The sequence below is a fragment of the Lagenorhynchus albirostris genome, chromosome 11 (assembly GCF_949774975.1).
Source record: "Lagenorhynchus albirostris chromosome 11, mLagAlb1.1, whole genome shotgun sequence".
NCBI lineage: Eukaryota > Metazoa > Chordata > Mammalia > Artiodactyla > Delphinidae > Lagenorhynchus > Lagenorhynchus albirostris.
The window spans coordinates 86,340,390-86,443,225 of record NC_083105.1 but is presented as its reverse complement, the minus strand read 5'-3'; the positions used below and the strand labels follow the sequence as shown (position 1 = coordinate 86,443,225).

At 35.9% G+C, this 102,836-nt stretch overlaps 1 protein-coding gene and 1 pseudogene across 3 annotated transcripts; one reads left to right on the top strand and one right to left on the bottom strand.

Moving 5' to 3' along the window:
• Positions 1-28,740: 28,740 nt before the first annotated feature.
• Positions 28,741-29,511, bottom strand: LOC132529075 (S-phase kinase-associated protein 1-like; annotated as a pseudogene).
• A 3,740-nt stretch (positions 29,512-33,251) lies between these two features.
• On the top strand, positions 33,252-102,198 carry ETNK1 (ethanolamine kinase 1). Of its 3 annotated transcripts, none has more exons than XR_009543569.1 (9): positions 33,252-33,647; positions 57,396-57,442; positions 66,724-66,864; positions 71,266-71,408; positions 80,392-80,475; positions 82,256-82,416; positions 89,831-90,086; positions 96,109-96,182; positions 96,512-102,198. XR_009543569.1 is itself a non-coding variant. In XM_060166723.1 (8 exons), the coding sequence occupies exons 1-8, from the start codon at positions 33,492-33,494 to the stop codon at positions 96,582-96,584; spliced, it is 1,092 nt and encodes a 363-aa protein (XP_060022706.1). In that variant the 5' UTR covers positions 33,364-33,491; the 3' UTR covers positions 96,585-102,198. The 3 variants fall into 3 exon arrangements, 1 of the variants encoding a protein (XP_060022706.1); XR_009543568.1 differs by having other exon boundaries at positions 57,183-57,442; XM_060166723.1 differs by lacking the exon at positions 89,831-90,086 and having other exon boundaries at positions 33,364-33,647; positions 57,183-57,442.
• Positions 102,199-102,836: the final 638 nt, after the last annotated feature.

The window sequence follows — 102,836 nt, the reverse complement described above, 5'->3', positions numbered from 1 at the left end:
TTTGCTTGGTGGAAAGACCGTCCTGGGCCCTTTATATGTCCTCTAAATTCTGCTTGAAAACGGAACAATCCCCTTTTTTAACTCTCACTTTTCTCTTGTAATACCTCATCATATGTTGTTGTCAGTAGAAACCAATTGGCACTTTCAATGTTCTGCCTGGAAAACGCCATAAAGAAATTTATAGGTTCACCGAGTACTTCTTCTCTTCCAAGTTACTACAGCTATCAGGTTTGCTAATTGTTCTGCCACCACGTACTTCGACTTCCTCTTTCCTAGTCCCCAGTAGTAATTTCCTCATTGCCTTTCCAGTCTCCACGAAGTGTTATTCTTGCAATTTCTCCAGCCTTTATTGACAGCTTCTTCCCTGATTCTCCAGCCTCCCCCAACAGTCTCCTTGCATCGTTCCCTCCTCTGTCCACCACCTAATCCCAAAGCCAATGCTGTGTATCTTAAGGTATTTGTTGTGACTGGACTCCACGCCCAGTACCAATTTCTCTTTGAGTTATCTATTACTGAGTACCAAACTATCCCAAAACTTAATGGCTTAAAACAGTAACTATAATTTCTCATGATTCTGTGACTCCACTAGGTTCAGCTGAATGGTAACTCCGCAAACCTGGTGTTGACTAGGGTTTCCCTTATAGCTACAGCCAGCTGGGAGCTCAGCTAGGGCTGAAAAGTTCAAGATCACTCCTTGAAGAAAAGGCCCATAACTGCCCGGTAAAACTGCACAATATACCTTTTGCCATATTTCATTGGTCAAAACAAGCCATAAGGCAGTTTGAATGAGAGGAGCAGCATGTGTTGTACAGGATGGACAGGAATTGCTGGCAGTCATTTTTGGAGATTATCTCTCAAACCCCTCACAACTTATTTGCTTTTGTTGACTGTACTATTCAAGAAGTCACAAAGGCTTGTGTACATAAGTATCTTACATTCTTCCATCTCCTTTAAACCTAATCCAATTATTGACTATCCTAATTTATGTAAAATAGTTTAAAATATATTTTACAATTTCTATTCTCTTAGTTTCTATCCTAGTTTAGATCATGCATACCTCTAATTATGAGCAAAAAATCAGATTGCATGCCAAAAATATATAAATACTCATTCTATAAATTTTCTACTATAACTAAAATAACACAATTTGACGTATTCAATGTTTGTGATCGTTACTGTACATAAGGATTGTGAATCATAAAGGCTAAGCAGCTCACACAAATAGCTGTAATTCATCATACACAATCAAAAATAAATTTTTTTCCCTCTTATTTCTGGCTTCTTCCTCTTTCTCCCCAGCATCAGTGTCTATGACTTTTTGTGATACCTATAGCATCATCATCATTTCATCACTATTATCATCATACGCCACATCATAGGTCCTCCACATTAATTCTTGATACTTGATGTCTGGGGAGCTGTTTCTCCTTTTCCATCTCTAATGTTGGGACCCAGGGTAGGCTGTCCCCAAATATGTCTCAATGGCATATTGATTATTTTAAATTAAAGTTTCTTAAGAAACTGTCAATGAAAGAGGGAAACCCTGACCCTCCTTTCTGTCAAGCAAAAAATAAATGTCTCATGTGCAAGGTGCATTCCCAGCCTCTGGAGGAGGACACCCTTATTGACAGAGGTAGGAAATTTAGGCTGAAAAGCCTCTATATACCAACCTTGTTACTACTTTTTTTCCTTTTTTATTTTTATTTTTTATTTTTATTTATTTATTTTTTTTGCGGTAAGCGGGCCTCTCACTGTTGTGGCCTCTCCCGTCGCGGAGCACAGGCTCCGGACGCGCAGGCTCAGCGGCCGTGGCTCACGGGCCCAGCCGCTCCGCGGCATGTGGGATCTTCCCGGACCGGGGCACGAACCCGTGTCCCCTGCATCGGCAGGCAGACTCTCAACCACTGCGCCACCAGGGAAGCCCGTCCTTTTTTAAATTATTCCAGTTCTATTGAGATATAATTGAAAACCTAGTTACTTATTTAATTAATTACCCCAAGACTAAACTCTATTTAGATTCTTTACCAATTAAGCACCCCAAACATAATTTTCTTTGTCTTGTCAATTCCTCACAGTTTTACTGTTTCTTTGTCTAAAAAGTATAAAAGCCGCCTCCTCTGTCCACTTCTTAGGTCACACTTCTATGAGACCTCTGTGAATCAACATTTGTTCCTTTTACTCCTGTTAATCTGACTTTTGTCAGTTTTACTCTTAGTCCAGCCACGAGAACCCAAGAAAGGTAGAGGGGTAAATCTCCCCCTTCCCGACACCAATCATGGCCAGAGCTAAGCTTCTCTGTGTCCTGCCCTTTGAAGCCTATCCTTTCTATCCTCTTCTGTGTCCATATTCCTGGAAATCTTAGTGTAATAGATAAAATAAATGTTTCACAAATATTCACTCTACCCCTCTTCCAACTTGGAGTGGACTCTATTTTCCTGCTCCACTGATTTGGGGCTTGGCCATGTGATTTGCTTTGGCCAACAGAATATAATATGATAGGAAATTGTGTGAGCACATGCTTTATGTGTGCTCACAGTTTGTCTTGTCTTCTTGTGCTTTGGTGATTTGACCTGGGTAGCTGCTGTAGAAACACATAGAGTACATCTGCACCCAACCTGCAACCTGGAGCATTTGCCTTTCCATCTCCATGTCAGTTGCCTTCCTCCTCTTTGAAGTCCCAAACCACTACCCCCAACATCCTCTTTCGTCTTTAGCTGAAAATGGTATCTCTGGTGAGGATGTCAGCCATTTTTGTGAGTTACTCAGTTTTCATGGGGCTCTCCCATTTATGCATGCTATTAAATTTTTGTTTGATTTTCTCCTGTTAATCCATCCCATGCCAATTTAATTCTTGGAGCAGGCAGAACTTAGAAGGACAGAGGAAAATTTCTTCCTCCCAGACATCTGTGACTAACATTCAATTTGTTTAGAAAATATATATATATATATATATAATATAATATATACATATAATATTAAATAAAGAAAGAAGGATAAGGCAAATATTAACAATTAACAATTATTGAATCTAGATGGAGGGTATACAGGTATTCATTTGCACTATTTTTTCAACTTTTCTGTACATTTGAAAATTTTCAAAATAAAATATTGGAAATTAAGATTGAAAGATGAGATTCATAAAACGGGAGAGAAGTAGAGAGGGTATTTGAAAAAAATGGATAAGAATGAGAATGTTATCATGACTGAAATAAATCTTACCTAATTCACCACTTTGTGGTGAGCTAATCCCCTGGTTCTACCCTAACTTAGGTTATTTGCTATAGGTTTGCCATGTGAAACTATATTTCATCTAACTAAACTATACAAAAGTACTTATGAAGTTTATGCATCAAAGAAATGATCAGCTAAACCCACTTTCTCATTTATCTGTTCTATAAGTCAAAATTTGTAAAAACTCTTTTTCTTACAAGAGCGTGGAGGAGATTGCTAGCTGCTTACTAAAATTCATGTAACATAGTTATATTTGGACATGCAGCTACCCAGCTGAAGACTACATTTCCTACCTTCTGTTGTAGCTAAATGTGGCCACTGACTAAGTCCTTTTGAGCAGAAGTAATATATGCCACATCCAGAGTAGAACTTTAAAACACTGAGTGTGAACTTACTTATTTGTACTCTTCCCCTTTCTGTAAGTGACAACACTGAGCTGCCTAGGACTCAGCTTCAAGCCAAAGAGATACCCTAGAGCAGGGGTTCTTAATCTTAGGTTCATGAACATGAATGGGAAAATATTACATCCTTGTCTTAACTAGCCATTAGCAAAATTAATATTTTCAGTTATGAGTATAGACCACAAACCACAGTGTGATATTGATTCCTATGAACTGGCCACCCAAAAGAATATTTTCATATCACATTATCATTTTTTCAGATTTTCCTAAATAGTATTTAAATATCATAACTCAGTCCTACTTCATAGTTATGGTTGTGATTAGACCCATTGATCACGTTGGGTTAATGAATTAACAAGTATATGTTTTTGGAAATTCCCTGGTGGTCGGGGGATTAGGGCTCTGCGCTTTCACTGCTGAGGACCTGTGTTCAATCCCTGGTTGGGAAACTAAGAACCTGCAAGCCGCATAGCCAAAAAAAAAAAAAAAAAAAAGAAGAAGAAGAAGAAAAGTATGTTTTATTGTATCACAATTTAGGATGCTATTTTGTTAACCATAATCCAGTATAATAGGTTTCCTTTGAATCCAAGTGCATTTCATTTTACACACTAATAAACATTATTCTGGGACTTCCCTGGAGGTCCAGTGGTTAAGACTCCACACCTCCACTGCAGGGGGTGCAGATTCGATCCCTGGTTGAGGAACTAAGATCCTGCGTGCCTTGTGCCTGGCCAAGAAATAAAAAACAAAAGAAGGGCTTCCCTGGTGGCGCAGTGGTTGAGAGTCCGCTTGCCGATGCAGGGGACACGGGTTCGTGCCCCGGTCCGGGAAGATCCCACATGCCGCGGAGCGGCTGGGCCCGTGAGCCACGGCCGCTGAGCCTGCGCGTCCGGAGCCTATGCCCCGCAACGAGAGAGGCCACAACAGTGAGAGGCCCGTGTACTGCAAAAAAAACAAAAACAAAAACAGAAAACATTATTCTGAGAGAAAGTCCATACGCTTGAGTAGAGTGCCAAAGGAGTTCACGGCACAAAAATGATTAAGAACTCTCACCCTAGGCAATGGTGGAGATGCAGGCTGAGGGAAACAGGTTCATTTAATGACTTGTTGTGGAGCAGAACCGTCCAGAAAACATGGCCCAATCACCCCAGGGTTTTTACATATGAAAGCACTAAATAATGACATTTTAAAGCCACTGTATATTGGGGTGTCTTTTTTTTTTTTAAACAAAAGCTTACCTTAAGAAAAACACAGGGCATAGGTTTTGCTACTAACTGAAATGATACTTTTGCAATTTTGATATCTATGTAATTAAGTGGCACAATCAGTAAGCAATAAGAGGAGTTTCAAAAAAAGAGATGGCATGGTGGGAACTAGTATTTGAAGAGATAATAAATAAGATACTCCAGACTTAAAGAAAGCCATAAATCTTGAAAATCAGGGAGTATACCAAAGTCCAAAATAAAATATTATAAAATAAAATAATCTACACATAGACCAATCATAATGAAAGCAAACTTAGATCATCTTAAAAGTAAAAAAGGAATTCAATGTATCTGTTAAAAAAAAAAGTTCTGTTAACATAGAACAATCTCCAAGATATATCATTAATGAAAAGTCAAGGTCAAAATAGTACATAAAAATGCTACCATTTGTGTAGTATGTGTGTGTATAATTGTATTTAACAACCAGCCGACAGATTTCATAGAAGTTAACAAATGGCTCTTCTGGGCCAGTATAAATTGGCTCCAGCATACCATTAATTATAACCTTTAAAATAAAATACAAATCCACAATGATGGCAAATACATGGTGTCTTTCCCATCATCACTTGTCCAACTCTACAACATCAACCAGGTGGCTACAATTCAACAATTCAGTTTGGACAGTAACTACCTAGTACGAATATTAGACTCCTCAGATTTAAGGGCTCAGTCCCACAAGACTGCCCTCACTGCAGATGTCAGTCACAAGTTACACACAGGTTATCCACAGTTCTGTCCAATTTGGCCACAAAGTCACTTTCTTTAAACCTTTCCTCAGTTTCAATAATTTGCTAGAACAACTTGCAGAACTCAAGAAATTGCTATACTTACTATTACAGTTTATTATAAAGGATACAAATAAGTAGCTAGATGAGGAAGTACATAAGACAAGGTCCAGAAGGGTCCTGAACCCAGGAGATTGTGGAGCTGGGGTGCGCCACCCTCCTGGCACGTGGATATATTCACCAACTTGGGAGCTCCCTGGGCTCTGTCATTTGGGAGACTTACTGGAAGTTTCACTGTGTAGGCATGATTTTGGCCACTGGTGACTAGCTCAGTCTTTAGCCCCTCTTCTCTCACCTGAGGTTAGTGATGGGTGGGGCTGAACATTCCAAGCTTCTAATCAATGTTTGGTCTTTCTGAGGACCAGCTGTCATCCTGAAACTATCTATGGGCCTGCCGAAACTCAGTGTATTAGAACAAAAGATGCTCACAACACCCTTATCACTCAGGAAATTCCAGGGGTTTTAGGTGTGCTGTGCCAGGAACTGGGGACAAAGAACAAATACCTTCCTTCTTATTCCACAAGTGGAGAGGGAAAGCTCTTCTTTACCGGAGAACTTTAATTAACAAATGTAGAAAGCATAGTGCAAATAGAAAATAACAACGTGGTAAACACCATGGTAATAATTGTTTCAGACAAGTGTCATCGATGGATGTAGGCAAATGTATATTGAGAAACAGGATATGTACAGTCTTAGAGTACCTTTCCATAAGATACATATTAATTACAAAAGGAAAAATAGAAATTTTACAGTGGAGAAAGCTAGCAGACATTATCTTAACCTAGTGATTACAATCAACATCACTAGTGAGATATCAATATTATGCACTTCCTGATAGGATGCACTGAGATGGACAAAACATCACTTATGTTGTATTCTTGTCAAAAATACATAACCTGAATGTCATCATGAGGAAAAATGAGATCCAAGTTGAGGACATTCTATGAAACAACTGTACAGTACTCCTCAAAATTGTCAAGGTGACGAAATACCAGAAAACTGAAAAATTTTCAGAATTGAAGAAAGTTAATGTTCTAGATTGAATCCTGGGCTTAAAAATGACAGTGGGTAATTGGCAAAATTTAAATAAACTCTACTGCTTAGTTAGTAGTATTGTGTCAGGGTTAATTCTCTGATTTTGATAATTGTATTGTGATTTTTCAAAATGTAAACAGTTGAGGGTTTTGTGAAGGGTATATAAAAATTCTTTGTACTAGATTTTCAACTTTTTGCAAGTCCAAAATAATTTCAAAATAAAAATTCATAGAAATACAGTTATATGCTACTTATAAAAGATATACTGATAACAAAACAACATGAAAAGGCTGAAAGTAGAATGATGGAAAAAGTTAAACAAGGAAAAATTAAGCAAGGAAAATACTATGCAAAAGACAATTGATATAGAAATATTAACAGCAGACAAAAACTTAAGGCAAAAAATTTAATACTGTTACAAATGAATGCTGCATCATGAGAAAGAATTGACACATGAAAAGTTATAATAATGAAGATATTGGTATATGTATTTCTAGCAATACATTTCAAGAAAAAACTGTCAGTGCTATTGGAAACTGAAGAATCAAACAAATGTAATTCTAAAGGATATAGAACATTTGAATAATACAAGTGAAAGAGTTTGATTCATTTTTTAATAGACCTACTACACACAATAATCAGAAAAATGTGTATTTTTAAGCACACATGGAATACTTACAAAAAGAATAATAAAGCAATGACAAAGAAAATAGAAATAATAATGAGTAGAAAATAATGAGAAAAAAGAGACAATAGGTAAATGGAGAAGCTTATTCTTTGAAGAAATTAATAAAATAGTATATCTCTAGCAAAAATAAAGAGAATGGGCTTCCCTGGTGGCGCAGTGGTTGAGAGTCCACCTGCCGATGCAAGGGACACGGGTTCCTGCCCTGGTCCGGGAAGATCCCACATGCTGCGGAGCGGCTGGGCCCGTGAGGCATGGCCGCTGAGCCTGCGCGTCTGGAGCCTGTGCTCCGCAACGGGAGAGGCCACAACAGTGAGAGGCCCGCGTACCGCAAAAAAAAAAAATAAATAAAATAAAAAAATAAAGAGAAGCCATAAATAAATAATATTTGGATGAAAAGAGAATATAACTATAGATACAGTTTAGACTGTTAAAACTATAAGAAAAATATTGTGAATCACCTCATCAATAAATATAAAAATATTGTTAAATGGGTAATGTTCTGGAAAAGCTAACTTTCCAATATTTATTGAAAAAGTATTCAAAACATATCAACAAAACAAAGGTACTCCAGTGATTTTAAAATGTGAAATGAGTTCTGTTGTAATCAAACTTTTAGAAATAGTAATAGAAGGGAAGTTGCCCAAATCATTTTTTAAAATTTATTTATTTATTTTTGGCTGTGTTGCATCCTCGTAGCCGCGAGAGGGCTTTCTCTAGTTGCGGCGAGCGGGGGCTACTCTTTGCTGTGGTGCGCGGGCTTCTCATTGCGGTGGCTTCTCTTGTTGCGGAGCATGGGCTCTAGGTACACGGGCTTCAGTAGTTGTGGCTCACAGGGTCTAGAGCACAGGCTCAGTAGCTGTGGCGCGTGAGCTTAGTTGCTGCGCAGCATGTGGGATCTTCCCAGATCAGGGCTTGAACCCATGTCCCCTGCATTGGCAGGCGGATTCTTAACCACTGTGCCACCACGAAGGTCCCCAAATCATTTTATGAAGCTGTGTAACCTTGGTACCAAAATTAAATGTTCTACAAGAAAATAACATCATAGACAAACCTCACATATGAACTAGAGCCAAAGATCATAAACAAAATGTGTTTCTAATCTAGTAATTGAAAAAAAGTTATGCCCAAATAAGATTTATTTCAGGAATATAAGCATGGTCCAACCCCAGAAAATCTGTAACAATTTATCATATTAACGTCTTTTTCATGTTCAAATATATACGCTAAAGGGATTCTCACACATGTCCTCATGTAAAAGTTATTCACTGTGGCTTTTTCTGGTATAATTTCCAAAAAATTGGAAATAATCTAAATGCTTTTCGATAAGTAAGCAAATTGTATGTTATTCACTCTATGGAATCCTATGCAGCAATTAAAACGAATCTATTAAATAGATCTGCAGGCATCTATCTCAAATACAGGTATGCCCCGCTTTCCAAACGTTTGCTTTATGCCACTTCCCTTTCACCAAAGACCTACATTAGTATGTGTTTACACTCATCTAATGAAATCCAAAGAGGACTTTTACCTTTAGGAAAATGACAAAAAGTGAAAATCGCCTTCAGCATTTGTTTTGCAGCCAACGATTATAGAAGCAGTGTGTGCCTGAGCAGTGAGAATGGCGCGCCAAGCTGCTTCCCTGGGAATTACACTCAGCATCAAGCCACCATAGCTTTGATCTGTGTGAGTATCGTGCTTTATCTCGACTTAATTTGTGCACCCCGTTAGCAGGATGTGTCCTGAGGAAATTGTTTCTTCGCTTTACAGAATTTTGACTTAGGAAAGTTTTCACAGGAACGGTCTATGAACTTTCAGACAGCGGGGGAAACCTGTGCATAATTTTTAATGAAAAAGCAGTTTGCAGGATACAGTGCATTATATAATATTTGTGTAACATTTGTGCATTTGTAAACATGCAGAATAATACTACATAGCATATAATGGATATATACATACTCTAAAAAGTATAAAAACATGTATAAGAAGAATATACATTTCAACTTCAGGATAGCTGTTCTTCTGGGGAAAGAGGAAAGAAAACCAGGTAAGAGCGCTTCAACTCAATAATTTTTATTTCTTAGGAAAAATGGCTAATGTTTGCTAAATCTGGCTTATGTGAACATGGTTGGTTGTAATATCGTTCTTGGTACTCCTCTATATGTCCTCATTATTTCATTTTTAAAATGTTAGAGATGTTTGTTTGATGTGACTGAAGTAGAACGTTTGACTATAGAGAGGGCAATAATGGCTCCTCCTGTGACCAGAAAGCCACGGTTCATTATACAGTAGTTCTAATATTGACATATGATTCCAATTTGTTGGAACTGTACTCTGTTTTAGGACTACCTCCTTTGTTTCATTCATTACCATATCAAAAGGGTATGTCTTCAGAGTTTGTATCCTTGGGAACCCTCCTGGTTGCTAGGTAAGCCAATAAAAGCCCTAAGATTCACATTCGATTGTCCGTGCTGGTTACTAAGCTAAAAGGAACCAAAGAGGGGTAGGGGAAGAACGCATGTGTTCTGACCAAAGCAGAGTTTTAGTCTAATGTTCAGCCTATGTACAAAACATCACATTCAACCCCTTGAGAGCTCAGAGAGATCTAGAAAGCAGTCACTGCTCTCAGAAAAGTTCCATTTCAGTTCAGATACTTAAATGTAACAATAGAGAAGAGTATGAACGTAAGTGGTAAATGTGATAGGAATTTGGAGGCAGAAACACAGCTCTGTGAAAGGAGATGCTTGGTGAGATTTCAAGGCAAAAATGGGACTTGTGGGGGGAAATCAAGAGTGAGATCTATTCAGAACTATTCAGATAAGGAAACAAGGTTGGAATTAAGTCAGGTTTTAGGATGAGGAAATCTGTGGCTGTGGACAGGCGGTATGGATTTAAATACCTCTTGCTTTGTCCACTGTAACTGCTCTAAGTTAATTTCCTTTAATTTTAAAATACAAGCAACACTATTTTATACACAGGTGATTTTCCTAAGAAAGTAGAGTTATGGTGTAAAACAATAATTGAGAGCTAAATTTCCAGAGGTACAAGAGCAAGAAGACGGGTGATGTGGGAAGTGGGAGAGAGCTAGTGAAGAATCTTGGAATCAAGGAGCAGTTTGATTTTTCACTTGTAATAAAAAATGCATTGGTGTTACTGTTAATGTCAAAATATCTTAAATCTGATATTTATGGTATACATGTTTTTTTTCCATCCTTCGATGGTTACAACATTTTCAGATATATGAAATTTTCAATGCTATTCTGCATAAATCAAAAAAATCTTCATCAATAGAATGTGAAATCTTATTCTTTAAAGCTAAGAGCTTGAAATTGCCTTCAATGTAACTACTGATTTTAATCTTATTATGAAAAATTACAAACACTCACAAAGGTGGAGCGGCTAGTATAATGAACCCTAAGACATGCAACACAGAGATTTTAAAACTTATCAGTATTAGCCATCCTGGCTTTATCTACCCTCCTTTTCTTTCTTTTTATTGCTGAAGTATTTTAAAGTAAATCCAAGACCTCATGAGACTTCATCCCACCTACTTACAATTTTACTGAGTTTTAATTGAATTATTGATTAAGTAGTTAACAGAAAACAGGATATTACAGGAAGTATCTAGTGTGGTGCAAAGTGCAGCAATTAATCTTTTCTCATTTAATCAAAGAGAGCAGCAGGGCTCTAGTGATATCAATTATGTTTAGAAATGGAAATTTTTTAAAAAATCAAAAACAAGGAAGCAATTTAAAGTATTTTTAAGTCCATACTTCTGTTTTACTTCCTCTTGACATATTCCCTATTAACAACTGGCTACTTCTCAGCACTCTGACCTCTCAGTGTACCTAGGATATATGTAAATCATACTTATGTGACAAAGCAAGGGAATGGCATGATCCTAGGACATAGTTCCAATAAAAGTTTTCATTTGTACCACAAAATCCTTGCCCTTTCGGCGGGGAGAACTTTCTAGTGCTTTATATTTTAGTTCTTCCATTTATGTTACTATTCTTGTAACTGTGTATTTATCAGTATTTGAAAATAATTTTTCCTAGTTTCACATGAAAAAAGAGACAAAGAAGTAAAATACCCAATGTTGATAAAGGCTTATACAATGGATTTCTGGTGCAAGTATTTATAAGTTGATACATTTAAACAAACAAAAAAAACAGTTTGATAATCATACTTGAATACCAAGTTTCAATATTTGGAACTTGATAACAAGTTTCAATATTTGATATCTTAAATTCTGTTAGCATGTTCATAATTGAACAGGATAAAAAAAATCCTTAGTGTGGAAATGACACTCCTTCTGCTAAAAAAGAAAATGCTGACTTTGTTTTTGTTTTGCTTTGTTTTGTTTTGTCCTAGCCCCCTGTCTTTTCCTCCAGAGAAAAGGTCACTCTGCTAGGCTGTATTGATGGACTTTTGAGATGCACAGTTCAAGATTAGTAAGGGGTGGGAAGAAGAGAAAAGCTAATTGATGTAGGGTAATTTAAAAATAAGTGACAGGGACTTCCCTGGTGGTGCAGTGGTTGGAAATATGCCTGCCAATGCAGGGGACACGGATTCGATCCCTGGACTGGGAAGATCCCACATGCTGCAGAGCAAGTAAGGCCATGCACCACAACTGCTGAGCCTGTGCTCTAGAGCCCGCGAGCCACAACTACTGAGTCCTCATGCCACAACTACTGAAGCCCACTCACCTAGAGCCTGTGCTCCGCAACAAGAGAAGCCATGGCAATGAGAAGGCTGCACACCGCAGCTAAGCGTAGACCCCGCTCGCCGCAACTAGAGAAAGCCCGCAAGCAGCAACAAGACCCAATGCAGCCAAAAACAAAAAACAACAAACAAAAAAAGTGACAAAGAGGCATGAACAGAAACGCAAAACAGTTGAGAAAAGGGGAAGTGTGTTGCAGTGTGGCTTTTAAATAAGAGGATCCAGAGTAATATGGGTTCACAGAAAATTGAAAAGGAGAGAAAAAGAGATATAGGAAGTGTCACTGGGGTGTATCAAAGGGTAGTTATTAACAGTTTTAGAGGAGAGCCAAGGAAATTATTAGAATTCCTTAAAAAATATTTGGCTGGGCTTCCCTGGTGGCGCAGTGGTTGAGAGTCCGCCTGTAGATGCAGGGGACGCGTGTTCGTGCCCCGGTCCGGGAAGATCCCACATGCCGCGGAGCGGCTGGGCCCGTGAGCCATGGCCGCTGAGCCTGCGCGTCCGGAGCCTGTGCTCCACAACGGGGGAGGCCACAACAGTGAGAGGCCCGCGTACCGCAAAAAAAAAAAAAAAAAAAAAAAAAAAAAAAAATTTGGCTGCTTGAACTGTATTTCTTTGAGAGTGTTTCCCTTTATCAACAAACGTTTTTCTATACTGGTACACATTATTTGAAACATCTTTTCAATGAGAGCATAAGGTTCTATCCAATGAATATACTGTGGTTAATGCATCATTATTCTACAATTGGATTGATATTATTTCTATTTTTCTACTATTTAAAAACCACTATGATGAATATATTGGTACTCACTGCTTCTTTCTTATTGAACATTTCCCCAGGACAGATGCACAGAAACAGAACTGAAACCTAGTCCACCTAAAACCGAGCTCTCCTGCTAAGTTTATGACTAACCCCTCTGTCCAAAACTTTATTCCCTTTCTTGTCCTACACCTTTTCCCCTCAGAACCCATGTCTCATCATGGTTCTCTTTCATAGCATTTGTGAAGGTTAATGATATTCACAAAGTGTGCAGACCACTGGCTGGCATGGAGTAATGGTCAATAAATGTTAGTTCTATATTAGTAACTACCGTTATTACTTTAGCTCCCAGGGAGCACAGATATAATTAGCCTAGATTTTCTGGTTATGTTTATCCACATACTCATTAAAAGAGTATTATTCTTTTGTCTTTATATTAATGGCATTATAAATTAATAACAATCCTATAAAAGTCTGATTTGCACTCAGTTCAGTGGAACTATTACTTTCCTTGTTCAAGTTACCCATCTATGTGCGGAAAACATAGTTATGTACCAAAAAGAAAGAAAATCCTTTAATTGCAGCTCAGTTTAAGTACTCTTAAATTGTAAAATAATTAATTCAGAGTTTGGTTTTTTTTTGACAGAAAAACAAGAGATGAACAAGACAGGAATAAATGTCTAGACTGTTGCTAAACTTGGTTTTCACTTAGTACTACTTTGAAAATATTTCTCCTTTATTTGAGAAAGTTTTATATTTACATTAGACACATTACCCAAGTCAACAGAGATGAAGATACCTGTAGCCAGACTTGTAAAACTAAGAAAATAGCCATATTAATACCAATGTCACATTTAGTTAGAATCTAAAAGATATACAACCATATATAAGAATCTGCACAAAACAATATTAAATTAGCTTTTTTAATAGAATGTTTTTTAAATTCATCACTGTGTCACCATGTTTATTTCTTTGAAGAATTATTTCCGTGCACATATTTGAGTATGTGCCAAGTTGAAAGTTCCCTGTTATGAGAAATGAGTCACAAAACAAAGTTCAGATGAAGCCTTTACAACCCTAACTGCACCACATTTGAAGTTTGGATAGTTACACACACAGTGAAAAATGTGAGGGAATATCTCAGTGAATGAAAGTCAACTCAAGCTGTGTAGCACTATAACAGTGTAAAATTGTGAAGGATTTCCCATTTCCAGAAACGTTTATTAGTCTGCTTAGTTCTTTCAGAATCATCATGCCCTTTCTATTTGCAAGGCAAATAGTTAATGAGTTACTTGAAGAAGTTAAACACTCGTGTAGAATTGCAAGCCTTAGGTCATATTCCACCATTGAGCTCACTCTCACGTTACTGGGAAATTAAGATCTCTTAGAACTGTTCGTTGACTTAGTAATAAGTTCGCCACAGCCCGAAGTAAACAGAGCAACCTTTAAAAAGCCAACACAATTTAGATGCTTTTTATAATTTTAGCAGCTGTGTTAGTGTCAGCAATTTGGTGGGCGATAAAGTCAATTATCAGCTCTGTTAGGTAAATCTCCTGTAATCTTATGAAAAAAGGTCTTAATAACCTAGCACATTCAGCACTTCATGATCACAAACATCGATGACTTTCCCAAAATGTGCTAGTTACCCAAAACTTAACTTCAACTTTTCAATGATGAGAAATACATGTGACTTAATTCAGTAATTACCTCAGTCATTTCTTAAATGCCTACTATTTGAGGCAGTGGGCTAGGTAAGGAATACAAAACAAATAAAATGCAGTTCCTGGGCTTCCCTGGTGGCGCAGTGGTTGGGAGTCCGCCTGCCGATGCGGGGGCCTCGGGTTCGTGCCCCGGTCCGAGAGAATCCCACGTGCCGCGGAGCGGCTGGGCCCGTGAGCCATGGCTGCTGAGCCTGTGCGTCCGGAGCCTGTGCTCCGCAACGGGAGAGGCCACAGCGGTGAGAGGCCCGCGTACAACAAAAAAAAAAAAAAAAAAAAAAAGCAGTTCCTCTCCTTAAGAACATAATCCAGTTAGGGAAGTAGAAGCATAAACAGATAATTGTAATACAATATGATATGAAGGCCTATTAGTTATAACTTTACCAAAGGTGACATTTTTACTGGTGTTTTTCTTTCTTTTTTTTATTGACATGAAATTGACATAAAATTAACCATTTAAAACTGAACAGTTCAGTGGCATTCAGTACATTCACAATGTAATGTAATGTGTAAATGCACAACTCCCATCTCTATCTAGTTCCAAAACAATCGTTTCTTTTTTGTTTTTAGCTTTATTGAGATATAATTGACATATGATACTATGTAAGTTTAAGATGTACAATATGATGATTTGACGTAAGTATATATTGTGAAATGAAGTTAATTAACCCAATCATCACCTCACACAGTTAACATTTTTGTGTGTGTGATATGAATTTTTAGGTTTCACTTTCAGCAACTTTCAAGTATACAGTACAGTACCATTCACTATACGCCCATGCTGTACACTAGATCCCCAGAACTTATAACTGAAAGCTTGTACTCTTTGACTATCTTCACTCATTCCTTTCTCTCACCAAACCCCACAACCAATCTGCTCTGTTTCTATGAGTTTGGGTTTTTTTAGATTCCACATTTAAGTGAGGTCATACAATATTTGTCTTTGACTTATTTCACTTAGCATAATGCCCTCCGGCCTCATTCATGTTGCAGCAAATGACATGATTTGTTTCTTTTTTTATGATATATGATATATAAATGTCTGTGTATATATATATATATATATATATATATATATACACACACACACACACACACACACACACACACACCCCCAAATTTTCTTTAGCCATGCATCCATCAATGGACACTTAGGTTACTTCCATATCTTGGCTACTGTAAGTAATGCTGCAGTAAACATGGGGATTCATATCTCTTTTTGAGTTAGTGTTTTCATTTTGTTCAGATAAATACCCAGAAGTGGCATTGCTGGATCATATGGTAGTCTATTTTTAATTTTTGAGACCGCTCCATACTGTTTTCCATGGTACCTGCACCAATTTACATTTCCACCACCAGTGCCCAAGTGTTCCCTTTTCTCCACACACTCATTAGCACTTATTTGTCACTTGTCTTTTTGATCATAGTGACTCTAACAGGTGTGAGGTGATAGCCCAGTGTGTGTGTATGTGTGTGTTTTTAATAAAATTTATTTATTTATTTATTTGCTGCATTGGTTCTTCATTGCTGTGCAGGGGCTACTCTTCGTTGCGGTGCGCGGGCTTCTCACTGTGGTGGTTTCTATTGTTGTGGAGCACGGGCTCTAGGCATGCGGGCTTCAGTAGTTGTGGTGCATGGGCTCAGTAGTTGTAGTGCACGGGCTTACTTGCTCTGCGGCACGTGGGATCTTCCTGGACTAGGTCTCGAACCCGTGTCCCCTGCATTGGCAGGCAGATTCTTAACCTCTGCGCCACCAGGGAAGCCCCTCATTGTGGTTTTGATTTGCATTTTCCTGGTGATTCATGATGCTGAGTACCATTTCTTGTACTGTTGACCATGTGTATGCCTTCTTTGGAAAAATGTCTATTCAGGTCCTTTGCCCACTTTAAAACCAGATTATTTCTTGTTTTGCTATTAAGCTGTATGAGTTCCTTACATTTTTTTTTTTTTTTTTTTTTTTTTTGGCGGTACGCGGGCCTCTCGCTGTTGTGGCCTTTCCTGTTTCGGAGCACAGGCTCCGGACGTGCAGGCTCAGCGGCCGTGGCTCACGGGCCCAGCCGCTCCGCGGCATGTGGGATCTTCCCAGACCGGGGCACGAACCCGTGTCCCCTGCATCGGCAGGCAGACTCTCAACCACTGCGCCACCAGGGAAGCCCCCTTACATATTTTGAATAGTAATCACTTGTCAGATATTTGGTTTGCAAATATTTTCTCCCATTCCGTAAGTTGCCTTTTCATTTTGTTTATCTGTACTGGTATTGAAATATAAGTAGAAGCTTTTTTCAGGCACAAACTGAAGGGACATAACTTCGGGTGTTCTACTGTTTTTGGCTTTCTTTTTCCAAAACAGGCTATTTATTTGCTCCCAATAAATTGACCGGCAGTGATTAAGTGATCAATGTGGCCTGGGTAGGTGAGTTGCTCTCGGGGAAAGAAAGCTCTACTGCTTTTATTATAAATCGTTAATCACAATTCACAAGTGGTATTTCTAGCATGATAAAATTAAGTGAAACAAACAAACAAAAAAATTAAGTGAAACAAATAATGTAACAGTTCTGGTACACAATGTATTTGTTACTAATGTTACTACCAGGTGATTCATATATATTATAAATTATTTTCTTCTGAAGTATCTTATGGGTTCTTAAACTCTCTACAGGCTCAAAGTTTTTCAAAGCCCTTTTGTCAGAAAAATACACATAGCTAGTTTTAGATAGTGTCCCCTCAATATAGTATAAACATAAAGCTTATATTTTTCTAAATGACTTGAACTCATATCAAATCCCCCTGCCTAATCTCTTAAGGACATCCCAGGCAGAACCCAGAGCTTTCCAATCATATTTAAAATTCAGCCTCATTTGACCCACTTCTGCTCACCCAAGTGCCCCTCTTCCCCCGTCTTGGCCAGTTTGTAGCCTGAGGGACTGAAATGGAAAGCAAAGCTCTGTTCTTTTATTCTTTGTTAGATGTCTTGCCAGACAAGTATGGCAGGATCTTCAGCACAACTCTAATGAAATATAGACTGTGGACTCTACTCTTTATTTGTAGGAAGCCAATGAACCCATTAACATTTTTATTATCTACCATCATATATCATCATTTCACAATTTGAAGCATGTGGCTGCCTCTTTATAACTTTACAACCCTGTTCATTCAAGAAATATTTATTGATTACCCACTCTGTGTTAAATACTGTTCTACAGGTCAAACCATAGCACAAGCAAAACTTTTGGTTTCATTTGGATTTCATTTGATTTCATATTTCTTTAAGGTGTCTTCCTAGGTAGTCCAAACAGATATTTTACTTTTTTATTGATGCAAATTCTAAGTTGCTTTGAAGTATTTCAAGGTCCCCATTGAGACTGACAGTTCAGGTTGACTTAAAGTGACCAACATTTATAACAACAGCACAGGTATATTGAGTAGGTACTATGTGCCACTGTGTTAAGTCATTTACTTGTTTTATTTAATCTGGATAGTAATCAGGTAAGCTAGCTAATCATATTATTCTCATTTTACAATGAGAAAACTGAGTGTGAGTGGTAATTAAACTAGCCCGATTTTATTGCTAAGTTAGCCTTGCACTCTGATTCAAAAGCCAGCTGAGCTAGTCCAGCTGTCTAATTGGAGCCATGATATGAATTTCGGCTCCACCCCTTGTAAATTACTTCACCTTTGTGTGTGTCAGTTTTCTCATCTGTAAAATGGAAATAACCCCTATATCTTTCTCATAAGTATTTTTAAGATAAATTAAGGTAAAATAAATACAGCCCTTAGAATAATCTGGCACACAGTACACATTATTTAAAAATCTTAACAATTACAAGTATGTAATCCCTTACCAGAAAACCATGAGGTTTGATATGTTTCGGAATTCAGAATTCTTCAGATTTTACAAAAGTAAAGGAGAGCATTTACCAAAATTTATATAACATTTTCAGCAGAGTCTGGGAACCTCCCCATAAGCAAAGAAATGAATATATCTGACTTAAACTTGTTAATTCACATGGAGTGGAACAAATGAGGACTCTATGTAGTTTGATTTCACTTCAGGTCTGAATTTGGTACCCAACTAGTTTGGGCCAAATGTAAAAAAAATATATATATATATATATATATATATATATATATATATTTATTTGGTTTTTAGAGACTTTGGGTTTTGAGAATTTTAGTAAAGGACCTATTATTAACAACTAAGTTATATTACCTATACCAAAATAGTCAGAATCATCTTTACTTCAGGCTCTAGAATTTCAAATGGGATTCAAAGGAACATTTATCATGTAAATTCTCCCTACTTGGCAGAATTTAACGCTCAGTGATATTATTTGACATAACCAATTTCATTTCATCTGCTTCACAAAATGTCTCTTGACTTTCCATTTCAGAGTTCCCAATAGACATTTGAAATCGTTATAAAATTTCTGCTAGTTCCCCAATACAAAGCTTTTGATTCAATTTAGATTTTATCTTATGCTGTGAAGTTTCAAAAAACATAAAAAGTCTTCCCAAACCTTAATCATTTTGGTGCTGTAATCTAAACCTTTTCTAAAGTCATAAGTAACATTCAGGATACACTGGGTTTTACTGCAGCTAACATACAGTCCCCCAGATCTCCATGACTTAAACAATAAGGGCAGATGGGCATGCACTTGGCTTATAGAAAGTTAGTCTGAAAAAGACTTTTGGGAAAGCAATATGACATCATGAATCAAATCTTAAACATAGCTATAGCTTTTGGAACAGTCATCTTATTTTTTGAATCTATCATAAGGAAGTAATCAGAAATGAAAGTAAAGATACATGCACAAAGATGTTACTCAAAATGTTAATTATAATAGAGGACAATTGGGAAAAACAAAACATCTACTGAAATAGAATGATTCAATGAATTATGACACACTGCTAAAACAAATTAGACACAAATAAATCAAAAGACATCCTGCGTTCATGGATTGGAAGAATGAATACTGTTAAAATGTCCATACTACCCAAAGCAAGCTACAGATTCAGTGCAGTTCCTATCAAAATGTCAATGGCTGTATCTAATCATCATGTTGTACCCTTAAAATATTTTACAATTTTATTTGTCTATTATATTTCAATAGAAATTAATTTAAAAAATCTTTGCCAAGGTCTAGCGAGGTGAGAAAATTACACAAAATAGCATGTGCTGTAATTATATTTTGTTTCTGTCATTTAGGGAGACCTAAATAGTCCTTCCTTTTAGACTCAATAAATTCAATTTATTTAGTAAAATTGAAGAGAATCAAAATTCACATGGAACCATAAAGGACTCTATATTGCCAAAACAATCTTGATAAAGAAAAATAAAGCTGGAGACCCCACACTCCCTGATTTCAAAACATATTACAAAGGTACAGTAATCAAAACAGCATGGTACTGGTGTAAACACAGGCATATAGACCAATTGAATAGAATAGAGAACCCAGAAATAAACCCATACATATACATTGAAATGATCTTTGATGGGGTGCCAAGATGTATTGTATACAATGGGGAAAGGATAGTCTCTTCAAAAAATGATAATGGGAAAACTGAATATCCACATGAAAAAAATGCAACTGGTCGCTTACACCAACACACTTAAGCATAAGACCTGAAACTAAGTAAAATTCCTGGAAGAAAGCTTAGCGGAAAAACTTCATAACATTTGTCTTGGCAATGATTTCTTGCATATGGCACCAAAGCACAGACAATGAAAGGAAAAATAGACTAATGGGAGTATGTCAAACTAAAAAGCTTCTGTGCAGCAAACAATCAACAGAGTGAAACACAACCTATGGACTGAGAGAAAATATTTGCAAACCATATATCTGAAAAAGAAATAGTATCTAAAATATAGAAGAAACTCCTACAGCTCAATAGCAAAAATCCAAATAATCCAACTTAAAAATGGGTTAAGGACTTAATACATAGATATTTCTTTTTTTTTTTTTTTTTTTTTGTGGTACACGGGCCTCTCACTGCTGTGGCCTCTCCCGTTGCGGAGCACAGGCTCCGGACGCGCAGGCTCAGCAGCCATGGCTCACGGGCCCAGCCGCTCTGCGGCATGTGGGATCTTCCCGGACCGGGGCACGAACCCGTGTCCCCTGAACGGCAGGCAGACCCTCAACCACTGCGCCACAAGGGAAGCCCTATACATAGATATTTCTTTAAAGAGAACGTACAAATGGCCGATGGGTATATAAAAATATGTTCAGCATCACTAATCATCAAGGAAATGCCATCAAAATTACAATGAGATATCATCTTACACTTGCTAGTATGGCCATTATAAAAAGAAAAGTGTTGGTAAAGATGTGGGGAACTAAAAGATCCCGCATGCCACAACTACGACCCAGCACAGCCAAATAAATAAATAAATATTTTGAAAGAAGGGAAGAAAGAAAGAAAGAAAGAAAGGAAGAAAGAAAGAAAGACAGGGAAAGAAAGAAAAAGCAATCACGACCTCTGTTAAGGCAGTGGCATCTATCTTCCTAATTTCTTTTCTGCTCCCACAAAGACACACACACACAATGTTTTAAATTGAAAAGACATTATATACCTTTTATTTTGTTTTCATTTCAAAATGTACAATTTTGCAACCACATTTTAATTTATTGATTGCATAAATTTGTGCTACACAGGCATATCACAAATCATCTAGTTTTGAATATTTAGATTACTTTCAAACTTCACTATTTTAAATAGCTCAGAGCAGCTGTAAATACTTGGGAAGAAAAGCAAAAATAATCTGAAAAAATTCTGAAACAGACAAAAATTTTAAACGATGTATGAAGAAATTGCTAAATGGGGCATCACGTGTGTGAAATTTAAAATTACTGGAAATATGTTTTGATCACTTTGTCATTTTGCTCACTTGTGATTTTTTGGTTTTTTTTTTCTGGTCGCTTGGCTTGTGGGATCTTAGTTCCCAGACCAGGGATTGAAACCTGGTCCTCAGTTGTGAAAGCACCGAGTCCTAACTACTGGACCACCATGGAATTCCTCATTTGTTATAGTGATTAAATTACTTTAAACCAAATCATCTGGAGCTAATGTTATTGATAATTATTGCTGAGTTAAAAAAAAATACAGGATATTTCTTTATACATGTTAATATTTTACAGTTTAAAAAAATGAGTGTGTACTATAGGAGAAACATTCTTACACATCTCTATTCCTGGGTAATTTATTCTTTTGGATGCCATTGCCAATACGATTAAAACAATTTTTTTCTCCCAAACTAGTTATTAGCAGTACATAAGAATCCCATTTATGTTTGCATATTCTATAACAGCTAAGATAGCCTTGGCTAAGTTGAAAGAGAGATTAATTTTATGGGGCTTGTGCCCACCACCCCCTTTCCCCTCCTTGGGGTATTTTTTTCAATGAAAAATACAGTGCTTATTTTCTCTTTTTTAATTTTGATGATAAACACAAAATCATAAATTAACCTACAAGTGTGAGTTCTGGTTTAGCAGAGGCCTATCTTGTGATACTGTTTTCATATCAATTATTTACCAAATATTTTTACTGTATTTTTAATTTCCTTTTTGCCTCAGTTTTTATTTAGAAGGATATTCATTTGATCTTCCCTGGTGGCACAGTGGTTAGGAATTCTCCTGCCAATGCAGGGGACATGGGTTTGAGACCTGGTCTGGGAAGATTCCACATGCCATGGAGCAACTAGGTCCACAAGCCACAACTACTGAGCCCGTGTGCTACAACTACTGAAGCCCGTGCTCCGCAACCAAGAGAAGCCACCGCAATGAGAAGTCCGTGCACCACAACAAAGAGTAGCCCCCGCTCGCTGCAACTAGAGAAATCCCACACGCAGCAACGAAGACACAATGCAGCCAAAAATAAGTACATAAATAAATAAATTTATTTAAAAAACAGAGCATTTCTATCACCCCTGAAAGTTTCTAAAAGAAAAGGAATATTCATTTGCCTCTTAATGTTGTGCCCTTCAATTTAACATCAGATTAATAATTTTGCTTTCGTATGATTTGTCATGTGTCCTGTTGTTTTGTTTTGTTTTAATTTTTTTTCTATTTCTTTTTCTTTTCTTTTTTTTTTTTTTTTTTGTCTGTGCTGCCAGGGAATTCCGGTATGTGTCCTGTTTTAACATTTATTATTTTGTGAGATACAATTAATATGGGCTTCCCTGGTGGCGCAGTGGTTGAGAGTCCGCCTGCCGATGCAGGGGATGGGCGTTCGTGCCCCGGACTGGGAGGATCCCACATGCCGCGGAGCGGCTGGGCCCGTGAGCCATGGCCGCTGAGCCTGCACGTCTGGAGCCTGTGCTCCGCAACGGGAGAGGCCACAATAGTGAGAGGCCCGCGTACCACAAAAAAAAAAAAAAAAAAAAAAAAAAAAGATAAAATTAATATTAAAAGAATAATTTGTATCTATAGAAATACATGTTTTGTATTCTTTTTATGGCTAATTAGAACACTTTACATTATTTGAACTTTTTTTTTTTACCACTCTGCCTCTTCCTCTTTTCTCCTCAACCCAACTTTTTATTTTTTCCATATGTCTGTGTATTAGCCACCTCTTACATATTTGTTTCAGACATATGGTTTTGGGTTAAGAATGTGTACCTTGGTTGGGCTATTTTTATCGCTGAGCACTGACTCAGGGGTGCTGGAGTGGGTAGAAACTCCTGCTGGTTTTCTACAATGTCTCATACTTGTCACGTATAAGTATATTAAAAAACCCTAGAACTGATCCTTAAGTAACCCCATCTGGCACATTTCGGCATCCATGGTACTTTTAACCATTTGGATAAGATATTCAGTCAGTTTTCTTGCTAATTTATAATACTGGATCCTAGGCCATATGGTCCTAATGTGTTGACAAGAAGAAAGAATCACATCTCACCAAAGTCCAAACACATGAAATACGATGTTTTCTCATTATCGCTAATGGCCTGACACCATCATAAAAGTTAATTAATTAGTATAGTAGGCTTTGTTCTCTTTAAACCATCAGAATTTTGCCTTACTGTATTTAAATCTCTTCTGGGTGGTTACTGTTGGTTGGCTTAAATAATCTGTTACAGTATATAGTAGTTACCTAGGCAATCCTGGTTTATCTCACCAGTTTATGATTAATAGGGCGACATTCTGCCCATCTTCCTTGAAAAACTAGTATTTCTCTTAACTCTTTAGCAATCTTCAGAGTTTTCATTATCTATAATCCTCCAAAATAATGGCCTGTCTCCTCGCATCTGCTCTGGTTTTAGGTACCTGGCAGACATTATCACTGAGCTGCCAGTTACTGCCTCATTCCTCATTCCCTGCTATTGTGCTCTCTTTCCGGGTCGTGTTACTCAGAGCAGCTTTAAAATATACAAAGGGAAGAAAAGGAGAGTAACACGAGCTGACCTAGTGGATCACAAAGGGCCAGAGAAAGTAGGTCCTTGATATTTTCCTTACCCTTCCCCCAGAATATTCTCCTCTAGTCTCTGATACACCTCTCCCAAGGAAAGAAGAGAGAAGCTTCCTTCGTTACGCAGACCCCCAAACCATAACTTAGTTCTAGATTTTGAAATTCCTTTGCTGAACTAAGGTTTAAGCATTGGAACAATACCCCTGAACGAAGTTAAGGAAGACTTCTACCTTTTATTATCTAATAATAATACACCATCTCATTTAATAATAGCTAATTATTATGTACCATTTCATTTAATCCAGATGAAAACTTAATAATAATATTTGAGCCTTTACTAGGACCAGGCATTATCCTGACGATTTGATAATCATCTATTTAAATCTCCGCAGACCTGTTATTAGCACTATTTTGCAGATGGGGAAACTGAGGTTAAAGGAGATTAAATAAATTGCTCAAATTCTACAGCAGGATTGTCTACTTACAAAGCTCAAATTCTTTTCATCCCCTTCATTATCTCTCCAGTCTCTGTATAATATGCTTTAATGAGCTAGAAAGTAAAGTTTCATCCTTTGGAACAAGGTAGAGTCGAGTCTGAAGTTGGAGAAAGTGGCCCTTACTTGTGTATTTTTCATGCACTGTAGGCACACAAGTAGTAGGCATTAGCCCTTTGTAGTTTGTGTGCATACACAATTGCTCTGAAATCCTTACTTCCAACTATCAAAATACAGTTTCAAACACTTCTTATGGAGGACCGAATAGTAATGAGAATAGAGATATTAAATGTTTAACTTGGGAATTGGTGTCTAAGCTATTGGGTACATTTGGGAGAAAGTTGGAATGGTAGTAAAACAATATAGAGTGATTCAGTATACATTAGGAGTCTGAAAAAATTGCTTTAAAGTATAATGCAGAACATATTTAGTCTGTCACCCATTTTATTATTCAACAAATAATTATTAAGTGCCTATTAAATGACAATCATCAGCTAAGTCCTGGAAAAATGAATTTAAAAAACCACAGGATTTTTTTGTTGTTGTTGGCCATGCTACATGGCTTGTGAGATCTTAGTTCCCTGACCAGGGATTGAACCTGGACCCATAGCAGTGAAACACTGGACCAACAGGGAATTCCCTGTTTCTTCATTTTTAAAATGATGTTTTTTGCCACTGATTTATATAGAATTAAGATGAAATATTGATCAGCACTTGTGAACTTTTAATTAATACCACTTAAATAACAATAATAAGGAATTCCCTGGCTGTCCAGTGGTTAGGACTCCATGCTTTCACTGCTGAGGGCCCCGGTTAAATTCCTGGTCAGGGAACTAAAATCCTGCAAGCCGCTGCACTGCATGGCCAAAAAAAAAAAAAAAAAACACCAAAAAAGATAGGAAAAAAATAAATAACAATAATAAAAACTGCTAAATCAATTTTAACAAATACTGTGAAAATATGATTTCAACATTATTTTTTAATTAATCTGCTTTTCCTCACTGATTTAAACTATTAATCTTTATCACGTGTAGAATACCCATTTATACATGGATTTTTCTTTTTTGGGATCTGTTTATTTCTGTGCCAGCCTCTCAACTTATGCCTTTATAATATGACTCAATATTTGGTAAGGTGTATTCCCTCTCGTTACCCATGTATCTTTAAAAACATTTTTTCCCCTTACATATTTTAGATTCTTATAATTAGGAAACATTTGAAATATTTCTGTTCTACTAAATCCACAATTGTAATTTACGATATGCAAGATACTATCTTGAGACCATGGAGGTTATTAAGAGAAAAATGATAGAATCTTGCCACTAAGGAATTAGTCTATTATGTGAAATAGAGTTATAATCTGATTCTAGGAACATGAAAAAGAGGCAAGCTAGAACAAGCACTGGTAGACATGTTTTATAGAGTTAAATATTTATTAGCTCTTATTAATATAGCTGAGCATACATGTGTTTGTTATAGTAGCTTTATAGATGGCCAGCTCCCTTAGGCTCTCGTAAAGTTGTGAAGAGCAGAACACGTGTAGCTTCATTTTTATGTAACATCTGAAAATCCAAACACCTAGAGTCTCTTTCTTTTTCTTTTTTTTAGAGGGGAGCAGTGGAGCAGAGCATGCACATCCTTGAACACCAGGGATCACAGGGGTTCTGGATTTCTGAATCTTCAGTGCAGTCTACAATGACATTAACTAACCCTGATTCTCTGTTAGGTGTACAAGAGTGACTTCATTTTAAACTTGTGTTCTGTTTGGGGGATGATCTAGCTATTAGACACGTCCATATAATCTCGTTTCACATAATATTTTCTTCTGCAAATTCTTTATGCTATTACTCTGCTAACTAAAGTTAACTCCATTGTCATTAAAATATTTATGACTAGAGCCTTTGGATGTATATTCAGTGATCCTTTTATTCCCTCATACAAAATGCTTATTATGTAGCAAGTTATAAACATTTTACTAGTCTTTTATATGTGGCACAATCTTTATGATTTAAATCTACAGTGTGGGTGGCACAAGGCAGAATTTTTTAGGTGTCCTAACAGATGCATAAAAGAAGTAAATTTAGATTAGGAAAATCCACATAAGCTCCGTGACGATGATTGCTGGAGGTTAAGCTCTGAAGAGTGAGTGCGATTTCAAGAAGCAGAGAATGAGACAAAAACAGGTGGGGAGAGAAGAAACAGAGAAGTCAGCTATTTGCAAACTAACCAGAGGTATGGTTGCTGTTGGGTCCTCAAAGCTACTGTTTGATTTCTGACTTCTAGGGCCCCTGTTGTCTCCTGAATGTATGTATAAGTAGATAGATGTATTCCACCTACCATCATTAGTCTGTTGTAGGATATTTCTTATCTATTTATCCATCTATCTGTTATCTATCAATCATCTATCTAATTATTTGCTTACTGAGGGACAGCTGGGTTGTTGCCAGTTATAAGCCATTAGGACTAATACTGCAGTGTACATTCTTGTACACACTTCCTCACGTACATATGTGGGATTTTTGTATATACCCGGAATTGAAATTGGTGGATGGTAAAGAATGCTTATCTTCAACTTGATTAAATACTGCAAAATTTCTCTCCATAGTTTTATTTTTTTAAAATAAATGTATCTTCCCACCAGTAATGTACACTTGGCCCTGTCAGAATTCAAAAACTTTTCCAATCTAATGGATGGGTATAAAATGCTGTCTGTTGTTGTTTTAATTTGCATTGCCTTGATTATTAGTTATAGAAGTATTATTTTTGTCAGCTTATTTGCTGTTTGGATTTCTTCTGAAAATTAATATTCTTTTCCCATTTTTCTCTTGGGTGGTTTGGTTTCTTATTGATTAGTGGTATTCTGAATACTAATCCTTTTTTCATCATATATGTCACAATTATCTTTTATCTTTTTTATGACGTAATTTCATGAAGTTTTAAATTTTAATGTTTTCAAATTTGTCAGTCCTTTTCCTTCAGGGTGTTTGCTTTATGAGACTTCTTTATAAAATCTTTCCTTAACTTGCAGTCATGGAGACTTGATCCTATATTTCTATATTTTCTTTTTCTTTTTTTTTTATGTGACTTACTTTTTATTGAAAGTATCTTGCATTCATGACTGATGCTTTCTGGGTTATGCCATACATTTTAACATTAAAGGTTAAATTATTTTTTACATGCAAGTAGTGTTTATGGTTTTCCCCACATAGGATTATAAAAAGATGACACACCACATGGGTTAAGTGTCTTTTTTAATTGAAAAGCCAGCAAACTGTCTAATTCTGTTTCCTCCCAAAACACAAACTGAGTAGTAACTGAGCCTCTAGCCAACATATTCAAAGCTGAGAGGATTAAAAATGCAAAAACAAGTCCTCAGATCCAATTAACGGAGCCCTGCTACATACAGGCTAATCAATATCAGTGGTACTCTGACTCCAGGAAGCTGGAAGACATTCTGATAACCCCGCTCTGATAACATTTACCTCAAGTAGCCTTTTTCCAGTTTCCAACTCATGAATAAAGATAATACATTGTTAATTCTATTTCAGAAAATTTTTTGCAAGTTGTTTTACTTACAATGCCAACTTTTAAAGAATTTTTTTAAAAAATTTATTTATTTATTTTTGGCTGCATTGGGTCTTTGTTGCTGCACATGGGCTTTCTCTAGTTGAGGTGAGCAGGGGCTTCTCTTGTTGCAGAGCACAGGCTCTAGACCCTCGGCCTTCAGTAGTTGTGACTCGTGGGCTCTAGAGCGCAGGCTCAGTACTTGTGGCGCACGGGCTCAGCTGCTCTGTGGCATGTGGGATCCTCCCAGACTGGGGATCAAACCCATGTCCCCCGCATTGGCAGGCGGATTCTTAACCACTGCACCACCAGGGAAGTCCCTACAATGTCAACTTTTAAAAGTCACTAAACTAAAGTTAACCGGACAATAAACTAGGCAGAAATTGCTTTACAAAAAGAGAGAGAGCCCAAAATGCTACTTTCTATAGAGAACCCACAGTTCAATTTTATTCAGAGCAAAGAAAAAAGAACTTTTGATCATACTAGAAGAAACTGAGCCATAAGTTTGGAATCAGTACTGAAACTACACATGCAATGAGGACAACATTCTGCTAATACAACTGATTTGCTGCTGCATTTGTGGACTGTTTTTCTAATATTAACAACTATAAACAAAGCAGTGCAACTAGTATTTGGAACAATCCTTACAGTGTTACAGCATCAGACACAAAATGTCACTTCTCACACCACTGGTTCTCTTTGTGTACCTGGGCTTCCTCTTCTTCAGTAAAATCTTTTTTTTTTTTTTTTTTTTTTGTGGTACGTGGGCCTCTCACTGCTGTGGCCTCTCCTATTGCGGAGCACAGGCTCCGGACGCGCAGGCTCAGCGGCCATGGCTCACGGGCCCAGCCGCTCCGCGGCATGTGGGATCTTCCCGGACCGGGGCACGAACCCATGTCCCCTGCATTGGCAGGCGGACTCTCAACCACTGCGCCACCAGGGAAGCCCCAGTAAAATCATTTTTGATATTGAATGTCTTTCGAATCTCCTCAGGAATTTTCCCCTTGATCATATTGGCAACAGTCCTGCAGGTAACATCAAGCAAACCTTTGATGTCTAAGTAGTTTGCTGCCAATATAAGCTCAAAAAGTGTTCCTTGGTCAACTTTCAGGAATTCTTGATCCCAAACAGGGATATCATCTGTTCACTCTTCTTTGTCCTCACCATCCTCAGGAGGAGGCAGATCATCCTTGTGGTGGGTGCACCCCTGAATGACCTTTTTTAATATTGCTGCATTAACATTTGGCAAGGGGACTGGATCAACATCTCCTTCATCATCCATTCCCAAATCTTCCAACATGGTCTTAATAGTCACAGATTGTTTCGCAATTTCAACATCAACTTCAAATATCTCTCCACCGGAACTCTGCAACTTAATTGAAGGCATGGTGTTAGGGCTCAAGGAGATGGCGGGCCAACGGCTGATGAGAGCAGGGTGGCATCTGCAAAAAGAAAAACAGAAAAGTGGAGAACAAGGCCAACCGATCCTATATTTTCTTATACACTTTTTTCATTCATTCATTCACATTTTGAAAATAACTACTGCCTTGTCAAAGACATAAGTATGAACTAAAGCCTCTAGTTTACATGAGGGTTCACTCTTTGTGTTGTACAGTTCTATGGGTTTTGTAAAATTCATGTCATCTATCCGCCATTACAGTATCATACAGAGTAGTTTCACAGCTCTAAAATTCCCTGTGCCCCATCTATTCATCCTTCCTTCCCTCTGGCTAGACACTTGGCAACCACTGATGTTTTTATTGTATCTAATATTGTTTTGTTTTTTCCAGAATGTAATACAGTTGGAATCATTTTATAGCCTTTTCAGATTGGCTGCCTTGACTTAACAATATGCATTTAAGGTTCCTTTTCTTTTTTGGTGGATTGATCCCTCATTCCTTATTATTGCTGAATAATATTCCATTGAATAGATGTATCAGTAGTTTTTGTTGTTGTTGTTTTAGTTTTTTTTATTCTCACTCACCTATTCACAAATATCTTGGTTGTTTCCAAGTTTTGGCAATTATGAATGAAGATTCTATAAATATTCATGTGCAGGTTTTTTGTGTGGATGTACGTTTTCAACTCATTTGGGTAAATATCAAGGAGAATGATTATGGATCACATGGTAAGACTATGTTTAGCTTTGTAAGAATCTTCCAGACTCTTCCAAAGTGGCTGTACCATTTTGCATCCCACCAGTGATGAATGAGAGGTCCTGTTTCTGTACATCTTCACCAGCATGTGTTGTATTTTGGATTTCAGCCATTCTAATAGGTGTGTAGTGTTATCTCGTAGTTTTAAGTTGCAATTCCCTAATGACATGATGTTGAACATGTTTTCATATGCTTGTTTGCTGTCTGTATTTCATCTTGGGGTGAAGTGGCTGTTCTGATCCTTTGACCATTTTTAAACTGGGTTGTTTTCCAATTGTTACGTTTTCAGAGTTATTTGCATATTTCAGATACAAATCTTTCATCAGATATCTGTTGTTGCAAATATTTTCTCCCAGTCTGTGTCTTGGATTTGCATTCCCTTAACACAGAGAAGTTTTTCACAGAGCAGAAGTTTTAAATTTTAATTAAGTCTGTAAGCAGATAGGCTAGGGGGTCCCCAGAGAAAGAAAACCAGGCATGGCTTTCTTGACATAAGAGAAGCCATTTTTGGCTTAAGCCATTTTGTGATCTAAGCTTGGCTGCAATGCTTGCCCTTAAACAGGTCTCAGTAATTAATGATCTTAAGGGAACAAAGGAATGTAGCAACAGTGGAAAAGCAGTCAAGCAGCAGCAGTTCAGCTATAAAACAGTCCTAGTTCCTCCTCAGTGGATATACATAATCTGATACATATCTTTGAGTTGTTCTACAGGAACTAAGCACCCCCCCCCCCCCGCCCTTTAGTCCAAGACTAAAGCTTTGACTCTGTTGACCTTTGCCCCAATAATATGCTGAATTCTCCTTAACTCAAGCATATTCATGAATATGCATGTTTCCTTAGCTTAAAACTTCTCCAATTTTGCTGTTCGAGGAGACGTTGCTTTGGGAAAGATCCCTGGTGTTCTCACTTGCTGCAAGTAATAAATACTACCTTCTCCAGCTCTTTGCCTTGGTTGTGTCTTTTGGCTTGACACCCACGAAGAGGCAAACCCAGTTTTTGGGTAACAGTGGGATCAAAAAAATTTTCCCATACAAATAGCAGTTATTCCAGTACTGTTTCTCCATCCTTTCCTAATTTTCAATGCCACTTTTATCATATTCAAAGATCTCACACGTGTGTAGATCTTTTTCTGGAATCTTTATCATGCTCCACTTGTCTATTTGCCCATTCTTAAACCGTTATATCATAAATCCTGGTAGGATGTGTTCTCCCAACTTATTCTCTAACCCTCCCGCCCCCACAAAGAATTATAGCAGCTTCTCTTCGACCTTAAGTTTTGGTGTGAATTTTAATGCCACTTTAACAAGTTCTGTGAAATACGCAATTGAGATTTAATTGTAACTGCACTATACTTCTTGGTTTGTTCAGTGAAAACAGATCTTTTTAATAAGTATCTTTTCTTATTCATGGATATGGTTCATTTCTCCATTAATATAATTTCATCCATAAGGGTCTTACACATCTTTTGTTAGTTTTATACTTAGGTACCTAATAGGTTTTTTTTTTGTTTTTTTTTTTTAGGTCTTTCTAGTTATTAATGGATGCTTCATTAAAATTACAAACTTGTATAATCCCCCAAATAATTTTTGTAATTTGCTATTAAATCATTTCACAATTCAAACCATAGCTTCAAAATTCTTAAAATGCCAACTGTTTAATAATAAAAAATACAAATTATACAAAGATACAATAGAGGGAATTCCCTGGTGATCCAGTGGTTAGGACTTCACGATTTCACTGCCGAGGGCCTGGTTGGATGGGGAGCTAGGATCCAATGGTGCCGCCCAAAAAATTAAAAACCAAAAAAACCCAACAACAACAGATACTACCTGAAATGTGAAATTAGTATATTGATTATTTCTCCCCAAATTGAAAGGAATGCATAATTTAGAGTTTCTCCTAGTATACGATTTAAAAAAGAGACTAAGTCTGGAAAATGTTGAATCAACTGTCCTGCTGTCTATAAAACTCTCTGCTCCTTCTTTTTAATTTATGAAGTTTAACTTTATTGACAGTGAGCTATTTATTTTGTGATTTACAAAGGTAAGTAGGTTCTTTCTGAACAATCAGAATGTAAACTGATGCTAATGAGATAAACATTTTGACTGTTAATTAAGCTGAGTCCAGTTAGCGACTTAATTTACCACTAACAAACGTATTCACCATTTACCAAATGCTGCAGGCAAGACATTGAGAGGTCAAATCTCAACCCATTTTCCTGAAATCACTGGGAAAATTAGGAGGTCCCAATAAATTACTTGTGGATTACCCAGTTTCCAATATTCCCCTAGCAGGGGAATTAGGTGCTATAAGACAATGAGACTGAAAGTTTGAAGGTAGCCCTTTCAAGGCCCACTCAGGGATACCCTGAAACAGGCATCTAGCGGCTGAGCCCCAAAACTCCATTCCTTCCATCTTCATCCTACACTACAACCTGTTTTGGCTGACTCTGAATAACTCACGGTATGATCAAACATCTGACCTTAAAAACACATCTTGAAGTGCAGTCGCTTTCTTACCCAAATATCTTAACTGTCCCAAATACCATGATCTCCGTACACTGCTGATGGGAATTTAGTTGCCAACCCAACCATGTGGTTACTCCTCAGCACACAGCGGCTCCGAGATCAAGGAGACCCAGTTAACCCAGCTTGCCCAGACTCAGGCCAAATTCAGAAGCTGATCCTGGAGTTATTTCAGGGCACTTCCCTCGCTTCCCAGAAAAATTCAGCCCTACCTCAAACCCAGACCCCAAGACCCTCCCGATCAGGTGAGCTAAAGCTTCAGTGCCTTTCGTTCGGGGCTTGGCAGGGCTCAGGATCATTCCAAGCGGGAGCCCCACGTTTTAAAGACTAGCAGCACGCACCGCACTGTCCGATAACGGCCGAGGAACCTAACTCCAGGCACTAGGCCCATTGTGCCCGCGGCTAGAAACTCCGCCTTGATCCTAACGCAGCCGAGGCCCCGCCCCGCGCGTGACGCCAGCGTCAGGCCAGTCCCGGCATGCTCCGCGCCCGCCGGCGGCCGAGCGCAGACGAGACGGATATTCCCCGTGAGCAGTCGCTGGTCAGTTCAGCCGCTATCCAGACCTGGGTCGGCGAGAGTGCCGCCACCAGCTGTTCTCCTACCGCTCTGCCGTTATTCTGAACGCCCCCAGCCCTCCCGCGAGGGCGCCCCGGGACGGAAGGATCCAGCAGCCTGTCGGCGCCCGCCGTTCTCGTGGTCGCCGTCGCCGTCGTAGTTGTGGTAGTCTCTGCCGTAGCCTGGGCCATGGCCAATTACATCCACGTCCCGCCCGGCTCCCCGGAGGTCCCCAAGCTGGACGTCACGGTGCAGGATCAGGAGGAGCAGCGCTGCCGGGAGGGGGCCCTGAGCCTCCTGCGACACCTGCGGCCGCACTGGGACCCTCAGGAGGTGACCCTGCAGGTAACGCCCACACCTCAGCCCCGGGTCTCAGCCGACCTTGACGCGGCCCCGGGGGGCCGGGGGGCGGGGGCGGTCTCACCATCCCTTCTAGTCCCCGGTGAGCCGGCAGGACCTGGGAACGTCGTCTCCCCCCGTTCTTTGGGAAGTGATCCTGTATTTCCTCCGTCACACCTAGGAAGGTCACTCCCCCTTTTCCTTCACCATTGCTTATTGAGGTCGTCCCGAGGGCGGCTTTTCTCTTTCCAGAGGCGGCTACGTTCGTGACGCACCCCTTCCACCTCGGGAAGGTTCCTGTTGATCGTTGCCCCTCCTCCCACTCCCCTGTCCCTTCTAAGTGCGAAAAGAACGTTTTCCACTCCCTTGCGAGGGGTCCTCGCTTATCGGCCCAAGCCACCATCTCCTCGCCTTTCACAAATAATGTGGTAATTAATCTCTGATCTTTTCATTTCCCTTCCCTCCCCTCCCCCGTCGGTGTACTCCCATTGATGCTCACCCTAAGTCTTACCTTCTCAAGTCCTGGGATTGGCGATAGTACTCGATTCCAAAGTAATGACCGAGGTCCTCATGGGTTCTTCGGTAGCCCTGCACACGTTATTTTATTTGTATCGGTACTTCTGAAAATGTTTTACTTATCTTAGTAAAACTAACAATATCTGATGTTAGAAGGATCAGCGGCTTGTGAATATTTCTTTTTCCTGAGCCACAGTATTCATAGATAGACAAAAATTGGGAGAAAAAGTCCTTAAGAACCTATGCATTTTTTAATAGCTTATTTCTAATAAGTTATGATTAAGCATACATGAAATTTATTTTGAATACTAATTTGTATTTAACTTTTGGAGTTTCAGGTACTATATACGAAATTGAACCTCCTTTTCCCTTGCAAACACAGAGTAATTTTAAAGGCTGGCATATTTTAGGTTTGTTTCAAATCTGAGCAATAATGTAAGAGTATTCATTTGAAGTAGCCACATCATCTGCCTTATTTTGTTGACTGATTTGTTTCAGCAATGTTAATTGACTTAACAGTATCTCAGATTCTTTGGTAAAGTAGTCACCTATACAAAAATGAATAAAACATGAACAGTGCCCTAGGGCCCAGAACAGTTCTCGACACTTCAGCTTTCATGAATGTTGGCTTCAGTTCTTACTGCCTAGAAGAGTTAGGAGCAGATTAAAAGGACCCATATGTTTTGGAAAAAAGTTAAGACAAAAATTTTGAAAATTTAAGGGAATGTTTGTTAGCCAAGTATGTAGGACATAGTGAATCCAAAATGATTTTCATGTGTAATTAAAAAAAAATAGTATATTTTCTTTAGTTAAGGAAAATTAGTTTAATTGAAACTTACAATTTGAAACTCTAGACTTCTTTAGTTTATTATTCATTAACTTATTTGTAGTTTATTATAGAAGATCTTTATTAAAATGAGTTATATTCTGGCAGTCAATTATAAATTAAACAGATATTAATTAAAAACATTACTACTTCGTGGTAAACTCTGGTACTGGCAAACCATATTACTTTTTAAGCAGAGACTTAAGAGTTGGAAGCTTTGAAGACTGGAATTTCAGTTGATGTGTTTGTCTGTACAACAGCAGGAATAGCTACCCAGAGGTACATTAGGTGTGTTTTTAATCATTTAATCCCTCGAACAACCATTTTAGATAGGTACTATCTTTTTAGGTGAAACTCAGTGAAGTAAAGCCAGGATATCGGTTTAAAAAAAAAAAAAGATAAAATATGCTAACATCAAACTGTTTTTTGATTGTTGTACTTGGGATTGAATCTTAATCTGATACCCATGTAGCAGCTTTTGACTTTAAGACCTTTGGACTCATTGTCCAAACTTCTAATATACTTATTTGTAAGTGAAAGTAAATGCTACCATTTTTTTTTGCCCTTAGGGTGATTGTTATTTAGAAATATAATCCCTCCATTTGCAAGTAAAGCTATTGATCCAGAAGCTGGAACAACTGCTAAGCAGAGTAGATGGTTATTCATCTCTCAGTATGGTAGATCTGACTCCCACATTCTAGGTCATTATAAACTCTGCTTTTATGATGCTTCAGGATTTCTTTAGTAAATATCAATGGGAATATTTTCTTTTGAGATTTGCTTTTATATCCTTTGAGGTATAAAGATAAACATCATACCTAACATAATAGTCAACAGATTAAAACAGGTATCAGTAATGTAGCCCATATTTTAAAAAGATTTTTTCTAAAATTCTTATGTGAATAAAATGCTTTAAACATACCTTAGAAGCTTACTCTAGTAATACTTATTTTACCTGGCACTTACTCTTACAGCTGAACTATTGAGAGCATTTTGGAAAATCCAGAAGCAAACAGAAAAAGACTTCAATGCATTCAGAATAATAGACGGTCCAGTCTTTGCTCACAACTTATGGACACAGGGGATAATATATCTCATTTTAGATAGAGTCTTAAAAAGTTTAATTATTTTTTCCCTATCTGTGCAAAATTAAAAGAATACAATATAAAAGGAGTGGTGAGCTTTGTGGAGTGTAGTATCTTATAATAGACAGAGTGGTTCTAAAACAATACCAGTCACAATGTTTTTTATTTAATAATATTTTACTATTTATAAAGAAAGCACTTTCACATACATTTTTCCAATGACTCTGTGAGATAGATGTAGACTGTTAATATGTATTTTATAGTTAAATGAAAGTGAACTTGGGAGTTTGTAATGGTAGATCTGAGATGAGAACTCATCTTATGAATTATTGCTCTTTGAGAAAAGTTTATGTTTGTATATTATGATTAAGACAGGGAAGCCATTTCTGTGTGAAATCAGTAATTTTTTAAAAATTAAATCTTTGGCTCATAGAAAGATTTTGCTTTAAGTTCCTTAAACATAAATTTGCATTACTTTTCCACTTGTGACATTATTTTGGAAACGGGATTCACTTCAGCTTTCTTTTAAGATAGTTACTATCTAATAGTAAAGTATTTGAGTGGTGGTAGGACCTAAGACTATTCGACTATGGCTAAGAGAGATGTGTTGTTTGATAGGTTCCTATATATGTGGATAACATGTGGCCAAAAAGTCAGGAGCCTACTGTACTAGTTTATTTTCAGGTATTAATAGCTGTGTGACTTGGACTGAGCAAACCACTTCACCTCTCTGGGACCTCAGCGTAGTGTAGTGGAAAGAAGATGGGTTTTTTTTGTTTTGTTTTGTTTTTTGCGGTATGCGGGCCTCTTACTGTTGTGGCCTCTCCCATTGCGGAGCACAGGCTCCAGACGGCGCAGGCTCAGCGGCCATGGCTTACGGGCCCAGCCGCTCCGCAGCATGTGGGATCTTCCTGGACCGGGGCACGAACCCGTGGCCCCTGCATCGGCAGGCGGACTCTCAACCACTGCGCCACCAGGGAAACCCAAGAAGATGGTTTTTGAGTCCTGATTCCAGCCTTTTGTCACCTTTGGCAAATTTTAAAATCTCTATAAAAAGGACTTACTCTCTACCTTGGAAAATAGTAGCATAGTAGAAAATAGTAGAATTTAACAACTATAGTACTCATAGTCATTTTACTACTAGTACTAATTTTACTACTTTACTACTAAGAGTATCAGGAGAATTAAATGAAATACGTAAAATTATACATAGTATGTTTTAGTACTCCAACTTCCCCCAGGCTCTCCCCCCACCATTTGTAAGTGGAAAGTTGTTATGAAAGAATTGTAAGCTCCTAAAATTCAGTAATTTTAACATGTATTTTTTTGTACTGGCATAATGCTACTTCTCAGCAGCATTCCTTGTAGCAGAAGGTAGCCATGGGAGAATGGAGGAGGGAAGGCTTAATAGAAGATGGGGTACCTGAACTGAGCTTGGAAGGAAAGATAGGAGATGGAATGGGGAAGTATTTCTGGGCAAAGAAAAACTGCTTTCACAAAAGCTAGACTATGAGTATCTTGGACAGAATGGTGTATGAACAAGAATAGAAGTGGGAGTGATTTTCAAATAAGGGAGTGCTTAGATACGAAGGTTTTATGCCTCTTTAAGGAGATGGTATTTTATTATCTAGGACGTGATGGGAAGCTGGTGAATGTTTTTAAGCAGGTAAGTTATATCATATATATTTTAGAGAAGTGGCAGATTACAATTTAGGCAGCATTCATTGAAGGAAATGCTTTGAATTAGGGATTAAGTGATCACTTACAAAGGACATTGGTGGTTTTGAAACTGATGGTTATTGCACACTAAGGATGCTAAATCAGTATAGTGGGTTGAAACCAGTTTAAAAAGATGAGTTAAAATAAGATGTGATAGGATAGATCAGAGTGCATTGCAAGTAATAAGGTAAGTATTATCTTGTGAAGCTTTTAGTTTTATATAAAAATATATATGTACTGAATTAGAGGATAAATACATTTCTTTCTGTGTATTGCATTAAAAAATGTTTGTGAAAGACTACCTAGGAGAGACTTATTTTAGTACAGACAAGCGGTGCTGGGATCCAAATTAGGATAGTGGCCTTGAAGATGGAAATAAGGGACAGATTTGACATTTCAGAAAATAAATGTTCAGGACTTGTTAATTGCTTGCAGGTGAGGGAGGAAGTGGGAAGCTTAAGGTTTTTTTTTTTTGTGGGTGACAAAAATAAGGGAAGTAATGAAAAGTATATTTAAGGAATCAGGTTGTATTTTTCAGAATTTTATCTTTTTTTTTTTTTTTTTTTTTTAAAAATCTTTTGGCCACGCTGCGTGGCATGTGGGATCTTAGTTCCCTGACCAGGGGTTGAATTCACGCCCCCCTGCAGTGGAAACACAGAGTCTTAATCACTGGACTGCCAGGGAAAGTCCCCAGGATTTTGTCTTGTAAGGAGTTATTTTGCTCTGATATATCTGATGGACTATAAATAGGTAAATTTTTATCACCCTTTTAAAAACTGTGAGATACAACAAACAAACAGAAAAATGAATGAAACATAAATTGTTGTAGAATAAATACCTTCGTAACCCCAGCCCAGGGAAAGAGAAAATATTACCAGCAGCCCAGAATATCTCCCCTTTCTCTTCCTGCTCCTAACTTTTCCCTCCCTCTAGTGGTAATCACAATAGCAGTTAAAAAAAAAATTGTTAACAAACAGAATATTTTGAATTAGTCATTTTTTCCAGTACTCTGAGAAAATATACTGTGTATGAATTTTTTAAATAAGAGACTATATGATCATGAAGTAATTTAGTTTTACTGAAAAGATGTATCACAATATTAAAACTTTGAGTAGAAAACTACCCACTTCCTATTCATAGTTTATTAAATCAACTGTTTTGTTCATTACCTTCAATTTCTCCCTTAAATATTTTACATAGTTGTTATTGAACCTTATGTACAATTTTTAAAAATTAATTTTTATTGGAGTATCGTTGCTTTACAATGTTGTGTTAGCTTCTACTGCACAGCAAAGTGAATCAGCCATACATAAACATATATTCCCTCCCTTTTGGATTTCCTTCCCATTTAGGACACCACAGTGCATTAAGTAGAGTTACCTGTGCTATACAGTATGTTCCCATCAGTTGTCTGTTTTATACATAGTATCAATAGTGTATATGTGTCAATCCCAATCTCCCAATTCCTTCCACCCCACCCCTTTCCCGCTTGGAATCCGTACATTTGTTCTCTATGTCTGTGTTTCTATCTCTGCTTGGCATATAGGGTCATCTATACCATTTTTCTAGATTCCACATATATGCGTTAATATACGATATTTGTTTTTCTCTTTCTGGACTTACTTCACTGTATAACACTCTCTAGGTCCATCCACATCTCTACAAATGACCCAATTTCATTCCTTTTTATGGCTGAATAATATTCCATTGTATATATGTACCGCATTTTCATTATCCATTCCTCTGTTGATGGACATTTAGGTTGTTTTCATGCCCTGGCTATTGTAAATAGTGCTGCTATGAACATTGGAGTGCATGTCTTTTTTTATTTTTATTTTTTTTTGCGGTACGCGGGCCTCTCACTGTTGTGGCCTCTCCCGTTGCAGAGCATAGGCTCCGGACGTGCAGGCTCAGTGGCCATGGCTCATGGGCCCAGCCGCTCCGCGGCATGTGGGATCTTCCCGGACCGGGGCACGAACCCTTGTCCCCTGCATCGGCAGGCAGACTCTCAACCACTGCGCCACCAGGGAAGCCCTGCGTGTCTTTTTTAAAATAAATTTATTTATTTATTTTTGGCTGCATTGGGTCTTCGTTGCTGCGTGCGAGCTTTCTGTACTTGCTGTGAGCGGGGCTACTACTCTTCATAGCAGTGCACAGGCTTCTCATTGTGGTGGCTTCTCTTGTTGCGGAGCATGGGCTCTAGGCGCACAGGGCTTCAGTAGTGTGGCACACAGGCTCAGTAGTTGTGACTCACGGATTATAGAGTGCAGGCTCAGTAGTTGTGGTGCACAGGCTTAGTTGCTCTGCTGCTTGTGGGATCTTCCCAGACCAGGGATCAAACCCATGTCCCCTGCATCGGCAGGCGGATTCTTAACAGCTGCACCACCCGGGAAGCCTCATGTGTCTTTTTGAATTATGGATTTCTCTGGGTATATGCCCAGTATTCTGGCTCATATGGTAGTTTTATTTTTAGTTTTTTAAGAAACTTCCATATTGTTTTCCATAGTGGCTGTATCAATTTGCATTCCCACCAACAGTGCAAGATTGTTTCCTTTTCTCCAGACCTTCTCCAGCGTTTGTTTGTAGATTTTTTTGATGATGGCCATTCTGACGGGTGTGAGGTGATATCTCATTGTAGTTTTGATTTCCATTTCTCTAATAATTAGTGATGTTGAGCTTCTTTTCATGTGTTTGGCCATCTGTATGTACAATTTGTATTCCTTTTTTTCATGTAGCCTTTCATAAATATTTTCCCATGTTGGTATGGTATTGACCACAATTTTTGATAGCTACAGACATAATATTTGGTCATGTTAAACATCATGTGACTTAATTACTTTTAAAGTGAGGTTTTAAAAAAAATTGTAAAGAGTATAAAGAGGAAAATTAGAAAGGCTCATATTCTAACCCTGTTGATTTTGTTTAAAAAATACAAATGATACATGCCCTTAAAAAACAAGGCTATAAAATGAAAAGTAAAAAATCTAGCCCCCCCAACACTGAGTCATTCTCCCCAAAGATAATTTTGTGAACAATTTCTTTTGAACTTATAAAAAATTATCAAATTATAGATTTACCAGCGTACATTATCTACCTATGTTTATAAATATAGTAAATATAACTATATTCTTTTTTGTATACATAAGTAAGTTATTCTGTATCTTGATTTTAAAAATAATATATCTTAGACATCTCCATGTCAGTATATATAACCTGCCCCATGTGTTTAAAAAAAAATTGAGTTGTTTTTATTTTTTAGGTATTAAAAAAAGTATTGCAGTGATCTGCTTTTATACATATATTTTGGATAACTTATCTAAGTATATCCATAGAGTAAATTCTTATTAGTGGAATTAAAAGGTTAAAAGTAAAAGAAAAAAAATCATAATCTTCAAGGAATTGGCTCACACAAGTGTGGAGGCTGGTAAATCTGAAATTTGTAGGGCATTCTCTGGTAAGCTGGAAGCTCTCAGGCAGGAGTTGATGTTGTAGTCTTAAGGCAGCATATGTTCAGGAAAACTGAAGTTTTGCTTTTACAACTCTTCACCTGATTGAATGAGGCTCATTCATGGGGACTAATCTCTTTTACTTGAAGTTATCTGGTTAATACGTCTGCAAAATACCTTCAGAGCTGCATCTAAATTAGTGTTTGATTGAATAACTGGGTATTGTAGTTAATCCAAGTCGACACAAAACTGTTACGCTATTTCTCAGTTTCATATAATTTATACTCCTCAAAACAGTGTTGGAAAGTATCCTTTTCTCTATACCTTGTCCAACCTCTGATATTAAATTTAAAAAATTTTTGCCTGTTAGATACATGAAAATGGTATTTTGTTTTGTTTTTACATTACTTTTAATTTTGTTATTTTCGAAGATGGTGGAATCCAATAGTTACTTCCACAAAACAGTTAACTGACATGCATTAATTCCATCTTTCTAGGCTTATGGGCTGGTCCAGTAGCCATTGTCTTAAAGAATAATTGAAGCTTGTCTTTCCCATTGTATTAGCCTGTGCAAGCTCATTCATTTGAATTCAGTAGTTAATCGGTCATTTTAGACCATAAATAAATATCGAAACTCTGCTTGGTATCTTAATCATCTTTAAGGACTAAAGAAATTTCATAGTAGCTAAGGTAGAGTTTAATATTTTTATCATCTCAGGGTTTGTAGTTGCAGGGCAGTGTCACGTACTAAAAGAAGGTATTGGATTATGTTTTGGGGTTCTCAAGATGACCTTCAAGTTCACTGATAATCACTTTAACTTCTAAGGTGTCATTAAAACTGTAATTTCTTTTTGTCCACCGGGTATTCTGTATTGCTTCAAAGAGCAACCTGTGCAGGTTTGGGCAATTCTTTAAGTTCCTAATTGATATGGTCAATTAGTCCTGGCTGAAGGGTGAATTTATGTCTTCTGTTACAGTACTAAAATAGGGAAAGTGTTACTATAGAACATATTTATCTCAGTATTACATTCTGGCAAAGGGGACAGAACCACTCTCATAATACCTGTTCCAGCACTCCACTTTGCATACAAATATTCACCATCAACAGTGGCATCCTCATGTCCTCGCAGGGTAACTTGCTCCTTTAAGAGTCTCTCACATAGGTTTTGGATTCAGTGCTTTGGGCTTCCCTGTCAAAAGGTTTCTTCTCTACCTCTAGGCCATTTTACCCACTTATGTGAATTTGGCCTTGGGTTCCCAGCTGCTGAGGGTTGGGCCAAGATCTTGGCCTCACAGTCAGTTTGCTTATTTCCAAATTGGTGGCAGACTCTTAATATCATCTTTGTACCCTGGCTTTTTAAAATCTCCCAAGCTAGAGTAAATATGGTGGATTTGTTCGGGGCACTCAATGCTGGGAGACCACTAGCAGGTCCCATCAGTCCATCCAATCTGATAATGCTTCATTAAAAAGTTTTGCTTCAACCCCATCAATGTCTGCTTTATTCATCCAGTTTTTTGATAACCATGAAAAACTTTCACTCTATTGGGACAAGTCATTTGCCATCTCCCTTATCTTTTCTGCTTACTTGTAATTTAGTTTTCTTACTATCATCCCCAAGACCTGTAAAGGGAAGCTTGAGACAGCAAATCAGATCCAGCATCCTGAACAGTTTATGTTGGTAACAGGAGAGTTACATGGGGGACCCATGTAGAAGGAGAAACCTTTATCATGGTATTCACCATGACCTAGGGGTGGGGCATATTAAGTGGTTGAATATCCTGGTCGCTGTAGGGCCAGTCTTGTATGGCCTGCATATGCAGTATATCAGCCACTTCATCTGGAGTGATCGATCCACTTTGCATGCAGAGGAAGGACCGCACAAATCCCCTTCTCAGGAAACCGACTTAGTAGCCACTTCTATCCATTCTTCCAGTCTAGCAGTCTTGCTGGGATTAGGTTGCTGTATGTTTGGGTTAGTTGCAGCCATTCAGGACTGTTCAGTAGTAAGCTGTGGGTCCTGCATTAGCCTAAACATGCCATGGACTTCAAACCATAGATTGCTCCTAACTTGACCATTCTGATGATGAGACAACTTTACACTATATCCTCAGGTTTCAGTAGTTTCCTTATTTTGTGCCCTTCCCACCTGAATCATTTTGGTAAACAGAGGATGAGTTACAGAGGTCAAAGAAGAGTTATCTGCTGTGGAGCACGAACTCTTTTGTGACAGTTCTGTGCTTAGCAGCCTGATGTTGTATCGGACCATCTGGAACCCGGGTTGGTGCAACATCAAGATCTACCCTAAAACGGTCTTTATCTTTCTGTCGTAGGTAGTATGGCTAACAGCAGCCAAGGAATCACACATTTAGCCAATTTCTCATTATTTTGCACTTTATTGTGGATTCAGGGACAGCTGTTCTGGGGTTGGAGCTATCATTTTTAGGTTTCACTTACTTTTACCTCTTGTAATAGATGACAGCATGCCTGCTGTTTCATACTGTGGGGAATCTGGCAAACACCTAGGCATCAGGGATTGATCATCCACTGCCCCTTCCTTATTCGTTTTTCAGATAATACTTAACAATGTTACAGTGAGTCTAGGGTCATGCTAGCGAACCCATAAACTTGAGGGTGTATCCCTGAAACAGATTAAGAGTCATGACATCAGGTTTTTATCCTGTTTTGCCATTGTATGACTTTGGAAAAATATGAGAACTTACCTAGGTCATAGTTTTTTCATTCTACAAATCGATCATTCAGTCTATATATATAAAAGCAAACATTTATTGAATATCTCTGTGTTCTATGTTCCACTCTTTCTCAACGTTTTAGTAATTACTCTCTGAAGAGAAGGTTAAATTATGTTAATTTTTACCTAACAGGAGAAATTAAATACTAAAGAATAGGATTTTGCAGGTAGGGTCGAGCTTTAGAGAGCCACAAACCATTGTAACATCTCTAGATTTTTTTCTTCTCTCAGTAACCAACTTTTGCTCCTTTGGTGGTGATATCATCTCTGTTGAAAATGTAATACATGAAAGAAATTTTATTTTATTTTATATATATATGAGAGGATATGTATCTGTATGTATATCTGTATCTCCTCTTTAAGATAGTAAATTAAAATTAATTAAATTTAAACCAAAGTACTAAAGTACCTATGCATTTATTTTCAGTTTTAAAAACCTTATCGTTTTAGGAAATTTTCTCTAGGGTTACTGTGAGTTGAAGGTAATCAAAAGATTAACTGGCAGTACATTTTTTCTGATCTGAATATTACATTAACTCTTTTCTAGTTAAATTTGTTGTTGATGTGTGATATACATAATAAAAAGTGCACAAATCTTAAGTGTAGAACCTGATGAATTTTCCTACAAAGCAACCACACCCATGTAATAAGTATCCAAGTCAGGAAACAGATTTGGGAAATGGTACCCCAGAATCCTCTCTTACACTCTTTTGGAGTCACTATCCATCAACTCTCCCTAAGCAAGTGTTACTCCTATCCTGATTTTATATCGTAGCTTTCCCTCTCTATGAATTTTTTTTAATGGAATCGTATGGTATATACTTTTTTTTGGGGGGGTGGCATATGCTAAAGTTATGAGATTTATTTCTGTATATATAGTTAGTTCTTTCTTATTCTCATTGTAAGAATATACCTCAGTTTATTTATCTTCTGTTGGTGGACACTTGGGTTGTTTTCGGTTTTTGGCTATTACAAATTATGCTGCTGTGAACATAGCTGTATGTTTTTTGATGAGTGTGACTATCTGTTTCTGTTAGGCGGATACTTAGAAGTAGACTTGCTGGGTCATCTGGTATGTATTTTTAGCTTTAGTAGATACTTTAAGTTTTCCAAAGTGGTTGTGTCAATTTATACCCCTAATGGCAATACTGTATGAGTGTTTCAGGGGTGCTGCATATTTACCAACAATTGTTATTATCTGTCTTCATTGTTATCATTCGGGTAGGCATTAAGGGTATCTTATTATGGGTTTGATTTGCATTCTCTTAATAACTAGTGCATCTTTTTTCTGTGGGTCGGATATTTGAATGTCTTCTATTTTGAGATGCCTGTTCAAGTTTTTTTGGCTAATTTTTCTCCTGGATTATTTTTTTCCTAATGATTTGTAGATGTTCTTTACATATTCTATATTTGAGTTCTTTTTAATTTTTTTTTTGGCCACGCTGCACGGCTTTGCAGTATCTTAGTAAGGATTGAACCCAGGCTCCCCAGCCGTGGAAGCGCGGAGTCCTAACCACTGGGCCGCCAGGGAATTCCCGAGTCCCTTTTTTTTTTTTTTTTTTTTTTTTTTTCCCGGTACGCGTGCCTCTCACAGTTGTGGCCTCTCCCGCTGTGGAGCACAGGGTGCGGACGCGCAGGCTCAGCGGCCATGGCTCACGGACCCAGCTGCTCCGCGGCATGTTGGGATCTTCCCAGACTGGGGCACGAACCCGTGTCCCCTGCATTGGCAGGCGGACTCTCAACCACTGAGCCACCAGGTAAGCCCCCGAGTCCTTTTTTTAAAGAAATGTATTATAAATGTTTTCTGCCAGTTGGTGGCTTGTATTTTCACTCTTAATAGTGTCTTTTGATAGTCTTAACACCAGTTTTTCAATATTTTCTTTATGGGTAGCATGTTTTGTGTCTTGATCTCTTCCTATGCCAAAGTCCTGAAGATATTCCTCTATGTTTTATAGAAACTTTATTGTTTTGCTATTTTACATTTTGATCTGAAATTGTTTATGGTGAAGGTGGAGGAGGTCATGACTCATTTTTCTTCCGAATGGCTCTCAGTATCCAGTGATCCAGTATCACTTATTGAAAAGACCATTTTCTCCCCATTATAGTGTTTCCTGAAACCACCATTTTTCCACCATTATAGTGTTACCTTTGTCATAAACCAGGTGGCACTGTATGTGGGTCTCTTTATGAATTCTGTTCCTTTAGTCTGTTTTGTCTATTATTGTACCAGTATCACAGTGTCTTGACTACTCTCAGGTTTTGCTTCTAGGTCTTGGTATGGTATAGTTACTATAATCCTTGGTATGAGACACTAGCTTTTTTTTTTTTCTTCTTTAAAATTGCCTTGACTGTTCTTGGCTTTTTAAATTGCCATGTAAATTGTAGACTCAGCTTTTCAATTTCCTCAAAAGAAACTAGATGACATTTTGATTGATATTTTTGTGGAATCTATAGATATTTGAGGAGAAGTGAATTCATTAACAATATTGAGTCTTAGAATCTATAAATATGGTATATCCCATTTATTTATTTAGTTTCTCTCAAACTTTTGAAGTTTTCAATGTAGAGATCTTGCATTTTTCACGTCATTTTCCCCCCAGAAATTTGATGCTTTCTGATATTATTTAAAGAATATCATTTTAAAAAAAGGTTTGCTGTTGGTATAGAGAAATTCAATTGATATGTTAATACATTGAATTTTTCACACGTTCTAATTATTTCTTTTAATTTAGATACTTTGTGCATTTTCTCTGTTTCTGCAAATAATGACAGTTTTGTTTTTTGCTTTCCTATTCCTACTTCTGTTGTTGTCATGTCTTTTTTTCCCCCACATCTTTATTGGAGTATAAATGCTTTACAGTGTTGTGTTAGTTTCTGTACAACAAAGTGAATCAGCTATATGTATGCATATATCCCCATAGCCCCTTCCTCTTGAGCCTTCCTCCCACCCTCCCTATCCCATCCCTCTATCGTCACAAAGCACCAAGCTGATCTCTCTGTGCCATGCAGCAGCTTCCCACTAGCCTTACATTTGGTAGCGTATATGTCAGTGCTACTGTCTCACTTCATCCCAGCTTCCCCTTCCCCTACCCATGCCCTCAAGTCCGTTCTCTACGTCTGCCTCTTTATTCCTGCCCTGCCACTATGTTCATCAGTACTACTTTTTAAAATTCCATATATATGCGTTAGCATACGATAATTCGTTTTTCTCTTTCTGACTTACTTCACTCTGTATGACAGATTCTAGGTCCATCCACTCCACTACAAATAACTCAATTTTGTTCCTTTTTATGGTTGATATTCTATTGTATATATGTGCCACATCTTCTTTATCCATTCGTCTGCTGATGGACATCTAGGTTGTTTTCATGTCCTGGCTATTATAAATACTGCTGCAATGAATATTGTGGTACATGTCTATTTTTGAATTATGGTTTTCTCAGGGTGTATGCCCAGTAGTGGGATTGCTGGGTCATATGGTAGTTCTATTTTTAGTTTCTTAAGGAACCTCCATACTGTTCTCCATAGTGGCTGTATCAGTTTACATTCCCACCAACAGTGCAGGAGGGTTCCCTTTTCTCCACACCTTCTCCAGCATTTATTGTTTGTAGATTTTTTTTTTTTTTTTTGGCGGTTCGTGGGCCTCTCACTGCTGTGGTCTCTCCCACCGCGGAGCACAGGCTCCGGACGCGCAGGCTCAGTGGCCATGGCTTACGGGCCCAGCGGCTCTGCGGCACGCGGGATCATCCTGGACCAGGGCACGAACCCGCGTCCCCCGCATCGGCAAGCGGACTCTCAACCACTGCACCACCCGGGAAGCCCTGTTTGTAGATTTTTTGATGATGGCCATTCTAACCAGTGTGAGGTGATACCTCATTGTAGTTTTGATTTGCATTTCTCTAATGATTAGTGATGTTGAGCATCTTTTCATGTATTTGTTGGGCATCTGTGTCTTCTTTGGAGAAACGTCTATTTAGGTCTTCCACCCATTTTTGGGTTGGGTTTGTTTTTTGATATTGAGCTACATGAGCTTCTTGTATATTTTGGAGATTAATCCTTTGTCAGTTGCTTCATTTGCAAATATTTTCTCCCATTCTGAGGGTTGTCTTTTCACTTGTTTATGCTTTCCTTTGCTGTGCAAAAGCTTTTAAGTTTCATTAGGTCCCATTTGTTTATTTTTGTTTTTATTTCCCTTACTCTAGGAGGTGGATCAAAAGGATCTTGCTGTGATTTATGTCATAGATTGTTCTGCCTGTGTTTTCCTCTAAGAGTTTTATAGTGTCTGGCCTTATATTTAGGTCCTTAATCCACTTTGAGTTTATTGTTGTGTATGGTGTTAGGGGGTGTTTTAATTTCATTCTTTTATGTGTAGGTGTCCATTTTTTCCAGCACCACTTATTGAAGAGTCTGTCTTTTCTCCATTGTATATTCTTGCCTCCTTTGTCAAAGATGAGGTGACCATATGTGTGTGGGTTTATCTCTGGGCTTTCTGTCCTGTTCCATTGATCTATATTTCTGTGTTTGTGCGAATACCGTACTGTCTTGATTACTGTAGCTTTGTAGTATAGTCTGAAGTCAGGGAGCCTGATTCCTCCAGCTATGTTTTTCTTTCTTAAAGGTTGCTTTGGCTATTCGGGGTCTTTTGTGTTTCCATACAAATTGTAAAATTTCTTGTTCTAGTTCTGTGAAAACTGCCATTGGTAATTTGATAGGGATTGCATTGAATCTGCAGATTGCTTTGGGTAGTAGAGTCATTTTCACAATATTGATTCTTCCAATCCAGGAGCATGGTATATCTCTCCATCTGTTTATGTTATTTTTGATTTCTTTCATCAATGTTTTATAGTTTTCTGAGTACAGGTCTTTTGCTTCCTTAGGTAGATTTATTCTTAGGTATTTGATTCTTTTTTGTTGTGATGGTAAATGGGATTGTTTCCTTAATTTCTCTTTCTGATCTTTCATTGTTAGTGTATAGGAATACAAGAGATTTCTGTGCATTAATTTTGTATCCTGCAACCTTAAAATTCATTGATTAGTACTAGTAGTTTTCAGGTGGCATCTTTAGGATTTTCTATGTATAGTATCATGTCATCTGCAAACAGTGACAGTTTTAATTCTTCTTTTCCCATTTGTATTCCTTTTGTTTCTTTTTCTTCTCTGATTGCTGTGGCTACGACTTCCAATACTATGTTGAATAATAGTGGCAAGAGTGGGCATCCTTGTCTTGTTCCTAATCTTAGAGGAAATGCTTTCAGTGTTTCACCATTGAGAATGATGTTTGCTGTGGGTTTGTCATATATGACTTTTATTATTTTGAGGTAGCTTCCCTCTATACCCACTTTCTGGAGAGTTTTTATCATAACTGGGTGTTGAATTTTGTCAAAAGCTTTTTCTGCATCTATTGAGATGATCATATGGTTTTTATTCTTTAATTTGTTAATATGGTGTATCACATTGATTGTTTTGCATATATGGAGGAATCCTTACATCCCTGGGATAAATCCCACTTGATCATGGTGTATGATCCTTTAAATGTGTTGTTGGATTCTGTTTGCTAGTATTTTGTTGAGGATTTTTACGTCTATGTTCATCAGTGATTTTGGCCTGTAATCTTTTTTGTGTGTGTGATATCTTTGTCTGGTTTTGATATCAGGGTGATTATGGCCTCATAGAAGGAGTTTGGGAGTGTTCCTCCCTCCGCAATTTTTTTTTTTTTTGGCAAGAGTTTGAGAAGGATGGGGTTAACTCTTCTCTAAATGTTTGATAAAATTCTCCTGTGAAACCATCTGGTCCTGGACTTATGTTTGCTGGAAGATTTTAAATTACAGTTTAAATTTAATTAACTGTGATTGGTCTGTTTATATTTTCTAATTCCTCCTGGTTCAGTCTTGGAAGTTTGTACTTTTCCAAGAATTCGATCATTTCTTTTGGGTTGTCCATTTTATTGGCATATAGTTGCTTGTAGTAGTCTCTTATGATCCTTTGTATTTCTGTGGTGTCAGTTGTAATCTCTCCTTTTTCATTTCTAATTTTATTGATTTGAGTCCTCTCTCCTTTTTTCTTGATGAGTCTGGCCAAAGGTTTATCAATTTTGTTTATCTTCTCAGGGAACCAGCTTTTAGTTTTATTGATCTTTGCTATTGTTTCCATTTCATTTATTTCTGCTCTGATCTTTGTGGTTTCTTTCCTTCTACTAACTTTGGGTTTTGTTTGTTCTTCTTTTTCTACTTGCTTTAGGTGTAAGGTTAGATTGTTTATTTGAGATTTTTCTTGTTTTTTGTAGTGAGCTTGAATTGTTGTGAACTTCCCTCTTGGAACTGCTTTTGCTATGTCCCATAGGTATTAGATCGTTTTGTTTTCATTGTTATTTGTTTATAGGTATTTTTTGATTTCCTCTTTGATTTCTTCAGTGATCTTGGTTATTTAGCAGCACACTGTTTAGCCTCCGTGTGTTTGTGGCTTTTACTGTTTATTTCCTGTAATTGATTTCTAATCTCATAGCATTGTGTTCAGAAAAGATGCTTGATACGATTTCAGTTTTCTTACATTTTCCAAGGCTTGATTTGTGACCCAAGGTGTGATCTATTCTGGAGAATGTACTGTGTGCACTTGAGAAGAAAGTGTACTTCTGCCTTCGGGTGGAATGTCCTAAAAATATCAATTAAGAAAAAAAAAAAATATCAATTAAGTCTATCTAGTCTGTTGTGTCATTTAAAGCTTGTGTTTCCTTATTTATTTTCTGTCTGGATGATCTTTCTATTGGTGTGTAGTGAGGTATTAGAGTTCCCCACTATTATTGTGTTACTGTCGATTTTTCCTTTTATGACTGTTAGCATTTGCCTTATACATTGAGGTGCTTCTATGTTGGGTGCATAAATATTTATAATTGTTATGTTTTCTTCTTGGATTGATCCCTTGATCATTATGTAGTGTCCTTCTTTATCTCTTGTAACTGTCTTTATTTTAAGGTCTATTTTATCTGATATGAGTATTGCTACTCCACCTTTCTTGTGGTTTCTATTTGCATGGAATATCTTTTTCCATCCTCTCACTTTCAGTCTGTATGTGTCCCTAGGTCTGAAGGGGGTTTATTGTAGACGGCATATATACGAGTCTTGTTTTTGTATCCGTTCAGTCAGTCTGTGTCTTTTGGTTGGAGCATTTAATCCATTTACATTCAAGGTGATTATCAATATATATGTTCCTATTACCATTTTCTTAGTTGATTTGGGTTTGTTTTTGTGGGTCTTTTTCTTCTTTTGTGTTTCCCGCTTAGAGAAATTACGAGGATTCGCTTGTATGTTATTTGTTACTTTTCCCTTGCTGCTTTTAATATTTTTTCTTTGTATTTAATTTTTGATAGTTTGATTAATATGTGTCTCGGCATGTTTCTCTTTGGATTTATCCTATATGGGACTCTCTGTGCTTCCTGGACTTGATTGACTATTTCCTTTCCCATGTTAGGGATGTTTTTGACTATAATCTCTTCAAATATTTTCTCAGACCCTTTCTTTTTATCTTCTTCTTATGGGACCCCTATAATTTGAATGTTGGTCCGTTTAATATTGTCCCAGATGTCTCTGAGACTGTCCTCAATTCTTTCTGTTCTTTTTTCTTTATTCTGCTCCCTGGCAGTTATCTCCATCATTTTATCATCCAGCTCACTTATCTGTTCCTCTGCCTCAAGTAATTCTGCTATTGATTCCTTCTAGAGTATTTTTAATTTCAGTTATTATGTTGTTCATCACTGTTTCTTTGCTCTTCAGTTCTCCTAGATCCTTGTTAAATGTTTTATTTTCTCCATTTTATTTCCGAGATTTTGGATCATCTTTACTACCATTACTCTGAATTTTTTTCAGGTAGCTTGCTTATTTCATCTTCATTTATTTGGTGTCGTAGATTTTTGCTTTCCTCCTTCTTCTGTAACTTTTCTTTTTTTCTTGCGGTACGCGGGCCTCTCACTGCTGTGGCCTCTCCCCTTGTGGAGCAAAGGCTCCAGATGCGCAGGCTCAGCGGCCATGGCCCACGGGCCCAGCCGCTCTGCGGCATGTGGAATCTTCCCGGATCGGGGCAGGAACCCGTGTCCCCTGCATCGGCAGGTGGGCTCTCAACCACTGTGCCACCAGGGAAGCCCCATACTTAGTTTTTTAATTGGATTATTTAGTTCTTTTACATTTAATGTAACTACTTATATGGTTGAGTTTTTCACTGTACCATCATACTTTTTTTTCCTCTTTGACACATCTTTTATATTCCTGTTTTTCACCTTTATTTTTTCTTCTTTCTGTGTGTTCCAAATCTCAGAGGAACTCACAGTAAATATGGAGTGGCAAATATAATTAAGAAATTACAGTACATTGTTTTTGTTTTTGGCTGTGCTGTGCAACATGTGGGATCTTAGTTTCTCGACCAGGGATTGAACCTGTGCCCCCTGCATTAGGACTGTGGAGTCTTAACCACAGGACCGCCAGGGAAGTTCCTACAGTGCATTTTAGTAATGCTATATATAGGTCACTAGCAAGCACTGAGAAGTACTTATGTCTTATCTGAGTTTAGGAATTGTCTCCTGGAGGTTATAACTCCTGTGTTGGAATTTTGAAGGAAGTTAGAAGTTAGTGAGGCGAAGGAAAAGAAGGGTGAATTTGTCAGGTAGATCACTAGATAACTTGGGAGGTATTGTGGAACTTGTACACCCTAAGGAACTTAAACTTTATCCTCTAAACAGTGTGGAGTCAGTTGAAGATTGCCAGTCATCATCATGTTCATGTTTGTATTTTAGATGGATTATTTTGGTGGCAGTTAGTGAGTGAATTTTTTTGGAAGGTGGGAAGGTGGTTAAACTGGCGTAAGAGAGACCAGTGAGGTTATTAAAATACTGCAGATAGGAGATTGACAAGGGGATGGAGAAACAGGAGTGGATTTAAGAATTACCTAGGAAGAAAACATTTTATGTGGGGGATGGAGAGGGAGGGGTCAAGGTGACTGAAATGTGCCTGAGTGAATGGAAGATTAAAATGAATTGGTACCATTAAATGATTTATCTCTGGTTTTAAGCAGTTTTATTATGAGGTGCCTTGGTGTAGTTTTCTTCATGTTTCTTTGGCTTGGGCTTGTTGAGCTTCTTGGATCTTGAGTTTATAGGTTTTCATCAAATTTGGAAAACTTTTGACTGTCATTTCTTTAAAAATGTTTCTGTTCTCTTTTTCCCTTTCTTTGAGGACTCAAATTTTATATGTAGTCTCTCAGCTAATGGATGCTCTTCTCTCTCTCTCTTTGATAATTCATGTTTCCCTCTGTATTTTGTTTTGCATAGTTTCTATTCCTATGTCTTCAAATTTGCTAAATTGTTTTTTCTACTACCTAACCTAGTGTTAAATCCCATCTAAGTGTGTTTTCCCTTCAGACATCTTGAGAAGTTTAATTTGGGTCTTTTTTATGTCTTCAGTGACTCTGCTTAATTTTTTGTTGTAAGAATACAACACACTTTTTTCTTGGAATACAGTTTTAACACCTGCTAATTCTAACATCTGTGTCAGTTCTGGTTGGTTTCAATTAATTGACCCCCCTCTCACCCCCCATTGTGGGTTGTATTTTTCTGCCCTTTTTGCATGCCTGATAATCTTTTTCTTTTTGGCCGCCTCACCCAGCTTGTGAGATCTTAGTTCCCCGAGCAGGGACTGAAACTGCGCCCTTGGCAATGAGAGCGCAGAGTCCTAACTGCTGGACCGCCAGGGATTTCCCCATGCCGAATAATCTTTAATTGGATATTAGACACTGTGAATTTTACCTTGTTAGGCACTCGATAGTTTTTGTAGTTCTTTGGGAATAGTTTGCATCTTTGGGTCTTGCTTTCAAGGTTTGCTAGGTGGTACCAGTGCAGCAGCATACAGTCTAGGGTTAATCTATAACATAGATGTTGTCTTAATTATTAACTTTTATGATCTCATCATGAATTATTTTTCTGTCTTGTGTTCAAATTTAAATATGTAGTTATCTACATATTTGATAAGAGCTTAGTTTGTGTCAGGAACTGTTGTGCTTTTGTGTATATTAAGTCATTCTCATAAAAACCTATAAAGCAGATTCTAATGTGCTGATATTAAACATGAGATGAATGAAGCACATACAGGTAAGTGACTTGCCTAAAGTCACTCAGCTTACAGATGACACAGCTAGAATTTATAGTCAAGCAGTGTTGCTCTGTAGCTCATCCTCTGAACTGGTATTATCTTAAATACTTGACAAACAGTGCAGGATAAACCATGTGAAAAGGAGCTCCATGAGATTTGTAGTAGTTTTGTCCCCCCTCCATTGAGGTGGAATTTTATATTTCTAGTATATATCTAGTATAGTACACATACCTAGCATATGCCTAGTATGTTTTTAAATGTGTGTTTCAGAAGGCTGAAGCACCTTGAATTAATTGTTGGTTTATATATGAGGTGGGAACCATCCAAGAGCAAAAAGCACTGTCCATACATCTTTAAAGTCAGAAATCTCCATCAAGAGATCATTAGGATAAGCCGAACAAATTGGGTTTATTACTCCTTCCTTAAGGAAGACTTATTCCATGGGGAATGGTGGGGCTCTCAGTATGTGGGTGTTAGAAAGGACTTCGTATAAGATTTGAATTTGGTGATTTGGGAGAGGGTTCAAGGAAGCAAGGCTTTCCTCTGGATTTGGGTGTTGTCAGGAAGGAAGTGGGGCAAGTCTACGACTGTGTGGGTAATTTATCTTACCTAGAGGACTGGAGGAATGAAGCAGGACCAAAGCTGTTCCTGGAAAAGGAACGGCAGTCCCTCACATTAGCCAGAATAGGGGAGTGCTTGGTCATTTTTGTGGTTTGGAAAAAATGCATAATTTTGTCTTTGTTCAGACATGATTACAGAGTGACTTTGTTTTTGTCTTGATGCATTATGGTCACAGAGTGGCCTCATCTGATATTGATGTTCTATGAAATTGCTTATGTTCAGCAGAATCTCCAGGCCTTGCTGTACGTGCCATGTCAGTTCCTAGCCCCTTTCGTTTTTCTCACTATTTTAATTTTTTCACATGTAAACTAGATTGATTACGGGAAAAAAAAAAGAAGTGAGAAAACATATATAAGCCAAACGAGAAAAGTTTAAACTACTTAGAGAGAAATAAGAAAACAGGAGACAAGATTTAAACTACCTAATATTTTATTGGATATCTTTGCAGACTTTTTTTTTTTTTTTTTTTTTTTTTTTTGCGGTACACGGGCCTCTCCCTGCTGTGGCCTCTCCCGCTGCGGAGCACAGGCTCCAGACGTGCAGGCTCAGTGGCCATGGCTCACGGACCCAGCCGCTCCGCGGCATGTGGGATCTTCCCGGACGGGGGCACGAACCTGTGTCCCCTGCATCGGCAGGCAGACGCTCAACCACTGCGCCACCAGGGAAGCCCCTTTGCAGACATTTTTATCCTTATTTATACATAAACTACTTTTGTAAATGAAGTTATTCATATATTTATTTTTTTGCTCCAGGGGTTTATTGTGCCTATCATTTCATTGCAAATATGTGGCTGTTTTGTGCAACAGAGTATGTTAGGGTTAGTGTCATTGGAGTTGTGACTCTGTGTTATACTTATAAATGTCTATATAGTATTCAATAATCTTATCCCGTAATGTTATCCATTTCTAGCCTTTTTAAGTGCATATGTCTTTGTATGTATGTTTCTGCATGTACACATAAATGTACAATATAGCGTGCACAATTAAAGAAATTTATTATTATAGGCAAGAGTGAAAGAATGAATTTGTTATAAGCTAGATCAAGAAGACAAGCTAGTGTTTAAGTATTAAGTCCTTACTATTTGTTAGGAGGATGTAGAAAACATAGATTTCACTCCTGGCTTTTGAGGAGTGTAGAATGTCTTTCATTACAAGCATTTCAGAATGTTAGCTTCTCAAACTTCATTACAATAATTGAAATACTTCATCTCTACATGACATGTGGAGGAGTTACAGAATAATATGTGTGAGTTGTTATGGCATTTTAATAGGAAACAACATGCTTTCAACATAGATTTTAATAAAATGATGGAATTTAGTTTAAGGACATATGCTTCTTGTCAGTGTCTCCCTACATACCATCTTTTTGAAATCTACGTGGAAAGCAAAGTTTGTATGTCTCTGCATACCCAAAAAACATAGATATTCAAAGGTGAATAAGGATACATAAATATTTTCTTTCAAATTTCAGCTTAAGATCTAAAGCCTTTTCAGATGTCATTTATCATTACAACAATCTTATCAAAACAGAAACGTTTACCTTCTTTCTCAGGCATTAGTTTAATGTGTATACATTTAAAACTTATTCTTTGTCCATTATTCCTGTTCTTTCCCAGTTGTCTTTGGAAAAATGTCCTTAATGCTTACTTTCACTTTTACCTTTTATCCCTTTATTCCACTGAGAGCCTCCAAAAGCTCTGAGTTATAATTGGGTAAATAGAAAATTAGTTTTAGTGTCGAAGTAGTGTAGAGGAAAATGAAAGCTACAATTTTGAATAGACTTAGAGAACTAATATTGCTAATCATCTGTTTACTTTTTAATATACCATTGTACTCAAATCTAAAAAGGACTTTAAGTACTTAAGACTCTTGAAGAGTCCTCAAACTCCCTTTTAGAAAATACCTGAGAAATCTCTATCTTCCTCTAATTAAGGTTGTGCTTCTTTTTTTTTTTTTTTAGCTGTAGCATTCAAGTTTAAATTATTATAACCGGAATACTTAAAACAATTTTTTATACATATTATGTTAAGTAATCTTTGGAAATAACATTTAAAGTTGAGTTTTTTATAAATTGGAGATTTACCATAATATAAATTATGGTATATTATATTTGTATATTTAAACTTATGAACATTATTAAAGACTTTTTTATATCATATACTATGCTAGCAAGAGAGCCACTTTCCCTGTCTTCAGAGACTTTCCAATCTATTTAGATATAGGAGAGAGAACGTGTTTGTTGTACAACACAACATAGTAAACAGTGGTATTCTGTTTTGTTTAAATCTACAATTAAAATTATAGACATGTTAGGCAAAATTGTATTCAAAAGTTATATTAAGTAGATATTTTCTTTCAATTAGTATTTAATGATTTTCAAGTTATCTCCTATTCCTTCATTAAAAGTAAATAATTGTTTTTCCCCCATTTTTTCTTTTTTTTTGGGCAGCTTTTCACAGATGGAATCACAAACAAACTTATTGGCTGTTACGTGGGTAATACAATGGAGGATGTAGTCCTGGTGCGAATTTATGGCAATAAGACTGAGTTGTTAGTTGATCGAGATGAGGAAGTGAAGAGTTTCCGAGTGTTGCAGGCTCACGGCTGTGCACCACAACTCTACTGTACCTTCAATAATGGACTGTGCTATGAATTTATACAGGGAGAAGCATTGGATCCAAAGCATGTCTGCAACCCTGCCATTTTCAGGTACATTTCTTTTCCTAAATAATTTGTCCTTTTGAAAAATAAGAGGATTAAGTGCACTAAGGAAATGTTTTTTAAAACTGCCTTTTCTTTCTTTAGGCAACTATTTGGTTAATTTAGAAACTTTCTTTTGTTCGGGTTTTGTTTTATTTTTGCTAAAGAAAAAACATTCCTCAGTTAACTATGAGTTAATTCTCATAGTTAACTCTTTGCAAAAGAAAGGACTGCGAGAGGTTTTGGATTAGCCTTTCGCAGAAGGTCAAGGCTTCTCAATTTTTTAAAGTAGTGCTTGAATCAAAGCATTACACATTTCTTATTACTAAGTTTCATTACTCAGCTGCTCATAGCTTCAGAGTTCTTGCTTACTATGAGTCTTAATTCTGTTAACACGCCTTTGTTACTTTTTAAACTTAAAAATTATTTAATTCAAAGTATTATGTTTTCTATAAGAATAATGTCTTGCATATGCTTGATCATTTTTCTAAAATTGCTAAAATTTTCTTTTGGGCTTGATTGAAAACAGCAAGTTCATTGATAGTTTAAATCAAAAGTGCTCAAACATTTCGGTCTCAAGACCCTTTTACAACTCTTAAAAGGTTATTGAGGACCCAAAGAGCTTTTGTTTATGTGAATTATATTTATCAGCGTTTACTATGTTAGAAATTAGAACACAAAGTTTTTAGAATGAAAGATTATCAAGTGCATGTCCTTTTAGCTGTCGGTCAACATGATGATACCATCACACCACTTCACGTAGCTTCTCAAAACTGTACTGTACACTTGTTAGAAAATGAGAGTGAAAAAGGTAAATAATACTTTATGAAAATAGTTTTAACCTCACAAACTTCCTGAAAGGGTCTTGAGCCATAGATCAAAGTTCACAGTATTCTCTTGCTTTGGCTTCTTCAGACATAGCTACTTGCCTATATAATGATTATAATAAAGAGTATCTACTTTGAATATAAAAGGCATTGGAATGTATTTATGTTTAATGTAGTCTAGGGGAGGAAAAATGATTCAGTCAGCTGCTCTACTAGTAATTTACAGTCTGTGACAGACAATAACCTTGGGGAAAAAATAAGGTAAATAGTATACACAGAGGAACAGAAAAGGTTTTCAAAAAAAGTACAAATAATTTACTGTGGTATAGTTGGGAAATTAGGCAGTGTTTAACTGAGGTAACATTTGAATTGGATTTTAAAGGATGAGGCAGAGCATGGAGGAGTCTGAGGGAGATGATAGGTAAAGACGAATAGCATCAAGCTAATGCTTAACTAGTAATTCAACTTATGGAAGTTTATCATGATCTTTTTAATTTGAACTTTTGTGTAGCAATCAAGTATTGCAGAGACCTTCAAAATTTTTTTTAATTCAAATTAAGGTGTTTAGGAATTTTCTTATCAAGTATTTCTCTAAAACTTGCCTCTTGCTGGAAATACTGGCTGAAGTATAATTAAAGCCACTCAGCAACAGACATAATGGGAGAAATGCAATTTAAAATGAGTTATTGCTCACTTATCAAGAAGCATAACTAAAAAACACCAACTTCCAGTGCTGAGGGTATTGTAGTGGAACTGATACACTGTGAGTTGCAAGTAAAATTGGTTATGTTGTCTTTCGGAAATTAATAGGACATTATATAGTAAGTCATAAAAGAAAGTCATATGCTTGATTGTGTCATAACAACTCATATTGTCTGAAACATACAAGATGTCTGATGCAGGACTAAGAGGAAAAATATCAGCTTACTAGTTGAACTGTGGCTACAATAAGGAAATAATTTGCTTATGTGAAAACTCAAAGGGAGTTTGTAAAAAAGAAATAAATTCTGTTGGGATGGTAGGATTAGGGATTTTTTTTTTCCAGTTTCAAAAAAATGCCTGTTATTATAATTCTTAAAAAGCTTCCAAGAGAGGAGCAATTAGTGAGTATTAGTGGGTGTTTGAGGAGATTCTCTGCAGCCTTGAGATTTTCAAACATTTGGCTTTATTGAGTATAGAATTTAAAGTAGCATTTGCCTTGATGTTAGTGCAGTAAAACCTTATCTTACTGAGACTAGGTAGAAGGACCAATCTATGATAGTGAAAATCAGAAATCTTAGTTTTTTATTACCTAGTTTTTTCTCTGTTGTACATAAAATTTACTAATAGAAAACAATTGAATTGCTCTAATACAGTTCTTTTTAAGAACTGTATTCTTTCTTATGACCATTTAATTAATTTAGTTAACATTTTTTATTTTTAATTGTGATAAAATACACATAACAAAATTTCCCATCTTAATCATTTTTTAAGTATACAGTTCCATAGTGTTAAGTACATTCACATTGCTGTGCAGCCAGTCTCCACAGTTCTTTTCGTCTTGCAAAACTAAAATTTTATATCCATTGAACAACAACTTCCCATTCTCCCCTACCCCCAGCCTTGGCAACGATCTTACTTTCTGTCTGCATGAATTTGACTGCTCTAGGTACCTTATGTAAGTGGAATCATACCTTTTTGTCTTTTTGTGACTGGCTTATTTCACTTAGCATAATGTCTTCAGGGTTCATCCACGTTGTAGCGTGTCAGAATTTCCTTCCTTTTTAAGGCTGAGTAATATTCCATTTTATATGTAGGCCATGTTTTGTTTACTCATTAATCCATGGATGGACATTTGGGTCACTTCTGTTGATACTTTTTCACTGTTGTGAATAATACTGTTATGAACATGGGTGTGCAAATATCTTTTTGAGACCCTGTTTTCAATTCCTTTGGGTATATAATCAGAAGTGGAATTGCTGGATCATATGGTCATTCTATTTTTAATATTTTTAGGAACTGCCTTACTGTTTCCCATAGTGGCTGCACCAATTTACATTCCCACCAACAGTGCACAAGGGTTCCAGTTTCTCCAAGTCCTTGCCAACACTTATTATTTTGTTTTTTTGATAGTAGCCATCCTAATTGCAAGGAGGTGGTATCTCATTGTGGTTTTGATTTCTATTTCCCTAATGATTAGTCACGTTTAGCGTCTTTTCTTATGCTTCTCGGCCATTTGTGTATCTTCTTGGGGGAAATGTCATTTCAAGTCCTCTTCCAATTTTCTAATGGGACTTTTTTTTTGTTGTCTAGATGTAAGAGTACTTTATGTATTCTGGATATTAACTGCTTATCACATATATGACTTCAAATACTTAATTCCATGGGTTGCCTTTTCACTCTGTTGATTTTGTCCGTTGATGCACAGTTCTAAATTTTGATGTATGTAGTCCAGTTTATCTGTTTTTACTTTTATTGTCTGTGCTATTGGTGTCATATCCAAGAAATTGTTACCAAGTTCTGTGTCATGAAGCTTTTCTCCTATGTTTTCTTCTAAGGATTTTATAGTTTTTTTAGCTCTTACATTTAGATTTTTGATCCACTTTGAGTTAATTTTTATGTATGATTTAAGGAAAGGATTAAGGAACGTCTTTCTTTTACATGTGGATATCCTGTTTTTCCAGCACCAGCTGTGGAAAAGACTGTCCTTTGCCATTGAATGGTTTTGGCATCCTTATTGAAAATCATTTGATCATAAATTGGAGGGTTTATTTTGGAGCTGTCTATTCCATTTGTCTGTATGTCTGAGGCGATGCAAGTGCTGCTCTGTTTTGATAACTGTAGCTTTGTAATAAGTTTTGAAATCAGGAAGTGTGAGACTTCCAACTTTATTCTTCTTTCTCCAGCTTGTTTTAGCTATCTGGGGTTCCTTAAAATTACATTTGAATTTTAGGGTGGATCTTTTTCTGTTTATGCAAAAAATGCTGTTGGGATTTTGATAGGGATTGTATTGAATTTAAAGATCACTTTGGGTAGTATTGACATCTTAGCAATGTTAAGTCTTCCAGTCCACAAACATGGAATGTCTTTCCATTTATTTCTGTATTTAATTTTTTTCAGGAACATTTTGTAGTTTTAAATATAGAAATCTTTTACCTCATTGGTTAACTTTATTCCTAAGTATTTTATTCTTTTTGTTGCTATTGTAAATGGAATTGTTTTCTTAACTTCCTTTTTGGATTGTTCATCAATAATGTAGAACTGCAATGTATTTTATGTGTTGATTTTGTGTTCTGCAACTTTGGTGAATTCATTTACTAGTAAAAACCATAAATTTTCCTAACAAAGCCATCCTTCACAAATTGCGTGTTTTGTTCAACACCAATTTATCAAAAATTTTAGATGAGTATGGAACTTGTAAGTAGGACTTATTTAATTTTAAAAATCTCTTAGCAAAGCCTAGTTTTTAAGTATGTAGCTGCTATGCTTGCAGTTGAACTATACTTGTTATTTCCACGAGGATATTTGTATAATAGATTTTCTTCCTTTCCTTGTTAATTTTGCTACAGAAAAGATACACTGGTAGTTCTGAGACCTGTAGAAATTGACTTGAATCCTAGATTTTGCAAAAAAGGCTTATTATACAAGATGTCTTGTTAAAGGACAGGCAGTATTTCAAATGGATGGTCATTTTGTTTTTCTGTAGCTAGGCATTAATTTTGGCACAGTTCTTATTATATGAGATTTTTAAAAATCCAGGATAAATTTTAATCCACCAGAGAAAAACTCTAATAGTGGTAGAATCCTATGGTAAGTTTCTAAATGTATCCTGAGTCTGTTGCCAAGATGATGATTCTTATTCATCAGATATCTGTTAAGTACCTCCTTTTAGTGCTGAATGCTAGGATAGAAGAATAAGGCATGGTCTTTGCCCCTTGTATGATAACTTAGTGATAGTATTTATCAGTAGTATTGATAAAGCAATGTCAACTATACTATTATTATTTGCTGCTATTTTTTTTAATTACATAGGAAAATGTTACAAAACATTTTAAACACTTCTGAATATATTTTTACCTATTATGTAAGCATGATGTTATCATTTAACATTAACTTTGTCCCTTATATAATCGAATTCTATTTTAACAGTGCACCTGTAGATAAGGTAAATATCTATAGTTTACTTTAGAAGATATTAATCATTAGCTCTTAAGTTTTGGTATAGTTTTTTTGCAAATATTAATTTTGCTATTGTATGGTGGTTGTTAATAATTTAGTTTGTTTTCCATTTGAGTAGGTTTATATCACGTTATGCAGAAATGTTTTTAAAATTGCATATAAAATAATTTTTATAATTTCACTTGTAATTTCAGAAATTTGTTCAAAGGAGAATATATTTGATAATTTTTGATAAAAATCAAATTTGGAAAATTTGCCTTTCACTCCATAGTTTATATATATTTAACATTTCTATTAAACCTAGTAGGAAATTGGTATGAAATGGGAAGTTAGTCTACAGGATCTTTGTATATGAATATGAATGTGAAATTCCTGTTGTCATTATTGAACTTAAATCTCCAAATTGAGTAAATGTTTATGTAAATTTTTTTCTGGTATTCAGGGGCATATCACGTCAGATTTGAAGGAGAGCTTTAAGATTACGCCAGTAATTTGATTTTCCTTGTAAGAAATCTGAGACTCAGAGAAATGAAATGATTTGCTTAAGTTTAGACTTAAAATACAAGGGAAAAGTCAGAAGAAAACCCAACTAATTCTGTGCAGTGTTACTGCAGTATATTATAGTGGAAAGGCCTTGGCCTTTGCATCATATGATCAGTTCAAATCCTGGCTCAGCTCCACTTAGCCACCTTTCTGCCAAAAGAGTCAAGACAATCAAAATTAGTAGGTGCTTTTTCTTGTAGCAGCTATTCATGTTCAACAGATTCCATTAACGTGTAAGAACCCCTTGGAGTTGTGGCCATTTTGAAGCATTTACCTTAGAATTGTCATTCCAGTCACTCCTAGCTAAATAACTTATATTTGGACAACTTCTGAGACTACATTTTGTGTTTTGCAAATCAGGGTCTCATACAAACTCTGGGGTAAAACTATAAAAAATAGGCATTATTATTTATTTTTAAAACAGCAAATAAAATTTTCTGGTATTAAATACCTGTTCTAATATGTGACCCTTCTTCTGAATCACTGGTCTCATTTGTTGAGTAAACATTTCTAGGTCATAATGTTCTGTTGATATAGATTGCCCCTTGAGTTTTATGTAACATGGATTACCTTTCTTCAGGCCTTTTGTTCCAATTCCCCTCCTTAAAGTTTTAAAACCAGGTTTTAGTGGCTTCAAATAGATATGTGTCACACACACATACACATCTATGTATGTATATGTGTGTTTGCATGTATATATGTGTATATTTGTACTCTCCTTTGTTTTGATTTTATTATCACTTTTATTATCATGAAGGTTCCTGATGCTTAAAGTACTACATGTTCATTTGGGCCTAGCTTTTTATGCAAATACTGTATGAGAGGTTGATATGAAAATAGATTTTTTTTCCTATATTCTTGTAGAGTATATGGTCTTGGGGAAGATCATTTAAGCAATAATTATTTAATTTATATAAAAATGTTTATTTGGTAATTTCAGAGGTATGGACCAAAACACACATACCTAAAAAGATCACAGATTTTAATATTTTGGTAATGCATTAGGATTCTTTTTTTCCCCCAAAATAAGATTTATTCTTCACATGGTTGCATACTCAATTATATTTTATTCTCAAATCCGCCAAATTTTCCATTTTAGACAAGAATGCAGTGCCTTAAAGGTGAAAGATATTCTCAGATATATCTATGTCTCTCCTTTCACATAACTTCAGCATCCATAGAATCCTAACTTAATCATCAAAATAAAGGCCGAAAGCAAATTTTACTCAATTACAGTGAAACCTCATCATACTTATTTTCCATGGTAGAAAACAAGGAGAAAATATTGAATGCATCAGACACTACACTTGGCAGCAGTTTTAGGCTGAGGAGCTTGCTGAATGTGATCTACATGTAAACTTTAAGCTTCAGAATAACAATATAAGCAGGTTTCTCTTTAAAAATTTAGGTGGGTTAAAGAACAGCATTACAAATATTTTATTACTTATTTTAAATTCAGTAATAAAATCCAGTGGTACTCTGAAGACAAGAGAAACTCACCAATTTCTGTACCTGGGTACATGAGAGAATCAGTAGGGTAACAGCTAATTCAGTTACAGCTTTGGGTATCAAAGATTTGCAAGGGCTATGTCCTATAGACCTCTTTTCGTTGCATCAAGTACTGTCAGACCAATAGCAATTTTCTGCTCCTAATAGGCATTGAGCATTTTCCCCTACTGTGAAATATTTTTTAGATCATCAAACATCAAATGAGATGTGGTCAGCTGAATTACAGTCATCCAAACTGAAAGATGAAGAATATTAGTCAATCTATTGGTTCTTTAATGCTGTGTCCTTTCAAGCAAAACATCAAATATTTCTTGTAGTAGAACTGAAACTCACTTGCAGTAATGCCTAAACACTTCTGAGATGCATTAGGACTTATTGAGAATAATAATTTGAAAATTCAGACTGACTCAAAGAAGGAGGAATTTGTCGATTCATATATCTGAGAATACTAAGTTCAAGCATGGGTGGATCCAGGGGCTCTAATAGTGCCATTAGGAAAATCACTGTCTGTTTTGTTGTGTTACCTTTTTTATTCTGGCAGACTTTTCTAAGGAGTGACAATTATGATTCTTAGCAGTTACAGGTTTATCTAATCAATTTGCAGTGTGGGGAGTGTGTCACTCCTTTTCTGATCGCCTCAACCAAAGTCAGTAGCTTCAACCAAAGTCTTGGAATCAAACCTTTTTGGCCTAGCTTGGGTAATATGCCCTGAACCGATCACTCTGGCCTGAAGGATGGAATGCTCTGGGCAAGTCTGTGTCATCTCTTTGCTCCTAAAGTTAGTGGTGCCGGTGGGATAGGGAGTTAGGATTGAGATGAGCTCTGACTGAACCAAAAGTGAACTAAAAGTGAGGGGGATGGAAGTTTCTCCAAAGGAAAGTCAGGACTCTTATTAAATAATAAAACTAGATAGATGAGAATATTCACTGTAGTATAAAAATATAATAAAAGTGTGTTATTTAATCACAGATTGGTGAAGGATTACTACAATGCTAGATTCCCTGTGTACTTAGTTAAGTGGTTTTTGTGTATTAGTCATCTGGGAAGCTTTTAAAATATCTTGACGCCCTGGCTGCACCCCAAACCAATTAATTTCTCAGGGTAATACCCAGGCCTCTGTATTATTTTCTTTCTTTCTTTTTTTTTTAAGTTTCCAAAGATTGATTTTAGTACATAGCCAAGCTAATGTTTGTTCAGAGACCTTGTTAACACAGTTATAGGAATTAACTCACTGAACCTATTTATCTGCCCGCTTACCTTTTTACTTTAGTCCCTTTTGCCCTTTAACCTCAGTGACTTCAGAAGCAGAATTGGAGCATTATATTAGTGCCTCTCAAATTATACAGTGAATTAGGATCACCTGGAAATCTTGTTTAAAATGCAGTGCTGGGGCCTACCCATAGAGATTATCCGAGGTGGAACCTTAGAAATTCCTAAGTGGTGCTATGTTGTAGGTCCTAGGACTGTACTTTGAGGAACGTTACATTAGATTGTTAGCATCTTGAAAATTTGCCAGATTGAAGTTCTTTTATTTGTAGATTATTGTTAAGTCATGTTTCTACCTACTATTCTATGGACTATGTGGTAATTTAGTTCTTATTTCTATTTGGTATGCTTATTCCTCCATTAGCATTTGCTGTACTAGGTTCTGCAGATACAAAGACGGTGTGGACACAAATATACTACACAGCTTCAAACTATTTTGTTGTTATATCAGTATTGATTCTGACATCATAAAATCCTAACGTTTATTCAGAGTATTGTTAACAACACACAGAAATTAACTCATAAAACCTATTTATCTGCGCATTTACCTTTTTACTTTAGCCCCTTTTGCCCTTTAACTTCAGTGACTTCAAAAGCTCAAAATTAAAATGACTCAGTGTAATTTAAATGCATCAGTGATTAATATCTAATACGTGCCTTGAAATCATTTATAGTCGTGTATTGTTCTGCTGGTCACAAACATTGTATATTCAAAATAGGCTGCCTATATCCAGACACTCAGTCCCTTTTGGACACAATATTTAATTACTGTATTAATTTTAGGTGTTTTTCCTACTTATGCTTTAAACATTTGTTTGCCTCTCCTTGTGAGAGTTGACTTGCCATATTATTTTGAATCTTGTATATGGTAAAAATAAATCATGTTATAAGATAAAGGCACCCTAGTTATTTTAGTTTACCTATGAGTAGATATGAACTGTATGGTTCTTAACACTTTCTTTTTTATGCTGTTTTGTTTTTAAACAGGCTTATAGCACGTCAGCTTGCTAAAATCCATGCTATTCATGCACACAATGGCTGGATTCCCAAATCTAACCTATGGCTAAAGATGGGAAAATATTTCTCTCTCATTCCCACAGGATTTGCAGATGAAGATATTAATAAAAGGTAAAATTACTTTTACATTTTAAATTATGTTTTACATTGCTTTGCTCATATATTGGGTTTCAAAGATAACTGTAAGGTTTTTGTGTATAAAATCTGGTTTGGTTTATCTCTTTGCATTTAAGTAAAATAAGCATTAATTCATTTGACTCTCAAAAGGCACTACAGAAATTTCCTTCCCTTCCTACAGCTGACTCAAAAAAAAAAGAAGAAAAATAATCAACCCCTATAAAAGTGGGGAAGTGGTGAGCCAAGAAACAAATATGGAGTGTTTATTTGGCAGTAAACATAATATAAAGATTACTATGAATGGGTACATTTTTCGTAGTGTGAGTTGACAATAGAGACCTTTTAAAAAAAATTCCTTCTGTCCAAAGGAAGGCTGTTCTGAAGGGGCCTAGAGATCTATACTGGGACATACTTGGAGTATGAAAAAGTTTGGGTTTTAGTTTACTGTGACTATTTAAGTCTCATGATGTTGAAAATTAATTTACTGGAGTCTCAGCTTTTGTAGGACTTCAGGTTCAGAGTGACTAAGGTATTTCATTTCCTATATAGAAAAATGTGTAAATCAATATTTAGAATCCAAATAATATAAACATGTTTCTTTTCTTCCAGTTTTATTGAGATATAATTGACATACAGCACTGTGTAAGTTTGTGTACAGCATAATGATTTGACTTATATGCATTATGAAGTGCTTACTACAGTAAGTTTAGTGAACATCCATCATAAATAAACAATTAAAGACATAGAAAAAATTATTTTTCCTTGTGATGAGAACCCTTAGGATTTACTCTCTTAACAACTTTCATATACAACATGCAGCAGGGTTAAGGGGGCTAGTGCTGGCCTTCTGGTGGGCAGAACTGGGTCTGGGGGAGCAGGTTGTGGGACCAGAGGTCCCGGATGTAGTGTTGGCCTGCTGGTGGAAAGGGCCCAGATCCCAGAGGGTCCTGGGCCTAGTGCTGGTCTGCTGCTGGGTGGAGCCAGGTCCCAGCGTTTCTGGCTGCAGGGCCCTGGGGTTCCCCAGAGTTGGTATTAGACCCCCAGTGGGCAAAGTTGGTTCCTGGCACAGCTGGCTTTGGTGTCCAGCATGTCCTGGAAATTGGTGTCAGCTTGCTGGTGGGTGGGGCAAGATCCCTGGATGCTGCCTGAGGGACCCAAGGGGTCCTAAAACTTGGCCTGCTAGGGCGGGCCTGGGTCCTGGTGCCAGTAAGCTAGAGGGAGGGTTCCAGAATGGCACTTACCAGGGCGAGTGTCCTCCTGGTAGAGTGAGCTCCCCAAAATGGCTGCTGCCGGTGTCTCTTAGCCCAGGGTGGGCTCCATTTGCCTCCTGCCTCTCCAGGAGGCTCTTGAAGATCAACGGGTAGGTCTGACTCAGGCTCCTTTCAAATTACTGCTTCTGCCCTGGATGCCAGAGTGTGTGAGATTTTGTATATGCCCTTTAAGCGTGGAGTCTCTGTTTCCCACAGCCCTCTGGTTCTCCTGAAAGTGTGCCCTTAAAAAGCCAAATGTCTTGCCAGTGCAGGAGTCCCCAGGCTAGGGATCCTGCTGTGGGGCTTGTCCTCTCCTGTGGAGAACCTCTGCAGTTGTAATTATCCTCCCGTTTGTGGGTTGCCCACCCAGGGGTACGGGTCTTGACTGTGCTGCATCTCTGCCCCTTCTACTCGTCTTCTTGTGGCTTCTTCTTTATACCTTTAAAAAATCTTTTGTGCCAGTCTTCTGGTCTTTCTCGTCAAGAGTAAGCAGCTCTGTAAGTAGTTGTCGTTTTGATGGCGCCAGTGGGAGCCGGTGAGCTGAGTCCCCCTCCTCCTCCATCGCAGCCACTCTTGACAGACATGCAGAGCACAGTCCTGCTGGGACCTTCTGAAATATTCGGCGGCACATGCCTCAGAAACCACACCAGACGTGTTTTTCCATAGTGTGATTAATACTAGTGCAAAAATTGGAAATTTTATTTTGTCTTTATATCTAAAGTGTACATGAAGATTTCAGCTTTTGTATTCAGGAAGTCTTTGCTTTAAGAACAACGGAAGTAAGCAGGACCTGTGGATTTTTTTTTTCTCGTTTCTTTTAATTTTTTATAACTCATTAGCGAAAAATAGCTGTATTGTTTTGAGCTTGATTATTTCAAAGATTAGTTTGACTCACTCTGTGTGTGCTTTATTTACAAAGTTTGTCAAACTTTGAATGGATAGGGATATTATACCCCTTTAACTGGAATAGGCAGACACCTGGAAGTGTGTCAGGTGTATTGGATATTCAGAAAGTGATAACATAAAAACAAAAAAAATTCTCTTTTGAAATAGCTATTTTTGAAAGATTTTGGGGAAAATCACTTTAGAATAAGTAGATGGCAGTGGTGCAGAGTTGAGAGGCAGTATGGTACTGTATGGATTAAGAGTACAAGACTGGAGCCAGACTGCCTGGGATCAAATCTCAGTTCTGCTGTGTAACCTTGGACAAATTACCTATTTATTCTTCCGTAAAACATAAATAACAAAGGTAGTATATTTACCTTTTAGGGGTTCTGTGAGGATTAATTGAGTTGGTATATACAAATTTCTTAGAACCGTGCTTGGCCATATAAGTGCTAAATAAATGTTAGCTGCTATTTTTAAAATTATTATTAGTCAGAGAAGGTTACTTCAAATGCTTGAGGTTAGTGATACTTGGGTAAAGCTGGAGATGCAGTGTGGTAAATAATGAAAGAACCTCCCCCCAACAGAAAATATACAACTAAAACATTAAAAACAGTTAAAATATTAAAAATGTTTCATATTTTCTTCCATTCCTTTTTGTCTGTACATGATTGTAATTATGTTAATAATCCTTTGAATCCTATTATTTCCATTCAACTCAGTACTTCTAAAATAAATTCTTGAATAATTTCACCATTTTAAAAAGCGCATATAAGGATCTCTGTTGGAAGGTATGTGTAGAAGAGAATGCAGGAGTGGGGAGAACAATGAATAGGCAAATTCATTAAAGTAAACTCAGTGATACAGAATTTTTTTGTGTTATAAAATGGAAATGTAAGGGGTAATTTGAGAGACGATATAGAGAAAGAATGAAGAGAACTTATTTTGTAAGCCTGATGGTGCTATTGAAGAATTAGTAGTAGCACCTTATTTTTGTTCCGTTGTATTTTTATCAAATTATTACAAATACAGCACAATAAATAGTACAGAAAAGAGTGTAGGATAAAAAGCCATGATCACTAATCCTTCTTGCCATACCAACACTCACCCTTCCCAGTCTGACTACTGAGGCAGTTCTCTGTAAAGATGAGTATTCTGTGATGTGGTTACCATATGATAGTATCATAATTTTATATGATTAATGATTGTATGATTATCATATAATAATGAGTTGATTTATCAATAGTAGATAATATCTATTGACTATCAAATGTGACTTTAGCTGGTTTATTACTACATTCACCCTTCCAAGCTTGAAATAGATGTTTTAGTTCTTTAATGGACTATCTTTGTAACTTTACATAATATACTTAAACTTTTTATTTAACTCTTTGTGTCTTGGTTTCCCCCATCTATAAAATGGACATAAACATAAGACATTTAGAATAGTGGTAGTAATTGTTAGCTGTTAGATATATATATTATTCCCTCACCCCATTTTGTACTGATACATTTTTTACTTTTCTGCCCTGCATTTTAACTGTTGATCTGTTTCTTTTTATTCATGTTTAAGTTCTTTTTAATGGTTTTTCTGTATTCTAATCTTTAGAATAATTGGCTTGCTTTAATTCAGAAGTCTGTGCATTTAAATGGAAAGGACTTATTAAAAATAGATTTTCTTTGATATGTATAGAAATATCGAATTACTGTGTCATGCACCAGAAAGTAACATAGTGCTGCAGGTCATTTATATTTGAAAAACAAACAAACTCAGAGAAAAAGAGATCAGATCTGTGGTTACCAGAGGTGGGGTATGGGGAAGGGGGAATTGGATGAAAGTAGGCAAAAGGTTCAAACTTATAGTTACAAAATAAATAAGTGCTAGGGATGTAATATAAAACATGATAAATTAACACTGCTGTACGTTATATATGAAAGTTGTTAAGAGAGTAAATCATGAGTTCTCATTACAAGAAAACTATAATTTTTTTCTTTTTCTTTTATTTTGTATCTTTGTGAGATGATGGCTGCTCATTAACCTTATTATAGTAATCATTCCGTGATGTATGTAAGTCAAATTATGCTGTATTACACAGTGCTGTGTGTGTCAATTATATCTTAATAAAACTAGAAGGAAAAAAATCAGTTCTATATGACAAAAAGAAAAGAAAAGAAGATTTTATTCCTTAATGAAACTTTAAAAAATGTTGCCATTAATATACACAAGATATAACTCTTTTTTTTTTTTTTAAACTGAAAGGTTCCTAAGTGATATCCCAAGCTCTCAGATTCTTCAGGAAGAAATGACTTGGATGAAGAAGATTCTTTCTAACCTGGGCTCACCTGTTGTGCTCTGCCATAATGATCTGTTGTGTAAGAATATAATCTACAATGAGAAACAAGGTAGGTGTTTGACTTTAGCAGTGAGTAAGGTTTTTTTCTTCATGTTCTTAACAATCCTTTGATCTTTGTGTCAGTAAATTTAATTCAAACGCAAGGGTTAAAAATGTGTGCAGTCTTCAGCATTTTCTTTGGTTACAAAGTCATGGTAACTGTGCTAAATTAGGAATGTATATTCTCTTTATAGTTGTATAAAATATGTTTCTTAGAATTGGTTTATTAGAAACAGTTTTTGGTTTCTGTTAGAGTTTTAAATGAAAAATGATAAAATGACTTGGTTTATGAATTTAATTGTAAATATTTGGTAGTTCATGGTTTGAAAATGCACCTGCTTGTAATGGGAGTAATTGAAAAACCAGCTGACATTGTACTATTTTATAAATATAGAAATTTTTTGAGTGTCGGGGGGGACAGCAGTATTAGAAGCAAATATGTCTCTAGGTTTCCTATTACCTGTGTATTATACTGATTTGTTAGATATTTTGATGCTAAGGAGGGAGCCACAGATGGAGGAAATTTTATTTGTAGTTGCTGAAATTTTATCTACTAAAGTAATAATCAAGACAATTTAGTAAATTGTTTTAACATTTTTTGAGATGGTCAGTGAACTTTTTGGTGAAATGTTTTTTGGGATTGTTCCTATCTTGCTGTATTCAAATTCTCTGTGTTTTTATGGTTAAGAAACACTTGGTTGTATTATATTATTGGATAAAGTGGTTTGAGGTTTGGTTGCTAAAGCAGTAGGTGCCCTTCAATACTACATTGGCATTTTTAAAACATAATTTTGGTTGAAAGATTAGTATTAATTCAAAAAGTCTATTTGAAACTTTGAAGCTATTGCATTTTGTAGGAAACCAGTTTTGAACATAGGTATCATAGTTGGAAGATTATTTTGAATTAAAAGTGTGCTGTTGTGAAGATATTGAAGCCAAAGAATTCTGATTAAGTGGTCATATTATGTTAAATTACTATTTATGACCATTCTTATCAGATTGTAAGCTGAGACTGTGCTAATGCAAAAGCTTTTAATATTTGTAACTGACTTTAATTTGAAGAAAACGAACCAAAGAACACTGTCAAGGGTGGTAGACTGAAGCACATATTTTCAAAAACACACTTAAGTACCTTTTATATTTGATATTTTAATTTGGATTAGAGATTATATTTTTAAAAAATTTTCTGAGCTAACATCTTTATTTTGAATGTCTTGAAGTCTGTGTAGAATCGTTTTTTGAAAACTTCAGGTGTACCCCAAAACATTAAGTACTTGACAGTGTCCTTTAATTTATTATTATCCATTTATTATATATAATTGTCATAGTGTATATGTACTACATTGTATACTAGTAACCAAATCTCAATGCCATTTGTGAGACTAGAGTATTAGTTATGCATTAAAGCTATGTATATTAGCTTTTAAGTTCAGTGCAAGATCTAATAAACACATTATTTTATATAACGGAATTTCAAGTGAGGGTCTTCATCTTACATTTGAAGTGGACACTCAGCTTTATTTTTAACTGCAAGTTAATTAAGAGAATCTGTTATTTCCTTTGGAATATCATTTTAACTTTTCATATTTTAATTTTATACGTTTCTTTTGAATATTCATTTCACTGAACAAACTTGTTTATAATCTAAAACATAAGGGACCAAAAAAATCAGATTACTATGTCTTAGGTAAAAAAATTAATTTTTACTTTTTTATTTAACCAGTTGCCTATCTAAACTACTGATTAGTGATATGAAAAGTTCTCATATTTTCAAATAAAATATTTATGCTTCAGTCTGGCTTTAAGAGTTCAAGGTTGTCATTGTTTACTTTACCACGAGTTACCTAAATCATACTTTTGTGTCTAATTTTTCTTCCCTACACAGAAGAATAAAACTCGCAGTTCAACAAGTGTAAATATGTTGATACAGGTTTTAGAGTTTGCCCTTCTTCACAGAAGTCTGTTATGTACCATTTGTTTCTTCTTGTCTTTGTGGTTGTGTTTGTGTGTTAGTTGTGGAGATATTCTGTTATTTTTTTCTCACCAATGGCTTTATACTGTCCGTTAGGAAGGCTACTTTGGACTTTGTGGCATCCATTAAAATCAATTCCTATGTGATTAGTTGATACATAAGCATTAAGAAAACATGGTTGGAATATTGTTCAGGTAAAATCTGAAACTCATGACAATGGCAAGAAGCTTGTTCTTTTTATTATTATCTTACTCTGTTTCAAATTAGGAGCTAATGGTTTTGAAGTAATGTGACTATGACATATTTGTCTTTAGTTATAAGGAGAAGTAACATGCCTCATACTTTATAAAAGGTAAATTATATAAATTTAGTAAGTTTAATAAGCATAAAATATATATATTTGAGCTGTAGCATAGCATTAGTACTTATAATTGCAATATCAAGGAGGATCATGAAAATTAGAAATGTGCACTGCAAAGTTCTTTACCTGAACTTGTTAATTGATTATAGCATCTAAAAGCCAAGTGTCAAGTCTTTTCAAATTAAAATGGTTTCTACAAAGAATAAATGATTAAGCTATATATTATGGTCACAAATGTGTTTGATTTGTTATCACTTGTTAAATCATTCATGTGACTTGAGGTCAGGACTTCACCATTTTGTATCCACCTATGATACATATAAAAGTAACAAGATGAAAGCCACGGGACTAGCCTTTGCATCATCAATCTCAGTATCTCTCTGTAGTGTGTTTCAGACCCTTAATTTCTTGGAAGTACAAATTTTAGTTAAACTTCATGAATTTATATTGGATCATCTTGAAGTCTCTGCATGTACTTTTCAAACGTAGTGTTAGATTTTTTTATATGTTGTAACTAGATTAAAAATCTCTAAGTAACTCTTACAAGCAGATATATTACTCTTAAAAGAGCAATCAAACTCTTAACTCTTAAGTAACTTAAAAGAGAAGTCAAAAAGAATATAGATTTTGGAACCAAGCACACTCGTGTTCAAATCCCTGCTTAATCACATATGGAAGTAGGTGGTATTAGACAATTCATTTTATCTCTTCATTAAGTGTTTATATTTGATCCTTTACTATCTGCACCAGAATCACCTAGGGTACTTGGGAAACATGTAGGTTTCTGGGCTCCATCCAAGACCATCTGAACAAGAATTTCTACTGATGGGCTTAGGACTCTGCATGTTTAGCAGATTTCTAGGAAGTGCTTATACTGCTGATAGTCTAGAACTTTTATTTGCTTTATTTGAAACTTAGGAGATGATACCTACTTCAGATGGTTCCTGGCAAGATTTTAGATGATGCATGTAATGTAAATAGCACCAGACTAGGTGCTTAGCAGCTCTCAGTTGCAGTTATTATACCGTGATAGGAGTTGGCAAATGTTTTCTGTAAGGGGCTATGTAGTACATACTTTAGACTTTTCGTCCCATGTTATAGTCTCTGTTTCCACTATTCAGATCTGTGTTGTGGCACAAACACAGCCATATACTGTTCATATAATTCATGAACAAATATGTGTGGCTGTGTTCCAATGAAACTTTGTTTACAGAAACAGGCACTGAGGTGGATTTAACTTGAGAACACATTGTTTGCCAACCCCTGTATTATGTTTATAGGAGATGCATTATACAAAATGTATCTGTTTCTGAAAAAGTGAAAATGGTTACTATCAGTATAAGCCAGAAGGATTTATGGCTCATTGGTATGCGGTGACAATTCAGATTATCTTTAAGTGCAATTTACAGATTCTATCTTAACTATAACTTGAGTGATTAAAGTTTAAAAATGTATATATGTATATGTATATATACGTACTCATATATACACACACACAAGACTGTGAGCACCCTGCAGTTTATAGGCATTTTCACCTGCGAATGTTACAGAACTGGTAGGCATCACAGAAGAAATACTGCTTCTACTTGTTTTCATCATGTCAGTTGACAGGACTCAGGAATATGGGAGAAGAGTAAGCTTCCTTTCTGAAGTTGATGGTAGCTGTCAAGATTTTTGAAAAGTTAGTCAGTGCCAGGAATTAGGTGGTTGGTAAGACAGCAGCCCATTCCTTGGCTTCAGTGAAATGACATCTTAAAAAGGTAAGAAAAGTATACTTAATGATATGATGATAGAATTTGTTATATAATAGTAAAACCAAAAGCAGTGGTTCTCGCTCCAGAATTGTAAGATAAGACTTACATCAGTCATCTTTTAAATTAATCAGCAATTAATTAAAAAGAATTTATACTAAGTAGAACAAATTTCAGTATTGCTTATTGACTGACTTCAAATCTAATATTTTAATTTCAACTAATCCTTTAACTGCTGACATGTTAGAAGTAATTGCTAAAGCTTTTGAGTTTGTTGTCTCATGTCTTGATGCTCTGTCAGAATGTTTATTGGTGGCTGTTTTGTTTCTCCTTTTCCCCCATTCATAAAAGCTTCATAAAAAGTTCACTTGAAGACCTAATTGTAACTTAAAATGGCTGCCATTGATTATTTTCTCTGTCAGCAAATGCGAGAAGCTGATTCACAGCTATTTAAGGAAATAAAAAATGAGTGGAAGAAAAAGGAAGCTTTTCTGGGAATTACAGAGTAAGCCAGGTTTTTCTTTAGAGTTTTAAATAAAACAATATAAATAGAAAATGGGTGAGTCACCATTCTTAGTCACTTGATTGACTCTAAATCTTATCCACTTTATTGTTATTCATGAAAAGGCATTGATATGGTTGTTATTTTATTGATATTTAAACAAGTTTTTTGTTTTATTTTAAAATTTAAATTATATTTTTATTTGCTAACCTATATTTTCCAGGGTGGAATTTTTATGAAGGATAATCTTAACTTTGTTTTAACTTGTAGTCTGGATCACTATTTAGTATAAAATAAAATAACCCTAAATCAGGTAATAAAAAACTTTAAATGGACTGTAAAAACCTGAACTATCAAGGAAGAGCTACCTTAAATAGTTACTAGTTCAGTGTTTTTTCTTTACTCATACATTCATTCCCACTGTATGTTCAGTCATATACTGGAATAAGAATGTCAGAAATGCCATATTTTGTTCCTCAATATTTCATGCTATCCCCCGCTTCCATTTAAATATGTGTTATCATTGTGTCTGAGCATTTTCTGCAAAACTTCCATTTATTTCACTAGCATTTGAATACTTCCTGTGTGCTAGGATTTGCTCTGTGGATTGCATAAGGAAAAGTGGAAGGGACTGCCTCTCCAGGAAGCCATGTGCCATGTAGTGGACGAGTCAGTCACAATACAGAAGTTTACATTCAGAATGATGAGTGCTGTGTGGTGAAGGTGTACACGTCCAGGGTAAAGTTACTGGACGCTAGAGTAAGGGATGAAGCGAAAGTTTCCCAGAACAGAATACTTCCTTTTTCTGTGTATTAGAGAGCATTTTGCCAACATTAGTGTAATCATGGTTACTTTTTCTCTCCGTTCTCTTTCTGCCTTACATAACACTGTAGAGCAAGTAGAGTGAGTTGGAAACATTTTCAGGTTCTCATATTGGTTATTTTGCTTTTCATCTTTATCCATTTCTCTGTAACAACAATAAATAAAAGGAGTCCAAATGAATGTATCATGTGAATTATATAGCCTTAGTTAATAAGCTAATTTTTTTGGTTTTAAAGTACTTTAAATATTATTTAAACTGTACTGAAATTTGAATAATTTAACTCAGTAGAGTGTGGATTTCATTACTGCGAAGATACGTAAGAAACGAAAAAAGAAAAATGTAGCATTTGAACATTCAGATTATAGTTTTATTCAGTAATCTTATGCTTTACCCACTGTGTGCTAATTATATACAGATAAAATATAGTCTTAGCTCTTAAAGCAATGCTTTACTTTTTAGAGGTCAAGGATCCCTTGAGAATCTGGAAAATTGAGAATCCCCTCAGAATCTGCCTATATAAAATTTTGTGTAAAATTTTCGGGAGTATTCTCATTTTCTTTCCACCCTTGAATCCCCAATTAAAAATTCATATCTTAAAGAATTAACAAGATAGTCATGCCATATGAGCTATTAATTATTATAGTGATGTGGATGTTCCTCTAAATACTTGGAAAATTTAGAATTCAGAAGTTAAATTTGTAGAAGAAAAAAGTTCAGTGCATTTTTTTGGTAGGAAAGCATTTTCCAGTAATTTGATTTTTCTGGCACCCGAAATAAGGGAAGCAGGCCTCTTTAATTTTACTTTGTTGCAGAAGATTAAATTTAAGGTTGAGTTCCACTTTGTTTGCAGTTGTTTGAAAAGAACAGTTAATGCAGATTAAAAAAATTTTTTTTTTCCTTTTAAGCTTTGTGTCTTGTAAAATGTGAGTTTGCCAAATTTTCTTCATCTGCTACAGATTAGGTATTCCATTGTTGCTGCCATGTGGCGGCGCACCCGTGCTTCTTAAACGCACTGACTGGAGGTTTATCGCATCACTTGTTCACATGCACGGAGCCTGGTAACAGCCTCATCTGTATCTTGTTAGCTTCATTTTCTTATTTTTAAAATTTCATTATTTATAAACTCAACATAGCATTTAAAAATAAAGGCTAGTTTTAATGAATTAATGCTACTACAAAAAGTCATTGCTAAAATTTTCATACTGAAACAGATTTTAACTTTTGTTAAAATGATCTATGCTTTATTTAAATTGTATTTATAAGCAGGCATGTTTTACCTGCCATTTTATTTATGTTTGCCAAATTCTAAATATAATTTTGAAAATTGAAATTGAAGCTTTTGTTTATGTGGCAAAAGTAAGCTTCAGGACTGGGCTGTGTATTTTTATTGGCATGTAACAGTTAATATGAGCTCTACAAGAATTTGTGTTTAAAAGAGCTAAAGCAATCAACAGCTGCAATTTAAAACATTGTTTATTAAAACTATTTGGTTGGCTCAGTAATACAACTTGGTAAATCCTCTGGAATCCTGATTTCTTGAAGGCTGGGTGGTTAGGTATTTCTCAAATCGTGTTTAGCCTCTTATTCATCTTAATCTTTTTAAACTGTCATTTTTTTTTTCCTCCTAAAAGTAGTGTTTATTGCAAAGAATAAAGGAAGAAAGGTCACTTGTCTACCATCTGAAATGAAACTAGTAGAAACATTTTGTTTTGGTTTATTTCCATTCATCTTTTTTCCCCTATGCATTATATTTTTTTTTCTTTTTTCCTCTCTTCAGGCGTAATATTTTAATAATTTGGATCAGTGTGTTTACTATTTTATGTCTTTTTTCATATAACATTTGTAATTCTCCTGGTCATTTAATAATTTTTGAAAATGAAATTTTTATCATGGCTGCAAAGTATTTTGTCATGATGGTGGTCTTTACTCTCTCATTCCCAAGGGTACCTAGAAAAAAATTTTTAAATATGTTCTGACTTTTCATTTCGGAGCTTATTAGTAAAGTGATTTGGTTAAAGCTTGTTCTGTCTTCCCATCCTGCAAGTTTAGTGAAGTGATTTGGTTAACGCTAAGACTTTCTGTGGAATAGTTTTTGTGAATTCAGGAATTTAAACTGGTTGAGTTGTAGTGGTTTATGTAGTTACCAACTTTTAAAAACCTTATATTATTTTGTCAGTATGCATATAGATTTTGGTAACTGGGCTTTTATACTTTGGTAATCTCACTTATTTTACTCTAGACTTGACTATTATAAAAATTTTGAATTAAATATTAAATACAATTACATTAAATTTTTTGGCTTTTGTCTAAAATACTCCACTTGCCATTACATTTTTCTGTCATATAATTCTTTTTCTGAGTTTGAATATGATCAACATACATCCCCAGATTAAACATATAAATCTGTATGACACATGACAGTTCAAAAGCTCTTTTATCTGGGAAAAGCCAGTGTGTATAAACCAGAAGTTTGTTTTGTTACCTCAGCTTGATGTTTTAAAAGACAATGTAACTAGACATATGCTGTGCATTTTCTCAATATCAGCAGCTTAGAAACTATTCTTATAGCCATCTCTGTTCATGTATCCATTTTAACTGTTGAGCCCTGTTAGCCTTTGAGTTTGTGATCCCTTGATGTGGACAGTGACCCATTTTGATTTTTTTTTTTTAAATGTTTCACTCTGTCTCTCTTTCTCTCTCTCTTTTTCTCGTCTTTTAAAAAATAGGACCTATATCTCTGTTGAGCCAAACCCTCTCTAATACTCAGTACTCGAAAATGAAGTGTTTATAAGCAGGAGTTTGTCCCCTGGGCAGGCGGAACAGGATAGTCTTTGGAGAATTATAATGAAATACGCATATCTGTATCAGTATTTAGCACTAATTTAGAATAGGAATCTCTTTAGTTTATGTAAAAATTTCTCAAATTAAAAAAATATTTAAAAGCAACTATACCTTTGCTCTTTTTAAATGATAAAACAACCACCTTAAGGCTGCTCAAATATGCTATTGGAAACCTTAATTATGTAGCATCCAGGAATATGTAAGAGTTTGATAGCAACTAACTTCTTAAATTAGGCATGTTGTTATGTTGATCAGCAAGTGCAGGGTTCTCAGAATTTAAGTCTTTGAAAGTCTGTATTTTATTTCCATATATAGATTAGCTTGTCAATTCACTGTTGGAGTATCATAGATTAATTTTTTGTTAAAGTTGCGTAGATTATTAAGTTTCCAAAGATAGTTTTCATTTCTAACCAAACTTGAATTTTTAAGTAACTGATGCCCCCATGTGGTTAAAGACATATTTTGCTTTTGTTTGAACTTGGAGAATGACTGTATTTTGACTTTTCTGTAGTGTAGTGGACATTAATGTTCACAAAGAAGCTGTTGACCCAGATAAATAATTTGAATTTTGTAAAGCTCATTGCCATAAAATTCACAGCCTTACCCTGTATTGTCTCAGAAGTGCATGTAACCAAGCACGTACAATGAGACAAAATATTGGAAGCTATTTAATTATAAATAGCATAGGGATTTTCTGATCCTATATGTGATTTCTTATGTCTCTGTTTTTGTGTCTCACATAGGTGATGTACAGTTCATTGATTATGAATATTCTGGATACAACTACCTGGCATATGATATTGGAAATCATTTCAATGAATTTGCAGGTAAAATCTAGAGGAACATGTTCCTCTAATGGAGTAGCATATATAATTTTGAAAGGATGCTTTTTGAATTGTTTTTTCTTTTCTTTAAAGAAGATCAGCTGGGGGTAGGAGCAACAATTTTTATTTTCTTCCTGACCTTTTTGGTTTTTCTTTATTATTGGAGGAAAGAGATGATGACCTCTTCCTTAATTTCTTAAGGAAAATAATGATTGTGGCTTTTTGTGTGTGTGGCTTTTGTTAAGAATTGACATAGTTGCTTCATAAATCTCATCTCATCTGATTTTTTCTACACAACAATAAGTTGGGTAATATTCCCAGTTTACAAATGAGTAAAGTAACTCACCAAGGTCACAGTAAAATGCAAAGAACTAAGATTTGAAAACAACTTTTTAATCATTTAAAAGCCTTTGCTGTTTCTATTGTGTAGTAGGGCTTTTGGAATGTTGTTTAACTAAAAAGCTCAAGAATTTTTTTTTTTTTTTTTTGTCATTGGCTATGAATAATTGAAAAGCTGGTCATTTTTACCCCTGAAAATAATCTTTTACTACCATCAAAGGTAAAAGTTTAAGTTTTTTAATGTAAATATAATTAATTTAAAATACATTTTATGGCTATATTTAGAAACATGAAATGCTCTAAAATAGTGAAGATTAGGGAATTCCCCTGGATGGTTTATACCTAGCAGGAACTTTTCATTGCTGAATTTGTATTTTTATATATTTATGTATTCATGTATTTTCACATACTTCTAAGTTACCAGACTGGGTAAAGAGAGTTGGGGGAAAGTTTTAGTTTACATGTTTTCAGTTATTTCCCTCCACCAAGCCTATATACATTGCCGTATCCCCAGATACATGTTGTACATAAATATCTATAGGAAGGGAAAGCAGTTGTGCATATAATGAGATATCACTGTGTTAGTAATATGGATAGTCGCTGCTGTGGATACCAAAGAGTGATCTTAATATGATTTTGTGTAGAAAAAAATTGAAAAAGTTAGAGTTTGGTTGTGCAGATAGAAGAGAAAGAGAGGGCACTGCAGGAAGAAGGAAGAAATCTTCAAGATGAGTATACCTATTTCTGTAGGATATAAAATCCATGAAGGAGAATAGAGTGTCATAAGACCAGAGAAGTAAGTTTGGATCAACTTAGGAAGAACCTTGAACACTGGGCAAAATACTATGAACTAAGATTAGTATTTTTCAAACTATACATCATGAGATCAGGTATGTGGGGTAATTAAAGCAAGGAATGGAAAAGAAATAGAAAGTATCAGAATTGGAAGGTGTAGTTAGGGTAAATATTGTTCTGTGAAACTTAGTATCAGGTGTGTGTATAAGGTTTCAATATAAAAATATATTTCTTACTCTGTGAGAAATGATTAAAGAAGCTTTAGAGCTACAGTTCTAGGAAATGCTCTAGATATTAGTGTGCATAAGAATCTCATAAGAATCTCCTGAGGTACTTATTAAAATCGAAGATTTGTGGCTTCTGATGCAGGTGATTCAAGCTTCATACTTTGAGGAAAAATTGAGGCAATGAGAATTGATTATGGTGATCAACTGTATTGTACACTAGAATTTAATTTGGAATACATTATGATTGGTTTATTATTCTAATAAATGCTATTTACTTAATAATATCTAGTATTTCAGCCCCAAATGGAAACATTTAATAATTTTTTTCTGAAAAAATATGTAGATGGTAGGGATTATTAAAGTTTGCACAAGATGTGTAATGTGTTCTTAAAAATCTCAGTGTACTTTCTTTTCTATTTTAGGTGTGAGTGATGTAGACTATAGTCTTTATCCAGATAGAGAACTGCAGGGCCAGTGGCTGCGTTCTTACCTTGAAGCGTACAAAGAATATAAGGGTTTTGGGTCTGAAGTTACTGAAAAGGAAGTAGAAATACTCTTCATTCAAGTCAATCAGTTTGCATTGGTAAGTTTAAATTTAAACAATTAATGAAAGATTCTTGATATAATGTTAAAAACTAAAAATTTTCATCATTTTTTAAACAGTTGCCCATTTTGAGTTTTGTGAACTTGTTATTTGTTTAAAATAATGACAAAATGAGATTGTTTAAAATTCCCCCACTATAATGCTTTTGAAGACAAAAATTTTGTTTCATTCACTGCTATATCCCCAGCCTCTAGAACAACAGTGCCTAGCCACATGGTTAAGTGCTCAGTGAAATTATTTGTTTAATGAATGGATTCTAGTTAGAGTTAGGATTAATGGGCCTCTCACTGCTGTGGCCCCTCCCGTCGTGGAGCACAGGCTCTGGACGCGCAGGCTCAGCGGCCATGGCCCACGGGGCCCAGCCGCTCTGCGGCATGTGGGATCCTCCCAGACCGGGGCACGAACCCGTGTCCCCTGCATCGGCAGGCGGACTCCAAACCACTGCGCCACCAGGGAAGCCCTCTTTCTTTATGTTATAAAAAACATAATCAAGGACAGATTTATGGGTAGTAAGGTTTTTCCACAATATATTTAATCATCACATGTTAACATGTTAACATATCATGTTAACATGATAAAAATAGATTGGAAGGACTGGTAGAATTATGTTTTCATAACCACCAGTATTTTGTCTTACTGAGCTTCTTTTGATAAGCAGTTATTTCCTGCCTCTTTGATATTGTAATGCTTTATTATTTTCAAGACCCACTTCTCTTTACTCTAAATGCATTTATGTTTTCAAATTTTAGTTCATTTAAATTACCTTTTGAGAATGACGTGATGCCATTAGAATAAGCTTTCAGCTAAGGTGTTGAGACTAATTAAATTGAATACTGGGTTGAAGTTATTTTAGCTACTACTTCTTTTTAGTTTTAATATAATTCTCTGCAGTTGACATGGGGAATATTAGCTATGTAGTCTTCACAAATAGACCCTATTGGTGGCTCACAGGTGTACTGTTTCCATAGTCTTAAGAGCAGCATTCCCCCAGAGCCGTACAGAATACATCTTAAGTAAGAGGGTGTGCTGAAATGTGACTTCTTTACCTGCTGTTTTGATGTCTATTTTGAGTCGAACTGTTGGTTAAATTAATGACATGCTCTCCAGTTGGTCCTAGGATGCCTGCTGTTTCTATTTATTCTATGTAAGCATGATCTTAAAGTAGAGAATATAGGGTTTTCTTAACAATAATGACATAATTGCTAAATCCAGTTAAAACTCTTCAGTCTTTATCTTACTTGATCTGTCCATAGCATTTGACATTATTTTCCATTGATTGCAATTTTTCCTTTCGTTAATTTTTGTGGTCCCATTCTTCCTTGGTTTTCCTTTTTTGTGCCCTCCTGCTTGTCTCCTTCTCTGGCTCCTCTTTCTTCTTACTCTTCCTCCAACCCTCTTACATGCTAGTGTTTCCTAGTGTTCGGATTTTGGGCTTCCCTCCTTTCATTTTATGTACATTATATACTTTCTTTTTTTGGCCGTGCCACACGGCTCGTGGGATCTTAGTTCCCTGACCAGGGATTGAACCCAGACCCTCAGCAGTGAGAGCATGGAGTCCTAACCACTGGACTGCTGGGGAGTTCCCCACTTTATATACTTCTATTGGGTGATCTAGTCCCATGACTTTTATTGCCCTTTCTGTTAATGATCCCACTGACAGGCTCCAGATCAGTACTGACTGTATCTATCCAGGGTCCCATTAGTATTTGACCACAAGGTGTCCAAACTTGAATTTTATTTTCTGCATCCTATCCTCTGTCCCATTCTTTATTCTTTATTGTACTCTCTTGACTTAATTAAAATGCTGTCCATTCTGTTGCTGTATTCTGAAACCAGGAAAGAAGGAATTTTTTTTCATGTGTTCCTCTTCTTCTCACATTTTTTCTATTTTCAGATTCTATTCTAAAATTCTGTCAATTCCAACCCTTTCTCCTTAATTGCATGACCTTTGATTAAGGCCTTTGTCTCTCACCTATGTTAGTCTTTACTGGTCTCTTTACCTGCAGGTTTTTTCTGTCTGTAATTCACACTGTATATTTTAAAAGTGCTCTTTCTAATAACTAGAATCTAATTTATGAATCTGATTGTGTCACTTTCCTACTTTATGACTCCCTGTGACTTACAGAATGAAATCCAAATGATAGCATCTACAAATTGTCTTATTTCCCACTAAATTTCTCACCTACCACCTCCTCTCTGGCAGAGTCATCTTGTTTTCTAAACACTCCAGGGTGTTTTAAGCCTGTATGCTTTTGTATAGATTATTCCTTTCTACCTAGAATGCCCTTTTCCCTGTATTCTCTGGCAAGTTCCTCTTGTTCCTTATGGATGTGTCTTAAATACTGTTTCCTCCTCTTTCCTTGATCACTTGTCATGAAGAAGACAGCACGTACATACATTATAAAGCTGTTTTGATAAGGGAGGAAAAGAGGTTTGAATAAGATCAAGGTGTAGCTGTTCTAAATAAATAAATGTTTGGTAAATGTTTATTGTTTGGTAAATAAATGTTTGGTAAATGTTTGGTAATGTTCTAAATAAATAAATGTTCAGTAAATGGTATGATCAGACTTCCTCAGTATTAAAAGATTTCACTTCTAATTAATTGTTTACTATAATTAATTAATGTTGAGGAGATGACAAACAAAAGTAGGTATTTGTATTACAAAACCAAATAGGGAATACAGGGGTTTTTTAAGCTTTGAGGAGTTTTTAGACACATTGTTGGCAGACTTCAGATTCTTTCTAAGTAAAATATTAAAGTTATATTGAGGTTTTCAGGAAACAGTTTGAGGATTCATTTTAGTTATTTGTTCACCATATAAAGCTTTTAATTTTTCTTTGCAACAGATGTGGGTAACCTAGGAATTAAAATACCCTTTGATAGACTTACATATCCATAACTTCCAAATCTGAGAGAAGTAGTATTAGTAAATCATAGAATCACAGATTATTATATTATTTGTACTTAAATATTCTCTTTTTGCCATTTTGGAGAATGCAAAATGACAAATGGGCTATTTCCTCACTTCCCCTTTTATCTGTTCATGAGTCTAATGTTACATATAAATTTTTAATTTTTCACCCTATAAAAGGTGTTACTTACCAAAAAAGTGAAGTTTTATGTATAATGCTTCTCTAGTTTAGAATTATTTAGTTATTTTCCATTACTATATGAATAAAATTGAGAAATACATTTGCCAGCACTGCTATTTTTAGGTGTAGAATGTTATGTTATTTTTAGGTGTAGAATGTCCCCTGATTTTAGTCTTTTCTACTACAGAACCCACCTAATAGGAAGAGATTATGATACCACTTGCAGATGATTTTTATATCATTAGAATATGCTGAGGTGATTAAGACTAGTGGTTCTCAAACTTTTTGGTCTCAGTACCTTATTTTACTCTTCAAAAACTTTTTTGAAGACCTCTACGAGATTTTGTTTATATGGTTTAATTATCAGTATTTACCATCTTGGAAATTAAAACAAATTCAAAATATTTATTAAATACATGTTTTTTTAAAAAACTCATGTTAACATAAACAGCATTTTAAAAATGAAAAATAGCTATTTTCCAAATCAAAAAACACTTCAGTGAGAAGGATGACATAATTTTTTACTTTTGCAAACCTCTGTAATGTCTGGCATAACAAAAGCTGTATTCTCATGTTTGCTCCTGCATTTCATCTCTTACAGTGTATTGTTTTGGTTGAAGTATATGAAGATAGTCCTGTTTCGCACACATAGGGTTGTTGGAAAAGAGGAGTGTTTTGCCTTTTCAGGGAATTGTGGATATTCTTTTTTGATGCTTCACCAAAACTCAGCAAGTGATAGTTTCTTAAAGGTTAATTGTAATGTTCAATCTGAACACATAAGTTAACTTTTGTATTCTATTACATGAAACTCCATTAGTTTATCTTGCACTTTGAATGGTTCTTTTACCAATGTGTGATTTTGTAATTTGAATGTCATTCATTAGTTATTTGGAAAATACGGATTTATTGAGCTGTATAGATCTTCTAAAAGTTGATACATCTCATTATATGATATTTAAAAAATCACATTTATTGATATCACCACCAGTATCAGAAGAGTTTTAGTACTTTATTGAGAAGCTGATAAGCTCACAGAGTTGAATACAGATTTTCCAAAGTTCTAATTTTATGTTGAATAGTCAAAGTCTGTCATTGGCAACAAATACTGTCATTTATTCTCATTGAAATGACAAGTTCTCTTTTTTATATTTGAGAAATGTCTGCCAAATACCCAAGTCTAATAACTCTAGTTCATATGTCAGTTGTTCTTCAAGTAAAAATGACGTTCCATTAAAAATGTGCAAGTTTAGGTCACAACTCAGTCATATGTGGTTTTCCTTGAGACAGCCTTCATGCTTTGGGTATGCATCAGACATGCTTTATTTGTACTTCCTATATCATCCCACAGAATATCAGAATATCATGTACTCAGGGGTGGCGATTTAATAAAATTAATAGTTAAAGGACTTTAACTATTAAAGGACATTCTTTAGTGAGACTGGATTTGTACTGTGAGTGTGTGGTGGTGGTGAAGAATAAGACTACTATACTAATTCATTTTGGTACCACTGCCTTGACTTATGTTAAGGTACCAGGAGCTTCACCCAGTATTGCTTTTTCATCATTGCAAATGTAAACATAGTCGAAAAGACAAGTAACATATTAGTATTATTATGAAAATAGTTTTGGGCCTCAGAGTCTTCCATGGATTCATGGACCACTTTGAGAACCACTGATTTAGACTTTCAAAAGAAGGAAGGCATCTCATCTCATAAATCACTTTTCAATACCTGAGACACTTCCTTAGACAGAAAGAAGACCATTTTAAAAAATCTTCATCATTTTTGTCATTCTGGTTTCATATAATTAATAATTAACATTTTATTGAACGTTTGTTGTATGCCAGCTGCTCCGATGTGATTTTTTTTCCACACACCAATCAGTTCTCTAGTTCTCAGTAGGCAGTGATTGGGTGTCCTACAAATTTAACTCAGGTCTGACACTATCTACCTGGAGATAAGTGTCAGATTCCATAGGTTAAAGGTTCAGTCCCACAAGACTGCCCCCTTGCCCCTTTAGATGCCACTCGCAAGTCCACTGGCTTTAAATGGGAGGCTTCCACAACTCCCTCCTTGGGGCCTATTAATTTGCTAGAGTGGCTCACAGAACTCAAAGAAACGTTTACGTTTGTTTACCAGTTTATCATAAAGGATATTATAGGGATACAAAAGAACAGTTGGATGAAGAGGTATAGTACGGTGAGGTCTGGAAGTGTCCTGGGTGTAGGAACTTACGTTCCTGTGGAGTTTCGGGTGTACCACCCTCCCAACATGTGCGTAGGTCATCTGGTTCACGAAATATGGAAGCTCTCCAAACTCCTTCCTTTTAGGTTTTAGTGGACGCTTCATTACCAAAGCAAGATTGATTAAACCACTGGCCATCTCAGTTTTCATTCCCTCTTCCCTCCCTGGAAGTCTGGAGGTGGTGGGGCGGAAAGTTCCAACCTTCTAATCACGTGGTTAGTTCCCCTGGCAACCAGCCCTCAAGTTTAGGGGCTTTCCAAAAGATACCTCATTAACATGTGGTTGAAAGGGGCTTGTTAAGAATAACAAAGACATTCCTTTCACATTATAGCTGTGGAACTATTTCAGGAACCAATGACAAAAGACCAAATATTGTAACAAAAGATGCTTCCAGTTGCTCTATGCTTAGGAAAGTCCAAGGAGCTATGAGCCAGGAACAGTGAATGAAGATCAAATGTCTATATCTTATTATAAATTATAATATCTCACTTGCATTTTACAGATGAGAGAACAGACGTACAGAGGGGTTAATTAAGTTGCTTACAACCACACACCTAGTAATTTTTTTCTAGTTATAGTATTTCTAGTTAGAATAGAGTTTCTTGGGAAGTGAAGCCTTAGTGTTATCAGAAACTTTTTTTTTTTTTAGATTATCAAATATTTAACTCTGTTTAATGCAGTGTTGTGTAGTCCCAGCCTAGAAAAGCTAAGGAGTACAATGCAATGGTAAAACTTAGTAGAATCTGACCACTATAGGAAGATATGAAAATTAAAGCTGGATATATAGTAAGGTACGATTCCAGTAGGGAAAAATATAGATCAATCCATTTTCAATATATGAGAACAGATAGTCTAAATATTTGGATGTGGATTATAGCTAATCAAAAGATGCATAGGTAGAGATAAATGTAAGCCAAGTATCTATCTATGTAAATGTTAAAAAAGTACACATGCAACTATTTTATTTTTGCTTGTATGTACAATATAATTTATACCAATATTCTGTTTAATGCTTTCAAAGAGAAAGCCAATTGGAAGTCTCATAAATATGTAGCAGAAAAAACTGAAACACAGAACAAAATAGGTTTTCTAATAAGATGTAATAAGTAGGGATATAAAAAGAATGATGACTAAAAAAGTAAAATACCAACTGCTTTAAAAATCTGTCATTAAACAAGATAAATTGAAGACAGTAAAGTAGACAGAAAATAATGGGAAAAAGCAAGCTGGAGATAACTTTTCCTAAGTAATCAGAATGAAAGAAATGCATCTGAACCACAAAAGGCATAAAAACTAGGAGCCAGCATATGCTTGGCAGTCTTTTCTGTGTAGCTTTACTGAACTGACCAAAACACTGCCAGATTTTCTTTTTAATTGTACATAATTTTTTATTGAATGAAAGATTTAAAAAATTTTGTAGTGCTTTACAATTTCCAAAAGTTTCACACACGTGACTTCATATAACCCTATGATAACCCTTTTTTCCCCCACCTCTATATTGCCCATCCCCACAAGTGGTAACCACTAGTTTGTTCCTTTTATCTGTGAGTCTGCTTCTTTTTCTTCTTTTAATTTAATTTAATTTATTTTTTTATACAGCAGGTTCTTGTTAGTTATCCATTTTATACACATCAGTGTATACATGTCAATCCCAATCGCCCAATTCATCACACCACCATCCCCCCCACGCCACTTTTCCCACTTGGTGTCCATATGTTTGTTCTCTACATCTGTGTCTCAACTTCTGCCCTGCAAACCGGTTCATCTGTACCATTTTTTTACATTCCACATATATGCGTTAATATACGATATTTGTTTTTCTGACTTACTTCACTCTGTATGACAGTCTCTAGATCCATCCATGTCTTAACAAATGACTCAGTTTCGTTCCTCTTTATGGCTGAGTAATATTCCATTGTATATGTGTACCACAACTTCTTTATCCATTCGTTTGTCAGTGGGCATTTAGGTTGCTTCCCTGACCTGGCTATTGTAAATAGTGCTGCAATGAACATTGGGGTGCATGTGTCTTTTTGTTTTTGTTTTTTTTTTTGCAGTACGCGGGCCTCTCACTGTTGTGGCCTCTCCCGTTGCGGAGCACAGGCTCCAGACGCGCAGGCTCAGCGGCCATGGCTCACGGGCCTACCTGCTCCGTGGCATGTGGGATCTTCCTGGACCGGGGCACGAACCCGTGTCCCCTGCATCAGCAGGAGGACTCTAAACCACTGCACCACCAGGGAAGCCCGCATGTGCCTTTTTGAATTGTGGTTTTCTCTGGATATATGCCCAGTAGTGGGATTGCTGGATCATATGGTAATTCTATTTTTAGTTTTTTAATGAACCTCCATACTGTTCTCCATAGTGGTTGTATCAATTTACATTCCCATCAACATTCTTGCACCAACAGTGCAAGAGGGTTCCCTTTTCTCCACACCCTCTCCAGCATTCGTTGTTTGTAGATTTTCTCATGATGCCCTTTCTAACTGGTGTGAGGTGATACCTCATTGTAGTTTTGATTTGCATTTCTCTAATAATTAGTGACGTTGAGCAGCTTTTCATGTGCTTCTCGGCCATCTGTATGTCTTCTTTGGAGAAATGCCTATTTAGGTCTTCTGCCCATTTTTGGATTGGGTTGACTGTTTCTTTAATATTGAGCTGAATGAGCTGTTTATATATTTCGGAGATTAATCCTTTGTCCATTGATTCATTTGCAAATATTTTCTCCCATTCTGAGGGTTGTCTTTTCGTCTTGTAATGGTTTCCTTTGCTGTGCAAAAGCTTTGAAGTTTCATTAGGTTCCATTTGTTCATGTTTGTTTTTATTTCCATTGCTCTAGGAGGTGGATCAGAAAAGATCTTGCTGTCATTTATGTCAAAGAGTGTTCTTCCTATGTTTTCCTCTAAGAGTTTTATAGTGTCTGGTCTTACATTTAGGTCCTGAATCCATTTTGAGTTTATTTTTGTGTATCGTGTCAGGGAGTGTTCTAATTTCATTCTTTTACATGTAGCTGTCCAGTTTTCCCAGCACCACTTATTGAAGAGACTGTCTTTTCTCCATTGTATATCCTTGCCTCCTTTGTCATCGATTAGTTGACCATAGGTGCGTGGGTTTATTTCTGAGCTTTCTATCTTGTTCCATTGATCTATGTTTCTGTTTTTGTGCCAGTACCATATTGTCTTGATTACTGTAGCTTTGTAGTATAGTCTGAAGTTAGGGAGTCTGATTCCTCCAGCTCCGCTTTTTTCCCTCAAGACTGCTTTGGCTATTCGGGGTCTTTTGTGTCTCCATACAAATTTTAAGATTTTTTGTTCTAGTTCTGTAAAAAATGCCATTGGTAATTTGATAGGGATTGCATTGAATCTGTAGATTGCTTTGGGTAGTAGAGTCATTTTCACAATGTTGATTCTTCCAATCCAAGAACATGGTATATCTCTCCATCTATTTGTATCATCTTTAATTTCTTTCATCAGTGTCTTATAGTTTTATACATACAGGTCTTTTGTCTCCTTAGGTAGGTTTATTCCTAGGTATTTCATTCTTTTTGTTGCAATGGTAAATGGGAGTGTTTCCTTAATTTTTCTTTCAGATTTTTCATCATTAGTGTATAAGAATGCAGGAGATTTCTGTGCATTAATTTTGTATCCTGCAGCTTTACCAAATTCATTGATTAGCTCTAGTAGTTTTCTGGTGGCATTTTTAGGATTCTCTATAGTATCATGTAATCTATTAACAGTGACAGTTTTACTTCTTCTTTTCCAATTTGTATCCCTTTTATTTCTTTTTCTTCTCTGATTGCTGTGGCTAGGATGTCCAAAACTATGTTGAATAATAGTGTCGAGAGTGGACATCCTTGTCCAGTTCCTGATCTTAGAGAAAATGCTTTCAGTTTTTCACCATTGAGAATGATGTTTGTGGTGGGTTTGTCATATATGGCCTTTATTATGTTGAGGTAGGTTCCCCCTATGCCCACTTTCTGGAGAGTTTTTATCATAAATGGGTGTTGAATTTTGTCAAAAGCTTTTTCTGCATTTGTTGAGATGATCATATGGTTTTTATTCTTCAGTTTGTAAATATAGTGTATCATATTGATTGATTTGCGTATATTGAAGAATCCTTGCATCCCTGGGATAAATTCCACTTGATCATGGTGTATGATCCTTTTAATGTGTTGTTGGATTCTGTTTGCTAGTATTTTGCTGAGGATTTTTGCATCTATATTCATCAGTGATATTGGTCTGTAATTTTCCTTTTTTGTAGTATCTTTGTCTGGTTTTCATATCGGGGGTGGCCCCATAGAATGAGTTTGGGAGTGTTTCTTCCTCTGCAGTTTTTTGGGAGAGCTTGAGAAGGATGGGTGTTTGCTGTTCTCTAAATGTTTGATAGAATTCAGCTGTGAAGCCATCTGGTCCTGGACTTTTGTTGTTGGAAGATTTTTAATCACAGTTTCAATTTCATTACTTGTGATTGGTTGGTTCATATTTTCTATTTCTTCCTGGTTCAGTCTTGGAAGGTTATACCTTTCTAAGAATTCATCTATTTCTTCCAGGTTGTCCATTTTATTGGCATAGAGTTGCCTTTAGTAATCTCTTAGGATGCTTTGTATTTCTGTGGTGTCTGTTGTAACTTCTTTTTCATTTCTGATTTTATTGATTTGAGTCCTCTCCCTCTTTTTCTTGATGAGTCTGGCTAATGGTTTATCAATTTTGTTTAACTTCTCAAAGAACCAGCTTTTAGTTTTATTGATCTTTCCTATGTTTTCTTTGTTTGTATTTCATTTATGTCTGCTCTGATCTTTATGATTTCTTTCCTTCTGCTAACTTTGGGTTTTGTTTGTTCTTCTTTCTCTAGTTCCTTTAGGTGTAAGGTTAGATTGTTTATTTGATATTTTTCTTGTTTCTTGAGGTAGGCTTGTATAGCTATAAACTTCCCTCTTAGAACTGCTTTTGCTGCATCCCAAAGGTTTTGGATCACTGTGTTTTCATTGTCATTTGTCTCTAGGTATTTTTCATTTCCTCTTTGATTTCTTCAGTTATATCTTGATTATTTAGTAACATATTGTTTAGCCTCCATGTGTTTGCGTTTTTTATGTGTTTTTCCCTGTAATTCATTTCTAATCTCATAGTGTTGTGGTCAGAAAAGATGCTTGATATGATGTCAATTTTCTTAAATTTACTAAGGCTTGATTTGTGACCCAGGATGTGATCTATCCTGGAGAATGTTCCCTGGGCACTTGAGAAGAAAGTGTAATCTGCTGTTTTTGGATGGAATGTCCTATAAATATCAGTTAAATCTATCTGGTCTGTTGTGTCATTTAAAGCTTCTGTTTCCTTATTTATTTTCATTTTGGATGATGTGTCCATTGTTGTAAGTGAGGTGTTAAAGTCCCCCACTATTATTGTGTTACTGTCGATTTTCTCTTTTAGAGCTGTTAGCAGTTGCCTTATATATTGAGGTGCTTCTATGTTGGGTGCATATATATTTATAATTGTTATATCTTCTTCTTTGATTGATTCCTTGATCATTATGTAGTGTCCTTCCTTGTCTCTTGTAACATTATTTTAAAGTCTATTTTATCTGATATGAGTATTGCTACTCCAGCTTTCTTTTGATTTCCATTTGCATGGAATATCTTTTTCCATTCCCTTGCTTTCAGTCTGGATGTGTCCCTAGGTCTGAAGTGGGTCTCTTGTAGACAGCATATATATGGGTCTTGTTTTTGTATTCATTCAGCAAGCCTGTGTCTTTTGGTTGGAGCATTTAATCCATTTATGTTTAAGGTAATTATCGATATGTATGTTCCTAGGACCATTTTCTTAATTGTTTTGGGTTTGTTTCTGTAGGTCTTTTTCTCCTCTTGTGTTTCCCACTTAGAGAAGTTCCTTTAGCATTTGTTGTAGAGCTGGTTTGGTGGTGCTGAATTCTCTTAGCTTTTGCTTATCTGTAAAGCTTTTGATTTCTCCATGGAATCTGAATGAGATCCTTGCTGGCTAGAGTAATCTTCGTTGTAGGCTCTTCCCTTTCATCCATTTAAGTATATCATGCCACTCCCTTCTGGCTTGTAGAGTTTCTGCTGAGAAATCAGCTATTAACCTTATGGGAGTTCCCTTGTATGTTATTTGTCATTTTTCCCTTGCTGCTTTAAATAATTTTCCTTTGTCTTGAATTTTTGCCAATTTGATTACTATGTGTCTTGGCATGTTTCTCCTTGGGTTTATCCTGTATGGGACTCGCTGCACTTCCTGGACTTGGGTGGCTATTTCCCTTCCCATGTTAGGGAAGTTTTCGACTATAATGTCTTCAAATATTATCTTGGGTCCTTTCTCTCTCTCTTCTCCTTCTGGGACCCCTATAATGCGAATGTTGTTGTGTTTAATGTTGTCCCAGGGGTCTCTTAGGCTGTCTTCATTTCTTTTCATTCTTTTTTCTTTATTCTGTTCCGCAGCAGTGAATTCCAGCATTCTGTCTTCCAGATCGCCTATCCGTTCTTCTGCCTCAGTTATTCTGCTATTGATTCCTTCTAGTGTAGTTTTCATTTCACTTATTGTATTGTTCATCTCTGTTTGTTTGTTCTTTACTTCTTCTAGGTCTTTGTTAAACATTTCTTGCATCTTCTCGATCTTTGCCTCCATTCTTTTTCTGAGGTCATGGATCATCTACACTATCATTCTGAATTGTTTTTCTGGAAGGTTTCCTATCTCCACTTCATTTAGTTGTTTTACTGGGGTTTTATCTTGTTTCTTCGTCTGGTACATAGTCCTGTGCCTTTTCATCTTGTCTATCTTTTTGTGAATGTGGTTTTTGTTCCACAGGCTGCAGGATTGTAGTTCTTCTTTCTTCTGCTGTCTACCCTCTGGTGGATGAGGCTGTCTAAGAGCCTTGTGTAAGTCTGATGGGAGGGACTGGTGGTGGGTAGAGCTGACTGTTGCTCTGGTGGGCAGAGCTCAGTAAAACTTTAATCTGCTTGACTGCTGATGGGTGGGGCTGGGTTCCCTCCCTGCTGGTTGTTTGTCCTGAGGCAACCCAATACTGGGGCCTACCTGGGCTCTTTGGTGGGGCTTAATGACAGACTCTGGGAGGGCACACACCAAGGAGTTCTTTCAGAACTTCTGCTGCCATTGTCCCCATCCCCCAGTGAAACAGAGCCACCCCCCGCCTCTGCAGGAGACCCTCCAACACTAGCAAGTAGGTCTGGTTCAGTCTCCCCTGGGGTCACTGCTCCTTCCCCTGGGTCCCGAGGCGCACACTACTTTGTGTGTGCCCTCCAAGAGTGGAGTCTCTGTTTCCCCCGGTCCTGTTGAAGTCCTGCAATCAAATCCCTCTAGCCTTCTAAAGTCTGATTCTCTAAGAGTTCTTCCTCCCATTGCTGGACCCCTAGGTTGGGAAGCCTGACGTGGGGCTCAGAACCTTCATGCCAGTGGGTGGACTTCTGTGGTATAAGTGTTCTCCAGTCTGTGAGTCACCCACCGTGCAGTTATGGGATTTGATTTTACTGTGATTGCACCCCTCCTACCGTCTCATTGTGGCTTCTCCTTTGTCTTTGGATATGGGGTATCTTTTTTGGTGAGTTCCAGCTTCTTCCTGTCAGTGATTGTCCAGCAGCTAGTTGTGATTCTGGTGTTCTCACAAGAGGGAGTGAGAGCATGTCATTCTACTGCACCATCTTGGTTCCTCCCTCAGAATCTTAAAATATCGTGTTTAAATGAAAATAGATTGTAAAGCACACATACAAAATTATTGTGCAGCTCCTAATTACACAGTCATCTGTTTACTCTTTAAGTCCTAAGACTCATTTTTCTCCAACATAAGTCAAGTTGTGTAACTTTATATCATCGTTGATTGCGCAGAATTGTTGGGTCAATAAAAATTGATTTCAGAAATTTGTCACCCCCTGAACATCTTCAGGTTTCAGTATATGTTTTATTTTTGAGATTTGGATTTTCCTTTTTGTATATATTTTAAGAAACAAAATCCTTTGGTAATGTATTTTATAGGAAATCCTGTTAGCAATTATGACCCATTAAAAACACTTAACTAACAACATGTATCAGTGCTGGTGCCAAACTCTGCCCACACAAAGCAGGATACAGGAACTGGGCTCTATTTATTTTTTAGTGATTATAATTTATTATAACCTCTTTTGTGGACAAAAGTGGTCTATAGCCATCCAGATAACTGTACACTTCAGTATTACCTGTGTTTTAGATACTTTGTGTTAAAAAAGCATCAAGAAAGTATTGTTCATGGAGTTGATGAAAAAGGAAGAAACTTACAATTAATATTTGTTTTACAAAGAAATGCATTATCATAATTCTTGATTTTTTTTCCCTTTTTTTAGGCTTCACATTTCTTTTGGGGATTGTGGGCTTTGATTCAAGCCAAATACTCCACTATTGAGTTTGATTTCCTTGGGTAAGTTTAATTTTACTGTATGCATTACATTTGTCTCTACTCTTGGGATTTACATTTAGAATTTATAGGGGACATTGTAGTTATTATTTTTAGTCAAATGTTGCAGAGGTTGCATACATTTAATAAATTGGTCTGCAAGGAAATCTGGTATAATCTGTTAAATGATTTCAGTATTAGAAAAGTGTCCAGTAGGTGGTGCAATAAACTAAAAATATGTCCCTTGAAAATTTAAAAACTTAAAAAAAATCAGTTTAGAACGGGTGGGTGGAAATAAACGAAGGATTAAGGTTTTTAGCTGTAATTACGTTGTTACTCTCTTTTCTCAATAGGTATGCAATTGTTCGTTTTAACCAATACTTTAAGATGAAGCCTGAGGTTACTGCATTAAAGGTGCCTGAGTAAAGAAGACATTTAATTATTCTTAAGTAGCTGAACAATGCTTGTGGATATTTTAAGAAATTCCAAAAAGCCAATATATGTTAAAATTCTTTTAATTTGGTTATCTTGCTTTACAAATTATGCTTCTAAACAACCAATTTATTTTTTAAATAGAATGATGTTAAGAAATACACCTACTGCTCTCAGTATGTGGTGGGTTAGAAGTTTGTTAAATCAGCAAAAAGGTATAAAGATGTCAGTTTAATCCTTTGATAATTTAATCTATGTTATATGTTAATTATTTATTATAAATTTAACATGAATTCTGTGACTGTTTTCATCTGTTTCATCTGTTTGTTGAGTGTAAGCAACAAAAATTTTCCAGAGAAAATTTTCTTTTAAGTTTTACTTTAATAACATTAATTTTAGTAAACATTTTAGGTGTTTGGTGTAACCTTTTTATTTTGACACACTGTTAGTTAAATGAATCATTTACTCTTGGAATGCCAGACACTGGTTTAGATAAATTAAGATGTTCATAGAAAAATATCTGTTTAGGAGAGTGAAGTACATTCACTGTCTATGCTAGTGGTACATCTTTCTGGAGTACTGGAAAGCATTTTTTTGGGGGGAACATCTTAGAATTAAATTCCCCTCTTGCTACATAGTCTGGCAGTATAAATATTAATATTTACCATATAATCCTGGAATAGATATATGATGATTTTATGTTACCAAAATCTATATTAAATAATGTTTTCACATACTATATATGGTCATTTAAGTTACAGTTTGTTTTTAAAATTTTACTATATCAAATTGTTTCTAACCAAAAATTTTGTTTTACTTATTGAGATGTTGTATATTTTGTTTGTTATTAAATAGTAGCTAGTACAGCAATTGTTAATTTTTGAAACAAAGACAGAATGCTTATCATACTTGGGAACAAGAAAATGTCATTTAGTTTAATTCTTTTTTACTTCTTCAGATTCATTCCTTACAGTGTGGTTTTAATGTTTTAGTCTGGCTCCATGTCTTTAGAATGATAGCAAATGATTACTTGATAAATGTATCAATAGTTTCAGAGAAATAAGTTGAGATGGTTAAAAGAATTAAATAAGGAACCTTTAGAACATGAATCTTGTACACTTAAAATCTGATATAACAATGTGAATTAAGCAAAAATACTCCTGGTAGGAGGGCTTCTGTTTGGTTTGATTTCTTTTGATTTTGTTTGTTTGTTTTTGTCTGTTTGAGAGTGAGAGGATGGCAGTTATTATTTGGAAGGAACTTAGATCTTTGAGATAGATAAGCAAGCATCCAGTTTTGAAGACTGCTGTGTAGAGTTGAGCAGTCATGGTTAACTTTACTTAGAAAATGAGTCTGACAAGCTTTGCACTTTGGTCACATAAGTGCCCATGTACAAAGTTGGCTTAATGGATCTGCATATTCAGAATATGCAACTACAAATTAATCCTCTGAGAAATCTTCTGGGGAGTCTGATGTATTATTCCAAGTGACTTGTATTCTCAGATAAGTGCTTTAAAATACTTGGATTATCTCAAGATGTTTAAAGCTAATAAAGTAAGTAGAAACACTTACAGGCCATTTAAAATGGTAAATTCTAGTTACATGAATAGAATCTTAAAATCTGTTTTGTGTCTATATTAACAGTGTTAGACCAAGATTTGTTTTCTACCTCCCCAATGTTACAAATGTTCACTTCTGTTTTTATAAACCATATTACTGTAGGATCAATAGAATTTTACCTAATTAACTAAATGAAAGGAACCAATTAAACAATGAATAGCTTTTTATATAATGTTAGAGTGAACTTGAAAAATTGTTTTTGGTGGAATTTCATCTGGGGCTGGAACATTTTCTTAGAACAATGAAGAATATGTAGTACTCTTGCTTTCCGACTTCTTAAAAGTGCAGATATATCTTGGAGAACTGTGGGAAGAGAGATCATTTTTCTACCTTACTCCATATTCTTCAAACTATTTTGAATAGAGATTCACTGAGCCATTGCTGGTAGATTGTGCCTAGCTGCTAGCTGTGATACTCTTGTAAGTGGTTCAGAGAGATTCATATAGAAGTGAATGTAAAGGGGAATAAAGGCTCTCACTTTAGCCCTAGGCAATGAATCTTGGGAACAAAATAAGCTATTTAAGATATTTCCCCCACTTTTAGGCTAGATTTTGGGTATTATGATGTTCCCACTTCCTGTACAGGTTTTTGGGATCATGCTTCAGCCTAATAATAGGGTTCAAAATTTGCTTCCCTTTTAATTGATCATTTAAGGGATTCTAAAGGGAAAACATCCCTCTAAAATTTGTCCTGTGGCTTGCTGAGATGTCTTTTGCCTTTTTATGTTAAGCTAAGGAACTTGAATGCCTTACCTAATAACTCAACTGATAGTAAGCTCATTTTGTAAATATGAAAATGGTTGTTAGAGAAGTGGCATTCATGTATACTCAGTGTTAGTCAATAGACCATAGTGGCCTGGATGCTTTAGCAAGCAAAATTCCACAGTTTGTTTTCCCTTTGTTCCTTACATACTTGTATGATCTTAACTGACCAGTAATACTTGATTTTTTCCCCTCCTGACCCCATGCTACCACCACTTTCTGGGAATTAAAGAGATGTGGTAGTAAATCATACTGTTCACATGATCATTTGAGATCAATATGAGCACAAAACTCATCAACTAGGTCTGCCTGGAATGTATATAAAACAGTGTAAATAAAAATTTGTAAATTAGTGTGACTTGTATGTTGCATATGAGATTGTGTATTGTTTTGCATTCTTTTCCCTTTTGTAGACATTTTTCTGTAAGGTCATGATCCAGCTCTTTGGTTTTAGACTGGAAATAGCCAACAAATCGGGCTGCACAGTGGGATAACAAGAGGAACTGGAAATAGGGTTTGTCAGTTTTTGTTAATGTCAGTACTTATTTATTTAGCCTCTCAGTGCCTAATATGACTTTTTTTCAAACTTTAGTTGACCACTAGTTTTTGGAGGTTAGATTCCTGCAAGCAGTAAATTAATACATTGTTAGAATTCCATTATTTGAGTCATGACTCTAAGCTAAAGCAAATTAAAAATATAATTTTATGATTGCAGACTGAAGTGTTATCCTTTTCTGTTTTCAAGGCTGTTAACCTTTTTCTACAAAAAAAACCTTTGAGTTTTTATATATCTCAGTGTGAATCTTAAGTCCCACATATACAAGGGAGATGATAAGTAATAGCTCCTAGTTCAACTTAAGCATGTCTCAGTTGGCTTCTCTAAGTATAAAGTTGTTCATTATGGGATTGTAAAACACAGAAAAGGTATGTGCTCTTTTAATGACTGCTAATTCCATTTTTGCTGAACTAAAAATATTTAACTTCATAAATATATTTATTATGAAACCTTCCAGATTTAAAGGAAAAATTCCCCCCAAACACTCTCAATTAAGTTAAAAACCTCCACTTTTAAAGTTATATGGATATTTCTTTTTTACATTACACAAAGCTTTCTGTACCATTTTTGAATTCCTTCATAATGTAAATGAGAAAACTATCAGTTTGATTTCTGCTTTAAATTGCTTTTAATAAGCATTTTATACTGCATTCCAAAGTGATATAGACTTAAGCTTTTAATATTAGTCATTCAATTGATAGACAAAGTTAACAATGCTTTATGCTAGGAGAGTTTTGTTATTGGCAGCAACTTGCACTACTTTACACAAAAGGCAAATGCTAGTAGTTTTTATGCACAAAGGAAAGTGAATTATAAGTATGTGGTAAAGCAGCTTTATCTTTATTTCAAAATTGATTTGCTCTGAATTTTCTTCATTAGATTTTTAGAATGTCTTTGACTGGAAACTTAGTTACATATTAAGGCAATCTCTTTTGTTTTTGTTTCTTTTTTAAACGAAAGACATTAGTTATATGGAACCACCTTTTTTTTCTGCTACATACCACTTGTGAGATCACAGTGTTATGTCTTGGGTTTGATGTCTTCAGACAGAAAAGTGTAACGATTATTTTAAATGAATTTTTCCCCATCTTTGAAGTTTAGTCCATAAATGTATTGCTATAAAAGAAAATGCTTGAGTTTGCATTACTTGAATACTTGAAAACTGAAATTAATAAGATATATTACACAATGAATTAGACTTTTCTGAACAGTTTTTAACACTAAAATTTTCCTTTCTGGATCATAATTTGAAATGGACAGATTTAAACTATTTGGATAGAAAAAATAATATAGTGCTTATAGAAAATACCCTTTTGACTTTGAGGCATTCAGAATTCAAGTTTTTAGTAGGTTTCTGTCCTGAAATCTGCTTTCTCTTCTTTCCTATACTTAATGCACTTACTATGCTACTGATGTTATCAAACAGCAAGTTAAAATCTGTGTTCGTTATGCATCCTATGGCTTTCTAGTTACGAAAAAATTGCTCTGTAAAATACTCTTAATCCCTAAATGTAGGCATATTTTTGTCTACACCTTGCCCATTAATGGTATTAATACCATAAATCATTTTAACAAAACACAAGGTGTTTATACAAATTGAAAACATTACATGTTACATTTGAACTAGTTAGTGAAGGGTAAGAAAAAGGTGGCTGATTTGAATTGTTCCATTAGTTAAATTTCAAAAGGAACTTTGAGAGATTAAGACCTGATAGTATCTGTGTAAACTAGCTCCTGTGAACTGGGAAAGACCCCCAAAGCAGTGGAGGAAATGAGAGCACTTGCATGGTTGTACTGTGGTGCTACTTAAATTATGTAGTGACACCCTGTAATTTTTATTGTTCAACAATCTGAAGAAGTTTCCTGTTACTTACATGTACTAAAGTAATTATAAATTGGTAGAATCTGCAAAAAGGAAACTTTTAAACTCTACTGTATTTAGGAGCCTTTGTGTAGCTGGGTGAAGTTTCCATGATTTGAAGTATTTGGATTTTAAAATATACCATTATTTTAAGAAAGAAGACCTGGCATTATTACATATTCTTAAATGACAATGTCCTTATCAGTTTCAGAAGAAAAAACCAAAATGAATAATTGTCATTGCATTAGCTGTATGTTGAATTGGGAAATTGTGACATAAAGGTTAAATTTATGTTTCTCAAATGTGAACCATAGTAGTATAATGCTGCTCTGTAAATACTGTAAGTGCTACAAATAGTCTCAGCACTGAAAATGTATTGATACCTCTCAAATGAATGCAACGTTTGATGTAGGTGTTTTGATATGCCTCAGAAAGTATCTGAGTGTCTGGGAACTTGTTAATCTGTTTGGTAATGAAGATACTTCCTGTTTTTTGTTGCTTCTTTTCATGTTTAAAATTTAATTTTTACATTTTTACTACTGTTAATTTAAGTAAAATTTGTTCTCTGGTTAAAATGGGGTTACCAGTGAAGAAAATTAAAAACAGCCTCATTCATGTAACTGCTTAAATAAAAATGCAGTTTTGCTATGTGTTCATAAACTTTTAATGAATCTGTATTTCTGTTTAAATATAAGTGATGTTTAGGCTTTATTTCTGTTTAATAAGGCCTTTTATCATTGATTAAATAAAGGAATGTATCTTTTTGAAGAGATTTATATTCTGTAAATAAAAATTGGTTGTAACAATAAAGTTGAGTTCTAACTGCTTGTATCCATAAATCTTGTTACTTCAACTTATTTTTGTGGTTTTCCTATTGTAGAAAAAGCTTTTAAATGTTTGTGTATAACTATTTGTATATTTGAAGTGAGTCTTTAAATTTCTAATCTCTGGTTTTTTAATATAGTGTTTAAAAGTTTTGAAAAAAGTTTACTTTTGAAAATTTGGTTGAGATGAGAGTGTAGAATATTGTATAAATTATGAACAAATTTTGTTTACCTAGTTTAAAAATTCATTATTCTAGCCACTATACTTTGTGTTTTCACTGTGCTTGGGGCTGGAAGCAGGAATAGAGACACTGTTTGGGACTTAGCATCTTACAGTCTAGGCAAGGACTATCCATTCAACTAATGTTAGTTAAGCTCAGTTTCTAATTTTCAGGTAGTGTGATAGATGGTGGAGATACAAAGATAAGATATGATTTCTACCTTCAGATAATGTTTATCATGAAGGTCAGTTTTCCATAATGAAAATAGTCAGCAGTGTGTGTGTGTTTGTTTTATTAGAATGCCTTCCAATTTGGGTTTGTCTGGTGTTTTCTAATGATTAGATTGAGGTTATGTATCGCAGGCAAAATACTACAGAAGTGATTTGTCCTTGTTAGAGTATCA

Coding starts and splice junctions, on each gene's coding strand:
- ETNK1 (XM_060166723.1), top strand. CDS start 33,492: ATGGCCAATTACATCCACGTCCCGCCCGGCTCCCCGGAGGTCCCCAAG. Junction 33,648..57,182: donor CTCAGGAGGTGACCCTGCAG/GTAACGCCCACA, acceptor TTTTTTGGGCAG/CTTTTCACAGATGGAATCAC. Junction 96,183..96,511: donor ATTGAGTTTGATTTCCTTGG/GTAAGTTTAATT, acceptor TTTTCTCAATAG/GTATGCAATTGTTCGTTTTA.